General features: G+C 36.5%; 6 protein-coding genes across 6 annotated transcripts; 3 read left to right on the top strand and 3 right to left on the bottom strand.

The window, feature by feature from the left end:
* Nucleotides 1–14,240: 14,240 nt before the first annotated feature.
* LOC132553011 (uncharacterized) lies at nucleotides 14,241–51,827 on the bottom strand. The gene is made up of 21 exons (XM_060217215.1): nucleotides 51,679–51,827; nucleotides 43,054–43,144; nucleotides 42,729–42,816; nucleotides 34,814–34,910; nucleotides 34,579–34,687; nucleotides 34,216–34,284; nucleotides 33,890–33,958; nucleotides 29,796–29,979; nucleotides 29,315–29,408; nucleotides 29,045–29,143; nucleotides 28,433–28,523; nucleotides 27,676–27,874; nucleotides 23,278–23,374; nucleotides 22,781–22,917; nucleotides 22,423–22,548; nucleotides 20,509–20,561; nucleotides 19,928–20,026; nucleotides 19,453–19,639; nucleotides 18,181–18,296; nucleotides 14,822–14,915; nucleotides 14,241–14,519 (listed from the first exon to the last, which is right to left on the bottom strand). The coding sequence occupies exons 1-21, from the start codon at nucleotides 51,779–51,781 to the stop codon at nucleotides 14,241–14,243; spliced, it is 2,481 nt and encodes an 826-aa protein (XP_060073198.1). The 5' UTR covers nucleotides 51,782–51,827.
* An 8,200-nt stretch (nucleotides 51,828–60,027) lies between these two features.
* Nucleotides 60,028–70,060, top strand: LOC132553041 (collagen alpha-4(VI) chain-like). The gene is made up of 6 exons (XM_060217246.1): nucleotides 60,028–60,084; nucleotides 60,334–60,367; nucleotides 60,908–61,471; nucleotides 64,339–65,637; nucleotides 68,234–68,827; nucleotides 68,985–70,060. The coding sequence occupies exons 1-6, from the start codon at nucleotides 60,040–60,042 to the stop codon at nucleotides 69,566–69,568; spliced, it is 3,120 nt and encodes a 1,039-aa protein (XP_060073229.1). The 5' UTR covers nucleotides 60,028–60,039; the 3' UTR covers nucleotides 69,569–70,060.
* Nucleotides 70,061–71,804: 1,744 nt separating this feature from the next.
* On the bottom strand, nucleotides 71,805–77,427 carry LOC132553021 (collagen alpha-1(XII) chain-like). The gene is made up of 6 exons (XM_060217225.1): nucleotides 77,349–77,427; nucleotides 76,821–76,851; nucleotides 75,771–76,349; nucleotides 73,772–74,059; nucleotides 72,932–73,510; nucleotides 71,805–72,694 (listed from the first exon to the last, which is right to left on the bottom strand). Exons 1-6 carry the CDS (start codon nucleotides 77,376–77,378, stop codon nucleotides 72,138–72,140), a joined length of 2,064 nt encoding a protein of 687 aa, XP_060073208.1. The 5' UTR covers nucleotides 77,379–77,427; the 3' UTR covers nucleotides 71,805–72,137.
* Nucleotides 77,428–86,284: 8,857 nt separating this feature from the next.
* Nucleotides 86,285–89,181, top strand: LOC132553022 (cartilage matrix protein-like). The gene is made up of 5 exons (XM_060217226.1): nucleotides 86,285–86,432; nucleotides 86,681–86,738; nucleotides 86,905–87,462; nucleotides 87,639–88,208; nucleotides 88,409–89,181. Exons 1-5 carry the CDS (start codon nucleotides 86,403–86,405, stop codon nucleotides 88,435–88,437), a joined length of 1,245 nt encoding a protein of 414 aa, XP_060073209.1. The 5' UTR covers nucleotides 86,285–86,402; the 3' UTR covers nucleotides 88,438–89,181.
* A 3,181-nt stretch (nucleotides 89,182–92,362) lies between these two features.
* LOC132553010 (collagen alpha-4(VI) chain-like) lies at nucleotides 92,363–104,714 on the bottom strand. Its single transcript, XM_060217214.1, has 10 exons — nucleotides 104,587–104,714; nucleotides 104,297–104,357; nucleotides 103,460–104,017; nucleotides 102,619–103,194; nucleotides 101,849–101,940; nucleotides 95,606–95,692; nucleotides 95,196–95,256; nucleotides 94,471–95,028; nucleotides 93,695–94,276; nucleotides 92,363–93,366 (listed from the first exon to the last, which is right to left on the bottom strand). Exons 1-10 carry the CDS (start codon nucleotides 104,614–104,616, stop codon nucleotides 93,266–93,268), a joined length of 2,706 nt encoding a protein of 901 aa, XP_060073197.1. The 5' UTR covers nucleotides 104,617–104,714; the 3' UTR covers nucleotides 92,363–93,265.
* A 4,848-nt stretch (nucleotides 104,715–109,562) lies between these two features.
* LOC132553009 (collagen alpha-1(XXI) chain-like) lies at nucleotides 109,563–116,591 on the top strand. The gene is made up of 5 exons (XM_060217212.1): nucleotides 109,563–109,655; nucleotides 110,237–110,306; nucleotides 111,025–111,582; nucleotides 113,923–114,495; nucleotides 116,554–116,591. The coding sequence occupies exons 1-5, from the start codon at nucleotides 109,563–109,565 to the stop codon at nucleotides 116,589–116,591; spliced, it is 1,332 nt and encodes a 443-aa protein (XP_060073195.1).
* The last annotated feature ends 3,999 nt before the right edge of the window (nucleotides 116,592–120,590 follow it).

Genomic DNA, 120,590 nt, shown 5'->3' with positions numbered 1-120,590 from the left:
TCAGTTCGTTGGGCAGATGTAAAAAGAAATATTTTGTAACATGACTCAGCATTTACATCCGTGATAGTTATTTACATTTGAACAGAGAACATAACAGTTCTAAATCATGATGTCACTCCTTGAGATCTTCCGGGAGATAGGACCCAGCTTCCTTCCGTTCACAAATAATACAGGCGTCTGTTGAAAGGACAAAGGTTAGAATGGACATAGACCCAGTTAAGTAATAAATATACAGTGTTACATGCTTACATTATATGTGATATAAGCCTATCAGCTATACATAAATGGATATTTCAACGCCTCTGCTAGGAATCAAACCCAGGACCCCTTGCTTACTCGTCTGGCGCTCTACCAATCTGATTAAAATACATCTTAATTTACTAACCCAATACTTTCCGTATTAAAATCTAGTAATTTAATCTACCGACTGAGAAGTTCTCTCTAGCCGAGCGGCACATTGCGGCTAGTATTTACCAGGATTACATTCTCTTCAGCCGAGCGGAACATTGAGGCTAGTATTTACCAGGGTAACATTCTCTTCAGCCGAGCGGCACATTGAGGCTAGTATTTACCAGGGTTACATTCTCTCCAACCGAGCAGCACATTGCGGCTAGTATTTCCAAGGGTTACATTCTCTCCAGCCTAGCGGTATATTGAGGCTAGTATTTACCAGGGTAACATTCTCTTCAGCCGAACGGCACATTGCGGCTTATTTACCAGGGTTACATTCTCTCCAGCCTAGCGGTATATTGAGGCTAGTATTTACCAGGGTAACATTCTCTTCAGCCGAACGGCACATTGCGGCTAGTATTTACCAGGGTTACATTCTCTCCAGCCGAGCAGCACATTGCGGCTAGTATTTACCAGGGTTACATTCTCTCCAGCCTAGCGGTATATTGAGGCTAGTATTTACCAGGGTAACATTCTCTTCAGCCGAACGGCACATTGCGGCTTATTTACCAGGGTTACATTCTCTCCAGCCGAGTGGCACATTGCGGCTAGTATTTACCAGGGTAACATTCTCTTCAGCAGAGCGACACATTGCGGCTAGTATTTATCAGGATAACATTCTCTCCAGCCTAGCGGTATATTGCGGCTAGTATTTACCAGGGTTACATTCTCTTCAGCCGAACGGCACATTGCGGCTAGTATTTACCAGGGTTACATTCTCTCCAGCCGAGTGGCATATTGCGGCTAGTATTTACCAGGGTTACATTCTCTCCAGCCGAGAGGCATATGCCGGCTAGTATTTACCAGGGTTACATTCTCTCCAGCCGAGCAGCACATTGCGGCTAGTGTTTACCAGGGTTACATTCTCTTCAGCCGAGCGGCACATTGCGGCTAGTATTTACCAGGGTTACATTCTCTCCAGCCGAGCGGTACATTGCGGCTAGTATTTACCAGGGTAACATTCTCTTCAGCCGAGCGGCACATTGCGGCTAGTATTTACCAGGGTTACTTTTTCTCCAGCCGAGTGGCATATTGCGGCTAGTATTTACCAGGGTTACTCTATACTCCCCTTCCAGTCGCCATCGACTTTCCAATGGTTACAGCGATATCTGTGGGGCAATGCTTACTATTATTCCCGAGTCCCTACGAGGGCGGCAATGTAACACATGTCGTTATCTATTCCAATGTCTCTGCAAGGATTCGAACGCGGCACCCCTTGCTTACTAGAGACGCTCAACCGACCGAGCTAAAGAGAAATTCTCTGTAGCTGGTATATTGCGGGAAGTATTTTTACCAGAATTACATATACACACACACACGGACAGATTTATACTAGACTTGCTTACACTGCATAAAGCCGAATGAAGTGGATTAATGATATGATGTAACAGTGTCTCAAATCATTTGGGGGTTGATGCACAGATATGTAATTAAAAAGATGCACGTGGATATAGATATAACTTTTGTTATATGGTAACGAATTATATGGAAGTAATATATGCACGTTAATATCAACAAGCACGAAAATGTACATGGGTACATAAAATCTAGTATAAAGAGTTTAAATGTAAGACATCTCCTAAAATATGTTTCTTATTTACTTAATTGTAAAAATCACGATCGCTACATGGACAACGTAATCTATGGGCGGGAAGAACGAAATCCTTCAAAAACCAGGAAATCAAGCGACACATTGGCTTGGTCAAGGTAAAACTAGGAAACTAGATTATATCAATTTCTTAGCTGGTCATCTAACTCCATAGGTAGAGAAACGTTGTTAAGCATTGCCCAAATTTTCCGTAACGTATGATGAAGTCATAGTAAAAATGTAATTAAACGTAACTTGATGCTTTATAAAGTACATACTGTAGGTCCCTGGGGACAGAGGAATCATATTTCAATTGTCTTTCTTTTGAGCCTTTATTTATTACACTTGCATGTTCAAAGCGTACTTCTTAAGAAAAATGCAAATTCGAGTTTGACGAGTCATCCAGAACTTTCACTTGTTCACTTCCCGTAACAAGACAACGCCCTAAAACTACTAAATTAATACACGACACGTGAATACGTCCCTATATCGACTTCTGCTTAAAAAATGACGGAAATAAAAAAATCGTATATCTTTTAAAATGGAATTCAGAAGTAGACTAAAAACGAGAAATCTTCACTAAAACTATAACTTTACAGGGCAGTACAGTACTGCTGACTAGTGAAATGAGAGTGGCCGCACCCCGCGAACTCCGCCGCAACACCCTCGCACTGGAGCTGCTATAGTTTGTTTTCAGTGGTCAGTGTAATAGTCAAGTGTTCTAATTAATGCTACTGTTTGTCTTTGTGGTTGGATGAATTAAACATATTTTATTGTAAATTATTTACAAAAGGATCGGGCACAAGTTATTTCAACTTATAGTTGCCCTTTCCTCAATACATTACAAAACAAAAACATCACAATATCAAGTCATCAATAATTTACATAACTTTGTGGTTTAATGTCACTTGCGGACATATCATTATATATAATCGTGGTTGTATTTTTAATTGCGGTTGTATATATAATTGCGGTTGCATGGATGGTAATGTCTGTTCACATTAAAATGACATAATTAATATCAACTAGAGAGACACGGGAAAGTAACTTACCACAAAGTAATAACCTTGTGACATTGGGACAGTCAGTAACATCACGGACTTACATATAGATAATTTGTTTCTATGTCCGTGGTAACGTGATAGCTAGATAGTCATGTGACCTTTGAGAAGTAATAATATGAGATTTAGAGAAAAAACATGTAACCAGTAGCACGAGGATAAAATGGAGAATGATGTGGCTATAAGAGAAAATTTCAAATGTGTAATTACATCAGAAGTCACGTGACATCGGAACAGTCAGTCACATGAGAAAATAGATAGTTACACAGGACACTGGAACAGTTTGTGGCATGAGAAATAACGACATAGTCATCTGACATGGGGCAAAATAACGTATAGTCACGTGACAACAGGAAGTCAGTACCATGGGGAAGAATGGATGATCACGTGACAGTAGGAAGTCAGTATCATTGGAAATAATGGATAGTCACGTGACGTTGTGAAATCGGTAAAATGAGAAATAATAGATAGATATGTGATATTGGAACACTAAGTAATTTGTGAAAAAAATATGGATAGTGATGTCATTTTGGAATATTAGGTGAGATGGTGATATATGTGAAATCAGAAATTAACGATTTCTTATGACACGACGAGATGAACGTGCTCCACAAGCTAATTAATTTGTTTTCCACACGTGCAAATGTTAAAGGTTTTTTCAGTGAACTCACTACAGCAATATCTTTGTAAGCACGAACAAGATGATACATTCTGGGTCTGTATGCTTCGGCTCTAAGTGTCACAATAGATCACGTGCGCCCAGACAGCTTCTGTCACTCATGTTTGTGTCATACTCGTCTTGGTGACATCCTCTAACAGTCCACGCCCTCTTCTGAACTGAAACGTTTCCACAACCTTGATAGATGATGAAAAACTTATTTTTTTGCGCATTGCATAATCGTAGCGGGAATGTAAACAACTATGGAAAAGCTGGTAATTTTAGCTCAGGTAGTGAATCATGAGATTTGTGTCATGTCTGTGTCCATCGTTATCATGTCACGTCCTATTCACACCGTGAAAACTTATACTTGGGTTTATATGTCAAAAAACGAAATATATGAACAGAAGTCCAAACAGTTACCTATCAACAATAAAATGTCCACAGGCTCAATACTATCAAGTGGTAAACAGAGTTGAAGCCCATATTTACCGACTACAAACCCGTCCAAAGCTATTGCAGTGGCACGGCCAAATCTACAACTACTTAATCAGACTAAAGCTATTAAATAACACTTCTGCAAAAAGCACGTGATAAACGGCTAAAAATATCGCATGTTTACACGGTCTAAACTGTAAAAAGTAAGAACGATCAAATGTCAACTCGTCCGGAACAATCAAACATTCAGACCGAAAAATGTTAACACAGTTAAGACTGTCCAATGTCAACAAGGTCAAATCTTACTAAATATTAACACAGGCAAAACTATTTGATGTTAATATAGTCAGTTATCAGATATCAACATAGTGAAACCTACCAAATGTTAATTAGTCAGTTATCAGATATCAACATGGCGACACCTATCAAATGTTAATATAGTCAGTTATCAGATATCAACATGGTGAAACCTATCAAATGTTAATATAGTCAGTTATCAGATATCAACATGGCGACACCTATCAAATGTTAATATAGTCAGTTATCAGATATCAACATGGCGACACCTATCAAATGTTAATATAGTCCGTTATCAGATATCAACATGGCGACACCTATCAAATGTTAATATAGTCAGTTATCAGATATCAACATGGCGACACCTATCAAATGTTAATTAGTCAGTTATCAGATATCAACATGGTGACACCTATCAAATGTTAATATAGTCAGTTATCAGATACCAACATGGCGACATCTATCAAGTGTTAATATAGTCAGTTATCAGATATCAACATGGCGACACCTATCAAATGTTAATATAGTCAGTTATCAGATATCAACATGGCGACACCTATCAAATGTTAATATAGTCAGTTATCAGATATCAACATGGCGACACCTATCAAATGTTAATATAGTCAGTTATCAGATACCAACATGGCGACACCTATCAAATGTTAATTAGTCAGTTATCAGATATCAACATGGCGACACCTATCAAATGTTAATTAGTCAGTTATCAGATATCAACATGGTGAAACCTATCAAATGTTAATATAGTCAGTTATCAGATATCAACATGGTGAAACCTATCAAATGTTAATTAGTCAGTTATCAGATATCAACATGGTGACACCTATCAAATGTTAATTAGTCAGTTATCAGATATCAACATGGTGAAACCTATCAAATGTTAATTAGTCAGTTATCAGATATCAACATGGTGAAACCTATCAAATGTTAATTAGTCAGTTATCAGATATCAACATGGCGACACCTATCAAATGTTAATATAGTCAGTTATCAGATATCAACATGGCGACACCTATCAAATGTTAATTAGTCAGTTATCAGATATCAACATGGTGAAACCTATCAAATGTTAATATAGTCAGTTATCAGATATCAACATGGTGAAATACGTCTACAGTTACCACATGTCCAGTTATTACGTTTTCACGACTATTACCTGTCAATCGATATTACTTGAAGTATTCTAAGATATTCTGTAAATCTGAACCTTTTTTGTATTAGTTTCCTCTTGGTGAATAACATTGTCGGCAATGAATAAATTATTTCAGTTTGAATCGAAAGATAATCTGTATAAGACACGGATAAGGAAGGATTGAATATAAGGACCGAACTCTCTTGTTCTGGTATTTACAGTCATTATAAACGATAGTTTGTCAGGAAAACACGCCATTTTAAAAGCATAACATAGTTTTACATATTTGCATAGGAGTTTGTTTAGTTATAACATACAAGGATGTTTGTTCACGTTTTCATGCCAGACGTCTCGGCAACTGATAGAAACACTCGCATGTTAAAGATTACGGGGAAGTTTTACGGTCGTCATAACGATCTCACTGGGAAATAGTCTTGTGCGATAGGACGTCGTTCGTTAGTTTTCTTGATTCCTGATTTCCTTGTTCTAATTTGGGAACCTGGCATTATTTGTTTTGGTTGACTAAGCTTTACATGGCAGGTGTCGTTGATGAAGCAGAAGACGCTTACTCTCGCAGAATACCTGGTCTTATTCTCCTTGTACTATTTCAGAAGTCTCAATGTAAATCTTTCTTTTGTTCATAATTTGCCCTAGTTTCACCTAACCCGAGTTTAAATATTAAGATTGCGTATGTTGTTTGTGCTGTGCACATGATATTCAGGTAAACATTTCCTTCACGATGTTCATAAAACACATGTATGAAGCATCCTGTTCCTCTCAGGAACAATAGACCTCGGTTGTGACCTACTGGTATCTCCCCGGTATAACCTCAAGAGCTACTGTACAACCTCTGCAAGAAAATCGCACAACCTTGTTAGCGTTATGTCGAAATGTCGGAAATATTTTGTAGTTATTTTAACATCACTATTAGCGGTTAACGATAGATGGAGAATGATAAAAAGATAAAACAAAGTTTTCAGAATAGTCTAATAGGTATTAAAGAATAAGAATAATAAATGATCAAACACTCCAAGCTAACGCTACTTCTTGTACAAAGTTTCGTGTCAAGAGAGCGCGTGCAAAAGAATTCTGACACTTACAAGAACGTAAAAGATATGCATAATCTTTAGTCTTATTATACCTAACACTTCTACATGTTGAACGTTCACGTTAAGTACAAGTAACAAGGAATTTAGCCAAATATATGACAAGAGAAGACGTTTAATTTGCTCTCCAATGTGTTTTAAGTTAAATACTATTCACATTTAGATGATGGTGTGGGAGTGGTGTATGTTGTATATTTACCTACTGTCGTGCACACCTGATGAACTGTTTAGCTGAGAGAGATAGCTAAAACATAACTTATCTTTTAGTACTAGACAAGTTTAAACATCCTGTTGAAAAAAACTTACCTGTAGTGGACATGTACCTGTATTCAGTTGACCACAAGTACGTACCGCCCACGCCCAACCTCAATAATACAGAGAAAAAGGTAGTGTATAATGGATGATGTCATTGTTTAAAACTGTCATATCAAGTATGCTTAATGTAACGCACGGACTGACTTGATGGGCGTGTGAAATCGTGATGTTAAGTTGCTTCTATGATTCTTCAGGAAAAACGATATAAAGGTTTAAACAAATAAGTGTTACATGTACCTGTGTTATCCTACTTCGTAATTTATACGAAGACTTATCTTTAAGGTCAAGGTCTTTTATTTGGGGAAATTTTAAAGAAATTCTTATAGAGAACCCGCTGTTTAATACCGGAACCAGTGAAGAATATTATAGTTTAAACATGTTTCATGAATGCAAGTCAAAGTCATATATAGGAGGAGACGTTGTAGCACTCCATCTCAAGTGCCTGCTTGCCAAAAAGCACTACCATGACATTCTTCCAGAAAAGAAGATATTTATTTAAATGACTTTTTTTACATATTTGACCCTCATAACCTTGAACATATGTCAAGGTCGTTCATATGAGGAATATATATAGCGCTATATTTCCGCTTCTGGTAAAATATCAGCACAAAGACTTTATCCTTTCATTAGAAGTTATTCAAAGCCCAAAGTTGACGACAACGGGACAGCTCCGTCACTGCAGCATAGGCTCGAAGGCATTTCATGATGTGAGCTTATAATGGCCGATTATGATAAAACTAACCAGAATCGATATTAATTATTATAGAAACTCTAATAACAAAAGCACTGACAAGATATCAGTTCTGCATTAATGAAGTTAAAATAATAACAGTTTCAATCATTACCAACTGGTACATATTATTGTAGCCATCTGTGAACAGGATCAATAGGAATTCTGGAGATAAATCAACAGTAACATAAGTCCATAACACTTGTTAGTTAAACCTCATTAGGACTTGTGTATACCACGTTTTCACCGTGTCTCTTCCACAACCACACGCAGCACTAAATTATCTAAAGCTGTTTTAAGTTGAAATTCAATATAGCCAAATTCTGTGGAAATGTTTCTTAAGAATAGGAATACTAAAATGTATAAGTATCAATATTAGTTTGTTTTAGTTCTAAAGATGAAGGGATTTCCCTGTGTATTTCATTGTATAGGAATGTTAATATGCTGTTTCACTGTACACATGTTCAGTTCTGAAAATGCTACCAATGTTCAGTTCTGAAAATGCTACCAATGTTCAGTTCTGAAAATGCTACCAATGTTCAATTCTCAAAATGCTACCAATGTTCAGTTCTGAAAATGCTACCAATGTTCAGTTCTCAAAATGCTACCAATGTTCAGTTCTGAAAATGCTACCAATGTTCAGTTCTGAAAATGCTACCAATGTTCAGTTCTGAAAATGCTACCAATGTTCAGTTCTGAAAATGCTACCAATGTTCAGTTCTGAAAATGTTACCATGGTAACAACTTTCTATGGTAAGGATGTTTCCATCAGAAAATTTAAGCCAGAATAGAAGTCAATATGTTGTCATGGAAACAATTTGAGGTAGTCAAAATGTCTTCTCTGTTTTCAGTTGCAAGATGACACCATGGTAACAATTTTCTGTTGTAAGGGTCTCCATCAAATGATTTTAAGTATGGAATGGTTGTCAATATGTTGTCATGGTAACAAATTCATAATAGAAGTATTTTTCACCTCAGCATCATGCAATAGTAAAGAAACATATCTTTAGATCAGATTAAATTGTTAAAGAAAATGTGGAAATATTTTTTGAAAATGATAATGGTATAAATGGCATCAAAATCAACACCATTTCCTTTCCACTTTCATCTGCAGTTTTATCATGTTCTCAGATTATTGGGTCACAGCTGTGGCAGTCATCAGTTTATCAGACAACAGACAGACATATTAAGTTTAATCAGGCCGTGCACTGGTCATCAATTAACACTGCACTGACAGACACAGAAAATCAATCTCAGAAAACGCAGGAGTTATGACTGTACTTCACAAGAAATGACACCAGAAAGTCAATATCATATACCATACCAGTACACACAGGGACTAGTACAGTACTATACCAGTACACACACAGGGACTAGTACAGTACTATACCAGTACACACAGGGACTAGTACAGTACTATACCAGTACACACAGGGACAAGTACAGTACTATACCAGTACACACAGGGACTAGTACAGTACTATACCAGTACACACAGGGACTAGTACAGTACTATACCAGTACACACAGGGACTAGTACAGTACTATACCAGTACACACAGGGACTAGTACAGTACTATACCAGTACACACAGGGACTAGTACAGTACTATACCAGTACACAAAGGGACTAGTACAGTACTGTACCAGTACACACACAGGGACTAGTACAGTACTATACCAGTACACACAGGGACAAGTACAGTACTATACCAGTACACACAGGGACTAGTACAGACACCAGTGCACACAGGGACTAGTACAGTACTATACCAGTACACACAGGGACTAGTACAGTACTATACCAGTACACACAGGGACTAGTACAGTACTATACCAGTACACACAGGGACTAGTACAGTACTATACCAGTACACACACAGGGACTAGTACAGTACTATACCAGTACACACAGGGACTAGTACAGTACTATACCAGTACACACAGGGACTAGTACAGTACTATACCAGTACACACAGGGACTAGTACAGTACTATACCAGTACACACAGGGACTAGTACAGTACTATACCAGTACACACACAGGGACAGTACAGTACTACACACAGGGACTAGTACAGTACTATACTACACACAGGGACAAGTAGTACACACAGGGACTAGTACAGTACTATACCAGTACACACAGGGACTAGTACAGTACTATACCAGTACACACAGGGACTAGTACAGTACTATACCAGTACACACAGGGACTAGTACAGTACTATACCAGTACACACAGGGACTAGTACAGTACTATACCAGTACACACACAGGGACTAGTACAGTACAGTACTATACCAGTACTATACAAGTACGCACAGGGACTAGTACAGTACTATACCAGTACACACACAGGGACTAGTACAGTACTATACCAGTACACACAGGGACTAGTACAGTACTGTACCAGTATACATAGGGACTAGTACAGTACTGTACCAGTACATACACAGGGACTAGTACAGTACTATACCTGTACACACAGGGACTAGTACAGTACTATACCAGTGCACACAGGGACTAGTACAGTACTATACCAGTACACACATGGACTAGTACAGTACTATACCAGTACACACACAGGGACTAGTACAGTACTATACCAGTACACACACAGGGACTAGTACACACACAGGGACTAGTACTGTACTATAACCAGTACACACACAGGGACTAGTACAGTACTATACCAGTACACACAGGGACAAGTACAGTACTATACCAGTACACACAGGGACTAGTACAGTACTATACCAGTACACACACAGGGACTAGTACAGTACTATACCAGTACACACACAGGGACTAGTACAGTACTATACCAGTACACACAGGGACAAGTACAGTACTATACCAGTACACACACAGGGACTAGTACAGTACTATACCAGTACACACACCAGGACTAGTACAATGCTATACCAGTACACACACAGGGACTAGTACTGTACTATACCAGTACACACACAGGGACTAGTACAGTACTATACCAGTACACACAGGGACAAGTACAGTACTATACCAGTACACACACAGGGACTAGTACAGTACTATACCAGTACACACAGGGACTAGTACTGTACTATACCAGTACACACAGGGACTAGTACAGTACTATACCAGTACACACAGGGCCTAGTACAGTTCTATATCAGTACACACAGGGACTAGTCAGTACTATAGGATTACACAAAGGGACTAGTACAGTACTATACCAGTACACACAGGGCCTAGTACAGTTCTATATCAGTACACACAGGGACTAGTCAGTACTATAGGATTACACAAAGGGACTAGTACAGTACTATACCAGTACACACAGGGACTAGTACAGTGCTTAACCTGCACATGTATGTGATCTAGTTAGAATTCTTAATTACTTCATGTAAAATGTTGTTTAGATCTACTGCTTTGCGAAACTTTGTGCCATTGAAACATTGGTATTAGGTATTTAGACAAGGGAGATAATCCAATATTAATTATGTCGTTGGTTAATATCTTTGTATTATGTGAATGGGTACATTATTCAATCATCAACATCATCTAAATCAAAGAACCAAATAAAAAATATTGGAATAAAAATTTATTGATAAATATATTTTTTTGTATATCACATTTGATAACAAATATCTTAACTTGATATCATACACAATATAAATCTATAAATTGGTCCATGAGTACCTAGTCTGATACATTAATATGAGTGAATGCATCTGAAATTATCTGTCTTAAGCTGTACATTTCACATAAGAATGAAATCATAACACAGGAAAAAAATAGGAAGTGAAAGTTGAGAGAGGGGAGAAAGAAAGAAAATGCATTTTGTATATATTATATATATATGTATAAATTTACTGTCCTGCAGATTACAGCTACTATCTTTATGTATTTATAAGGATCTTATACTCTATATGTGTCTTACAGTATCAATAAATAATAATATTTTAATTCCTGTAAGTAAACATAAGACATCACATGAAATATTGGCTATCCAGAAGTACCTATGTATATACATTTGTATACTCAATAGATAGGATAAAAGATTCTAAATACTTATATCATCATCTACATACAAGGAAACTACAGATTTTCATGTTCAAGATACTACAGCATAGAAACATTATATCACAACATTGAATTTTGACATATTTTGTTTTGGTTTTTTTTTCAAATATTTTCTTATTTTTGGAAACATTTTGACACTTTCTTGCAACATGGTAAGGTTTGACCATAATTGTAGCAGCTTCCTTGCTTTCAAAATGGAAAAAAAAAACATTTAAAAAATGACATACAGCAACAAAATCAAAACAAGAACAGTGTAAACAAATCAATCACAAAAACAACAAAAGCACCACAGAGAGTTCAGCATGTCGCCCTGGTAAATACTAGCTTCTTCCTACCGATCTGAGTCAATTACCAGAGCGTAAGAAGTCCTGAGTTCCATCCGTAGTGAAGGTATTGACAAAATGATGACCTCTCTTATATACATGACACACAGTTATACCAGAGTAGTCTACATGACACCAGGTTACCTTAACAACAGGTCTGGCCTTAGCTTCTCTAACTTTGGTTGACGAATGGTTAGTGAAAATTTTCAGATATGAATCAAACAAAATTCACAGCATTCCTTTTCATTTCTCTATAGATAAATTGTGACAAGACAGAGATGTTTTAAATATCTAGTTTGTATTTAGTGCCAGTTTTTTTTTCAGTAGTAAGAATTTTTAACTTTCACTGACCACTGGTTGAATCTAAACAACATTTGAACAAGCAAGATAAATGGTTGAAACCTTTGTCAACTGTACATGTGCAAGGTAACAGGAGAAATATGTTTGAATGTCCAAGTAAATAGGAAAGAAGATGGCAATGTGACAGCTGACACTTTCCTTGGTGTGAATATAAGGCAGTCTTGATAGTTGAAGGCACAAATTTGAGTGTTTTTGTGTCTACTGCACCAGTCCACCTCAATAATCCTGTTACATTGTACATCTGTATGTAGCAGTATGTTATTTATACAATACAGTATTTATTGCCAGGCTGGGTGTCATCAATGTGTACTTTGAAAACGTAAAAAAAAATCTTTACCTAATTTGATCTGTATATATAACAAAGTTGAAATTTACCAGCAATCCAAAAAGGAATTTGAACGGATACAGAATCTCAGACCTGAACTTAGAGATTATTAATCAACCTCCTCAGATTTGTAATTGTATCACCTGTAGGTATAGAACAATAAAGACAACATTCGAGAGGGAGACTTGTATGTTTACACTGTAGAGTGAGCTTGCCCAATCCACCGTGTGGGAGAAGGGATAATGTATATATATTGTACAATATATGTATACTTTTGACACACATAGCTTAGAGTATTGTACAATAAAGATTGTATAATAAAGTGTTTTTTTCAATTTTTTGGCGATTCACAGAAATAATACTTTAGTATTTTTGGCGATACCATTTCAATAAGATACAATTCTTTTTGAATTTTAAATTCTTTATAATTTGGTGAAACACTTTTCAATTTTTGTCTTAAAACTCAAACGACTATTATTTATACTTTGTACATGTAAATGTTTTCATAAAGTAAATATAATCAGACAAAATTACATAAATAAAACAGATATTTGTACATATCTAATTAAAGATTGATATTTCATCAAACAGGCTTTCCCTTGATCTCTACAAACTTTTAATCTCACTCCCTCTCAAAAATTTTCTATCTTGCTCCCTCACTAAGAAATCTCATCTATTTTCCTCTCCATACACTTCAAAGGAATTGCACATCAATCATTCAGGTACCTGGTACAATCTATCACAATTTTATGTCGTATTTACACAATTTGTAACTAATTCATTAGAATATCACAGCTTTTTTTTTTTTTTTTTAACAAAGCAAAACAGAAATTGATCCTCAGTAATACGTGTGTTAATTATGTGCTCTACAAAACAGGTGCTCTTCAAATGATCCAATTTCCCTGAATATAAACATGTTGGAGATCACTTTTGGAAAATCTTACCATGATTACTGTAGATGATGTATAGGTAGGATGGAAAACAAAGGCAAAATGATGCATTATGTCTAATGCTCATAAAAGCAAGCTTATTGTCTTATCACATTTTACCAATGATATACATTGTATATATGAAGATTGATATGTATACCCCGTAGCTGCTGTGAAACTATTTAATATGAAATTCTATCAAAGTTTTATATAATTATAATTCTAGTTTGAACAGTATTGACAAGGAATCAGTTTTGATCAGTTGATATTGAGTGATGTTGACACCAATCATGTGTTGATCCTTGTCATGTTTTTGATAGCACTGACAAAGCTAGGGCCGTCAACTAACTTTTCCTTCTTATTTTCCATAGTCTGGTATAAGAAATCCATTATTTCCCTTTCAATCATTGTCTTCTTTCTGTATCTGTGATCTCCTCCATGTTACTCTGTTTCCTCGCCTGGTGACACACACTCCCCGTCTGTGTCAGTAAACACTTCATTGTCTGTGTTATCTTCTGTCTCCTTTGTCTTGTTTTCCTGCTCTCCTTTCTCCCCATCTGTCTCCTCCTGGTCCACAAATCCTACCTTTTTTACACCTGAAGTGGAAGTTTTGCGGTTCTCTCCCTTTCCATTTTTACCATCCTTGGGTTGACGTTTTCGTTTTGGCATCTTCCATCCATTCCAAACCCGAATAGTCTTATCCCAGGAACATGACACATACTACAACAAGTTGTTCGAATGAAAAAGTAATATCTGGAGCAAATAGAAAATTGTTGTACTGAGCACCTACATCATTTTGTTTAGTGAAATGTTTTATGTAAAGAAGTCTGACAACAGAACATTGATTTACAGGACATGTAAACTGTGAATTATATTTACAAACTGCATCACTATTTATATATCTGATATTTCACTTTTCTTGAAGATTCTATTGCTGCTGATACAAGGTAAGCTCTGGCTCCTTGCTTACATTTACTTATTTTCTGGTTTATTGTAAGAACATAACTTGGTTTGGTACTTACCTGATTACGTTCAGGGATATGTATGATACTTCTGATTGCGTCTGTGTGGCCCTCATTCGTCTGAACTAGACGGTAGTTTTCTGGGTCATATACTCTGAAATTAATTCAGGAAAACATATTTGCTGTAATCATTGTACATTCAGCATCCAACATCATTGATTTAACTGGTCTGTATTACAGTGGCTGTGTTGTGGGTTTGGAGAATTCTAACAGATGTAATGCAGAGGCTGTGTTGTGGGCTTGGAGAATTTTAACAGATGTAATGCAGAGGCTGTGTTGTGGGCTTGGAGAATTTTAACAGATGTAATGCAGAGGCTGTGTTGTGGGCTTGGAGAATTTTAACAGATGTAATGCAGAGGCTGTGTTGTGGGCTTGGAGAATTTTAACAGATGTAATGCAGAGGCTGTGTTGTGGGCTTGGAGAATTTTAACAGATGTAATGCAGAGGCTGTGTTGTGGGCTTGGAGAATTTTAACAGATGTAATGCAGAGGCTGTGTTGTGGGCTTGGAGAATTTTAACAGATGTAATGCAGAGGCTGTGTTGTGGGCTTGGAGAATTCTAACAGATGTAATGCAGAGGCTGTGTTGTGGGCTTGGAGAATTCTAACAGATGTAATGCAGAGGCTGTGTTGTGGGCTTGGAGAATTTTAACAGATGTAATGCAGAGGCTGTGTTGTGGGCTTGGAGAATTTTAACAGATGTAATGCAGAGGCTGTGTTGTGGGCTTGGAGAATTTTAACAGATGTAATGCAGAGGCTGTGTTGTGGGCTTGGAGAATTCTAACAGATGTAATGCAGAGGCTGTGTTGTGGGCTTGGAGAATTTTAACAGATGTAATGCAGAGGCTGTGTTGTGGGCTTGGAGAATTTTAACAGATGTAATGCAGAGGCTGTGTTGTGGGCTTGGAGAATTCTAACAGATGTATTACAGTGGCTGTGTTGTGGGCTTGGAGAATTTTAACAGATGTAATACAGAGGCTGTGTTGTGGGCTTGGAGAATTCTAACAGATGTAATACAGAGGCTGTGTTGTGGGCTTGGAGAATTCTAACAGATGTATTACAGTGGCTGTGTTGTGGGCTTGGAGAATTTTAACAGATGTATTACAGTGGCTGTGTTGTGGGCTTGGAGAATTTTAACAGATGTATTACAGTGGCTGTGTTGTGGGCTTGGAGAATTTTAACAGATGTAATGCAGAGGCTGTGTTGTTTTACAAAATGTAATCATATACACAAACTTTACTTTATGACAATGGCCAATCAATGTTTTATTATTTCATTATAGTTCATATTAATCACAACACCCAACTTAATCTATTTTATTTACCTGATATATTTCATTTACCTGATGTATTTTGTTTACCTGAAGTAATTTGTTTACCTGATGTAATTTGTTTACCTGATGTGTTTACCTGAGGTATTTTGTTTACCTGATGTAATTTGTTTACCTGATGTAATTTGTTTACCTGATGTAATTTGTTTACCTGATGTGTTTACCTGAGGTATTTTGCATACCTGAGGTTTTTTATTTACCTGAGGTATTTTGTTTACCTGATGTATTTTGTTTACCTGGTGTATTTTGTTTACCTGATGAGTTTACCTGATGTATTTTGTTTACCTGAGGTATTTTGTTTACCTGAGGTATTCTGTTTACCTGATGTATTTTGTTTACCTGATGTAATTTGTTTACCTGATGTAATTTGTTTACCTGATGAGTTTACCTGAAGTGTTTTGTTTACCTGAGGTATTCTGTTTACCTGATGTATTTTGTTTACCTGAGGTATTTTGTTTACCGGATGTAATTTGTTTACCTGATGTAATTTGTTTACCTGATGTGTTTACCTGAGGTATTTTGCATACCTGAGGTATTTTGTTTACCTGATGTATTTCGTTTACCTGGTGTATTTTGTTTACCTGATGAGTTTACCTGAGGTATTTTATTTACCTGAGGTATTTTGTTTACTTGATGTATTTCATTTACCTGGTGTATTTTGTTTACCTGATGAGTTTACCTGATGTATTTTGTTTACCTGATGTAATTTGTTTACCTGATGTAATTTGTTTACCTGATGTAATTTGTTTACCTGATGTATTTTGTTTACCTGATGAGTTTACCTGATGTATTTTGTCTAACTGATGTATTTTGTTTAACTGAGTTATTTTGTTTGCCTGATGAGTTTACCTGGTGTATTTTGTTTACCTGATGAGTTTACCTGAGGTATTTTGTTTACCTGAGGTATTTTATTTACCTGAGGTATTTTGTTTACCTGATGTATTTTGTTTACCTGGTGTACTTTGTTTATCTGATGAGTTTACCTGATGTATTTTGTTTACCTGATGTATTTTGTTTACCTGAGGTATTTTGTTTACCTGAGTTAATTTGTTTACCTGATGAGTTTACCTGGTGTATTTTGTTTACCTGATGAGTTTACCTGAGGTATTTTATTTACCTGAGGTATTTTGTTTACCTGATGTATTTTGTTTACCTGATGTATTTTGTTTACCTGATGAGTTTACCTGAGGTATTCTGTTTACCAGACGTTTTTTGTTTACCTGATGTATTTTGTTTACCTGATGAGTTTACCTGATGTATTTTGTTTACCTGAGGTATTTTGCATACCTGAGGTATTTTGCTTACCTGATGTATTTTGTTTACCTGAGGTATTTTGTTTACCTGATGTAATTTGTTTACCTGATGTAATTTGTTTACCTGATGTATTTTGTTTACCTGATGAGTTTACCTGATGTATTTCGTTTACCTGGTGTATTTTGTTTACCTGATGAGTTTACCTGGTGTATTTTGTTTACCTGATGAGTTTACCTGAGGTATTTTATTTACCTGAGGTATTTTGTTTACCTGATGTATTTTGTTTACCTGAGGCATTCTGTTTACCAGACGGTTTTTGTTTACCTGATGTATTTGTTTACCTGATGTATTTTGTTTACCTGATGTATTTTGTTTACCTGATTTTGTTTACCTGGTGTATTTTGTTTACCTGATGAATTTACCTTTTTTTGTTACCTGATGTAATTTGTTTTTTTTTGTTTACCTGATGATGTAACTTTTTTGTTTACCTGATGACGTGATGTTTTTGTTTACCTGATGAGTTTACCTGAGGTATTTTGTTTACCTGAGGTATTTTGCATACCTGAGGTATTTTATTTACCTGATGTATTTTGTTTACCTGATGTATTTTGCTTACCTGATGTATTTTGTTTACCTGAGGTATTTTGTTTACCTGAGGTATTTTGTTTACCTGATGTATTTTGTTTACCTGAGGTATTTTGTTTACCTGATGTATTTTGTTTACCTGATGTATTTTGTTTACCTGAGGTATTTTGTTTACCTGAGGTATTTTGTTTACCTGATGTATTTCTGTGCACCCACAACAATTGCGCCATTCTGCATATCTATACAGAGACAACACACTCCACCCTGGGCTGATAACACTGTCTCACACTCGTTTAAACCATGTCCTGCCTAGAAAGTAGAACACAATTATATAAAACATATATATAACATAACGACATATGTAAACAGTCTGATATTGCTCTGCTGTGTATACACAGTGAATTAATATGAACAAATATGAACAAATCTGAACTTACAAAAAATGTGCAGAATACAAGTTTCCAGGATTAAGAGTTTAGACAACCGACAAATCTTTTAACTGAGTTATCTCCCTTAAGCTTGCTTACATAACAATAACATTGTCAGAATGCTGCTGTTGTTTGTTTACAGAATGTCTATTTAGTATTTACTTTGAATACAGGGAATCACAAATAATTTTCATTGTCTAATCATACTTCTGAATATAATATGCACAGCATATGTAATTTTGTGTATTTAAACAGGGATTATACATCCCTGATTTTAATTGACACAATTTGGATGCTAATTTCCTGCTGAATAAGATAATTTGTTGTTGTCTGAAATTATTGTATTATTAGAATCAAACAAGTTGGTCAACATGGAGTAGACGTTAACTACATGATAAACACATATCCTATAATCAGGAGTCTCATTGATTTAAGAGCAATAAGGTCCTGTAATTAATAGCTATTTATCAAATTGAACTTTGTATATCAATTATTCATATTCAGTTGTGATAACCTTTATTCTGGATTTAATGTCATAAACAATATATGTTTATATTCTAATTATGTTCAAAATCATATGAAATGTATAACAATGTGTTTTTCTCTGTACAGAAGTTGCCATGTATAAAAGTATTAGATAATTCAGAATATATAATCAAATGATTGAAAACAAGACTTTCACTATGATATTTATTTTTTATAATGGGTTCTTTTCATTCTTTGCAAAAGTGCTGTGATGATCTGGCAAAGATTGCTTTGACTGCACACAGGCTGTACCCTTCTGACATGGCGACATAACACAACAAATTTTCTTTATGTGGTACTTAACAAAAAATGTCTGAACTATTGTGGGAATATTACTTTGAAAAGTCCATTCCATTCCTAAAAAGTAATTCCAAAACTCAAATTTTCTTGCCTGGTGAGTACAATTAATGTTACAGAACCAGATGGTGAATTTTCCAGACTATTAGTGTCTGGTTTATGGTGGGTATGTGACATGTTTTTATTCTTGGTGTGTACAACAGAAACTGCCTTACCCAAATCCTGATTGTACTATCTTCTGACCCTGTTACCCATGATCCTTTGCCATGAGGATTCCATCGTACACATGTGATCTCCCCTTCATGGCCCTGCAGAGTGTTGACGAGGGTCATCTTGGCACCATTAGTATGAAACTTTCTTATGTAAACCATCTTGTCACTGGATGCATAGGCAAACTCATTGCTGCAGCAGAGAAAAATAATGACAGTCTTCTATTGTTATTGGTTGGTGTTCCTTCTCAGATTTCTCTATCTAAATAAACACTTTTCTTACTGGAAATGTAAACAAGTTCTCTACTGAAAACAAGGTATGTTTTACCATTACTGATATCATTGTGTTTACATAATTAGCTTTCATGTCAATAAATCTTTTTTTTGCTCTTGAAATAATTTGGAATAATACCACCACAGTTATTTTAAGGCATACAATTATTTCAACAATCATGCTAAGTTGAGAAGGTTTCCATCTTACTATTTGTCTGAGTAGTCCATGTCCATGATCACCCCATCACAGGCCAGTTCTATGTTCTCCAAGTTAGTGGTGCCTGTGTTTCTGAATGTATCCAGTAAACTGTAACAAGATTTATCTACCTGAACCATTTCTCTGTACACATTACAACAGTAATGGTTTAATTTCTGTTGAATTGTGGGCACTCATATCTATGTCCATCATGTCAACAATAAGAATAAAATTGACAATAATATTTATTATTGAAAGATTTTGTAAGTATTTACTTGTTTACATGATTGAGTGCCCATAAAATACTGTTAGTACTTTTTAGAAAAACAAATTTTGAATACCTCGAAATTTATATACTTTTAGATCATATATTGACAAAATATACCTAAATGTACCACTTAAAGGTTAAGATATCAGTACTCAATGTTGAATCACCCTATAGGCTAACTGATGGAGTGTACTCAGGATTTCAAGAATTTGATTCATAGATGAGTTTCCAGGTGAGTAATAATTGTGAAAAGAATTTCTTGCAATAAAAAGCACATTTAAGGTAGATAACATATATAACAATGATAAGACAGAGTTTGACTTACTCTCCAGCCTCAAGGTCCCACAGACAAATCCTTCTGTCCCAGCCAGCACTTAGCTGTAACATATATTCACATTATATACGTCAGTGTAACACACAATCTCTGTGACAAATTCAATCAAAACACTAAATTAGAGTTAGAATTTACATTATGTATTATTCCTCAACAATATCAATAACACTGTATCATTAGAAGTTGTTGTATTGGAACAGATGGAGGGTATTCCTTCTGATAAGTTATATAATAATGTGCTATGCAGCTTGTACACTGGACTCAATTTTATATATTAAGTTATATTCTGTTTAGTACTTGCTACGTAAAATCAAGTTCTGTTAACTCCCCTGTCCCTTATCACCACTAGACTCAATGACTCAGTGCTGTATAGCACTTTATATGTCGTTAACTCCCTTGTGCCCCACCCCTATCACCACAAGACTCAATGACTCAGTTCTGTATAGTAATTTACACATGTAATTACATGCAGTTAACTCCCTTGTAATTACATGTAGTTAACGCCCTTGTACCTCCCCATCACCACTAGACTCAATAACTCTGTGCTGTAAGTATTTATCACATAAATCTATGTATAGTTAACTCCTTTTCCCTTCCTATCACCACAAGACTCAATGTTCAGTATTTACTACATATATCTATGTATAATAAATCCTTGCCCTGCCCTATCACCATGCACTAGACTCATTGCTGTATAAGGCCTACCACAATTAACGCCCTTGTCTCTCCCTATCAACAATAAATTGTATTGACAGATTAAATTTCCTGCCTCAGCATTTCTTATTTCTGCTAGAGTTTGAAAATATAATAGGTCAGGGCTATTAATCTTGACATTCTTATTGGCTGATATTTATATACCATACAGTATTAATTTCCAAGATGGAGTTTGGGGATATTTGTGGAAAAATTCAAATGTCTGTCTACATTGTAGCCATGTATGTATTTCTAGAGAAGTACATGGGTTCATTACCAATGATTGTTTATCAACTGATCAAATCTAATACAACTTTTCAAAGAGATGCTTGATATGTTCATTATTATCATATAACCAATGAAACATGGGCAAATTATTAGAATTGATACTTGTTGAATTTGAAACTGTTTTCAAATGATGTCAATACAATAAGCCTAGTAATTACTTACTTATTATTGTCAGCACATAAAATGTTGCTATTGTAAACATGAGGGAATTCTGAGGCTCAAACCTAAACCAATGATTCATTGCCTGAATTCACCAATCAGCAACATTTTTGTTTAAATTTTGACAAAGGTGGTAATTCTGACCTATCATAGTTTCTAGAGGAGAAAAGTTGTACTAGGGCAGATGATTTATTCTGTATACAGTGTGCTATGTAGCACTACCTCATATGTTAAATTAATTCTCTTATCTCTCTGTATTTTTTCGCCAGTAGGCTGAATATTGCAAAGTATTCCCTTGTCCCTTCCTATCACCAATAGTCTTTATGTTGCATATTACTTGCCATATAAGTTGAGTTAACTCCCTTGTCCCTTTCTTTCTGACCACCACAAGACTTTATGACAAATTGTACAGTACTTATCGCATACCTTGAATTAACTCCCTTATCCCTACTTGTTAATACTAGACTCGGTGTTGTATAGAACTTACCACACATGCTGAATTAACTCCCATGTCCCTCCCTGTGTTAATACTAGACTCGGTGTTGTATAAAAATTACAACAATTGTTGAGTTAACTCCCTTGTCCCTCCCTGTGTTAATACCAGACTTGGTGTTGTATAGAACTTATCACATATGTTGAGTTAACTCCCTTGTCCCTCCCTGTGTTAATACTAGACTCGGTGTTGTATAGAACTTATCACATATGTTGAGTTAACTCCCTTGTCCTTCACTGTTAAAACTAGTCTTTGTAATGTATAGAACTTACCACATATGTTGAGTTAACTCCCTTGTCCCTCCCTATCACCACTAGACTTGTTACACAGCTAGTGTGGCCAGCAAACACATGCTTACACACAAAGCCAGCTACACGATTTGTGACAGAGTCACTGTCCTGAAACATAAGGAAGTTACAGGTAAACATGACACCATTTCACTATAGACTTCATCAACTAGAAATGTACAGGTTATGGTGCAAGTCTTGATTTTTTTGTACTAACTACACAGTCGACTGGAATGCTGATTTGCAAAGATTCTTAACGGTAAATTCTGGAAGATTACATTTTTTTCACATTCCATCACAATTTATTCAACATTTATATTTTAGAAGAGAGAAGATGGTCTACCCCTGGTTTAGCATTCTGTGGCAGTAGGTCGGAGTCAGAGTCAAGGAGGATACTGTATTTGCTAATGAGCTTCTGGAGGTCCTGAGGCTTCATGTGTTGGAGGGCCTTTACAGCATCATCATCAAATCCCCATACATCTGCCAAAACAAAATGTGTTATCTTAAAAAGTTTCTGGTATGTCACATGCATACAAAGATTTTCAATACGCCCAAATAAATATATGTTGAAAAGGGCAAAATCAATCATTTTGTTTCCATGGTAACAGAAGAAGTACAGAAAATGAAAATCCCATCATAACATGATTAGACTTTAAGGTTAATTTGTTAGCTGGAGGAGTTTCTGAGGTACACTGTGAAATCTATATCAAATAGAAGGAACTCATTAATTTAATCTCAATGAGAGGAGGATGAAGGAGAAGGATTGATAAAAGGTACATTAAACTAATGTACACTCAAACTTTCAAAAAGGTACACGTAATTACAGGAACATGTACTCACAAATATTACTGTCCTCGGAGGCGGCAATGATGAAGTCCAGGCTTTCTACAAACAGGATCTTGAGGATGGTAGTGTTGGCATGGTTGTGTGTGGATACCTGTAAGGATTGTAGAAAAAATAATGGTAAATAGCTACTTTAAATACAAATTCAGTGATAGATACTGTAAGTGCCAAATAATGAGTTGTACTTCATTATACAGCTGTTCTGTCCTTGTTGGACACATCAGTGATGCTAGGTGCCTGATGTATGGAAATCTAGAAGCCGTGTTGGAAAAGATGAAACATATGTAAAAATAATGATATGGGTAGGTGCCATAATATAATAATCAGAAAAGAGCAACTACATGATTGTATATTTAATGTGAACAGTGCCATTATTCATAGGAAATTTAACATAGCACAAAACTGCTCAATTCTAGGCCAATCCCCTGCTGACATGTTCAATGTAGCACAATATTAACCAGATACCAATTTCTCTTTGATACTGATTAACATCACTTTGATTGGTACTTTATTTTCACCACCCCTGGTAATGTTTAGTGATCAAGTAAATCTACTAGGACATCCAACTTAAACATGATGTACCTTGTATGTATATAGATTTGGTCAGATATAACACATTGGTGTTAACAATGCAACATTTCTTGATTTATCTTAAACTTCAACAACTATATATATATATATATATATATAACAGCTAGTGTCATTATATATATATATAACAGCTAGTGTCATTATATATATATGTCATTATATATATATAACAGCTAGTGTCATTATATATATATATATATATATATACAGCTAGTGTCATTATATAACAGCTAGTGTCATATATATATATATCAGCTAGTGTCATATATATATAAAACAGCTAGTGTCATTATATAACAGCTAGTGTCATTATATATATATATATATAACAGCTAGTGTCATTATATAACAGCTAGTGTCAATATATATATATATATATATATATATATACAGCTAGTGTCATTATATAACAGCTAGTGTCATTATATATATATATATAACAGCTAGTGTCATTATATAACAGCTAGTGTCAATATATATATATATAACAGCTAGTGTCATTATATAACAGCTAGTGTCAATATATATATATATAACATCTAGTGTCATTATATAACAGCTAGTGTATATAACAGCTAGTGTCATTATATAACAGCTAGTGTCATTATATAACAGCTAGTGTATATAACAGCTAGTGTCATTATATAACAGCTAGTGTATATAACAGCTAGTGTATATAACAGCTAGTGTCATTATATAACAGCTAGTGTATATAACAGCTAGTGTCCTTATATAACAGCTAGTGTATATAACAGCTAGTGTATATAACAGCTAGTGTCATTATATAACAGCTAGTGTATATAACAGCTAGTGTCCTTAGTTCTGAGGAAGCATATACAGCATTTCTATCAAATAAATCTGGAAAATTTACAGGAGTGTTAGAACAAACTTTGTAATGAAGTAAAGAAAAATACCAGAATTGGATGTTTAAATACATTGTAAAATGAAAAAAAAATACTAATAAAATTGATTAATGCTACTTAACTTTGAGCTGAAATGATAAATTTAAGCAATGTTTGCAGAAAATTAGGACTAGAAGCAAAAAAGCTGCAAAATTTGTATATATACAGGATGGCGGATACTGGTATCACAATATGACTTAGAAGGAGGATATGTTTGTAAAATGATTTAAACCATTGCTAAATGGTCATTCACTGTATTATTTAGTGACGTGATACCTTATCTGTAGAAAAGTTATTACCTCCCCATCTGTTACTATCATTCATGTCACAGTGACGTTACCAAATCATTAGATCAATTGCCTGAAGATGGCTGCAGGCCTGAAAACTTTAGCAAGCTATCTCATTGATTTTGTCTATTTATTGATATGTAAGTATAAAAGTATATGTTTATTACAGACAATAAGTTTTTTCGTTAATTAATATTTATTTAAAAACACTTGAGGCCTGGTATACACAGATGAAATGATCTGACCCTCTCCATCAATGATCTTACTAAGTTCCTTTAAAGACTGATCTGTATTTTACTCAGATTTTTTGGTGCACGACTATTTACAGAAGTACTGAAGGAATAAAGTGGTAATATGTTATATTAGAAGGGTATTGTGTTACTAAATATAATGACTTCAAATATCAAATTCCAAGCCCTAGAGAAAAATGATAAAAATATATTCAATCCTAAATGTTCGACAGCCATCATGAAATTCAGATTACATTAACAATGTGTAATACACAACTAAGATCAATACTGATTACATGAATGTATATTTATAGAAGATCCTTTTTGTTATTTGAAAAATAGTGATTACAAATTTCAAATGTTAAAATCCCAAATGGCTGCTAGAAGCCATATTGAAATCTAAATCCTAATCACAATATGGCATGTACAACTGTATTCCCTACTGATTATGTTGATGGAGTTTCAAGAAGATCCCTTTCCTAGTTGTGGAGAAAGAGTGTTCACAATTTTCAAACAACATCATACAGAATGGATCCACAACAGTTATGTAAATGGCTTTGTGGACAATTCCTTTTGTAGTTTTTGAAAATAAATGATTTATTTTCAGTCTTTATAAAAGAAAAGAGAACTGAAAAAGAAATATTAACAACAGAAAAACTGCATTCTCTGTTCAACATGCTTTAAATCTGAATGAGAATTCTTTCCTTTTGTTCCTCTACAGCAATGTTTATAAGGATTCAATGTTTATAAGGATGATATTCAATGTTTATAAGGATGATATTCAATGTTTATAAGGATGATATTCAATGTTTATAAGGATTCAATGTTTATAAGGATGATATTCAATGTTTATAAGGATGATATTCAATGTTTATAAGGATTCAATGTTTATAAGGATGATATTCAATGTTTATAAGGATGATATTCAATGTTTATAAGGATGATATTCAATGTTTATAAGGATGATATTCAATGTTTATAAGGATTCAATGTTTATAAGGATGATATTCAATGTTTATATGGATTCAATGTTTATAAGGATTCAATGTTTATAAGGATGATATTCAATGTTTATAAGGATTCAATGTTTATAAGGATGATATTCAATGTTTATAAGGATTCAATGTTTATAAGGATGATATTCAATGTTTATCAGACATATGATTACTGAAAAGCAATTCAGTGATCACTTCATTGGTTCCAGGGTAAGCATTAAAGATTAAAAATATTGAAAAAAAAGAATAAAGATGATAAAAATTCACCCTTCACCAACCAAATCTTTGAATGATATTTCAAATAAGATAAAATTGTAAATTGAAAAAAAATCAACATTGTACTTTTGATTAAAAGCAGGTTAAAAGATTTTGAAGTACCATTGTCACTTAAGGCTGTGTGACCCCACAAATATAAGAAAAATATGAAAAATATTAAAAAAGATGTAACTATTGTAAGAGATCCCACATTTTTTAAACTAAAAGATTTTCAGAATAAATTTCTTCAGGAACACTCTCACCAGACTTTTCATTGAAGGATAATCATAAGTACGTGTACGTTTGCGACGTCCCTGTGTCTGTGAAATAAGCATGGTATATTTGTACACATGGAAACAATAGTGATAACATCTAAGATTTATAGTGTTGTGACTAGTAAAGGGAGCAAAGTATATCATAAGTATATATACATTTAAATACAATTTGATTTTAGTGGTAAAATGCATTGCTTTAGTTTGTTTTTATGGTCTTTAAGTGACAGACTTAAAAAAAAAAAGAAGAAAGAAAGAAAAATTGGTTGCTCTGTCCACTGTAGTGACTGCCAACTACTCTCCCAACACAAGTCAGCCATTAATTATCATCAACATGTACTTTTAGATATTATATCTGGGCAAAAAAATAAAAAATAGACTGACACGAACTTGTTCCTAATGTCTAACTTGCATGCATCTATCTGATGTTAAAAAACAATGTTCCATCATTAAAGAAAAAGTCTATTTTTATAAATAAAGTTTCAAACAATTTTAGCTATGAATGTTTTCAGTTTTAGTTATAAAATCAAAAGATATGTACTGAATAAGACATATTTGTCAGTCCATCTAAAGACCAATTAATGTCTAGTTCAAGAAACAGAGCTCTCCTGTAGCAGAGGAGAAAAATGTTGTATGGCTATAATACCACCACAGTCTACGTCACAACAGAGTGACAAATATGTGGTCATTCCTGTCCAAGCTCTGGATAGTCACAAATTATGGGTAAATATGCTGGACATTGGATATGTTGGAACAACAAGTTTATTTCATACCATTTCCTATCCATAAAGGCCAGACCTCTCCATTTTTTCCTGAGTACTCTAATAACGATATTGTATTGTTATAAGTTAGTGTAAACGTACGGGTGGGATGCTGGGTTTGTTGAAGGCATAGTGACTTTGTACACTCCTGTTACTGCTGCGACTGGTCTCAGGTCGGGCCGTCTCTGGCCGTGAGGTTGGGGTCTGACTCAGCTGTTGTTCCATCATCAGCTCACGTGCCTTACTCCCAGCTTTACGCTGCTTCTTTAGTTTAGAATCACTCAGCTGATACATCTCCTTACTACAGATAAAGTTACATAACTTTAAGTGAAACTTAATTAGGAAAATATTGCTTTCAGAAATTTCCTATGTCTGACATAAGATAATATAATTATTGACTTAATATTTCTATCAAGTGAGTATATCAAGCAATAAAAATTTATCTTACCAACTACATGTACCAATTAAAATCTGTAATATGTTAATGCATGTACATGAATGTATGTATGTAAGTGTCTGCGTCTAAAGTGTTACCAGTGTAGCATGATATTGTGAAGCATGGGAAAATGAAGTGGTGTAGTATGATAAAGTGAAGCTCATGGTAAGGTGAACCTGCCCCACCCTAAATTTCCCCACCCCAGACATAATTTTTGTTATTTATGTGTTTTTATGAACAAATCAGGGTGATTAGAAAAAAAAATGATGAAAACACATAATTAGTAAGAAAATAGTGAAATTTCATGGTGAAGTTAACCCCCACCTGCCCCACCCTAAATTTCCCCACCCCAGACCTAGTTTTTGTTACGTATGTGTTTAAATGAATGTATGGTAATTAGCATGGTACATGGTTTGTACCTACCTATACATGAAGTGATTTGATTGCATACGTTCCCATTTAATGATTACGCCTTCATTGTCCCCACTGAATAGTAGAATAGGCACCTTCTTAGCTGGAAATAAAAAATATAGACACTGAATAGTAGAATAGGCACCTTCTTAGCTGGAAATAAAAAATATAGACACTGAATAGTAGAATAGGCACCTTCTTAGCTGGAAATAAAAAATATAGACACTGAATAGTAGAATAGGCACCTTCTTAGCTGGAAATAAAAAATCTAGATGTACACAGGTGAGATATGGTTCCTACAGATCTACGTCTCTTAACTAAATCCTGATAATGTAAAATATTCTGTTCCCAACAATGACAGGTACTTTGTTGATTCTTAAATTAAACATGCAGATGATGTGAAGTTGACGAGAACTTCCCCTCACTCAATTAATAGATACAGGCATATATCATGATACCAAAAACAAATTTCACTTAAATAAGAATAAAAACAAAAAGCTTTACAGAAGTCTGATAGTAATGAATACTAAACTTCTATATCCAGCAAGCCCCTCAGTTGTAAAACTCACATTTGTAACATGTGATTTATTTAACACAAGTTCATTATGTAAACAAGCTACTTACTGTAACATAGACTTTCTAGAGAGCTGCGACATTTAAGAGCTGTAATACAACCTGATGAGTTATATTTCCACACCACCAGGTGGCGCCGACTAGTTGAAGCTGTAACCAACCAATACAAGAATTAATTTAAAATCAATCAAGAAAAGAGTTAAAGCAACAAAGATGTCTACATGGGAATTCTGTGTCCAAGGGGACATAACTACAACAAGCACATAAAACAAACATTAACAGACAAGTAAATAGCAGGTTTTCGAAGTTAATGTTACCTACCAACAACTTCATTTAATTCACCAAAATATTTAAGGATCTGTAAATGATATTTTTCTTCTTCCTGTTGTTGAAATGTTCCAATAAAATCTGAAACCTGAAAAACAGAGAATATTTTATCTTTTGATGTGATAATATTTGTTAATTCAGGTTGATTTAACTGACATTTCACATGAAACTTCCTTGTTTATTTTGTTGTTTACTTCATAACATTAGTATTAACCATGTTTCCAACAACCATAAACAGTGAATTTGATGTCTACTTCACTACTTCCTTTTATAACCCAGTTTACCCAGGAAATTCCTATCTGGCTTCCTTCTGAAGACCAATGGCAAACATTTATCAATCCATATTTTCTTATCTGTTTTGGTAAAATACCTTTTCTCTGGTTTTTCAATTGAAAATGAAAATGTCTGAGAAAGAAACATGGGCAAATTACCTAGTTTAAGATTTTAAACATGAAACTATTTTTCTTGTACTTACATTGTCCCCAGACTTGGGATCGAAAAGACTAGCATAAGAGGTTCCGCCTGCTACCCAAACTGTCTTGTTACGAGGGACATAACAGATACCAGATACTGTGGATAGGAAATTGTCCAGCTTGTGTACTGGTTTACCATCAACTGACCAGATCTTCACACTCTTGTCAAATGACCCTGTTAGTATCCTGTAAATAAATATCAGATACCCCTGCTGAGGTCAGGTTTTATATCCAGGAAGGTCTAAAACACAGATAAGAAGAAAAGGGTTCAACAGTGTGTCTAACATCAACAGTGAGCTTTTCAAAGGTAGGACAGATTTTATCAAATGTCCACGTATTAAAATCTTTGGTTTGATGACCCCTTTAAATTATTTTCAACTAACTTTGCTTTAATTACGGCAAAACAATGTTTACCAAAGAAACAGAATTTGTTGATATTGAGACGTGCGACCAGATGACCCTCAATTTTTGTCAAATGGCTTCCTCTTTGAATTTCGACAAATGTTTCTTGATAATGTCATAATGATATGTTATGTACACTCTCACTGTATATGAGATATATGATTTGACCTATATATTGACATGATGACCTTGACCTTTGAGCTATTGACCTGTTTCTGAGAAACTTTCCTTTCAAATGTCCCAAATGTGTATAAGAATATTAAATGGGTATCAGTTAACAATTACAAAATTATCCTTGACCTTTGATTAGACAACCTTAACCACTGGTCAGTGGACTTACTGAGATTTTTTGCTTCAAAATTATAATTAAAAAGAAACAGAAAAGTGAAAAATGTCAATACAAAATTGCACTACAGAAACTACTTTGTATTTGCTGAGGAAAGGCAATAACAATCTATACATGTGATGTAAGATGGCTGACTGGAATTATCAGGCCATGTCAATCATACATATATCACCTATTGGAGTTATCTTGATTTTATTTTTTGAGATAAGGTAAAGAGACAGAAATATAAGTTGTTTTAACTACATGTTTTAGTTTCCATGGTACAAAGAAAAACATACAAACAATGAATGTATGTATGTGCATCAAATAATTTAATTTCAACGATCATCAGGCAAATATGTAAGTCAGTAATAATAGCACCATACCAGAAGACAAGGTAAGACCACAAATGTGTTTGTAGAGTTGATTGCAACAGTTTTCGAGACACTGACATCTAGAAACCTAGAAATTCTGAGTGATTTTGGCATTTATAATAATAGGAAAATTACAAAAATAAAAAAATATATGATCAGTTCAAGACTATGACATTGCACATTTAAGGTCCAAGGAGATCTTCAGATAAGGAATTCAGAACAATATCTGTTAGATTACTATTCAGGTACAAAGAGGCCTGCACACTGTTGGTGGCTGGTCCCTAGTGAGCTATAGTTCATGGATTAGGTGAAAACATTCCTTAGATATATCATCATTGCTTAGATGTACCAACATCACTTAGACATACTAACATTGTTTAGACATACCAACATTCCCCAGAAATACCAACATTACTTAGACGTACCAACATTGTTAAGACATACCAACATTCCCCAGACTTACCAACATTCCTCAGACATACCAACATTCCCCAGACATACCAACATCACTTAGACATACCAACATTCCCCAAACATACCAACATTCCTCAGACATACCAACATTACTTAGACATACCAACATTCCCCAAACATACCAACATTACTTAGACATACCAACATTCCTTAGACATACCAACATTACCCAGACATACCAACATTACTTAGACATACAAACATTCCCCAGAAATACCAACATTCCCCAGACATACCAACATTGTTTAGACCAACATTACTTAGACATACCAACATTACTTAGACATACCAACATTCCTCAGACATACCAACATTCCCCAGACATACCAACATTCCTCAGACATACCAACATTGTTTAGACCAACATTACTTAGACATACCAACATTACTTAGACATACCAACATTACTTAGACATACCAACATTCCTCAGACATACCAACATTCCCCAGACATACCAACATTGTTTAGACCAACATTACTTAGACATACCAACATTACTTAGACATACCAACATTCCTTAGACATACCAACATTACTTAGACATACCAACATTCCCTAGACATACCAACATTACTTAGACATACCAACATTACCCAGACATACCAACATTACTTAGACATACAAACATTCCCCAGAAATACCAACATTCCCCAGACATACCAACATTACTTAGACATACCAACATTCCTCAGACATACCAACATTACTTAGACATACCAACATTCCTTAGACATACCAACATTACTTAGACATACCAACATTCCCCAGACATACCAACATTCCTCAGACATACCAACATTACTTAGACATACCAACATTCCTCAGACATACCAACATTACTTAGAGATACCAACATTCCTTAGACATACCAACATTACTCAGACATACCAACATTACTTAGATATACCAACATTCCTTAGACATACCAACATTACTTAGACATACCAACATTCCCCAAACATAACAACATTACTTAGACATACCAACATTCCTTAGACATACCAACATTGCCCAGACATACCAACATTACTTAGACATACAAACATTCCCCAGAAATACCAACATTCCCCAGACATACCAACATTCCTTAGATATACCAACATTCCCCAGACATACCAACATTACTTAGACATACCAACATTCCTCAGACATACCAACATTGTTTAGACCAACATTACTTAGACATACCAACATTACTTAGACATACCAACATTCCTTAGACATACCAACATTACTTAGACATACCAACATTCCTCAGACATACCAACATTACTTAGACATACCAACATTACCCAGACATACCAACATTACTTAGACATACAAACATTCCCCAGAAATACCAACATTCCCCAGACATACCAACATTACTTAGACATACCAACATTCCTCAGACATACCAACATTACTTAGACATACCAACATTCCTTAGACATACCAACATTACTTAGACATACCAACATTCCCCAGACATACCAACATTCCTCAGACATACCAACATTACTTAGACATACCAACATTCCTCAGACATACCAACATTACTTAGAGATACCAACATTCCTTAGACATACCAACATTACTCAGACATACCAACATTACTTAGATATACCAACATTCCTTAGACATACCAACATTACTTAGACATACCAACATTCCCCAAACATACCAACATTACTTAGACATACCAACATTCCTTAGACATACCAACATTACCCAGACATACCAACATTACTTAGACATACAAACATTCCCCAGAAATACCAACATTCCCCAGACATACCAACATTCCTTAGATATACCAACATTCCCCAGACATACCAACATTACTTAGACATACCAACATTCCTCAGACATACCAACATTCCCCAGACATACCAACATTGTTTAGACCAACATTACTTAGACATACCAACATTACTTAGACATACCAACATTCCTTAGACATACTAACATTACTTAGACATACCAACATTCCCCAGACATACCAACATTACTTAGACATACCAACATTCCTTAGACATACCAACATTACCCAGACATACCAACATTACTTAGACATACAAACATTCCCCAGAAATACCAACATTCCCCAGACATACCAACATTACTTAGACATACCAACTTTCCCCAGACATACCAACATTACTTAGACATACCAACATTCCTTAGACATACCAACATTACTTAGACATACCAACATTCCCCAGACATACCAACATTACTTCGACATACCAACATTCCTTGTACATACCAACATCACTTAGACATACCAACATTCCTCAGACATACCAACATTCCTTAGACATACCAACATTCCTCAGACATACCAACATTCCTTAGACATACCAACATTCCTCAGACATACCAACATTCCTCAGACATACCAATATTCCTCAGACATACCAACATACCAACATTCCTCAGACATACCAACATTCCTCAGACATACCAATGTATCCAGTATTCACTATATATACAATGCTAATAAGACCTTAAAGGTTTAAGAAACACTGATTCTCTTACCATGTATTATTTTCATTATCTTTTGCAAGTAATAAACATGAAATTCCTGCATCATGTGCTGTTGGGTTCCTGGAAAAGAAAATAATATAATTATCATTAAACTTTGATTTTACATACAATTTCAAATGATTTTCCACAGAATTCCTAAAATAAATATCAACTTTAAAATAAGTAGGTAATACATTAAATCAGAATGAGGTTACATTACAGATTAAGATATCAAACAATTTTAAGGAAATATTGAAGGAACACAAATGATTTTTCTTCCAAGAGATTGTTGCTCACAGTATAAAGCTTTTGTTAGATATGAAGTTGAACACACTTACTGGAATATGGGCTCCAGACTGTTATCTCCTGTGTAGGACGAATCATAGATAACTAAGCGGTGATCATACCTGTGGGGAAAAATAAAAAACAATGTACTTTGTGTACGATTGAACATGTCAGTGTTTTGTATATACATGTAATCAAATACTGAAACAGTAATAATTTAAAACACATGTAATTTATTTAATTGTTTTTATTGAAACTTATTGATTTTCTTTATTCCTATTGTTTAAAGCGAGCATTTTGTGAAATTTCAACTCTCATTTCAGTGAAACAAAATGTACAATATATATTGGTTAAACATGATAATAATTAGATATATACTTCCTCCAAGGACTGACAGTAGATGCTTTGATACATACCCAGCCGAATAAATGCGTGACTCATTACAAATAATACATCGGACAATGTCTTTGTGTTCACATGCTACGAATAACACATCATTATTTATAACATGTCCTGAGTCTCGGTCTGAAACACAGAGAGGATAAATAAGGTAAACTTTGACAATCATTTTATAGCGTGTATCATGTTAATTGTAAATAGTAAAATATGTCAGTGATATATATTTTGTGTAGGTAAGTAAATTAGACTTACTTTCATCAAGTGCATACACACGTATGCCACCATTTACTCCACAAACAAGCTGATGTCTACGAGGATTGATGGCCATACAATACACAGGCATGCCAATCTGTAGGAGAGTATTAACAATAAACAAACCAGAGTTACCAGCAGTAGGAAACATGAAATCAGATCCAGTTTTATAAACTTTATTTAATTTACAACAATTGTGAAACAAGTTATCTTAACTTATACTAATCACTCTTATTGGCGCAGATTAAGCATGTGAAGGGTCTATATGAAAAATCCAAGATAGCTGCCAGTGTGCACCTAGTCCCTTCAGCTAAGATAAAGTGTTCAGGTATGGACTAACAGATAGATGCTAATAATTACCATAACAGAAACATGATATATGCACTGCCTATCAGCAAGATCGTTCGTTCAGAAAATATGAAATATTATTAGCAAACATACTGAGCAAAGTTATTTAAAATAGAAAGAGATCTTGCCTGGTGTTTAAGACATGAACACTATATACAAGTACATCCTTCTGATGAATCCACTGTATAACATATGTGATCATAATATCAGAACAAGTGTGAGTTACTGCTTTGTGTGGGTGAGACAGCTTTGTGTGTGCAGGACAGCTTTGTGTGGGTGAGACAGCTTTGTGTGTGCAGGACAGCTTTGTGTGTGCAGGACAGCTTTGTGTGGGTGAGACAGCTTTGTGTGTGCAGGACAGCTTTGTGTGAGAGCAGGACAGCTTTGTGTGGGTGAGACAGCTTTGTGTGTGCAGGACAGCTTTGTGTGAGCAGGACAGCTCTGTGTGGGTGAGACAGCTTTGTGTGTGCAGGACTGCTTTGTGTGAGCAGGACAGCTCTGTGTGGGTGAGACAGCTTTGTGTGTGCAGGACTGCTTTGTGTGTGCAGGACAGCTTTGTGTGAGCAGGACAGCTTTGTGTGAGAGCAGGACAGCTTTGTGTGGGTGAGACAGCTTTGTGTGTGCAGGACAGCTTTGTGTGAGAGCAGGACAGCTTTGTGTGGGTGAGACAGCTTTGTGTGTGCAGGACAGCTTTGTGTGAGCAGGACAGCTTTGTGTGAGAGCAGGACAGCTTTGTGTGAGCAGGACAGCTTTGTGTGAGAGCAGGACAGCTTTGTGTGAGCAGGACAGCTTTGTGTGTGTGCAGGACAGCTTTGTGTGTGCAGGACAGCTTTGTGTGAGCAGGACAGCTTTGTGTGAGAGCAGGACAGCTTTGTGTGAGCAGGACAGCTTTGTGTGAGAGCAGGACAGCTTTGTGTGTGCAGGACAGCTTTGTGTGTGCAGGACAGCTTTGTGTGGGTGAGACAGCTTTGTGTGTGCAGGACAGCTTTGTGTGGGTGAGACAGTTTTGTGTGTGCAGGACAGCTTTGTGTGAGCAGGACAGCTTTGTGTGAGAGCAGGACAGCTTTGTGTGAGCAGGACAGCTTTGTGTGAGAGCAGGACAGCTTTGTGTGTGCAGGACTGCTTTGTGTGGGTGAGACAGCTTTGTGTGTGCAGGACTGCTTTGTGTGGGTGAGACAGTTTTGTGTGTGCAGGACTGCTTTGTGTGGGTGAGACAGTTTTGTGTGTGCAGGACAGCTTTGTGTGGGTGAGACAGCTTTGTGTGTGCAGGACTGCTTTGTGTGGGTGAGACAGCTTTGTGTGTGCAGGACTGCTTTGTGTGGGTGAGACAGTTTTGTGTGTGCAGGACAGCTTTGTGTGGGTGGGAAAGCTTTGTGTGAGCAGGACTGCTTTGTGTGAGAGCAGGACAGCTTTGTGTGGGTGGGAAAGCTTTGTGTGAGAGCAGGACAGCTTTGTGTGTGCAGGACAGCTTTGTGTGGGTGAGACAGCTTTGTGTGAGCAGGACAGCTTTGTGTGGGTGAGACAGCTTTGTGTGAGCAGGACAGCTTTGTGTGAGAGCAGGACAGCTTTGTGTGGGTAGGAAAGCTTTGTGTGAGAGCACGACAGCTTTGTGTGTGCAGGACAGATTTGTGTGGGTGAGACAGCTTTGTGTGTGCAGGACTGCTTTGTGTGGGTGAGACAGTTTTGTGTGTGCAGGACAGCTTTGTGTGGATGAGACAGTTTTGTGTGTGCAGGACAGCTTTGTGTGGGTGAGACAGTTTTGTGTGTGCAGGACAGCTTTGTGTGGGTGGGAAAGCTTTGTGTGAGAGCAGGACAGCTTTGTGTGTGCAGGACAGCTTTGTATGGGTGAGACAGCATTGTGAGTGCAGGACTGCTTTGTGTGGGTGAGACAGCTTTGTGTGTGCAGGACTGCTTTGTGTGGGTGAGATAGCTTTGTGTGTGCAGGACTGCTTTGTGTGGGTGAGACAGCTTTGTGTGAGAGCAGGACAGCTTTGTGTGAGAGCAGGACAGCTTTGTGTGAGCAGGACAGCTTTGTGTGTGCAAGACAGCTTTGTGTGTGCAGGACAGCTTTGTGTGAGCAGGACAGCTTTGTGTGAGCAGGACAGCTTTGTGTGAGAGCAGGACAGCTTTGTGTGAGCAGGACAGCTTTGTGTGAGAGCAGGACAGCTTTGTGTGTGCAGGACTGCTTTGTGTGGGTGAGACAGTTTTGTGTGTGCAGGACAGCTTTGTGTGAGCAGGACAGCTTTGTGTGAGAGCAGGACAGCTTTGTGTGAGAGCAGGACAGCTTTGTGTGTGCAGGACTGCTTTGTGTGGGTGAGACAGCTTTGTGTGAGCAGGACAGCTTTGTGTGGGTGAGACAGCTTTGTGTGAGCAGGACAGCTTTGTGTGGGTGAGACAGCTTTGTGTGAGCAGGACAGCTTTGTATGGGTGAGACAGCATTGTGAGTGCAGGACTGCTTTGTGTGGGTGAGACAGCTTTGTGTGTGCAGGACTGCTTTGTGTGGGTGAGATAGCTTTGTGTGTGCAGGACTGCTTTGTGTGGGTGAGACAGCTTTGTGTGAGAGCAGGACAGCTTTGTGTGAGAGCAGGACAGCTTTGTGTGAGCAGGACAGCTTTGTGTGAGAGCAGGACAGCTTTGTGTGTGCAAGACAGCTTTGTGTGTGCAGGACAGCTTTGTGTGAGCAGGACAGCTTTGTGTGAGAGCAGGACAGCTTTGTGTGAGCAGGACAGCTTTGTGTGAGAGCAGGACAGCTTTGTGTGAGCAGGACAGCTTTGTGTGTGCAGGACTGCTTTGTGTGGGTGAGACAGTTTTGTGTGTGCAGGACTGCTTTGTGTGAGCAGGACAGCTTTGTGTGAGAGCAGGACAGCTTTGTGTGTGCAGGACAGCTTTGTGTGAGAGCAGGACAGCTTTGTGTGTGCAGGACTGCTTTGTGTGGGTGAGACAGCTTTGTGTGTGCAGGACAGCTTTGTGTGGGTGAGACAGTTTTGTGTGTGCAGGACAGCTTTGTGTGAGCAGGACAGCTTTGTGTGAGAGCAGGACAGCTTTGTGTGAGCAGGACAGCTTTGTGTGAGAGCAGGACAGCTTTGTGTGAGCAGGACAGCTTTGTGTGAGAGCAGGACAGCTTTGTGTGAGCAGGACAGCTTTGTGTGAGAGCAGGACAGCTTTGTGTGTGCAGGACTGCTTTGTGTGGGTGAGACAGTTTTGTGTGTGCAGGACTGCTTTGTGTGAGCAGGACAGCTTTGTGTGAGAGCAGGACAGCTTTGTGTGAGCAGGACAGCTTTGTGTGAGAGCAGGACAGCTTTGTGTGTGCAGGACTGCTTTGTGTGGGTGAGACAGCTTTGTGTGTGCAGGACTGCTTTGTGTGGGTGAGACAGCTTTGTGTGTGCAGGACAGCTTTGTGTGGGTGAGACAGTTTTGTGTGAGCAGGACTGCTTTGTGTGGGTGAGACAGTTTTGTGTGTGCAGGACAGCTTTGTGTGGGTGAGACAGCTTTGTGTGTGCAGGACTGCTTTGTGTGGGTGAGACAGCTTTGTGTGTGCAGGACTGCTTTGTGTGGGTGAGACAGTTTTGTGTGTGCAGGACAGCTTTGTGTGGGTGGGAAAGCTTTGTGTGAGCAGGACTGCTTTGTGTGAGAGCAGGACAGCTTTGTGTGGGTGGGAAAGATTTGTGTGAGAGCAGGACAGCTTTGTGTGTGCAGGAGTGCTTTGTGTGGGTGAGACAGCTTTGTGTGAGCAGGACAGCTTTGTGTGTGCAGGACAGCTTTGTGTGAGCAGGACAGCTTTGTGTGAGAGCAGGACAGCTTTGTGTGGGTAGGAAAGCTCTGTGTGAGAGCAGGACAGCTTTGTGTGTGCAGGACAGCTTTGTGTGGGTGAGACAGCTTTGTGTGTGCAGGACTGCTTTGTGTGGGTGAGACAGTTTTGTGTGTGCAGGACAGCTTTGTGTGGATGAGACAGTTTTGTGTGTGCAGGACAGCTTTGTGTGGGTGAGACAGTTTTGTGTGTGCAGGACAGCTTTGTGTGGGTGGGAAAGCTTTGTGTGAGAGCAGGACAGCTTTGTATGTGCAGGACAGCTTTGTGTGGGTGAGACAGCTTTGTGTGAGCAGGACAGCTTTGTGTGGGTGAGACAGCTTTGTGTGAGCAGGACAGCTTTGTGTGGGTGAGACAGCTTTGTGTGAGCAGGACAGCTTTGTATGGTGTGACACCAGTGTGATAGCAGGACTGCTTTGTGTGGGTGAGACAGCTTTGTGTGTGCAGGACTGCTTTGTATGGGTGAGATAGCTTTGTGTGTGCAGGACTGCTTTGTGTGGGTGAGACAGCTTTGTGTGAGAGCAGGACAGCTTTGTGTGTGCAGGATTGCTTTGTGTGGGTGAGACAGCTTTGTGTGTGCAGGACTGCTTTGTGTGGGTGAGACAGCTTTGTGTGTGCAGGACTGCTTTGTGTGGGTGAGACAGTTTTGTGTGTGCAGGACAGCTTTGTGTGGGTGGGAAAGCTTTGTGTGAGCAGGACTGCTTTGTGTGAGAGCAGGACAGCTTTGTGTGGGTGGGAAAGCTTTGTGTGAGAGCAGGACAGCTTTGTGTGTGCAGGACAGCTTTGTGTGGGTGAGACAGCTTTGTGTGAGCAGGACAGCTTTGTGTGGGTGAGACAGCTTTGTGTGAGCAGGACAGCTTTGTGTGAGAGCAGGACAGCTTTGTGTGGGTAGGAAAGCTTTGTGTGAGAGCAGGACAGCTTTGTGTGTGCAGGACTACTTTGTGTGGGTGAGACAGCTTTGTGTGAGCAGGACAGCTTTGTGTGTGCAGGACTGCTTTGTGTGGGTGAGACAGCTTTGTGTGTGCAGGACTGCTTTGTGTGGGTGGGAAAACTTTGTGTGTGGAGGACTGCTTTGTGTGGGTGAGACAGCTTTGTGTGTGCAGGACTGCTTTGTTTGGGTGGGAAAGCTTTGTGTGTGCAGGACAGCTTTGTGTGGGTGGGAAAGCTTTGTGTGTGCAGGACTGCTTTGTGTGGGTGGGAAAGCTTTGTGTGTGCAGGACTGCTTTGTGTGGGTGTGGGCAGGACAGCTTTGTGTGAGAGCAGACAGCTTTGTGTGTGCTTTGTGTGTGCAGGACAGCTTTTGTGTGTGGTGCTTTGTGTGGGTGGGAAAGCTTTGTGTGTGCAGGACTGCTTTGTGTGGGTGGGAAAGCTTTGTGTGTGCAGGACTGCTTTGTGTGGGTGAGACAGCTTTGTGTGTGCAGGACTGCTTTGTTTGGGTAGGACAGCTTTGTGTGTGCAGAACTGCTTTGTGTGGGTGAGACAGCTTTGTGTGTGCAGGACTGCTTTGTGTGGGTGAGACAGCTTTGTGTGTGCAGGACTGCTTTGTTTGGGTGGGAAAGCTTTGTGTGAGCAGGACAGCTTTGTGTGAGCAGGACAGCTTTGTGTGTGCAGGACTGCTTTGTGTGGGTGGGAAAGCTTTGTGTGTGCAGGACTGCTTTGTGTGGATGAGACAGCTTTGTGTGAGCAGGACAGCTTTGTGTGGGTGGGAAAGCTTTGTGTGTGCAGGAGTGCTTTGTGTGGGTGAGACAGTTTTGTGTGAGCAGGACAGCTTTGTGTGGGTGAGACAGCTTTGTGTGTGCAGGACTACTTTGTGTGGGTGAGACAGCTTTGTGTGTGCAGGACTGCTTTGTGTGGGTAGGACAGCTTTGTGTGTGCAGGACAGCTTTGTGTGGGTGAGACAGCTTTGTGTGAACAGGACTGCTTTGTGTGGGTGTAACGGCTTTGTGTGGGCGGGACAGCTTTGTGTGGGTGTAACAGCTTTGTGTGGGTTAGACAGCTTTGTGTGGGTGGGACAGTTTGGTGTGTGCAGGGCTGCTTTGTGTGGGTGGGACAGCTTTGTGTGGGTGAGACAACCTTGTGTATGTGTGACAGCTTTGTGTGTAGGGGACAGCTTTGTGTGTGAGTGTGACAGCTTTGTGTGGGAGAGACAACCTTGTGTAGGTGGGACTGCTTTGTGTGGGTGGGAAAGCTTTGTGTGAGCAGGACAGCTTTGTGTGGGTGGGAAAGCTTTGTGTGTGCAGGAGTGCTTTGTGTGGGTGAGACAGTTTTGTGTGAGCAGGACAGCTTTGTGTGGGTGAGACAGCTTTGTGTGTGCAGGACTACTTTGTGTGGATGAGACAGCTTTGTGTGAGCAGGACAGCTTTGTGTGGGTGGGAAAGCTTTGTGTGTGCAGGAGTGCTTTGTGTGGGTGAGACAGTTTTGTGTGAGCAGGACAGCTTTGTGTGGGTGAGACAGCTTTGTGTGTGCAGGACTACTTTGTGTGGGTGAGACAGCTTTGTGTGTGCAGGACTGCTTTGTGTGGGTAGGACAGCTTTGTGTGTGCAGGACAGCTTTGTGTGGGTGAGACAGCTTTGTGTGAGCAGGACTGCTTTGTGTGGGTGTAACGGCTTTGTGTGGGCGGGACAGCTTTGTGTGGGTGTAACAGCTTTGTGTGGGTTAGACAGCTTTGTGTGGGTGGGACAGTTTTGTGTGTGCAGGGCTGCTTTGTGTGGGTGGGACAGCTTTGTGTGGGTGAGACAACCTTGTGTATGTGTGACAGCTTTGTGTGTAGGGGACAGCTTTGTGTGTGAGTGTGACAGCTTTGTGTGGGAGAGACAACCTTGTGTAGGTGGGACTGCTTTGTGTGGGTGGGAAAGCTTTGTGTGTGCAGGACTGCTTTGTGTGGATGAGACAGCTTTGTGTGAGCAGGACAGCTTTGTGTGGGTGGGAAAGCTTTGTGTGTGCAGGAGTGCTTTGTGTGGGTGAGACAGTTTTGTGTGAGCAGGACAGCTTTGTGTGGGTGAGACAGCTTTGTGTGTGCAGGACTACTTTGTGTGGGTGAGACAGCTTTGTGTGTGCAGGACTGCTTTGTGTGGGTAGGACAGCTTTGTGTGTGCAGGACAGCTTTGTGTGGGTGAGACAGCTTTGTGTGAGCAGGACTGCTTTGTGTGGGTGTAACGGCTTTGTGTGGGCGGGACAGCTTTGTGTGGGTGTAACAGCTTTGTGTGGGTTAGACAGCTTTGTGTGGGTGGGACAGTTTTGTGTGTGCAGGGCTGCTTTGTGTGGGTGGGACAGCTTTGTGTGCGTGAGACAACCTTGTGTATGTGTGACAGCTTTGTGTGTAGGGGACAGCTTTGTGTGTGAGTGTGACAGCTTTGTGTGGGAGAGACAACCTTGTGTAGGTGGGACAGCTTTGTGTGGGTGATACAACCTTGTGTGTTAGGGACAGCTTTGTGTGGGGGACTGCTTTATGTGGGAGGAACAGCTTTGTGTGTGTGGGACAGCTTTGTGTGTGGGACTGCTTTGTGTGGGAGCAACAGCTTTGTGTGTGTGGGACAGCTTTGTGTGTGGGACTGCTTTGTGTGGGAGGAACAGCTTTATGTGTGTAGGACAGCTTTGTGTGTGGGACTGCTTTGTGTGGGAGGAACAGCTTTGTGTTGGAGGGACAGCTTTGTGTGGGTGAGATAACTTTGTGTAGGTGGGACTGCTTTGTGTAGGTGGGACAATTTTGATGACTTTTGTGACCACTATTGGTGACTTTTGTGTCCACTATTGGTGACTTACAGGTATCCGGTCAGACACACTACCTCCAGACGACCAGGCTAATATGTAACCATCATTAGCAGCAGACAGCATCAGCTTACAATCCGGCCTACAGTTAAACAAACCAAAAATATAATACCAGGTATAAAAATGGTTTCTTATACCAGGAACAAGGGAACAAGTCTTAATGATATCATCAGTAGTTGACATTTTGAATGAAATACATTACTGTCTTTTTGATGGACTTGAACAACAGCCCACAACTGTGTCTCAGTCAGATGATGTGATAGTGTCTACAAACTCTGTTTTTACTCCAACGTTTGTGTGAGGAGGAGAATGTACTGACCAATACAGGAAGTCTGTGACCCAGCCTTTGTGCTCTGTGATGACCATAACAAGCTTTCCTCCTTCTGCCTCATATGTCTTTATCACACCATCTGTCAAAGGAGAGCTACATATTAAAAATGCTCAAATTGCACATAATCATTCAGAAGAAACTAGAAATGTGTGTCCCTGGTTCAACAATACAATGTGTGTCCCTGGTTCAACAATACAATGTGTGTCCCTGGTTCAACAATACAATGTGCGTCCCTGATTCAACAATACAATGTGAGTCCCTGGTTCAACAATACAATGTGCATCCCTGATTCAACAATACAATGTGAGTCCCTGGTTCAACAATACAATGTGAGTCCCTGGTTCAACAATACAATGTGAGTCCCTGGTTCAACAATACAATGTGAGTCCCTGGTTCAACAATACAATGTGAGTCCTGGTTCAACAATACTATGTGAGTCCCTGGTTCAACAATACAATGTGCGACCCTGGTTCAACAATACAATGTGAGTCCCTGGTTCAACAATACAATGTGTGTCCCTGGTTCAACAATACAATGTGTGTCCCTGGTTCAACAATACAATGTGTGTCCCTGGTTCAACAATACAATGTGCGTCCCTGATTCAACAATACAATGTGAGTCCCTGGTTCAACAATACAATGTGCATCCCTGATTCAACAATACAATGTGAGTCCCTGGTTCAACAATACAATGTGAGTCCCTGGTTCAACAATATAATGTGAGTCCCTGGTTCAACAATACAATGTGAGTCCTGGTTCAACAATACAATGTGAGTCCCTGGTTCAACAATACAATGTGCGACCCTGGTTCAACAATACAATGTGAGTCCCTGGTTCAACAATACAATGTGCGTCCCTGGTTCAACAATACAATGTGAGTCCCTGGTTCAACAATACAATGTGTGTCCCTGGTTCAACAATACAATGTGTGTCCCTGGTTCAACAATACAATATGAGTTCCTGATTCAACAATACAATGTGAGTCCCTGGTTCAACAATACAATGTGCGACCCTGGTTCAACAATACAATGTGAGTCCCTGGTTCAGCAATACAATGTGCGTCCCTGGTTCAACAATACAATGTGAGTCCCTGGTTCAACAATACAATGTGTGTCCCTGGTTCAACAATACAATGTGCGTCCCTGGTTCAACAATACAATATGAGTTCCTGATTCAACAATACAATGTGAGTCCCTGGTTCAACAATACAATGTGCATCCCTGGTTCAACAATACAATGTGTGTCCCTGGTTCAACAATACAATGTGCGTCCCAGGTTCAACAATACAATGTGCGTCCCTGGTTCAACAATACAATGTGCGTCCCTGGTTCAATAATACAATGTGAGTCCCTGGTTCAACAATACAATGTGAGTCCCTGGTTCAACAATACAATGTGTGTCCCTGGTTCAACAATACAATGTGAGTCCCTGGTTCAACAATACAATGTGAGTCCCTGGTTCAACAATACAATGTGAGTCCTGGTTCAACAATACAATGTGAGTCCCTGATTCAACAATACAATGTGAGTCCCTGATTCAACAATACAATGTGAGTCCCTGGTTCAATAAAGTCATGCAAGTTCCTTATGCAACAAAACAATGCTATGTCAGTCCCAGATTCAACAAACTCTGTGAGTCCCAGGTTCTATAAAGCTAAGAGTTCTAAGTTCAAGAAAGCAATGTGCGTCACATGTTCAACAATGCGATGTAGGTTCCAGGGTTCAACAATGCTATGTGAGTTCCAGGGTTCAACAATGCTATGTCAGTCCCAGGTTCAACAATGCATGCGAGACCCAGGTTCTATAAAGCTATGAGTTCCAAGTTCAAGAAAGCAGTGTGAGACCCCAAGTTCAACAATGCTATGTCAGTCCCAGGTTCAACTATAACATGTGAATCCCAGGTTCAACAAAACAATACTATGTGAGTCCCAAGTTCAACAATGTCATGTGAGACCTCAGGTTCAACAATGCTATTTGAGTCCCAGGTTCAACAATGCTATGTCAGTCCCAGGTTCAACAAAGTCATATGAGTCCCCGGTTCAACAAAGCAACTACAATCACTTTCTGATATAAATTTTTTTTCAAGTTGAAAAGAAACTGATAAGTAAACATGACTATATATTTGCCTGTGTAATCAGGTCACACCATATAATAAGTCTAGGGGATTAACACTCTTTCTCACATTTTTGGGGATGGGCTTATTACAGGACAATAATTTTAAGCTTCTGTAAGAGTTAATAGGGCTCCTAGCTCTAACTTTATCTGTAGCCATAAAGGTCCTAGAAAATGGAATATCACCTTTACTATGTACCAAAATTTCTACAATAGATGATAATGAAGATAACTTCACTAAACCAATAGGAATAGGGGTTCACACTGGCCAGGTTCATAGATTTCTTCTTAAAGTTATTTTGCTTAAAAAATGATGAAGACAAACTGTTGATGTGTAAATGCCTACACTTTACACATGACCATACTTTCACTTTCTCCCTGTTCAACTTCAGTAACATAAACAATTTATAGATATAAAATTATTAAATCCAGTTAAAGATTCAACCATAGTCTACAATGTATCAATAATAAAGTCAATAAAAAGTTGTTGAAGTAATATTCTGTGACAACTCTGAGGTATGGACTAGCACTGTCAGTCAGTAATCAAATATACAGACTGGTACTTGTGTCAGTGACAAACTACTAATTAATATCAGTTATAATGGGATCAGGTGTCTTCTAAATGTCAGTACATCAGATAGCATTCAATACAACACAAGCTTCATACACCAAGACAGGTTAAAAATAGCCTCTTTAATGCTTTATCTTCATAGCACAAACAGACAGAACAATGTCAAACCGTGCCATGCAGAATGCCAAGTTTGGACAATATCCAAATCATTGGTATATCAATTAGTCCATTAAATATTTTTATCTGTTTTACAGCTATAGATATGTTGTAACCTATTCAAAAGTAAATATTTTGTTTATTATGTGACTCTGCATTTAAATATATCAATGTGTTACTGTGAATAGATTCACAAATGAGAAAAATCTCAACAGGTCGTACACTATTTGGTATCTGTAAAAAGTACACAGCAGAATCGTTCACAGATCCTTAGGTTCTGTTTTGTAGGAATTTAATATGTTCTATATACAGCCAATTACCCTCAGATCCTACCTCATAAAACAATTACTGATATAAATATGGACATGATCTTGAGTTCACAAATTGTCAGAATTCTCTACAGGACTTTTCATACCTTTTGGCATACTTGAATATAAATGTTTTAATATTTTATAATGTATACAGGAATACATTTGATATTTTAATCCCATTGTGCAGATGTCATCAAGCTTGAAAAAAGCGGTCACACATGATGTGTATGTCGGCCACTGCTACAATATAAACACAGCCTTCTTACCTCACCAGGGTTCTGGTGATAAATCTTGTTCAATAACTTCAAATAAAAACATATGCATATTTATTTCAAATAACCAATGTTCATTGAATGTTTATTCAGCATTGTAAATACTAGTAAATATTTTACATATGCAATCTATAAACCACTTTATATTGAGATACTGTAGATGGCCCAGCATGTTTATTCCAAGAGAACAGGTATAAAACTTGACTCTGAGGCTCATAGTAAATTTGTGTTATTTTCGTTTTTTGTTTTCGATCAGTTAAAAAGAGACCCAGTTTCAAAATGACCTGGCTGTTCATCGGGTGTCATCTAAAAAAGTATCTTCTCAAATTATGTAACTTGTCCATGGTCTTAACTTAAAGGTCACAAAGCCTTACAGCTGACCTTTTGTCTTAATTTGTAAATCAGAATAGAAAAAAAATGTTTACAGAATGAGAACAAATGTATTAAAAGAAAGATAAAATTTTCCATTCAGACATTGAGGTTACAGTTAATCTTTTGTTACAGTAAAAATTTGCAACCATGTTATTTGTATAGTTACATTTTGGGGTTGAAATGCTGAAAATATGCTCCTACTTACACGATTTTCGTATTAGAACTTAAAAAATGACCTCACACATGAAACCAACAATATGTAAAGTCCAAAAGTCTCAAACATTCTCTGCATTATAATACATCAATGCTCACTTTCAGCAGTACACAAGCAGACATATCATGTTCTCATGGTTTCATTGTTGTAGTGAGGAATAAAATGGACCCTGTCATTTTTTTTATGTTTGATAAGCATGTAGGTGTTTCATCATATTATAATCAACATATTTTTCAGTATCCTTTACAGGCCATTGGCTTTTACACATCAGTAGTTTTGTATGTTTTTAAACTTTGTCATGATTTGGCGCAATATACACATGTGGATAGTTTGAGCTCTAATCTATTTTTGCAAGCATAGTTAAAATATTCAGATAGACATAATTTGAAAATGTTAAACAATGTTTGTTCAGTTTTGTTGAGGTTGACAGTTTTCAACTGATATTTTTTTATGGGCAGACATGAAAGTAAAATGAAATTTTCAGTCTGTCTAGGCCTAGACAGGAAATATATATACATCAATTTCTGATACAAAAATCTACATTTTGCACTAAATTTTGCTAATTGTCCATAAATATATATCAACTAAACAAACTTCTATAAAAAACATATCTTATCTATTATTGTTGTACATAAATAAATCCTGGAATCCTTAATTCTTGTGTCAGTTATGCATATCTGATAATCCTGGCAATCAGTGATGGTGACCACACAGAATTTTCAACTGAAAATAAAGACACTTGAGAAAATCTAATGCTATACTTTTAATTTCTTAACAAATTGATGCACATTATGCATGTTTTTATGGTATCTGGGAAAATGACTAATTGTCATATTCAATAATGTATAATAATACAGGAATTTCAACAATTATTTCTAACCAAGATATTTGTAATTGATTATCAAGTCAAACAAATCATTGATAAACAATTAATTTTAACTGGCTGTAGAGAACATTTTAATGACTTCTGAGTGTTAGGCTTCATTGATTTTAGTACAGACTTAGATATAATAAAAATGTACAAGTACCTAGTAATTTGTTAAATAGAAATTGTCACTGATCAATAAATACTCTTAATGCTTTTTGGAAATTTTAATTATCCTTCAACTTCTATTGAAATTTTCATTGATTTTCGAGTACATTTGTATAGATTTTATTTAAGAAATGTGTCCAATGGAGGTAAATTACAATCTATTGCTGTATACAATGGTGTGTTGGTTGCTCTGATCCAAGGTCTACAAATGGTCACCTTATGTCACCATGTTGGATAATGAAAACAATGCAGAAAAATCTTTTGGACAAATCAATACATTTAATAGGTATTATTGAAAATGCTAGTCTCACCAGAAAACCAGATTGGAGTTGAAATGTGAAGAGTTACACATTTCAGTTAAGAATGGTTGTAGAAGCTACAAAGGTTATAGTGAGTGATGAAGTGAGAGACAGATAACATGAGATGTCAGAAGACTTTAACCATGATATTTCATACCTAGTGATATCAAGTACCTGCTTTACTTACTGTATATAAATCACAGATTAAGAATTAACACAATTGTAATTGATCCAACTACGTAAATCCCTTCTCCCAGACAGGAAACCTACTGCACAGTAAGAATTCTAGGTTAAAATCCTCACAATAAACCTACTACAGGAGTTCAAGGTCAACACTTCACAATAAACCTACTACTGGTCGGGTGGTAACGCACTCGTCTTTCACCTAGCTGACTGGGGTTTGATTCCCGGAACAGACGTGAAAAGGTAAGGGTCACCTGCCCGACCACGTGGGTTTTCCCCGGGTACTCCGGTTTCCTCCAACAATAAGACCGCTTACATCCATGCCAACAAGAGTGATTAGTATAAGTTGACATAACTTGTTTTGCAATTGTTGTAAAACAAATAAACCTACTATAGGAGTTCTAGGTTAACCTGCTACAATAAACCTACTATAGGAGTTTGAAGTAAACCTGCTACAATAAACCTACTATAGGAGTTTGAAGTAAACCTGCTACAATAAACCTACTATAGGAGTTCTAGGTTAACCTGCTACAATAAACCTACTATAGGAGTTCTAGGTTAACCTGCTACAATAAACCTACTATAGGAGTCCTAGGTTAACCTGCTACAATAAACCTACTATAGGAGTTTTAGGTTAACCCGCTGCTATAAACCTACTACAGGAGTTCTAGGTTAACCCTCTGCAACCTGTTCACTGATGGGTGTACTGAGTACAGAATACACATTGATAAACCTGTTCACTGATAGGTGTACTTAGTACAGAATACACATCGATAAACCTGTTCACTCATGGGTGTACTGAGTACAGAATACACATCGATAAACCTGTTCACTCATGGGTGTACTGAGTACAGAATACACATTGATAAACCTGTTCACTGATGGGTGTACTGAGTACAGAATACACATTGATAAACCTGTTCACTGATGGGTGTACTTAGTACAGAATACACATTGATAAACCTGTTCACTGATGGGTGTACTGAGTACAGAATACACATTGATAAACCTGTTAACTGATGGATGTACTGAGTACAGAATACACATCGATAAACCTGTTCACTGATGGGTGTACTGAGTACAGAATACACATTGATAAACCTGTTCACTGATGGGTGTACTTAGTACAGAATACACATCGATAAACCTGTTAACTGATAGGTGTACTGAGTACAGAATACACATCGATAAACCTGTTCACTGATAGGTGTACTGAGTACAGAATACACATTGAAAAACCTGTTCACAGATAGGTGTACTGAGTAGAGTATACACATCAGGGGACCTTTCACAGCTAGGTGTACTGAGTACAGAATATACATTAAGAAAGGGAGTATAAACCTCCAGTGATTTGTTTACTGACAGGTGCATTGAGCACAACATACGAGTCTCCTTGCAGACGGTGGGTATATCACTGAATAACAGATGAGAGGCCCATCACATTGCACCCAGAACAATTAAGATTTAAAAAGTGATGATGATCAGATAAAATCCATTCTATAATCTGTTTAAACTGAAGTGATATGATAATTGATTGTAATCTATCGTCTAGACTTGTGAGAATTCAACCCCTTCCACAATTAAATTTACTGTTCCAAAACAATTCTGGGATACTTCTGAAAAAAGAATCTGTAATTTAAATTGTATTTTTATCAGTTTGTTACAAAATAAGATAACAATAGTTGGTGCAGCAAGTTCTTTATGGTATTTTGTGTGGTAATTCAAAACAAATAAGCTTAAGTTGTCAATAAAATCAACTTTAAATGGAAGTTTGGTGGGAACTTCACTACCCACAATACACTGGCAGCAGCATACAATGAGATCTGTCAACCAGTTGAATGTATTAAAAAATATTTTGACTGAAAAAATATCCTTTCAAGCTTTCATGTGGATATGAAATTATACTAGTATTTAAAATAATTCAAACAAAATTTTAAAATATATATTTTAATGGTTTGAAATGCACGCAACCAAATAAAAAACAACAATTTCAACCATCCAATATAAGAGCACATTTGGTCTCTGGTGTACCTGATTTCTAGTTTATGTTTTGGGAACTTTTGTAGTTTTTCTGTGATCGATAAATAGATTGTCCCTTACATGGAAGCAGCTGAACAGCCCCAATTTAGTGTGATCTGCCAAGTTTCTGCAGGGCGTTAAAATTGTAATATTTTAATGTACTTTTTATATTTATTTAAATCAAATCATGATTATTTGAATGTCAGAAATTTTCCAGCAATCAACTACATGGGACAATAAATGGATAACTATTGGTGGTGAGGATTTTTTTCAGGAAAAGGCAGTTTATGTAATACTGGTAACTTTATTATGAGCTCTCATGACAAATCTATTACACAATACAATATTTATACTGATTTCTGGATTAAAATGTATACTAGAATAGTTTCAGCAGTGTTTACAAAATTATGACATCATGAACTTTGCTCTACCACCACCAGTTAACATTGTTCTATTAAAAAGTTAAAAGTTTAGTTTATCTTCTGATTTGTTAAGCAGAAAGAACAGTTTTAATCATGAAACCCGGTTAAACATAGAAGCACTACCTTTAAAATTTTAAACTACACAGCCTTTACTTTATTTATTCATTTGTTTAACATGTAACATCTGCCATTCCGGCCTTTCATCCTTTCTGAAGACATAATAAAATTGACAATCATGTTATTCTGCATATAAAACTGTGTCTGTACACAATACCACAATTTATTTATTATTGATTCATTCATCCTGATTTTCTATTCTTGCTCATTATAAAGTCCAAACTTGTAATAAAGGGGGGATTCTTACAGATAAATTTGTGTACAAGGGAAAATTTGGAAAAAAAGATGAATAAAAAATAATGGAATAATTCGACCTATCTATATAAACAGCTATTTATATTACCAACAGTATGCAATGATAAATTACAACATAATCCGTATAGTTAGGCAATTTAAAATGTGCATCTTGTTGATCAACTAGAGCTTGCGGTTAGGCAGTGCCTCTTTTATATTATCAAATATACCGGAAGAAATAATTAAATACAATTAATACATTTGTCCATTTGTAAATGAATTTATAATGTGCATACATACCTTCACATCCTATCAGGATCTCTCTCCGACCTGGATTGTATCCGATTGCGGTGATGGATCGTGTGTGGGTATCACGGATAGTATATAATTTTTCCATCGCCATTTTGGATTTTAGTACTCAATGTAGTGACAGAAAAGAAGGAAAATATTAACCAACTTATTATGTAAATATCGTCATATTCAGAGACTGAAGATATTCATCCCATCCGCATTATTTACATAACCGAACACAGAGCACTGACGAAGGATAGGAGTTTGCCGCCATGACAGTATTTCTTGACAACAACGCATGCTCAATATGAGCTTCAGGTTTTCACGGGACCATCCATTATTTACGGACCACAAGGGAGAAGTCATTATAGGTGTATTGGTTAAAGGTAGTCAGGTTTTTTTTTGCGTATTGCATTCTGAATTTAATCATTCTTCATTACTGTAACCGTTTTAGAAATGAGAGAAATGGTCTGTTCATTTATTTTTTCCAACAATTGATTTTCCTTAACAAGCGTACAAATCATAAATGCAAAGGAAGACTTTCAGAATGCTTCCTATATGATATTGGGAATGCTGAAAGGAGATATTTTTTCAACCAACTGCCATTCGAAAATTCACGCCGCTTCTCTGTTGTCTAGGGATGGCTGGTATCAGTTTCTTTTTTAACCTATTTTGATTTCCTCATTCGATTTTTAAAAAAACGTACCGTCAAAAAGTATCAATTGAACTTGAGGGATGGAAACCGAAGAATTTGCACGTGGTTATGCAGACGAATCCTTACCTTTCCGGGTCCGATCTGAAAATCGCGCTCCGATCGCTCAGGTGATCAACGACAAACATTACCAGTAGTGGGCTACCCTTAATTACAAACAGAACTTACTAAGAAGAAATATTTGAACGATATAAAAGATTCATGTACGTCCCAAAATGTGCCACGAAGTTATTAGAAATATCTTTATAATTTTTGTTATTTAGTTAAAATGTGATTTAGACAAAATTATACATTAAATATAACCTCTCATCCATCAAATAATAATAATAAAAAACACACACAAAGGAACAGGACTAAATATCGTTTAAACACAATTATGTATTTTATTGTTTTGTGAACTTTCAGTTGTTATGGATTGGTTGCCTAACTGGCAGTATGCAGTTTAATATTTTAGTTGAAAATTTCATTCACCGTATATATTTTGGCATAATTTTAATACTTCCACGCATACATGCCCATATATTTTTGTTGATTCTCTGCAGATTTCTTGTATCAGCTCTGCCCAGCCGAAATACGCCAATCTTCATACAAATCAGGACAAATAACAATATAAATGGTATACAGATTGATAATGTATCTATTCTTAATATACAGTATGCAGATGACAATGGTCTTATACTTGATGGCTCAGAGAACTCACTCAAAGAATCAATTATTGAAGTAACTTTTTTGCTAGAATGTCAGGTTTACATATTAACACAAATAAAACACAGGTAATTTGGATAGGAAGCAAAAAATATAGTGATGACTCTTTCCTTCCAGAATTGAATCTTCTCTGGGGCAATAATAAGTTTACTTTTTTGGGTATTGAATTTTCGGTCAACCTTAGTTAGATTCCTAGAATGAATTTTGACAAAAAAATAGTTAAACTGAAAGCAATTATTAACATGTGGCAAAGACGGAATCTTAGTCCTATTGGTAGAGTTAACATAATTAAGTCACTTCTAATTTCCCAGTTCAATTATTTATTTATAATTCTTCCAAATCCTCATGACAAAGTTCTTGCCAAATTAAAAATGATAGATGTAGGAGCTTTTATGGATTCTTATTAAATTAGGATGGATAAGAAGAATCACTCAGTCATCAGGAAAATGGAAAGTTCTATTGAATTCTATTGTAGAGGTAAAAAAATTGTTTCATTGCGGAAAGGAATATGTTAAGTCATGTAGTAACAATTGCAGCAATATATTCTGGAAAGATGTATTTAAAAGTTGGGTTAGATTGAATAATTCCTTTCCTATGAGGCAAAGTATGCCAGAGTCAATTTTAAAAACCCCTTTATAGTACAATAATGACATTCAAGTGGGCAATAGATATGTCTTCTATCCAGTATGGTTTAATGCTGGTATATATACCATCAATGATCTAATTAAAAATTTTGATCATTTGACATTTTTCTCCTTTGATGAGTTTCTTCATAAATTTTTAATCAATACCAACTATTTACAGTATTATGGTTTGATTACAGCCGTCAAGTGTTTCTTGAGAAAACATGACTTCCATCCATTAGGACTATTTCAGCCTTTTATACCACTTCTATGGGAAATTTTTTATAAAAGTAAAAAAGGTGCCAAAGACTTCTACAATGCTATTATTAAGCCAGCTCCAACCCCTACCGGTATTCGAAAATGGAGTGATGAGTTTGACTTTGATGATCAAAAGTGGAAAAATATATTAATAATTCCGTTTACTATTACAAAAAGTTCTAAGCTACAGTGGTTTCAAGTAAGGATTATACATCACATTCTGGTTACGAACTCCTTTCTTTTCAATATTAATATAATACCTAGCCCTTTATGTACACTATGTAATATGGAAAGAGAAACTATTGTTCACTGTCTATGGGAGTGTATAGAGGTACAGACTCTATTGGGGAGATTTGAATCTCTTCTTGATATTCTTCTGATTCCTTTCTGGATAAACAAAGAAACATATTTATTTGGAATTATCCATCCTAATGCTAACACTGTAGATAACGAAATTTTAATTCTCATTAAACACTATGTTTATATGTCAAGATGTCTACAAAAATCTCTTAATTTAAATGCTCTTATAAATAAGATTAAGGATCATTTCCATGTTCAAAAGTACAACATTTCCAGCAAAAACACTATTATGAAAACAAATTTTTAGAATAATTGGAAAAAATGGATGCCCATTTTGGAACTATAGTTTGTATGCTCACAAGTCTGTTCCCAATGGCCATGGCCTTGACTTTACCAAACTGACTTTTAATTTATTGAATTTCCACAAAATTAGTGCTATTTTTATTTAATAATAATTATAACCCTTCCAATTCTCTCTCTTCCCCCCCCCTCTCTCTCTCTCTCGCTCTCTCTCTCTCTCTCTCTCTCTCTCTCTCTCTCTCTCTCTCTCTCTCTCTCTCACACACACACACACACTCCTCTCTCCCTCTCTCTTTTTTTGTTTAGGATGTATAATGTTTTATATATATATATAAATGTATTCATGAGTGAGTATGTGTGTGTGAGAAAATATCTTTGATAAGTGTAAGTGATATGATATTGTATGTGTGTGTGTGTGTGTGTGTGTGAGTATTTTGTTAAGTACATGTAAGTTTGCTATGTGAGTGTAAGTGGGTGTGAATGTTGATGAGTGAGTTTGTGTGCAGTAAGTAGTAGATACATGTGCATGATGATAAAGATGATGATGATGATGATGATAATGATGATGTTGCATGTATATGTGTAAGACATATTCAAGTAAGAGCACACAAGTGTGAGAGTGTGAGTGTATGTTTTTGTGTGGTTTCTCTTGTATATTGTGTAATATGTAAAAACTTGTCAAAAAATAAAAGAGTTAAAAAAAAAATCATCATACATACAGTAAATTTTCATCAAAAGAAAAGAAACTTCTCTTTGCTTCGTGTAAAACATAGAAAAAGAAGGTAAAGATGACTTAGCGTTCCATCACAAATCAAGTGTGTTCGACTCCGTAAAAAACGATACCGAGGTGATGATTTGAAATGTTCATTTAAAAAAGGAAAGAAAATGTGAAAATATGCTAATGATGTTTTCAGTGTTTTTTTCCCGATGACTCATGTAATGTTAATGTTTCCAGATATTTGTCCTTTGATGTTACACAATCACCGAATTATCAGACCTCTGAGAATTACTTTAACAGTGAAATGTTATACTTTAGAAGTGAATCATGTGAACTTGTTTGAAATAAGTATGCTATCTTCTCAGTGTGACAAGGTGATGTGTACTACAACACTTGACACGGACCAGTGAGTGATTTTTACACAACAAAACCACATCTAATTCCTGGTATTTCATATATTCTTAGTAATTGACTATGATATCAGCGAAACCGCGTGCTGTATTCACGATATTACGCAAGTTTTCAATTTGACAGGTATAGAATTTCCAATCGTCATTCGCCACATAAGGACCGACATCCGTTTTGTTTAATATCTTGGCTTCATCGCGTCATTCCTGTTATATCTTCACTTTGTTCTCGGCGTTGTAATGTGTGTTCAGTCACTATGAAACATCTTATTAGCTCATTTTCATTATGTTGTCAGTTTTTTCTTTTTTTTTTCACTATTCACTATTTATCTTTTGAAAGACAAATTTTAAAAAAAATTCAGCTTATAAAATACTGAAAATCAGAAGAAAAATGTCTTATGGATTGTATAGAGTTGCATAGCATAACACTAAGAAGTTTATTTATCTATAAATTCAGAGAGGATCATTAATGGTCTCCCGTTTAATATCATACGTATTTCACTCGTATGACAGAATATCTATATTTTCACGAGTCCGAAATCAATCCAAACACAAAAGTTCTGGAAATATCAATGCGCTCCTAGACATCGAATAATCTGACGTTATGCTTGACAACAAGACGACGCCATTTTGAGTAGACTGTTTTACGTCGTTTCCCACCAAATTATTATGTTATTTGGTCAGAATCGTGAGCAAAACTGTTGATGAACCAAATTTGAGAAAACCAGAAATGTACTTGGGAATTTTGTTGGAAAACCAACTTATTCAACTTTGGTATCATTTGCGTCTGAACCACAAAATCGGTGAATTTTCATGTAGTGACTAGAAAGCAACGCCTTGATTGGTCAAAACTACGAAAATTATAATATAAGATTTATATCATCACTGCAGTGATTATCTAAGTTTTTATCAAAGTGACAAATTCCTATGTTTCACTAGCAAAACTGTAATAAATCAAACATCACGAAAGTTGCCGCAATACTGATTAAAGCTAACCTATTGATTTCCACCATTAAGCAATTCGACATGCTACTAATATGTTTTACTGTACATCTGTGCCTTCATGTCTTGAGCTCATACCATTATGAAACGTGAAAATAGGAAGGCTATAAATATCAAACATCCGTTTCTTGGCCACATTAACCGTTACTTTACACGAACCGTAAATAGGATAAATATAGTTGTTGACGGAATAAACGCGGGTATAGTGATGAACAGTATAAGGCAATATAATACGAATACATAGAAACTTGTTTGTAAAATTTTTGAAGTCCTCTTACGCTACTTGGAGGGTATTGTGTGCACTTGTGATGTAAGTGTGACAAAGCATCCAAAGAGAGCAGCGCTCGGAACACGAGTACCTTTACCGTCACTAGTCAGCATTACTCGAAACACGGGGACATTTACCGTCACTAGGCAGCATCACCCGGAACACGGGGACCTTTACCGTCACTAGTCAGCATCACTCGGAACACGGGGGCATTTACCGTCACTAGTCAGCATCACTCGGAACACGGGGGCATTTACCGTCACTAGTCAGCATCACTCGAAACACGGGGACATTTACCGTCACTAGTCAGCATCACTCGGAACATGGGGAACTTTAGCGTCACTAATCAGCATCACTCGGAACACGGGGGCATTTACCGTCACTAGTCAGCATCACTCGAAACATGGGGACATTTACCGTCACTAGTCAGCATCACTCGGAACACGGGGACCTTTACGAACACGAGGACCTTTACCGTCGCTAGTCAGAATCACTCGGAACACGAGGACCTTTACCGTCACTAGTCAGCATCATTCGGAACACGGGGATCTTTACCGTCGCTAGTCAGCATCACTCGGAACACGAGGACCTTTACTGTCACTAGTCATACTATCATCAAAGCACACCCTCATTGAATGTTTAGTAGGCAGATAGTGCCCGATACCTGGCAAATATTACATTACCATGTTATGTTTCAGAGTTGTAAAGTCAAACTCTTTTGTAAGAACGGTCCCTCTCAGATATGGCAGATCAAACGTTGGGACAATGGATAACTTCATTCATAATTTCTTAAGGGCGTTATTGTTTTCCCCCAATCACTTTCATGACTTCCTGATATCGACAAATAGATGATACTGTTTGTACCTCCTTGGACATGTAACAGGTAAATCCACTTTCATATTCATTGTAGACATTGTAGTGTGAACTTCCGGTGAACAGACCTGATGATACTACTCTAAAACACAGGATACAGAAGCTACATAACAGATAAACAAAAGACTATTGGAACCTATAACATGAAACATCCGTAGATAAACCATTGTCACCCTGACCTGAGCGACATGGACTGTTAAGTTGGTCTTCCTAGAATGTAACAGCTTTAGGTAAATAACTGTTAATTCTGAGAAAAACAAAACAACACAGTCCGAGAATGATGTTGTTTCTATCAGTCTGGCACAATGCTGTAAATATGTGTCATTCTGATCTTCCAGAACATTCCATTTAACTGCAACGACACAATTATGTCTAGACAACTGATGCTGATGACATAGTACTAGTGATGGGTGTTGTATATATTGTGTGTGTTTATAAGTACTGTCGTCCGTCTCTTCTGATAATGAGGCAATATGCGTGCCATCTCCAACAAGTCAGCTGTATCATAGCTTCTCCTATATACTTCACCCTTAATGTACACAAGTGATTGACACAAGTCTTCAATTAAAAACTGCTTCGCTTCTAGTACTCGTGTGATGCTAAGGGCCTAATTGTTGAAACACAGTAGGCAACGGAGGAAAATGAAAAAGTCGTTTCCACAACTCAACGAATTTATGATTTTCAATGATTCAAAGTTAACACCAGGTATAAGTGATCTGAATTGTTAATCAAAACGTACAATGAAGGACACGTTTTGTTTAAAATCTATCAAAAGTTGTTTTACATGAATAGCATTTCTATAGTTTTAAACTTAAACAAATTTTAACAAAAATATTCTTGGATGGAAAGGAAGAAATAAAGGGTAATTAATGTATGTGGTTAAAAAACCCCGAGATCCAGATCCTTGTATATGAGCGAGTTCCTGTACATGTTCCTATAATATCTCCATGGTTACCGTCTTCATATGTAGTTTTATTTTGTTTTTCTTACCATTTTCCATAGCTGCTGTTGTCTGTTTTGCCGTCGCGAGTTCAGTTGCAAAATTATACTTCATCATTGTATGTTCGATGTCTTACTCCCAATACTTGTAAATTTTCTCCCAATACCTTAAAACTTTTGACTTCGTGAAGCGTTGACATTTAATCTTTATATTTTATTTCACAAGACACGATGTTTGCTTGGGTACGGAAGCAGCCTGTGCTTTTCTAGTTTTCAGTACTATATTAAATGATATGAAAGTTTGTTTGTCGTTGTCATCGACTCACTTTGCGAAAATACCAGCCTCCGTTCGTTTTCCATCATAGATACATCGGCATTATAAGTAATAACAGCGACTCGCATTCATCTTAGATGTGGTGAAGCAAAGGCGTTACCATGCAGGAATTGAAAGTTCTCGATATGGAAAGCAAAATCACCATGCACACAATACAGCCCTGTATCAGGTTGTGAGATCGATATATGTATGGTGAATTAAGGTCTGCACTATTCCTGATTTTGAGTTCTGGATGTTATGTACAGCTTGTCTTCATAGATATTAAAATCACAAACTGGTTGAAAAATCGTGTTAACAAAGACACGATCTCAACCAGGTATCGTATTCTACATATCATAAAACATTTCTTTGATTCAAAACAGTTCTCTGACATCATTATTGGTTTCTCGGAAAAAGGTAGCCCTTATAACAGTTTTTGGAGTATAAATCTGTATGTATGTATACTTGTATGATTGTATGGTTGTTTGAATGACAGCCAAATGTTTGGGTGATGTTTAGATTAAATAAATACGAATGTTAATGACGAATAAACCAGAAGACAGTTTTGAAATTTTCAATTGTCCATAATGTTACCATTTTAAGTAAATACTTGTATGTTCAGGGAAAACCATTATGATTTCATTTACATGTTTTAAACTCCTCCCGATGACAACATAATCGACCCTATATTGACTTGTCTAGTGTTGAACACCATGTTGTCCCACATTGCAAGATCGTGTAAAGCAAAAGCAGGCCAACTTGATTCGTGGGTTGGCCTTCCACCGGAAAGTGGTGCTCAAATGTTAATCTCCACTCAGCCTACTTAGCAGGCATCACATATATGAAGGTGAAAATTATAACTGTCACATCGCCCCCACAAAGTCATATATACTCTGCCCTGGCCACCACAGACTTCAGTTCACGTTGGACGTTTACGCGACCATAACGTGACATGATGTGGCTCGTCGTTCTAATTGCAGCAACGTCCTTATTGGTGGTAAGAACGCTTTCAAATATTGTTCGTTTACGATGAAAGTAAATTTGCGAGATTTTTCTAAAGATGCGACAAACATGTTGTTTTGAATGGGATAAAACTTAATCGAGAAAAAAAATGTTTCTAACTATTTAAGATATTCCTATAAGAATGTTTTTTCAATGACTTTGGGGCACACCAAACAAACAAATAATTAGTTTAATTTATAACAATAGTTGGCAGCTATCAGTTAAATGATTTTTTACTCTGCAGAACAAAATCGACTCCAGGCCTCAGACGACAGTCAGTAAGTATCAAACCTTGATATAATAGTGAAAATATTGTTATTTAATTCTTTTTCCCGTTATCTTATTTTAATAACATTGAAAGTTTGTAAGCGTGATAGTACCAGAAAAATGGACGACTGTTTGGAACCTTATTGTCGGTAAAGTCGTTATAAATACAGAAAGTAGAACCCCATACAGACAATACTTGTGATGATTCAACATTGGATTCCTCCCCATGACTCATTAATACTTATATATAAAACTAGGTTTTACTTTAAATTTTCGAACACTTTTACTTGTTTTCGAGTTTATAGACTTTACTTAACGTAGCCACAATAGTGCCAGAAGTGCCTATGTTTCTCGGTAATTAATTATTCGACTTGAGGAACCCAGTGATAATTTGTTGCAAGGCATATTGTCAAATGTTGACACAATCTAGAGATTTCATTCATATTCAAATATTACCTAGAATTGATATCGTTACCGTTTGTTGATGTCGAAATAATCTCTGATTTATAGAAACTTTTATTCGTACGTACATGTTAACACTGTTGATGCAGGTACAGAATGTGCTCCAATGGATGTCGTATTTCTGCTGGATAGCTCTCGAAATGTCGACTTCGATAAACAGCTGAAGTTTGCCAATGATGTGGTAGACCAACTAGATGTTGGGCCGGGCCCTAGCCAGACGAGGGTTGGAGTCATCAGCATTGGCTACACGTACCTACTGCAATTCTACCTCCGGACACACACAACAAAGGAGGAGGTCAAGACGGCTATAAGTCAGATTCGTCATCGCTATTCCTACCAGACCAACACCGGAGCATCCATTAGATTCCTGACGCAGTACATGTTCAGGTCATTCTTTGGCGGGAGACCAGACGCAACGCGTGTGGCAATCGTCATCACTGATGGACAGTCCAAGGACCCTAAGAGTACTAGGTACGAGGCTCTCCTTGCAAGGAAAAAAGGCATCAAAATGTTTGCCGTTGGTGTCGGGTTGGCGAATGAAGATGAACTTCTTAGCATTGGTAGTCAACCTACTGACAACTTTGTGTTCAGGGTCGACAGCTACAACTCTCTTCTTTCAGTAATACCCAACCTACCAAAGACCTCCTGTGAAGGTAAGATTATCTATCATCGCATGAGAAGTATTATTTGCCAGACATGTTCGGTATGTGCATGGGAATCAGTGCTGAACATATCTGGTGTGACTGTGGCACCTTATATTTATATCATATTAACTTTGACAAAACGCACCCATTGCTACCACTACTTCTACTCATCACGATAACATAACAGACTTGGTTTCGCTATCTTCATATCATTTCCCTCTGTCCGACACCATGATCACAACATTTTCATGTTGCGATTCAGTAGGATCTGAAGATATGCAATAGGGGTTTAATAAATGATATTGGGTGTACATACTGTCAGACGCATGACCGTGCCATGCTTACCTGATGGCGCTGAAATTTACATCTGAGTAGAGTAGATATATCTTAATACATATCCGCATATCAAATTGTTCACGACAAAATATGTACAAGGTTGTAGATGTGAGCTTATCAGACGAACACCGCACTAGATTTTCGTATCTTGTCTTGAGTATGTTCCTGAGAATTTTAGTCCTATTCTTAGCTGTTGCTGAGCAATTATTTCACTGGATCGAATTGTTTTCTCGCTGACCGATTTAAGACAGCTGAAGGTGACATTAGTACGTACACAACGGATGGCACTAATGTATCCATGCTGTCTGCACAAGAAGGGTGCCCTTTGTTAGCCCTAGTCCCTTTATCCAAACACTTGACATATATCTCTAATTGCATCACAATGTGTAAAGTAGCTGCTCTCACTCTTCAATTGATATATTCTGTCTACAAACAAAGACAAAAAGCTTATATTGTGGTTTTGTTGGAGTGTAAATTCCCGTTCTTTTACTTACATAATAGAAAAGCCATATACTCTAGGACGTTGATTGTAGTACATGTCTCATTTGATAAATCGGGTTGTTGACCTGTCAATATGCTCCAAGGGCCAGTCTATCGAAATACACTAGATACCTATCAAATAGTCGGGTGACATCTAGTAGTGATATGGACTTCATAGCCTCCAACGGGCAGCTTTAGATACATAACTTAGATGTAGCAAAAGTTAGAATACAAGACCTAGAGGCTGGTAAAATCAACACTTATGACTTAAAGACTGATAATTCTGACAGCTAACCTAAAGATAGTTAAAGTCAGGGCACATGACCTAAAGACGGACATTTATAACAGCTAACCTAAAGTTCGGTAAAGTTAGGACACGTGACCTAGAGACTGATAACCTAAAGGTCGGTAAAGCTAGGACACGTGACCTAGAGACTGATAACCTAAAGGTTGGTAAAGTTAGGACACGTGACTTATAGACTGATAAAGTTATAACAGCAAACTAAAGGTCGGTTAAGCTAGGATACGTGACCTAGAGACTGATAAAGTTATAACAGCTAACCTTAAGGTCGGTAAAGTTAGGACATGTGACCTAGACACTGATAAAGTTATAACAGCTGACCTAAAAGTCGGTAAAGCTAGGACACGTTATCTAGAGACTGATAACCTAAAGATCGGTAAAGTAAGGGCACATGACCTAGAGACTGAAAAAAGTTATAACAGCTTGCCTAAAGATCGGTACAGTTAGGACACATGACATAGGGAAAGGAAACGAAAGAACGCACATCAAAGAGACTGATGACGTAAGAGCATATATTCAAGAGAATAGGGAAAATTAGGTCCAATAGTCTAGCGAACACAGACTAGTGATTGGTAAGAGTTGGTCACAAAACAGTGGGACTTGTAACGTCGTAACATCTAGTCAAGAGAATCGTAACTTTAACTAGAGACTAGTAAAATAAGGTCACACAACCTAAATATAGGTTTCGTTAGAACACACAACCTAAAGACTGGTAACATTAGGTCACATAGCCTAAGTACAGGTTTCATTAGAACACACATTCTAGAGACTGGTAACATAAGGTCACATAGACTAAACACAGGTTTCGTTAGAACACACATCCTAGAGACTGGAAACATAAGGTGACACAACCTAAGTACAGGTTTCATTAGAACACACATCCTAAAACTGGGTGCATAGGGTCACATAGCCTAGATACAGGTTTCGTTAGAACACACACCCTAGAGACTGGTTACATAAGGTCAAAAAGCATTGTGACTGGAACACAGACTAGAGACAAGTGTTGTTAGAACACAAATATTAGAGACTGTTATTATACATGTGTTAAAGACTGTTAATGTTAGAACACATACCCTTGAGAATATTGACGTTAGAACATGTAGTCTAAAGACGGGTACAGATATAGAAAATTACCTAGAGACCAATCAAGCCATAACACTTAGTATCTAAGACAGAGGTCATTGCACCTATTATATCTGGATAGAACTAGTATGAGGTACTTACTGTAGGATAAGGAATCCTGAAATACTGTGTGATTTAAACATGTATCTATGCAGAAAGCTTTCTTTTTCGTTAACTAATTCCTTCATTCGATAATTTGAAATTACGATCAAGGGCGTTGAGGAAGTATGGTATACAATGTACATACGTTGATACACAATATATTGAAGGAGACAGAGTGTGAAACTTAAACACTTCTTTCCGGTACAGAATTCTTTATACTTCACAGTTTTTGTAACGCGTGTGTCATCAGGAAAGAAATACTAGAACACGAACATTAGATTTAAGGGTTTTGTTTATTCTAACAATATCAATTTTCTTGAACGTATTATTGAATCTACAAAGCAAGTTATCTCCATTTCGGTCAATGTCGTTTTTAGTAGAACGGTTAGCCCACAACATATCAAGGTGAATGAAATTTGAAATCTTGATTTTTTTTTCGAAAGCTGCTAATCATATCTGTTTTATGTTGTACAATCTATTCGTTTATGTAACATTGGCCGAAGTTTATTGTTGTCTGTTTTCTATCTTCTTGTAGTGTCTGCAATAACTAAACGGCGTCCAGCACCAACAAAACGATTCACATTCCCTCCACTCATCTTTAATGAGTTCAAATTTGTGCCACCAAAGGCACGTAATCCCATGACCTCTGCGCCACCAACACAACCAAGCCGTTCACAAACAACTAAATTATCAACTCTTGGTCCGTTTTCATCTGATTCTACCACAGTTCGACCGTCCACACAAGCACCAACAGTCCTTGTTTCACAGTCATCTGAATCAACAACGAAGAAACCTTCCACAGAATCGCCAACAACCTTTGGTCCACAGACACCCGAACCGACCACGAAGAAGCCGTCTACAGAAGCGCCAACAACTATTGTTCCAAGGACACCCGAACCGACCACGAAACAGCCGTCTACAGAAGCGACAACAACTATTGTTCCAAGGACACCGGAACCGACCACGAAACCGCCGTCCACAGTAACAACAACTATGGTTCCGGAGACACCGGAACCGACCACGAAACAGCCGTCTACAGAAGCGACAACAACCCTTGGTCCACAGACACCGGAACCGACCACGAAACAGCCGTCTACAGAAGCGACAACAACCCTTGGTCCACAGACACCGGAACCGACCACGAAACAGCCGTCTACAGAAGCGACAACAACCCTTGGTCCACAGACACCGGAGCCGACCACGAAACAGCCTTCTACAGAAGCGACAACAACCCTTGGCCCACAGACACCCGAACCGACCACGAAACAGCCGTCTACAGAAGCGACAACAACCCTTGGTCCATGGACACCGGAACCGACCACAAAACAACCGTCTTCAGAAGCGGCAACAACCTTTGGCCCACAGACGCCCGACTCGACCTCAAAACAATCTACAGAAGCACCGACAAGAGTGCAATCATCTACAATCTCCAATCAACAAACAGTACTCGTTTCACATTCGCCTTTTGCATTAGAAAATGCCAATTCCCCTGAAGGTTTATCGTCTTTGTTTCGGGAACCTGTTGAGATCAACAACGCACCTACGAAAGAAGTGTCTGAGACAAAAGAAATAAACAATGTTGATTTCAGAAAGTCACAAAAAAAACGGAGACTTTTGAAGAAAAAGCTAAGGAAAAATAATATCTCCAATGAGATATCATACCAGAAAGGCAAATGGGCGCCCGCTCCAAGTCATCAGATGAGCGAACCGCAGTACGACGCAATGCTGGAAAACGACAAGAGAGTTTGGTCTATGATGATGGGGCCTTCTAAAGCGCAATATAACTTCAACAAGCTATCACGCGAAGTAGCTATCGCGGATGAGCCGAAACAATGTAAGTACTCCACAATTAAATATATTATTATCCTTGTGCGTATGAAATCAGTCTTATATGTATATCGTAGAGAACATTCGATGAAGCAAATTGTCGATAGCTTTAAGAATGTCCAAAAACATATTTTCGAAATAAGAAGTACACTCATGTACAATAGACATTGCTGTGTCTGAAATGTTGATGCACTCAGATGAGGAAATGTTGAAGCTTAGTTACTTTGTTCCTGGAATGTCTCGACGATTTTTAATAACAAGGTAGTACACTTTGGGACAGATAAAGTATGGCCTCATTTTGTCAAAACTGCAGATTATGTTTGGAACAAATTGACAGAGAGGATAACACATTCTTGATTAACGTAAAATGTATTTGTGTTTAGCCTTGTCTTAAGAAATAGTGAAAAAGCTTTTGAAAATGTATTTACCATGGTATTTCAGGGTAATATGGGTAGATTGTGTATCTATTTTGACTAATTAATAAGCAACGGAAAACTAAGATAATTTGTTGTGAATATAAATTCCCCCTTGATTCATGTCGTTCATTGCGTCGAGTCTGACAAAGGGTAATAGCAAGAAAATAGTTCCATTCTCTCATTTGTTATACTTTGATTTGTAATCTCAGTTTCACTTATATATTAAGAATATATAATTTCTTCTCGTGAAGATTTTTCTCTGCTGGTATATATACACGAGGGTTGATTGATGAATTGTGAGCCTTGTACTACAGAAGTTAAGCAGGGATGTCCTTTTTCTTCTCTAGTATTCTCTGATTAGCTAAGGCTGTGTACCCGAATACTGGTGTCATTTGGTCAGTTTATCTCGAAGAGTTTGCACTCTAAAGAAAAGTGACTTTGCAAAGTGGACAAAATCGCTAAAAGAGCAGTGATACAATATTTGCATAAGAAAAGCCTAGCACCTAAGGACATCCATACAGGTAGAGTTATAATACTAGGGAATTATGCCACTACGAATGCTACAGTGAAAAAGTGGTAGGCGGAATTAAAGCGTGGCAGGTAGAGCCTTAGTGATGGAAGGCCTGTCCTTGTTGCAACCCCAAAAATGGTCAATAAAGTCCAGGATATTGCTTTTGCTGACAGGTGAGTTACAGAGAGATGGATAGGCAGTACAGCTAGGATTTCACAGGAAAGAGTACATTCCATTCTCACGTAAGATCTTGCAATGAGAAAGTTCTGAGTCCATTGGGTACCAATACTTCTCACAGTTGATCATAAGTGCACGAGGCGGACTTTGGCGTGTGACAACCTTTTTAGAGACAGATCCTGCTAAATTTCTGCAGAAGTTTGTGGCTATGGATGAAACTTGGGGCCAGCATTACATCCCAGAGGCAAAACAACAGTCTCAACAGTGGAAGTTCCATGCTTCACCCCCGCCAAAGAAGGCAAAACTGTTCCATCAGCTGGAAAGGTTAAGGCCTCGGTTTTCTTGGAAGCTGGCGGTATTCTAATGGTAGATTATCTGCAAAAGGGATAAAGAATCCATGACACATATTATGCATCACTTCTTAGACTTCTTCACGCGCCGAGGAAAACTCCGTAAAGGTGTGTTGTTCCACCAGAACAATGCCCCTGTTCACAAGTCTGTCATTATAATGGCTGCCATTTACGATTGTAGCTATGAATTGATTGAGATTGATTCGCCTGATCTCTATCTATCAGACTATCATCTACTTCCAGAGTTTAAAAGGCCATTTCTGGTACCCACTTTCGGTCAGATGACGACGTCATACATGCTGTGGAGGATTTTTTTTATACTTCTTTAAAAGTGACATGGAAACCCTTAAATATCGCTGGCAACGTGTACAGAAAATGAAAGGGATTATTTTGAACCTTCAAATGTGAGGTTCACAACTTATCAATCAACTTATTACCACACTATATGTCCTAAAAGAGCCGTAACGTGTATGATAGCAGTATCTTACCAAGTACTATATAGAATGTATGTTACCACACTTAGGGGACAAGTGGCCATGGGGCGCCTACTTTACTTATAAACCGGATAAAACACATCGAGGTCGAGGTTAAAAGGACTCTGTCCTTTCCTAGGTTCCTTGCTATCAAAGACATACACAGCTCGTTAATGGAAAAATAATTGCAGATTTTTAACTCGTGTGCATACCGGTAGTTGAAGAGTCATGACTTCAGATAGAATGAATATTTTGTAGATATGAAATTAGAAACAGAAACAAACGTGACATACATATATAATATATATATACACACATATATATAGTTATACGTTGGTTGTTATGCCTTTGTAAACTCTCTCTCTATGCATTGTGACAAAGCGTAGTCTTAATTAGTTTGCCACAGTGCTATGTCATCTTCCTTCACAAAACAACACATATTTATTTTCAATTGTAAGAAGAATAGTTTTGGTAATCTGTCTGTTTATATATATAGAGCTATGGCAATCTCTACCTTATTGCTTTTAAAGCCTGGAACGGAATCTAATTTTATATGGAATTTAATATCGGTATGATGTAGTCACAAAATATATAATGATGCTTTTTAAGTACCATTCTTATATGCTACTATGATAAGATCGCTCAAATTAATAGTTAACACATCTTTGCTTTATAGATTGTGGCGGCAAGGACGCTGACGTATTCTTTGCGTTAGACTCTTCTAACAGCATCTGGCCAGAGGATTTCCGAAAACAGATCGATTTCGTCACCGATCTCGTCGACACGTTTGACTTCAAGAACAACAAAACCAGGGTCGGTATTATAGTTTACAGTACCAGAATCTACATGAAGGTAGCACTACAGTCGGGCTGGACTAAGGAGCAGATCAAACGACAACTTAGCAATATAGAATATGTTAGTGGACTCACTAATACTTCTGACGCCATACGGTTTATCAGAACGTATGGTTTCACCGAGGAAAATGCCCGTGAGAACGCCATCAAAATTGCGATTATTTTGACGGACGGGATTTCCAGAGATCCCATAGCAACAAAACAGGAATCAGTATTGAGTAGAGCTGATGGCATTAAGCTATTTGCGATAGGAATTGGTACCGACATCGATAAGACAGAGCTCAAGCGCATCGCAAACGACCCAGACGACAAGTATGTGTTCCACGTCAGCAGCTTTGCTGCACTAGCTTCTATAAGGAGTACCGTTGCAGTCAGCGCATGCGGGATAGTCCCAGATCAACCCAGCAATTTGTTATGTAAGTGCAAGTTATAAACAATTACTCATTTTTATCGACATGAACTATTACAAAGTTGTATGATATAGAATTTTAATATCGTAATGAAGATAACAGTTATTCTCTGTTTATGTGATTAATTGTTCCAGTTCTTTATTTCGACCTTTTTAAATTTTAGATTGTGGTGCTGATTCCTTAGCTGATGTCATATTTGTGTATGACGCTCCCGGTCTTGGTGCCCGCAAGGCTCGCCTTTTGACATCATTTGTTCATGACGTAACACGAGGTCTTCAGACGGCCTCGGGAAGACTGAGGATAGGTCGCAGGTCTGACAACTGCCCCCCTAATAGTAACATTGATCTGACAACTGACGCCAACCTTCGAGCATTTTCCAACATCCAGTTTCCTGGCATTGAAACACTGCTCGGCCAACTTAGAATGGCATTTCCAAATAGATTGGACGCCAAGAATTTGGCGGTCGTATTTGTAGATGAAAGCACACAAAACATTGAGTTGGCGACCCGTGTACTTAAAGGTGACCTAAACTTCCACGTAATGGTAGTTGCTATCGGCGACATGTCGTTAGCTAGACTTGCTAGTGACCTTGCCACCTTTCCCCACAACGACTATCTGATGAACATTCCATCGTACATGTCACTCGGTTCCTACCGTTACGAGTTCCTCCAGAAGCTGTGCTATCTCATCACCAACGAACCAATGTACTTACGAGATGCTAGAGTCAGGGTATCTCCAGATCTGTAAGAATGATTAGGAGTCACAAAATGCAACTGAAAATGCAAAGAACAATATTGTGGTAAAACATATTAACAAATCTTGGGAATTTATACCACTGTCGTTTGAGACTTATTTTGCAGAATTGCAAATGTTGATTTGTATCATTGATACACTTTGATGAGTTAATCTATCGGTTTTGTGGCAGATGGCCGTTGTAGCATGTTAACAAAATTTTGTGATAGAAATTAACACATTATCTATATTCTTTTTGTGTCAGTTTGATCGAACCATTTTGATGTTAAAATGGTTTTCAAATGGATCTTATCTTATCTATTTAATTAGCGTATGACAGTATATATCTAACTAATCAATTACATGGGAGACAGTAAAGCATGACAAAAAATTGAAAGAGAGTGAAAGAAGGGAGATAATCGCGATAAAATTGTACTTGAATATATGGTTCATACGTTTTCATTTTTGTACATAATCAAATAATTAAATATATATTTGTATCTGAAATTTCGTATTTGTTAAATTATCTTTGAATAACAATTCAAGTTTTAACATAATGAATATCAGCTGAGTAACACGTTTACACATCAGTGATTGCTCTGGCAAACTTTTCAATCCTAAATAATTTCACTCCTCTTTAATTGTTAAGCTGCCACTGAAAGTCTTAACTGTTAAAGCTGTAAAGACCTGGCTTTTCCTTTGAAAAGTTGCAAACACAAAAGATCGTATAAAGGCGCGGCACTGCCAAGGTTTTGTCAGCACCAACCTTTGATTGTGTATCCAGTTATCATATATGTATTTCATTGTAATCATCTTAAAGGAAACGTAACAATCACTACTTGAACTCTAGAGAGGCTAACATACATTGATTTTTCTGTCAAACCGGCAATTCTCCATCCTCGCTTGTATTTTTTCAAATCAGCTTATATTGAATATATTTTGGTACAGTTTAATCAAAATGTCTCTCAATTTTGTGTTTATGCATTAATATTCATTAGAACAACGACTTTACGTACTGTTGGTGGTATTTTGTTTTGACATAGCGCTCAAGCGACAATACTCGGCCGTAGCAGCCAATTTTTTTCAATTTGCATTCAATTCTAAATCAATATTCATCTTTTTAGAATAGTAGCTACCACACAAACACATTAAAAGAGCATATTTTCACCTACCACGTGTTTGCCGAGAGAAAAGGGTCGATATTCTGTCATTATTATGCGTCAGGTGCAAGCATCTTCGTAACCGGAAGTGCTCTATTTTAATTGTATGGAGGACCGTACGTGCCATTGGATATCGCTGAAAATTGGCAATGTTTGACAAAAGATTAAACAACTTTCCCAGATTTCGATTCTTTTGGACTTTTGGCACATAATTAATAAACATTTAATCTTTGAATTACAACCGGAATTATTTCTTTTGCAATTTTGCCCGATTAAAACATGTAAGTGGACTAGCCTAACACTGTATTACAAAAAGACGGAACACAGCTTACGAGAAAACAATATTTGTTTGCATATCCGCATATCCCTATTTGTAAACTCTCTAGAAAAGAGGTCCTATATATGGGAGTCAGTAATTCTAGATTATAATCATTTTAACAAATGTATATATTATCAGTATACCTATCATCACCCACCTTCTCACCCGCCTGTCTATCTATCTATATAATAAGTAAACATATGACTGGTCAGTCTGTATTACTGGTCAGTCTGTGTTACTGGTCAGTCTGTGTTACTGGTCAGTCTGCATTACTGGTCAGTCGGCGTTACTGGTCAGTCTGCATCACTGGTCAGTCTGTGTTACTGGTCAGTCTGTATGACTGTCTGTGTTATCAGTATACCTATTATCACCCATCTGTCCATCTATCTATATAATAAATAAACATGACTGGTCAGTCTGTATGACTGATCAGTCTATGTTACTGGTCAGTCTGTGTTACTGGTCAGTCTGTATTACTGGTCAGTCTGTATGACTGATCAGTCTATGTTACTGGTCAGTCTGTATTACTGGTCAGTCTGTATGACTGATCAGTCTATGTTACTGGTCAGTCTGTATTACTGGTCAGTCTGTATAATCGTCTGTGTTAACAGTAAACCTATTATCACCCACCTTCTCAACCGTCTGTCCATCTATCTATATAATAAGTAAACATATGACTGCTCATAATAAAAAAAATCGGTATTAGCACTGGCTTAATAGATATACCGAATTTTCGGAATAACTGAAGAGTGAAGTAAGAGGAAACAAAAGACATGATTCATCTCAATGTTTAATTTACAAAAATATGTAAAAATATATATAAAAAAATGATGTATTCATAACATGTAATATTTCACCAAGAACAAGAATAAAACGAAGTACAAACAACAAACATAAAAAAGTCACCGCGATTCACATCAATATCTTAGAGTTGGCTCCCTTGGCTTAGTGCGATTTAAGTTATTTTGCACAAATTCGTTCTCGTGCCTTATCAACATGAACTACCATATACATAAATAGTGAAGATGTTCCCCTCAGATTAAGAGTCAATAATTGCAATGTTTGTTTGAAAAGAAGTGATTGGACGGCATCGTCAACGTGTAAATTACAATTTGAAATGGAAAAACTCTACGTCCAGAACGGGACAGAGTAACTCCAGGAAAGCGTCTTTGAATGATAATAATTCTCTGTAGGATGGAACGCGGATAAACGTGTTATGAGACAAGTAGGGGATATATGTAGAATCGTCTGCACCGACCACAACCGTGACGAACTGGGTCTCGGGCATTGTCGACATTTGTCTCACGACTTCATTGATATTGTGGATCCTGGTATCAAGAAATAGGACGGCAACGGACTTGGCGTCTATTCTGCCGCCATTCAAACTTGAGAAACCAGAAGCGCGGAGTTTCCTTATGAGATCGGTGATACCCGGAAGTACTTGGTTAGACCAAACGTGGATGTCATCCGGTGATGTCAGTGCGGTGTATGCTTCGTTCAAACAATCGTACAGCATGCGTCCAACACGGATATTTCCAGACGGGATGTCTAAACTTTGGACAATCTTTGAGACAAATTTGGAAATATAGTCGGTTTGCATTCGTCCCAGTGAAAGAACATCATACATGAAGACGATATCGGACGCATCCCGGCTACCGCAGACTGAAAAATAAACACATTGATAATATATCAATATGAAAAATGAAACACTTCTATTTATAAAAAAGATTTTTATTTTTAAAAGCATATCAATTTATAAAAAGGATTATTACACGAATTGATAAGATATTGATAAAATGCTTTTCGTTGTTTTTTCACGAATGTGGCGTTTGTTAGTTTCTTTTGGACAACAGAAACTTGTAATAAAAAGTTTCATCATAAAAAAGTAAATGTACTTACGTTTTTCAATATCCAATTCGCACGTCCTTGATGCCAGAAGGTCTTTTATAGAATCCAAAGCCCGGAAGCTCCTGACCTGGAACACGTATTTATCATGGGGCTTATTCCCGATGTTCTGGAGCTCCTCAAGTTCGGCGCCGTTTCCGATACCGATGGCAAATAAATATATTCCTTGACTCCGAGCTAGTTCTGATTCTTGTTTTGTCATGGTTTGGTCACGTGACAGCCCATCAGTGAGAACAATGATAATATGTGCCACGCCTTCACGCCTCCTCTCGTCTGTAAATCCGTTCTCTCGGACAAATCGGATTGCATCAGCCGTGTTCGTTGTACCATAAGCATAAGGAATTCTCTGAATGGCTGCAGACAAACTTTGAACGTTGTTTGCGGATCCAAGAGGGACCTCCAGATTGTAGAAGTTACTGAAGGTCACGACTCCAACTCGAGTTTTGTCCTGGGAGATGTCGAATCGGGAAACCATATTTCTGACAAATGTCTTCTGTCGTTCGAAATTGTATTTGCCTATACTGGTTGACGAATCCATAAGGATATAGATATCAGCTGGTTTTCCGGTACAGGCTGGAGAAAGAAACAGTTCGCAATGCTACAGAAATATGGATTATGTAGTAAATAGGGCTACCACGAGTATTAAACGGAGATAAAAATTTTGCCTGGTAGATACAAAATACGTAGAAAAATAAATAGCAACGGAGACAAAAAACATAGCCGCGGAATCGATGATAAATTTAGGAACTCGAACAAAGAAAGAGCAAAGGGGCATATAATGGAGAAAAAAAATCCGTCAACAAATCTATGTAAAACCGGTGCTCAGTGTGTTACCTTTGATGAAGAGGGACGGGTCGATGTCCCCGATATGTGGTGGTAGCCATGGCGTGGTTCTCCTTCGTGTTGTGTAGCGAGAGTAGGGGGTTGTAGGAGATGCTTGTGTGGTTGTGGTAATCATTGGAGTTGTTGGCCTAGGAGTTGTTGGTTCGGGAGTTGTTGGTTCGGGAGTTGTTGGTTCGGGAGTTGTTGGTTCGGGAGTTGTTGGTTCGGGAGTTGTAGGTCTTGGAGTTGTAGGCCGTGGGGTGGTTGTGGTGGTGGTGGCGGCGGTTGTGGTTGTAGCTCCTAGAAAATAAAAAATGGAGAAAATTCAATATACCATTCTTAAAGTGAGATATCAGAACGTATTTAATTATAACAATGTGCTATTCACTCAATGCTATTTTTCAAAACAAGATGGTTATGACTCGTTCTGACGATGTCGTAAAGGGGGTCGGCGTAAAGAACCTTAAGTTTGCCTTTCACGCATCGAATGTTTTATTTATCTATGATAAACTGATCTTCTCTACTATTTCCCAGGTATGTCTGTATTGTTCATGCTTCTGCAGACAAAATTGTACTTTTGGCATCCACTCGATCATAAAAACGAGTCATTCCAAACAACCAGAGCAATGTTGAAATCAGAAACTTTAATTTACGATCCTACCACACGGTGACTTATGGCCCTATCCCTGGTAGCCTATCATGTTGAAGTGCTATATTTTCTAGACAGGTTCAGGACCATTTGGGATACTGTAGCCATATTACATGTGCAGCGGAGAACATATGTATCCGGTTCTCTACATGACACCACAGGGCATTTTAGGTTAGGTAATTAGTAATAGATAAGCATTCTGCACGCTAAAACACACGGAATAGTTAAACAGAGAAACAAATCTGCATTGTACCCAAAAGTATGGAATAACAAACTCCATATTTATTAGAGACGCAATGTCGATCTTGTATCTCATGGTAATATATAAGTTATAATCAAATCAGGGACGGCGTTGCTTCAGGAATGAATATTAAGCATGCAGTCACAATGATCAATGATAGCAGGGAAACGGGGGTTGTAACACTTTACTGAATCATAGAAATAGAAACAGTTTGTCATGCCGAAAAAAAATCTGTTTGAAATATATCATACCACATTTAGCAAATAAAGACGATATGAAATTAAAATAGGTGTGTTGCAGATCTTGGTAAAGAATTTTATAACAGTTATAATATATTAAGTATGTAAGATTTTCATGAAACTTTTAGAAATTATTCAGGCTTTAAAATCGCAATGAATTTTATGAATATAAATGGCGCTGCGGCATTTCTTCACGTGTGTGTAAAGATGATGTCATGTAAGATAAGGTGAGTTTGTAAGGTCGAATTGAATGCTCCTATAGATACGATAGAGATGCTGCTTTTGATAAAGGCACTGCTCTTCACATCTTCTTCAACATTGTTTTTTAACTTGAGGAAATAGCTCGTTACTGACATGGCTTATAAAATGCGATCAAAGACCTGGGTCTTACACACTTAATCGTCTGGTATCGACTCCAAAGGCGTTTTTAATTGATCGACCTTCACGAACCTGTCTACAGTGTTTATGAGCCTTACATAAAACAACTTTGTAAACAATAAACATTTGTCTGAGTGACACTATAATTAATGAAGTACATATTTTCCAAGTACGGCACTGTGCTAACTTTATTTTTTCTATAATGTCTTTTTAGTTAATCAGTAATGAGAGAGATTATATAGCCGGGAAGTTGTGTGTATTCACTAATGACGAAGATTTTACTTGAATGACCGCTTTCCATGATTGAAAACATAAAACACACTTAGTTTTTCACGTTGCGTAATCTCTTTTTACTAATTTACGCTGTTGGAAGTAAAACCATTGTTGACTATGGTAACATGGTAATTATCATCAAATAGCTGTTTTTAAAAAAAAAAAAAAAAAGACATATTTATATCTATCTGTTTAGGAGCTTAGTAATGACAAAAATGCTTTGATAATTACCTTTACATGCACGTTGTTTGAAGACATCCTTTTGGGCTAGCAGTGCATCATAGTTGTCAACGGAGAAGAAATATCGGTCATCAGGGTCACTGGCTATGCCCCTCAGTTCACTCTCCTTCACGTTCGGGCCAACCCCAATGGCGTAGATCTCGATATGTTTTTTCTGTGCCTCAATGGCAGCCTTCAGAGTCTCTGCTGACTTCTGAGACTTGCCGTCTGTGATGACGATGGCAATGTGCGGCATGTTTTCTCTTGCTCCATAACCACGTTTGAACATGCGAGAGGACATGAATTTGATGGCCGGGCCGGTATTGGTCATACTGCCCCTTCTGTGGCGTATCTTCTTGATCGCCGCTCTGATGTCATCAACGTTCTCGTATCTATTGAGATAGAACTTGACATAGTAGCTCCTGGCGAAGGTCATGACCCCAACATGAGTACCATCAGGACCAATATTGAACTGACTGACAACGCTGTCAACAAATTCGAGCTGCTTCTGAAAGTCTGGGTTCCAGATACTACTGGATGTGTCTAGTACAAAGACAACATCAGCGGCCTCATCACATAGAGATTCAGTGGCTGCAACGGCAAAACTTGGTGTTAAAACGGATCTATCAGCATCATCGAATAGAACGATTTTAAGGGACGTGAAACGAATTTAAAAGCACACGAAACGGTATGTAATGATTTAGGTCTATAATTTGACTTAGTGGTCATATCGTGTCTACACAGACAGCCTGTTATATAGTGTCAAAATATCTTTTATTTTGTTGATAAAGCAAACGAATGTTTTATCTAGGCAAGCATTTTGGGGGAATCCAACCTGTTTAATTTTTTATTCATATAACAATGGCATATGTGTAAAATATCATAAAACACCATGTATAGTTGGAAGCATTTCGTCACCCCGGCCAAACTTTACACTAAACAGTCTGTTTTAATCTAACATATGTATCTTTTAATGTTATAAACCTCGGGACTCTATAACACCTGTTAAGGATATTTCTAAGATAATGTTTGTTACTACAAATATATTAATAGAATACTTACTTCTTCGTTGTGCATACACCTGCAGGATTGCCTATGGAAGAAACCAAACAAAAATAACGATTCGTCGTTAGAAGCTTATACAGAGCCAATTGTGGGGATATTGTTGTTTAACTTTACTATCTAATATGATAGGGCAACTTTAAATATTTCTATTTCTTTTATCAAGATATCCCACAGAAAATTAGAATTCGTTACAGAAGAACACCCCAACCCCAATATATGTAATTGATATGTACAGAATAGCATCCCCAACATTAAAACTTCACACCCGATATAGGTGAAACTATTTACCGAACAACATCCCCATTATCAATTAACATTTAAATAACGTCAAAATATTTACAGAACAGCATCCCCAATATAAGTTAACATTTAAATAATAGAATAACCTAAGTAAAAAACAGTTTTACAGGTCAGATCACTTCTCTAAACACTTAACAACATTCTAATTGTAAATCAGGTTAAAACCATTACAGATCACCTCCAATAAAGGTAACTTCAAATACAAAACTTTAATGTTCTGCTTACCAACACTGCAGTCAACACGACCGTCTTCATTTTAGCAAAGGTTTTCAGTTCCCTGGTACTAGTGGCCAGACAAATGAAGTCTGTGGTTGAAGTGAATGATGAAGATGGGGTTTAGATCCTTTTTATACACAAACTTATGATTCATTTTATGAAAATAACCCACGCGTAATTATCAAGTATGAGAAAAAGAGGAGTAAACACTGGGATTCTCACGTATCGTATCAAAGGTATATTTGCCGTGTGTGACTCCGCCCTCCTCACATCACTTTGGTTATGCACCTATCAATAAAGCCTTAAACAGATGGGAGGATACTGAAGTGGATTACGTAGTATGATACACACAGATATTCATTGTTCACCATACTACAGATTCCTCTTAGCCTATCGCCCTTTGCTTCCTTAGATAGGAAACACTGGTGATATGAATGGAACGTGACGTCACCATGGGAAGGAAATTCTGCGATGATAAACCGCATTGACTATTTAGTGAATGTGGTTCAATCGCCTTATTTACTTCGGATCACCAATGATAACATATTTCAGAGATTAGAGTTGGAATTTAGTGTAAAAAAATAATCCGGAATGTTCCCAGAGACTTGTTTTTATTTGTAGCTTTTTCAATGTGTTTCTATCTTCATAACATTCATATACAAGTAAATTGTTACTAATTTCTAGTTATTATTTAGAAGAAAAAAACCCCGAAAATATCAACATGTCAACATAATCATAATCCAAACTCACATTCAATAAAACGATGATAAACAAGGATTCACATGCTATTTGCGTGCCCTGATACCGGTTGCTCGAAGCTTGGTTACTGATTTATTTTCAGATCTTAATCAAATACCTTTGGGAACATTCTGCATCATTTCACTGTTGTCATTTCAGGTCTAATTAGTTATTTAAGCAGCACCAATTTAACTTTACATCAACCAGCTCTAAACAAGCTGTGAAGATCATTTTTGAAGAATTAACTGAAACCATTAAAAACATTGGCTACAGATTCAGATTGCATAAAAATAACACATAACCCATCTTTTTTTAACAATAAGAGGGGTTATGTGTTATTTTTATTGCAGCTGGCAATACGTATGTTTTCCATTAAGGCATATGGTTAAATCTACTAACTATTGTATTGTAAAGTACTGCTCAGATGTGTAAATCAGAACAAACCTGAACTGTCATATGACGATAACGTTATACACACAGTATGTGTCAGGAGTACAGTATTACAATGTAGATAATGATTCCAATTGGAAACCAGGGACACGACAAACTCCTTCATCAGCCGTTTACTTAATCTTACTTCATTTCTATAGTTTCAATTTTCCATGTCTTGATGGTCACACAGCTCATGGTGTGGACATATCGCAGCTGATTCAAAGGTTTGTCCCATGATATCCTACAACACAATTGAGAGACGGGAAGTTCTTTACATTCTACATCAGGATATCACAATGTAATAATCTAACGAAGTCCTATGTGGGAGTGGGTGGTGGAGGTGGGACTGGGGTGTTAGCACTACTTGAATTGACCTAGAATCGGGAGAGGAACGGAATAGCTGTAAGATGCAGTTCAATTAATTGTTAAGCTCTACTGTATTTGATTCTTAAGTCATATTAAAAGTTGATCTCAACTTGATTAGTACCGTTATTTCACCATATCTACTATCTATCCTCGCTGTTTACAGTATATAGGCAAAAATATGGTATAACATTGTTACGATATTTAAAACGAGTTCCCTCTGGTGAAGAGAAATATAAACAAAATATCTGGAAAAAGTCAGGTGACTATATCTACAAGTCATACACTAAATTTTTTAGAAGGCTAAACATACATATTACCTGGAAATGAGGCTATACAAAACATTTATTGTACGCTATTCGATTTGAAGTAAGTCAGAACTGTGGTATCTTATAGTCATGTGGTTTTATCGAAAAGTAGTTTTACCTGCAGGTAAGATGTGTTTTTATCATCTAGCTATACACATGGCAAGATTTTTTCAAAAACACTATATACAATAGTTAAATGTGTATATTAATTGCTGAAAGAACGATAGTAAAAATTCGTGAAGACAAAGGAAGAAAATCACTTAAACAATTATACACTTTCTGAGAAGGTGATTTTGTTTGGTTTTATATTTATCATTTATGATAATTAATGAACTCTGGTTCTTTTTCGTGTCTAGAATTTAAGTAAATAAACATAAAAAAGAATGTGGGATTTCCGGAGGGACATGTGTTGAAGTGGAGTCTGCTGTATGACATATGCACAATACAACGTGTCTATCAAATCATATTACGAATGAGAAGAACATGCATCACTTAAGTAAGCACATACCCACTGCACATGGTCCACACAGTTTGTGTGTATCACAGGGCGCACTCAATATACTTTTATAGATATTCTGGGGAGTGCGTCTCGCATTTAAAAACATTTGGACTTTTAATGGGATGAAAAAATGATAGGTATGGTCATCCGACTTTTATAGTGTATATGTGATGTGTTGAGAAAGTTTTAGTAATGTAGGTATGATGACAGGACTGAAGTAATGTAGGTATGATGAGAAGACTGAATAATGTAGATGTCATGAGAGGACAATAGTCACGTAGATGTAATGAGAGGGTTGTAGTAATGTAGATGTAATGAGAGGGATGAAGTAATGTAGATGTAATGAGAGGGTTGAAGTAATGTAGATGTAATGAGAGGGTTATAGTAATGTAGATGTACTGAAATTGACTTTTCGAAATGTTTTTGAGAAGTTTTGATCGTGAAATTCAACGAGAATCTTCATGTCTTTCTGTTTATATATTGACAACAGCATCTGACGGTGACACGTTCGTGACGATCAGGTAGAGTTACAAATAAGTAACCAATTTATTATACTGCTTACACACTTCAAACTAACTTTCAGGTATTTGATTTCGTCTCTAAAATTCGAAATAAAACCAAATTGTTGTAGCATTCACGGAATGAATTTAAAATACGTGTTAAGCATTGTGTTTAATATTGAAATTGGCACTTGAATTTTCTTATGTTAAATGGATTTGAAGATGACAAAAATCTCTTTGAAGGCTTTTTAAGAATGTGTAATGGATTTTAGTAGAAACGTAATGCAATTATACTCCGCAACATCCCATCCTTCTGTTATTGTATATAGAGAAGTGTTTATTCGTGGAATAAATTGTTGTTTTTAAGCAGAACTTAGACAGGGGATGTAGTTCCTTCGTTAAGTGTTCTGTTGATGTGCATGTAAAATTATTTCCTGATACTATATTTGTACTGTTGTAACTTCAGGAAATCCTGCATTCATTAAAATATTGTTACAAGCGATAAATGTTGAAGAATATTTCAATTACCGACATCCTCTGTGAAAGCACGTCTCTAAACGTGTAACAAACGTAGTATAACACACAAGATCGAAATTTGGGAATAAAATCAATATAGCCTATAAGCATGTTTTCCAATCCCATACGTATCATGTGTATGTGTTAAAAGGCTGAATATTAAATATATGAAGAAAAAAACCATAAACTTAACTGAGATCGAAATTTGCCGGATGGCATAACTTAAACAAATTGTTGGAAATTTTTACAGTCCAATAGGGATATATATCAAATTTATTGGTTCCTAGTTGATGTAAGTAACATTAAGGATGTTGTGTAACCAAAGGAAATGTAGAAAAGAATGTCCGGCGTCAAGGTTACTCTTCATCACTGATAACATACGCAAGTTTAACCTTCACCTCGTTATGACATTTTCATAAATTGTAAAGAACTTTATGGCAGAGAAAATTCTAATTTATTGATATTTAGGAATATAAATATATCCTAACTTCCGGATGGTTAAGCAATCAGCATATATATCAAACCTTGTTGGAAGGCTGGAATATTCCGTAAGGTGTTTTATTGCTCGGAACAGGAATATCTAATTAAGCGTAAGGGTTTCCCTGTTTGTGGAACGCAAAAGAATATACAAATGTATAATAGAAAGACTAACTCGTCACCAGCTTTAAAACTTTTACGATTTTTCATTGTGGTAGATATATATCCTTTAGCCCAGCGGGGGTGTCTGCCAACTCCCCCACACGCACGTACGATCTAACAGTTCAAGTAGAGATGTTTCTTTTTCTCGTAGACGAGTGAGATGAATAAAGACTAGTTAGCTTTGAAAAGCTTTTTTGAAAATACCTTCACATCATCTTTTGTCTCAATCACGAATTCAATATAAATACGTGAAACAAAATGGAAATCTCCCGCTACTTTAGCAAAAAGTAAATCTAATACCAGTGAATCAAAACATTTTACAGTTGAAAATGATTATTTTATGTTATTTTTCTGAAACCGAGTTCTGTCTTTTTCAACATGTCTTAGTTTTATGGTAACTTATGTTTGTCAGAAGGTCGTGATCAATTTATCAAGTTGATCAGCGGAAGAGGAATATTAAGATGTGTGAACCAACTAAAATAAATGATTTGCGATCATGTCTGTAATACATAAGACTTTATATTTTATGTTTATATGTGAAGGAAGGGAGATAATCACACATCATGAACAAACCTTTAATGACAAGGGGACTGATATGAAAGGATATATCTGATTTGTCACATCCGTGGTGACAAATACTAAATCAGAACCATTTGTTAGGTAGCTTGTAATGGAATATCCATCCTTGTTTAAGTTTGTCTTATAAGAGAAACATTTTTAATGCTGGCTTATATATCATGTTTCATGTGAAGAATATGTTGAGTAACTTTTGCCCGATCATCTGTCACTTTTTTTTCGTAAGAAATACCTTTAGCCAGGGATCACTATAGCTATAATATGTATCCATTCATCATAAAAAGGATAGTAATATACAATACATTATACCACCAATGTACTCACAAAAAGGAAACCCATACAGCCAATACGTTATACGTTACGTAAACAGAACAATAAATACTATTATGTTTGAAGAACTGTTCCAAACGTCCCGACAACTACAATAATCACTTCAGACAGTTACCGCCTTAAGTATAATGAGCTGATGGCCTAGAAACTATCGTCAGTAAGATCTTGATAAAGACACTTTCACGCACAGAATATTGACATAAGTATTTTTGTGACAGCTTCATTCAGCGTTGACTTGAGTTATTCCATCAGTTAGGTAAAACCATTCCGACCACATACTGTTACAAGTGACTGGCACGTTTCTACACGATCATATCAAGTCCTTGATCGCATTGTATAGGTACGGACTTAGACATACGGGATAGGAGAATTCACCAACACTAAAAGATAGTGTACAAAATATATCGAATTCATAATTAAACTGTATTACATAGTTGTTTCTCACCTGGGTTATCGATGATGCTCTTAACATGGGATGTAGTAATCATTGGCAGGTTTGAAGTCCTCTTTTCGCAGATGTTGTTTAAGAGTGTATTTACACCTGTTTTAACATAGGAACTGTATTTTGAGCTGATTGTGTAGTTATTAACTACTTTAAACATCCATTCACTACATACACCTATTTCAACAAATAAGACGGACTTTCAAAAAATAATTTAAATGATCATAGCACGTTTCACATTGGATAGTCTTTGAATATTTACTTGTTAAGCACTTTCCTCATTGTGCCATTAGATGTAAAGCTTTATAACTACTTAATCTAATGGAATGCGTGTTATAAAAACAATGTGTATATCAAGTAAAAGATCTCTAAACAAATAACAATACTATAGAAATAAACAACGACTAATGCAATGAAAGTACTTTTACATCGTTATTGATTGGTTTTGTGCATATCTAATGGTCATTCTATATCCAAGCTTTTTCTTACCGTCAAGTGTAATTAACGTCGATTATGCATTGTAAATTGCAGATAAGTGCTTAAAGAAATATTTTTTGTTAAAGCAATGTTGAAAAATACAATAGTTTGGTTATATAATTTCACTTCTTTTATTGTTCTACATTTGTAAATGTAAGGACTTCACAGCATTATCAAATTATCACAATTGTTATGTAGAACAATGTTAAAATTATATTGATTTATGAATAACTATTAATCAGTACAAATATAGCATCGATGTAGATAAATCTCGGTTAATGCGTCCACACCTTTTCTCTGGGGTGAATTTGGTTTATATCACTAAAATTTGGTACATGTTTACAACTGTATGCACTGTGACATGTATGGACAGTGTTGAAACATAGCACAGCTATTAATGGTTAAATCTACATTTTTCTAAACAGGGTTTCCCCATCCAAATGCCATTTCCAATTACATTCACCCTAGAATTCAGACATGTGGTCATCCTCGAATCATAAAAACGACAAAACCAAACCTTGATTCTGATGTCACTGATCAGTAAGGAAGGGCTGGGGTGTAGACAGAATGTTCTATAAAAAGCCTCGCGCCTTCCGCACACGCCGGGACGGTACTGTGATTCATGCAAGAAATAGTGTTACTATGGTAAACATGATAGTAAACAGCATAAACTGATATTCAGCATCTTAAGTAAAGGAGATACATCTGGGCGTGGAGGTGTAAACATTCCCCAATCATCAGATCACATATTAATTCACATGCGATCTGATTACACTTTGATTTAATAACAAATTTGTTTGTAATATATACGCCTGATATACAATAACAAGATAAGCCTTTGTGTTCTTTATGTTGTTTTATGTCATTACTCGAAAATGTTAAATATGACGGAAATAGTTTTTTATTTGTAAACAAAAAAATTTTCAAGGTAATCATTACCTAAATATTTCAAGTATTTTTTCTATAATGAAACACATCTTGGTTTTGCCAAAAACCATAAATAACGCAGCTGTGTAAATATAATTCCATTCCAAGCTACATGGTATATTCACATGCTGGTATATAGCTTAGAATTAAAAGCAGAAAAAAGAAGGGAAAAAAACAAAACAAATCAAAAACAAAACAAAACAAAATAAAGTAGAAGAAACAACGGAAAGAATAAAAAAAAGCAAAAATTAAATAAAACTGAACGTTTCAAATTTTGTTACTTAAAATGTGAAAGAATTTGGTTTTAGTTATACCAAGACGTGTTTGATGAGAAGGCATTTTACTGGATGTAGATTTATTTTAATTCTGATTGTTAAGATAATAAGCTGCAGCTGTGAACAATAGGCGGTGGTTACATTTTCTTAGTTATGAATAGAAAACGTAACAAAACGCAGTTCGTCACTTTTCTTTAAATATCGTTGTTATTGGCAACGAACATCGTATACTGTTCAGTAATTAGATAATACATTTGTACTATATACAGTGTATGTTGGTTACCGTAGACAGAAACATAAAAACACAGACAAACCAGAAACCAGAAGTCTAAACTGTTTGACACAACACAAACACAAACCGTTCTTACAACAGGACACACGGCAGCATAATTGATATAATATAATGGTATTTAGACAAATTTATGAATACCAAATATGGTGCCACCGAAGCTGATCTGTGTGAACCACTTTTTACCTAATGTGTTTCGTTATACATTGGCATTCTACATTCTCTGTTCTGATTAAGTTTCTTACTGAAACAGAGATTAAATGAAACATGTCGTCAAATTCATACAATTTGTGGAAAATACCATATTAATGTTTCCTTACACTACAAAGCGATGCCAATTTGGTATTGCGTCAAACAAAATCCTAAAAAACAGATTGGATTAAATCTCATACAAGATACAACATATGGAGTTAATATGGCCCAATGAACGATATTGTATCACGAAGGGATCAGGGGAGATTACACATACCACGCAAATGGGCAATAGACATTGAAATTAAAATTGAAATTAAAATAATTACAAGCGAATTAAACCCGTTGTTAATTTTTGGATACAAGTACCGATTCAACCATACCGACACCATTACCTGTATAGTTTCATTATGTTCGATTCCTTATGTTAAAACTTACGTGTTTCCCTATGTTTCTTTACTGATCATTACTTCACTGAAAAGTCATTGACAACTATTAGCATGTCAGTTTATATATATATAAGGGAATATGGGAAAATGTTTTGTAACACAGACCTGTATTTTACTGACAAGATTGTTTGTGCATTGTGTAGATAATAGGCCAATTATATCACCAGACTAGAATACACGATTTGGCATGTTTAGAACTAACAGCATGTGACACTACTAACAAATAATTACACAACAGCACGCTGCCAATTGCTTCAAGATGGATGCGAATTCTTGCGGTTGAATCACGCAGTTCAAGCATGTATGTTATTCAGTTTGACACTAAATATAACAACAGTGACTCCCTTCACCAATAGGATACTTAACAACTCTTAATTGTTTAAATCTTTATAAAATGATACATATTTGAATTTCCCGTGGACAGTACGATGCCCTTTGATGTGATAATGTAGACCGACACGGCAGACAGACACCGACCACACATGAAGGAAAACATTGTATATGTGGGTCACCGCTTCACGAGCATTTCACATCTCAAGTGTTGTCATTTCCTGTCAAGACCGTAATAACGCACTATTTTAATACGCATACAATCTCATTATCGTCTTCAACACCCTTTACGACGTAAAATAAAAATTGTTTATGCAAATCAACAGTTCACGCAGGGAATCTGACCTGAACACACTCCTAATATGGACTGCAGTGTACCACGCACATCGTGGCATGGCGCACGTAAACATGTGGTCCTAAACAAAGAGGCGTGTTTGAACTTTGACATCGCCTTATACGGCAACCCACTTCCGGAATGCAGAACTTATCTTTTGATCGCAATGTTTGAAGGTTTGTTATATTTATAGATATGAAATGTTGGCCATCTATTCATATCCCATCCCATATTACTCATTGGAAGCCAATTGTCTGTCCATCAGGTATATAAGAATCCCTGAAATCAATTTCCTCACATCAGTGTGCATCTCAGCTGCCGATACATCTGCCTAGCTACACAGTACCAGAAGTTGACATCTGCATAGCTACACCGCACCAGACGTTGACACGCAAACGTTGAACAGTCATAAATCATCTGTTGCCATCACACAGAAAACCGAACAAAATGTTTCTTACTACTATAATTATATCATTGGTAAGTTTTGAAGTTTTTAGAAAAATTGTAAAAAATATCTTGTGCTTAAGATTTCATGACTTTAAGCTGCGAAATAGGCGGAGAGTTTCAGAAATGAGAAAAGTGTAGAATTTACACCAAAATTTTTCTTAAATTGCGAAACATTTATGATTTTATGACAGATCCAAATTTGTAAATGTTTGAGATATTTTGTGAAGTCATGCTTTAGATTGATTAACTATTCATGGACAAAACATTTTTATCTTCAGATTTCAATGTCAGCGGCTGCGCCCGTGTTTACTGAGGAACCAGTCGACGTAGTAAAATGTAAGCTGCATTTTAACAAATAGATCCATACCATAAATAAGTAACCCTAATTAAAGGAAAAATAAATAATGTATTTTGGAAAGAATTTACAACTTTAGATATGAATTTTTTATACCACTGAGCATATGTGTGAAGAAATCAACTAATTTTGAAATCCCTATTTCAGATTGTCATGGAAAGCCTGCTGACATATTCTTTTTACTAGATAGTTCCTCTAGTATATGGATCGTACACTACCGGGAACAGTTGAAGTTCTTACACGATATCGTCTCCAGCTTTCCAATCTCCATGACGGGCACTAGAATCGGCGTTGGCATTTTCTCACATCTGTACAATACGCAAATATCATTTAACGACTTTGATAATGTGGAGGACCTCCAAGACAGGATAAAGAGGATTCCTCACATGAAGGGTAGCACTTTTACAGGAAAAGCTCTGACGAATGTTCGTGAGGAGTTTGTGAGGAACGGAAGGCCAGGCGTGGCACAAATTGTTGTTGTCCTTACTGACGGAGCGTCCAGAAACCCAGCATCAACCATGAAACAGGCAAAACTCCTTAAGGAACAAGGTGTATATGTGTTCGCCATAGGAATCGGTAAAGGACCGAACATGAAAGAACTTCAAGCCATTGGCAGCATACCTAGCGATGAGTTCGTCTACAGAATTGCAGGTTTCCATGTGCTGAAATTCATCAAGGATAAACTGGCCATGAAAGTATGCAGAGGTACGTTAAAGCTTGATTTAGATATATTAAATTGATTTATTAAGTTGTGAAGAAGCATATTAAGTAAACACATCAATGTCGATTTTAGTGAGTTGAGACAGTAAGTATCTTAAAATGGTTTTATGTTGGAATCTTTAAACATCTATTTCTCACAACTTTTGATTGTTTCCTTACAGTTCCGAAATATCAAGCCTACTGTAGCGCAGAACAGGAGACCGATGTGATGTTTGCTTTCGATTCTGCATCCATGGGAACAAAGAACGTGCGACATGCACAGAACTTCATCAGTAACGTTGTCGGAAAATTTGGAAACATGGCTGAAGGAATGATAAGGGCTGGAATGTTGTCAGGATTTTGTGAAAGTAATCGAATTGATCTTAACCAGTACAGCAACAAAGAAGAGATGTCCAGCGCTGTCCGAAACACCCAGGTTAGAGGTCTTGACTACATCGTTGAAGAACTCCATCGCCACAGTTACAACGTCTCCAGAGGAGGACGGGAAAATGCTAGAAAAATGGCAGTACTTTTTGTGGACGATAGTGTAGAAAAATTTGACCATCTTATTATCCAGTCAGAGAGAGCAAAGGCGGCAGGTATCAGGGTGTATGTAGTAGGAGTTGGTGACGTGGACGAGGAAATTCTCAGTACCATTTGCTCAAGTCCTCCTGAAAAACATGTGATGCGTGTGTCGTCGTATAATGCCTTGGATTCTATATCGGATGAGTACTCAGAACTCTTCTGTGAAGGTGAGTTGTGTGTTTTGGATATGGTCTGAAAATTGAGAATTAGAAACAGATAAACCAATATCCTTATGCAGATATTATATTTCAAAATAAACGTGTTACTGTAAGAACAAGTTCTATATTTTTGTTGAATTTATTGAAAGGTTTTGATTGTTTTGTTTCCAACAAAATTGATAATGACATTTTCTTGTTTCTGCTTTTAGAAATGTCAGTCTTACCCGACTATGAATAACCTCATGATAAAGCACAGTTAAACATCAAAAGAAGAAATGAACGAACGAGCAGAGCGCAGTCATCTTGACATCCAGGCACAAAACGGTACAGCCAATACCAGTGGTCAGTATTGGACATTACTCCAGGGTGTTTATGGAATTCACCAGTAGACGACAATGTGGTGGAAGGTCGTGGAAACCATCAATGGACAATGTAACCTTCATCATTGGATCCCTAATTACGCGTGGTCGAAATTGGACATTATCTGTGGACATCGATCTGTAAAGATATACAAATACCTCTGAAGTGAAGACGACGGTATTTGGAACGAAGGGAAACAGTTCTCTTTTGAAACAATTAAACGATGGATATAAGATATCTTGAGAAACAACTAGAAAAGTAGTAATTCAGTAACATAAATCATCATATACTTTGATACTGTTATATATGCAGGATTTAAAAAACTCGAAGAGAGTTTAAAAATGTCATTTGTAAGCTTTTTTTATACATTGTACATTATTGACAGATATGATAAGTAATGACTCATGTTCATGAAAGGACATTTTATAATCATCCTTCAATGATGTATAACGTGAGATATTTCATATGTAACGCCTTGTGTACATCAATCATCATCAGCAAGGCATGGACAGCTTCATTGCGTACATTGAGAGAGTCGGTATTGAATATCATTAATATCCAAAGTTTTACAAACAATGCAAACTATGATTATTTAAAAGTGCAAAGTTTTATGTACGATTTTGTTATTATCTACATTTGTTATATTGTTGATGTTGATGTTGAATAAAAAATTTAATAAAATCTAACGTTGTGAGTAACAATATTGGGGAATAAATGACGTCTGATTCATCAAAAAGAACCGACGTCTAAAGCCGTGACTGAAATATTAATCAGGATCATTTTACTAACCATGATTACAGTAATGACAAATTTAAGATGGCAGACTTTTTACCGACACACATTTATAATTTCAGTAAGACGACCACAAAATACCATTTGAATAAAACTAAAAAATCAATATAAAGTCATTAAGGAAAAGATGTCTGAACGTTTTTTAATTGTTCCTTGTCTTGCACTTAAATACTTACTAATACATTTCAAGACATCTTTATAATACGACACAATATTGTCAAACAATGAATTAAACTGCATTATACAGGTGGTGTTTTGACCTTGTTTGACTCGTCAGTGTCAGTGATTATTCAAACTAGTAGAAACTTACAAGGAAAAGTAGGCATACCAAAACTGACCAAAACACACATTAAGATCTGATGAGATGAACCTAATCTGCAGAACACACATTAAGATCTGATGAGATGAACCTAATCTGCAGAACACACATTACGATCTGATGAGATGAACCTAATCTGCAGAACACACATTAAGATCTGATGAGATGAACCTAATCTGCAGAACACACATTACGATCTGATGAGATGAACCTAATCTGCAGAACACATTAAGATCTGATGAGATGAACCTAATCTGCAGAACAAACATTAAGATCTGATGAGATGAACCTAATCTGCAGAACACACATTAAGATCTGATGAGATGAACCTAATCTGCAGAACACACATTAAGATCTGATGAGATGAACCTAATCTGCAGAACACACATTAAGATCTGATGAGATGAACCTAATCTGCAGAACACATTAAGATCTGATGAGATGAACCTAATCTGTAGGAATACATAAGAATGTAAACAATTAATGTAAAAGTATTGAATTTAAAAAGAACGATAATAATCATTGACAAACATTGTCTCCTTTCGGATAGTTGGTTGGTTGGATGACAGATTTTCCGTTTCCGTGACTCTACCTGTGTCCGGGTATCATCACACCGACGAATTTTAGTGTCCTGACGACATGAGGGGGCGATCTGCAACCACCCCAGAGGGTTTGAACCATCTGTAGTGATGAACGTTTGATCATAATAGTTTTGGTAGACAGCTCCAGAGCTAATAGTGCCTTATTCTCACTCTAGCAGTTGAAACATGACAAAGAGATGAAAAGAAGAGTTGGAGCCTATCTAGATTTGGTTTGTGTTAGGGTAATTTTGAATTCCTTAATGCTTTAAAAATAATTGTATAGTCTGACACTATCCATAGACCCCTAGACCGGCGTTATCACGCCTACTCTTTTACAAAAAAGACACAAAGAGAGCTTTTGCGTGCGAGAGTTTAAAGTCCAATCCGCCGGATTGTGGTTAGTAGTTAGATCGGTGCAAGTGTGATTATAATTAACACTTGTTTTTGTTGTCCCGTCTTTTGAGTCATATTGACGAAACTGCTTTACCACTTTACAACTATGTATTGCTTTCATTTCGGATAACTTTGCACTATTAAAACTACATTCCCAGTTAGAATACTTAATTAACATTGGAATGATGAAGAATTGGATTTCTCTGGTGTCGAGGAGTTCTAGATATATCTCTATTTAGCTTTCTTGCTGAATATCTATGGTTGTTTGTCTCCTTTCTGTTTGTTTTGATGACTTCTCAGTTATAACTTCCTCGTCTTTCTATTTCGCCGTTTTTCCACACTGTTCTGTTGGTATTGCTTCGTTAAGTTTTCGTGTCCTACTGTTGATATTTCCCGTTTCAATGGTGATGTCTCTCCAGTGCCTGTGATTATCCCTACCTTCGTTTTTCTACTGTGCTTGTAATGGTATTAACTTTAATGCTGTTCAGTGTATGTTATAGTCTCCATTTTTAGTTTGAGTTTTCTTCAGTGTCTTTAATAATATCCACTTCTTATGTTGGTTTTCTTAGGTGCCTGTCTTTCTTCAGTACCTGTAATTTTCTCCACTTAAAAAAAAAATTGTTTAATAATCGCAATTTTTAAATTTTTTTTTCTTCACTGCCAGTAATGGTCCATACTTTTAAATTTGTTTTTCTTCAGTGCTAGTAATTGCTTCAACTGTTAAGATTAAGTTTATCAAGCAGAATATGATAAAGTATAATAAAAGACATTAAAATCAACATTCAGATAATAATTTAATCATCTATTTAGTTATTAAGTGCTTTATTAGAAGACAATGTATAATCACACGTATTTTCAAATTAAAAAAGATAGAAACAAAAGCTCTAACTATTTGATATTCCGCATTGCCTTTCTGACGCAGTGTCACAATGTTACAAACGTATATGCAGTTTACTGAAATACGGCAGGTAAAATCACTCTTCAACATGGCAAATGGAGTGATCTCCCTTCGTTGAAAACCAAAAGATTGATAACAACACGTAAAAATAAAAGATTGATAACCACTCGTGCAGTTACATCAATTTTAGGTATAATGTTATTAGAAGCACACATCTCATTCGTTTTTCAATTTATTTCTTACTACAGGCATGGTTATTATACACATCTGTTACAACCTTTAGAAATCGAACAGCTTTTAGATGAAATTTAGTTTTTTAAAAATATTGCTTGATCGAAAGAGTTACCTCCCTTTAAATGAACGTGTTGCATATAAGAATTTATTTTCGTTGTTATTGTAGACTTGTTCATCGTTCTTACGTGTCTGCCTCTTAATGACCAGTATGCGACATCGTCTCAATGTATGTTGTGTTAGAATAGTATTTAATCAATCGATGCATTACTTAATGGTAAGCCAAATTTAAACATTGGATATCTATTTTTCTCTTAAAAATTCATGTTCATATTCAGTACGTGAAGCGTCTGAAAAATATGTCTTTGTTATATTGTATATTGACTATTTTAGAATAGACAGTATAATTTGTTATATTGTTTATTGACTATTTTAGAATAGACAGTATAATTTGTTATCGTATACTGTCTGCAGACGATTTATGTTTGTATGGGTAGATGAAGTATTTAACTCGTCACTTAGCAGATAGTCATGTTGTTCCTCTCATTAATGAATAAGAACAAATACCATATGCATGGTAAAAAAATCATAAATGTAAGTTAACCTTTATTGGAAAAAGCATTTGTTAAATATACAAAGGTGATGCACATTACATGTAAATAAATACAAAAAAGTACATAAATACGATAACATGAAATAAAAATTAGATGTTTAACACCAACGCTGATTTAAAATCTCCATAGCAACACATGTTAATTATGCTTATCGTTTGTAATAACATGGAATGATAGGAGTATGAATTAACAATATAGAAAACGTTTCTCCACAAATAAAGATGACATAGTGACAAGTACCTTCGTCCATCTCTTTTCTTATAAAGTGCCAGATATGTTATCATTACGTCTTATAAAAAGTATGGTGAAACTCGTTATCCTTTCACAGATAAGGTATACACAGTTTGGCTTCGATGTAGAGGTAAAACCAATATCACAGGATGCTTTAGTATACATCAAAAATATCATTGCCCTCCGTGACTGAATAACGTTGATGATGAACTCGTGCGAATGATAAAATAAACGATAAACACTATCTCAGATAAGTTGACGGTAAACAAGATTCCAACAAGCATTAACGATATAAAACCAGGCACAATGACTTCCCCTCGTCACGTTTTTATCTTAACAAGAAATGTATTTGACATGTCCTCCGGTTATTGCAGATCAGAATGGATTTGGAAAACGAAGTTACGTCGTCTTTCTGTAGATCAGAATGGATTTGGAAAACGAAGTTACGTCGTCTTTCTGTAGGTAAGATTTTACTTCGTTTTATCACTTTTGTGGACTTGAATTTAAGACCTTGTCAATATTTTGATTTTCGCTTGTTGTTCAAATATATCTTGAAAGTATTAATTTTCCATGGTGGATCAACATTTGATGATGGAATGATAGCGTATTGTTTGTCCATATGAGCCGATAGTTGTTCTGTTATATCCCTAAGGATTGAGAATCAGGTGTCCCACCGGCATAATATCCTCAAAGTTCCTGATATTCTCATCAATCACCAATGCTTCTGGGGAACTTGGTACCTTCAGTGCTGAGAATAATAAGAAAATATGGTTAACTTATTATGGTAAACATCGAATCGACAACAGCATGATGTGACTGGTTCGATGGTAAAACTATCAGCTCTTCAATGATGTTGATTCTTCAGAACAAATCCCGTTACAGTTTCATAGACCCAATTCTTTCCAAGGAATTCAAATATAAAATTAGTTGCAAACACAGCAAATACAAAATTAAGTTTGTTTTATAAAATAAATCAATATATTATATTCTATAATGATATTACCTATCAAACGTAGCAAATCGAAATCAAAAACAAAAACTGCCTTTTTTCTTAAAAAAAAACAACAATTACTTACTTTGACATAAACTGCTGACAAAAGTGTCTTTTATCAAGCTGAGATCACTGTGTGATGCCACGTTAAAGAAATGGTCGTCGACAGGGCGGAGCACTGACCTTTTCAGGGATTCGAATTTAGGATTTTCTCCAATGGTGATGACCACAAATTGAATGTCTTTCTTTGACTTGGCCCTTCTCATTTCTAGAGCCAAATGATCAAGTTTTTCCACGTTATTGTCAACCACTACAACAGCAATCCTCCTGGCAGTTTCTCTCCCGCCGTTCGCTGTTTCAAAGCTTTGATTTTGCATTTGCCATACCATGCGGTCCAGCCCCCTGAATTCAGGATTTTTCAGAACAGGCACCATTTCATCTAGATGAGGATAATGATTCAAATATATGTCGTCATTATCACAATATCTAGTTAACAAACCTGCCCTGAGAACGCCAGTATCCATGTTTCCGAAGTTTAGAATGGTATCGGCTATCAAATTCTGTACGTGATTGGAGTTTCTTGTTCCCATACTAGTAGCATCATAGGTAAACATAAGGTCTGTCTCCATACCAGCACTACAGTATTGTTGATGGAGTGATTCTTTCCCTGTAATACATAACAAATCTCCCTTTATTCATGATAACATTCAAACTTATGTATTATCTGTAATGTTTTGTGTGTGTAGTGTTTATGAAATACAGATGTACTTTGTCGTGATACAAGATTCTCCGTTTATCTGTTCCTGTTTGTATTCTTAAACTATATGATTCATTTGTATTGGTAAAAATTAAGAATCTTACCTCTGCAAACTTTGTAGGCCAATGTTTTCCTGATTTTATTCAACAATTCGGAACTCGACACAGTTAGGACGTATGTTTCTGATGGCTTACTTCCAATGGCAACTAATTCCTCCATTTTCACTTTGTCTCCTATTCCTATGGCAAACACCTGTACATTTTCACTTTTTAAAGCAGCAGCTTCGCGCAGTGTTTGAGCTTTATTTGTAGACGCTCCATCTGTGATGACCACAAGTATTTTGCTAACGTTTGGACGTGCTCTTCGGAACGCATTTCTTCTTACTGCTCGCAATGCTTTCCCTGTTTGGGTACCCCCTTTTCGTTGTTGTATACGTCCAATGGCCAATTTAAGCTCATCCACATCATCAAATTCGCCCAGTTCTATTTGTTGATGGTAGTAATCAGAGAATATCCCAACCCCAAATTGAGTTTCAGAAGCCGACACTGGGAAGAAGCTAACGAAACGTTGCAGGAATTTCAGCTGTGTTTTGAAGTGTTTAGACCAGATACTCGTGGAACTATCAAGCAGGAAGAAAATGTCCGCTGGATTTCCTTGACACACTAAAAAAACAAATTTATAGCTTGTACATCATATTTCTAGCTGCATGACCTATCACTACTTGTCAAAATGCACTTGATTAACAGAAATACGTTATAAAATCCAAATATAATGGCTGTTATGTTATGGAACATAATTTTATTATATATTACATATAATTGTGTCTTACATGTGTTTGTATCTTGGTGAGAGGAGGATGATGGAGCGGACACAGCGACGGTGACCATGGCCTGTCAAGAAGAAAAGATAATATTACATATTGTATAATATTTTTTATCATTGCAATTATTATAATACTTTGACAGGTGCGTCGTCTTTTAATTTTAATCTGCTAATAAAAATTAATAACTAAATGAACTATTCACCATGGAAAAATAAAACTTTTTAAAATAATTCTACTTAATTAACAGAATACTACAAATGTAATTATTCATTCGTTGTTTGGAGGCAAAGCCGAGTAGCACAATAAATTAATTATGGTCGTGTAGGGACCCATTATATTTCAATGTACAATGTAAAGTACTTTTAAATTTGATAATCTATTCCTATGAAGCAAAACAATCTGAACAATATACTCACCATGGCCAAGACAATTGAGGCAGATATCATTTTGGAGCTTTGTATCAGCAGCTGTACACGTGTTCCCCCAGTGTGGTAAAGGTGTAGCTTGTTCTCATCCCTTTATACCCTAGGTAACGGTATGGAGGCTGGATACGACCGGAACCACAATGGCTCATGTTGTACCACAAAAATTTATTGTCGTTAAAAGTCAGGAAAAATTATATAATTTCACAGGGCATATGGTATGAATAATCCACTTATGACGTATCTACTACCGTGAGACCGGAAATATTTTTCAAGTCTGCTTCTTGTAAACTCGTTAAAATAATTAACACCCATCATTATGTTTACATTGTTATTTACAAGCCTGAATCACCAGTATTTGTTGGTTCAAGGACAGTTAAATACACATTCCTTTGCTTATACAATTCAAGTATTAAATGTTCGGTTGGTATAAACAATTTTAATTCAACACTTATTACGCCGACAGTGGGCTAAATGATACAGCCATACCTTATCTATATTTTCGTGAAGTCTTCTAGATAGAGAGATGGATACTATTTCATTCTATTCAACATTTTACACCTATATCAATTAGAAACGACTTTTATCTTCAAAACTTATGTCAATTAGAAACGACTTTTATCTCCAAAACTTATGTCAATTAGAAACGACTTTTTTCTTCAAAACTTATGTCAATTAGAAACGACTTTTATCTTCAATACTTATGTCAATTAGAAACGACTTTTATTTTCAATACTTATGAATCAATACATCTCTGAAAAGTGATGAAAACCATGTTCCTAACAAAAGTACGAGAGAAATAAAGCCATGTTTCCCAAAAGGGAAAATTTCTCATGTTTCATCTAAAGCTGTTGAGATAAAATTGTGGTAAAATTGTTTCTCTCTGGCCGTCTTAGTCACTTTACCGGCTGTGTGGTATCCTTAACAGATAATGAGAAAATGCGTCAAGCAAATGGAACTTCTATTCAGTGACAATAAAGTCAAATATGATAGAACAAAATGACGTCATCAATTATATGGAAAGGTGCACTTCCCTCGGCATTTAAGATTGATGATAACTTGTCAGAGATATTTCTTAGAGATTCATTTCATCAATTCCCATTTAAAATAGAAACTCGTGTCATTTTATGAATTCGTCATATATATATGTACATGTTCTAGTCTGTAAAATTCAATATACCATGTGATACACATGTGATCATTAGGACGTCAGAAAAGGATGACGTTCCACGATTTTCTCGATGGGGTTAAACGAATACGGAATGTCTCAAACCTTGATGTCCACAAATCTACAGGTTTGATGATATTAGTGCTAAGTTGCTGAAAATTGTTTCTAATGAAGTAGCACCTTCTCTTACCTACATTATGAATATCAGTCTAAAGACAGGTAAATTTCCTTCACAGTGGAAAATCGCTAAAGTTACCACGCTTCATAAAAATGGTAACACTTCTGATGTTGAAAACTATACGCCAATAACAATCTTAACTGTTCTCTCCAAAATTTTAGAGAAACATATTCATCACACTTTATACAAATACCTTACAGACCATGATTTACTTGTAGCGTCCCAATCTGGCTTTCACCACAAACAATCATGTGAAACAGCATTACTGAATATTGTAAACTCCTGGGCTGAGAACATTGATGATGGTCTTTGTACAGGAGTTATTTTCTTAGACTTTAAAAAAGCCTTTGATCTAGTCTGTTTTACTTCAGAAACTTTCCCTGTATAGAATTAATCAAAGTTCATTGCTGTGGTTCAAGTCATATCTCGACAATAGGACACAGTCAGTCTCCATTACTGGCCACATGTCGACCATCTGTAAAATAACCCATGGTGTCCCTCAAGGATCTATTTTAGGTCCTCTGATGTTTTTAGTATTCATAAATGACTTGCCACTTACTGTCAGATGTGATACAGATATGCATGCAGACGATTCTACTTTGTCTGCTACTGGTAGATCATTGGATGATATCAATAGCAAACTGCAATCGGATTTAAACAATGTTCATTCATAGTGTGTTAAAAATAGGATTATTATAAACGTCAAGAAAACAAAATGTATGTGGGCAAAATAAGGCGTCGTATTAGTTCATATTTACCCATGGAAGGAAAACTGATTTTTTTTCAGGCATGTATTTTCCCACATTTTGTTTATTGCAGCACTGTGTAGTCAGGTTGTTCAGAAAATTTAATGGGCAAGCTTTTGAAAAGTCAGAAACAAGCAGCCAGAATGATTCTCGATGTACCATTTCATACCCCTTCCAAAGACATGTTTGAAGTTTTACAGTGGATGCCTATTGATAGATACTTTAAGTTTAGAAGATTGTGTATGAAGATGTCCCAGACTACTTATCTAGCAATGTCTCATAAGTTAGAAAACAACTTTTAGTTCCAAAACACAGAACTGTTTTTTACTCAAACCATTTTTTAATATCGAGTATCAAAGATTGGAATCTTTTACCTCACGAACTACTTTTAAAAGACTACTCGTCAAACTTTGACTTGTTTTGTAAACAATTTTGCAAGATACTGCTGCTTTTTACTTTTTAGAGCAACCAAGTCTTTTATTTGTACACTGTATACTTTTCAATAATATACGTAATCATGTGATTTTTATCAGGTATCCAACAGATGAAGTTTATTGTTTACTCATAAATGTTGTTTTTACTAACCCATTGATATATACTTTTACTAACAAGAGGACCATGTCTTAGATAAGCATTTGGCTTAACATGTATTTATCATCTGAAAATAAAGATTATTATTATTATTATAAACTTTGCATAATTCTATGGGAGAATTTGATCTTCTTACTGACTTCTATTAGTGTAGTATAAGCTTAAGAGCCTGAAGACGCTTTTCGTAATATTTTTTGAAGTCGTTTGAAATATTTGATACATGTAAGCATCCTTTCATAAATGTACATCTCCATTATATGTTACAATTGCCTATGTTCAGGACTAGCAAGTTGCCATTGTCTCTTTCAATAACTTGGAAAGTGAATCAAAGACAAGAAAAAGAAAAACCAGATGTTCTAGATTATACCTCCTACAGAATTGGTTTGGCAATGATGATGATATGTTATACTGAATGAGGTTTGAGCCACAACCATTTTACAATAAGTATGTCTTAATGTCTATGTTTGTTCTGTGTTTGAACTGCTAACAAATCGATATTTAGTGATGTTTTTGTGTTAAATGTCAAAATAATGAGTTTCAATAAATTTTACCTCTTGTGGCAATGAACAAACATTTCAACGTCTACAAAGGTGTCATCCTGGTTGTAACTAAAATATATGTCCGTGTCTTATTGAGTTTAGCTGCTTGTGGCTGCAATGGTCTTCACAATGAATCACGAGTTTGGCTCCCTGCCTTTGTTTGTACATTAGAAGATCTATCACAGTACACTTGATATAGAAACAACAAATACCCAAGCGTCGTTTTCTTAGTGTGTTAAACTTGTGCTTGATCAACAGCAGTGTTCATAACTTCGTGTGTTTAGCTCCCTAAAGCCGTGACTAAATTATTGGAATATCTACAGCAGTGTTCATTACTTCGTGTGTTAAGCTGTCTGTGGCGGTGACTAAACTATTAGAAGATCTACAGCAGTGTTCATAACTTCGTGTGTTTAGCTCTCTGTGGCGGTGACTAAACTATTAGAATATCTACAGCAGTGTTCATAACTTCGTGTGTTTAGCTCTCTGTGGCGGTGACTAAATTATTGGAATATCTACAGCAGTGTTCATAACTTCGTGTGTATAGCTCTCTGTGGCGGTGACTAAACTATTAGAATATCTACAGCAGTGTTCATAACTTCGTGTGTTTAGCTCCCTAAAGCCGTGACTAAATTATTGGAATATCTACAGCAGTGTTCATTACTTCGTGTGTTAAGCTGTCTGTGGCGGTGACTAAACTATTAGAATATCTACAGCAGTGTTCATAACTTCGTGTGTTTAGCTCTCTGTGGCGGTGACTAAACTATTAGAATATCTACAGCAGTGTTCATAACTTCGTGTGTTAAGCTGTCTGTGGCGGTGACTAAACTATTAGAATATCTACAGCAGTGTTCATAACTTCGTGTGTATAGCTCTCTGTAGCCGTGGCTAATTTATTAGAAGATCTACATCAGTATTCATGACTTCATGTGTTTAGCTCTCTGTAGCCGTGGCTAATTTATTAGAGATCTACAGCAGTCTTCATAACTTCGTGTGTTTAGCTCTCTGTAGCCGTGGCTAATTTATTAGAGATCTACAGCAGTCTTCATAACTTCGTGTGTTTAGCTCTCTGTAGCCGTGGCTAATTTATTAGAGATCTACAGAACGGTTTTAAAGTTCAACTCCTAGTAGCTATTAAAAATAAATAACTCCACCTGGTAATGATTACAGCAATGGAGATCTATAAAATAGTTGTATGGAATAAAATACAGACAGTTATGGGTACTTGTCTATCTTCTAAAATTTTAAGACATATGCAAATTACGAAGTTAATTGAATTATAGGTGTAATGCACGTTCCTGTCTAGATTTTAACATTCCATTCGATCAATCTTGATTTCTCTCAGTCATCTTCTACGTTTTCAAATTATAGGCCTAAGCATCCGCCGAGTAGTCCTAGTAGTTAAATCCCTTCTTTTGTTCTACTGTATCTAACTATAGATTAGTCTTAAAAGGTGCTATGTACTTGTCAGTGTTTGTAAAATCCTCTATATCATTGTCTTTGACTTCTCGAGTTAACTTTTGTGTTAATGATGTAACTTAATGAGATAAACTCATTTATTCCATCTCAGTTTGACCTCTAGTGTCTCTAACAGAACAATAGATGATCGCCAAGTGTCCATGCCGAAGTAAGAGTTCTGATTTATGAGTTTATTCCGTGTCGGTTTGACTTCTAGTGTCTCTAACAGAACAACGGATGATCGTCTACAGTCTTCGAGCTAAAGTAAGATTATAAGTTAATTCCGTCTCGGTTTGACCTAGAGTGTCTCTAACAGAACAATAGATGATCGTCTACAGTGTATATGCTAAGGTAAGAGCTCCGCTTTATGAGTTTATTCCGTCTCAATTTGACCTCCTGTAAGATTGACGTAATACTATACATACTTACTTAGTTTGACCCTGTGACGTAATATAAGAGATGATTTACAACTAGTTTTAAGACTTAGTTGGTTTCACCGCTATCTGAGGTGAGATAATTCACATCAAGTTTAAAGACTCAATGATTTTGAACTTTAGTTGGTGTGATTGAATATAATAACATCATATACCACGGTACTGGCAAATTACAACATCAGAGAGGAATTTTATTAAAAACTTTATTAAATAACAATTGTTCTGGTCACAAAAACCAGACAACCAAAGTAAATAAAGAAGTAACATAGAGAAAGGCAAAAAGGCCAAATAACAGAATAATCTACATGTCGTACCTGCTTAACACTCTCACTAACTATAAGCGTTCATGGGACCCCGTATGTCCCTGGCTTTGTTACAATCACACTCTCACTAATTATGCAAGCGTTCATGGGACCCCTTGGATCTTTGGCTTTGCTACAACCACACTCTCACTAATTATGCAAGCGGTCATGGGACCCCTTGGATCTTTGGCTTTGCTACAACCACACTCTCACTAATTATGCAAGCGTTCATGGGACCCCTTGGATCTTTGGCTTTGCTACAACCACACTCTCATTAATTATGCAAGCGTTCCTGGGACCCCGTGGGTCTCTGGCTTTGTTACAATCACACTCTCACGAATTATACAAGCTTCCATTGGCCCCTAAGGGTCTCTGGCTTTGTCAACATTACACTCTCGCTAATTATGCAAGCGTTCGTGGGACCCCGTGGGTCTCTTGTTTTAACGTTACAATCATACTCTCACTAATTATACTAGCGTTCAGGGGACCCGTAATTATCGTTTTTTTTCTCTTTTTATCATTCTCCTTATCTGTCTGTGACCGATTTTCTGTTCCAATGTGTATTCAATCATACGTCTTATAATTACCTATTTCCCTTGCTCTCTCTTTCTCCATTCTGCATCACGTATCGCTCTCATTTTACAGTCCAGATATGTACGGAGTAAACGATAACACATCACAGAGTATATCCACGCGTCGACGAATCCCCAGATATCGCAGCAGTGAACATCACAGCCAGTGTGAACTTATGTTTTCTGGTATCAGTGTTACTTATATCACATCATTACAATGTGAAGTGATGTGCCAAAATGTGACGTCATTTACGATTCGATGACCAGGTTGCTTCTCGGAACGATGTCGTTGAAATTGTCGTAATACACTTTATTTGGTCCATTTGAGGAAGGAGCTTTGAAATCTGAAATAAAGATAACGATCCTTTTAGCAAAAATGAATGATGAAAACTTATTCCTTAAAGACTATTCATACTTTCATTACAAAACACGTATTATTTACACAAAATTGATGTATAATTTAACCTATGTAAATTCACCTTACATCCTGTATACACCAGTTATTACTTTAACATGATACGTGTACATTGTTCGTTACATGTAAAGTGATCAGTAGTACCTAATTAGTATATCATTAGAGATATACAAAACATTAACATTATAAGTATGTCTCGTTTTAATTGTAGATTAAAGATTTTTTTCATTTCTACGAGATATATAATACGACAGAAGTACTTTTAGCCATCCTCTGACAAGGAATACAGATTTAAAACAACCCTCGAAACAGAAATAAACAGAGGATCTGTGTTTAGCTCGTTTCCACATTTGTATATTTGTTAACAACAAGATCTCTCCTTTAAATGTTACTTTTCAATGGTGACAGCGAATCTCCAACACCGTCTCTATTGTTTTGATAATTACTTCACGATAGAACCCAATATTGACCTGAAGTTAAACATTAGTTGGGATGCTGTACCATAGGTTTAGCGAAGTCTGGGATTAACTTAAACATACACAACGGGTTGTTAGGAGAAATTGAATATATGCAATGAAACCTTAAATGTATAATGCTTGTTGCTTACCTTCACAAAGAGTGTCTACAAATCGGCCCTTGACAGTGTCTACATCACTATGAGACGGAACCGTAAAGAAGTGAGACTCTGTTGGTTTCATCACCAGAGACTTCAAGATTTCGTATTCCGAGCTTTCACCTATAGCAATGACAATAAACTGGATGTCCTTCTTGGATTTTGCTTTTTTCATTTCAGTCTCCAAATTTTTTATTTTTTCTGCATTGTCATCCACAATGACGACAGAAATGCGTCTTGCTGTTTCTCGTCCACCTCTTGCTTTTTGGTAGCTGTTTTCGTGTAAATCTCGTACAATCTCGTCGACCCCGCGAAAGTCGTTGTTTCTGACGTAGGAAGCCATTGTCTCTTTGTCACTGAATACGCCCAGGTTGACATTGTCTCCATCACATTGTCCTGACAACACGCCAGCCCGGATCGTCCCGTCGTCCATGTTTGCAAAGTTCTGAATGGTGTCACCAATGAATTCCTGTACATGCCTTGCATTTTTTGTCCCCATACTGGTGGCGTCGTAAGCGAACATGACGTCGGTGTTCATCCCGGCGCTACAGTATGGCTCATGTCTTGGTGCTTCAAGAAACAGTTTTACATGTTAATTTAAAACACATGATATGAACTAACTACATGTCTCATTAAAAGTAAGTGAACATTGAATTAACCAATAATCGCGGCTTTGTATGCATTTTGTAAAACATGTTGGTTAATCAACGACTGGTAAAGAAGTATCTAGAATATTAACGATTTGAGCTTATATAAATCGAATTATATAGAGACCAAACAAAACTCCACAAAAAATACTCGACAGCCAACAGGATCATATAAGAAAAAGTGTTACCTTTACACACTTGGAAGGCCAGCGTTTTACGTATTTTGTTTAATACGTTGAAATTGACTACATTGTGGACATAGGTCTCCTTAGGTTCACTGCCAATAGCCTCAAGTTCAGTTGTCTTGGAGGACAAACCTATTCCGATGGCGAAGACATGAATTCCCTGTCCCTTCAAAATAGCCGCCTCCCTCCTCGTCTCTGCTGTATTCCTTGACTCGCCGTCAGTCAGAACGACCAAGACATGTCCAACACCTGGTCTAGCCTGGCTAAAGGCATGTTTTCTCACTTTTCTAAGGGCTCGGCCAGTCTGGGTATCTCCATACCCTTTTGTTATATCGCCAATAGCGAGTTTAAGATCATCAGAGTTGTCAAAGTCCTCGAAGTCAATCACTTGCTGGTAACGGTCAGCAAACACCCCGACTCCAAATCGTGTTTCTGTTTGAGATACCGGGAAGTAATCGACAAGTTTCTGGATAAACTGAAGCTGTTTTTCATAGTCTAAAATATAGATACTGGAGGAACTGTCCAGGAGGAAGAAAATGTCTGCCGGATTGCCGTCACACACTGTGAAATGTAAGGGAGAAGATATTGTACCTTATATAACCATATACAATATTAAACTTAAGTAGATCATAAACTTTCGATATGATTTTTCAATCAAATTTAATTCTATCGCATTAAACGTGTAACGTAGCTTACAGAATCCAATTAATTTAAAAATATACAACTGAGTATAAACCAACTTCTATCAATATTTTATTGACAGCACTAGTATTATAGTTATTATGTCATAAGTTCGTAGGAAGTGGCATTCATTCCCGACCATAGCACGTGAATACTTACAGACAAAAATATCTTCTTCTGATTGTGGTTGCGTTGGAGCACCAAATACAATCGCAAACATCTGAAATAAACCAAATAATATTAATATGATAATTAAATACCAAAATAATAATATAATAAACATTTATTAATTAGTATGATGATATAATATAAAACTATTAATACAATGATGTAATATCAAAATATAAATATAATTGTGTTGTATCAAAATATGAATTTGATATGATTTATACATGGTAAAAATGATCTATGTAGACCTGGAGAAATGTATTATCGTATAGTATACTTACCATCGTTGATAGCAGAATTGCAGTCATCATATTGAGTCTTGGCTGGTTATTATTTCAGATACAGAAAATGAAATGATTGAATCCTCTCGTTACAAATGAAGAATGGAGACTATGGTCTTTTGAGAGTCTTTGCACACTTGCTGATATTTGAAGATTACGCGAGACTTAAATACATTACGGATGACCACAAACGTAAACCGGCCCGGAAACAGGAGGCGTATTTTGAGTTATATGGTATGTAAATTTACGTATTTCTGTACGTAGTTAATCATTATATGCTCAAATATGGGGTAACCTTCCGGTCAAAAATGCTGTGACGCGCCTTTCTGAATGGAGGAGATATATTCAGAGTGAGGCTACGACGTACTCTTAAGTACGCTATGCTTGTGAATGATGTCAAGGACAACGTAGCGAGCGTGTAAATATACCCACAACATTGTGTAGTGCAAAGGGCCACCTATAGCGACATTCCTTTGTAATCTGTTATATCCACGACCACTTTCCGGCATGCATACTTCCGGAAATTCTTACGTACAACATATGTATATCATTGTAATAAACTTAATGCATTTCTCAGCATGAAACATCAGGCTTCTAGAATAAATGAAGAAAAACTTTTAAAACATGTGCTATTTTAAAAATAATTCTTTATCGATAAAATGTGTGCAGAACACGATTTCGGTCCAACAAACAGCGAATATGTTAAAAAAAAGAATTTGACTTGAAGAAGTATGAACTTAATTAGAAAGAGTACCACGTTCAGTACTGTTTAATGAGAGGAAAATCCTTAATGTACCATGTATATAGAAGTTTGATCAGTACTTGATGATTATAGTCCATGTAATACGTTTGATTACCACCAGATATAAATATTCTATGTAAACTTTAACGACGCTGACAAAGCTGGTACAAGTGAAGGATTAAAAATATGAAATGTTTTTATACATGTACCATGTTTTAGTAATCTTAACTGTTCATTTCAGAATTCCCGCTTTGAGTTTGTGTCTAACCGCTTTGAGTTTGTGTCTAATCACTTTGAGTTTGTGTCTAATCGCTTTGAGTTTGTGTCTAATCGCTTTCAGTTTGTGTCTATCCGCTTTCAGTTTGTGTCTAACCGCTTTCAGTTTGTGTTTAATCGACTTCAGTTTGTGTCTAACCGCTTTCAGATTGTGTCTAATCGACTTCAGTTTGTGTCTAACCGCTTTCAGATTGTGTCTAATCGACTTCAGTTTGTGTCTAACCGCTCTCAGTTTGTGTCTAATCGACTTCAGTTTTTGTCTAACCGCTTTCAGTTTGTGTCTAACCGCTTTCAGTTTGTGTCTAATCGACTTCAGTTTGTGTCTAACCGCTTTCAGTTTGTGTCTAACCGTTTTCAGTTTGTGTCTAACCGCTTTCAGCTTGTGTTCAACGTCTACGTGTTATAAACGTATCGGAATTAATTTATTGTATGTAATATTCCTTGCAAATAAAACTACATTATTTTTTTTTATATTTTTCTCATTTCTTCGTTTTGAAAGGACACAACATCCTATCATAGAGTAACACTTCCTAACAACTCGAGATGAAAATAGGACACACTAAATAGGATGAGACTAAGACACACTGAATAGGATGAAACTAAGACACATTAAATATAATGAAACTAAGACACACTGAATAGGATGAAACTAAGACACACTGAATAGGATGAAACTAAGACACATTAAATAGGATGAGACTAAGACACACTAAATAGAATGAAACTAAGACACACTGAATAGGATGAAACTAAGACACATTAAATAGGATGAAACTAAGACACACTAAATAGGATGAAACTAAGACACATTAAATAGAATGAAACTAAGACACACTGAATAGGATGAAACTAAGACACACTGAATAGGATGAAACTAAGACACACTGAATAGGATGAAACTAAGACACACTGAATAGGATGAAACTAAGACACACTGAATATGATGGAACTAAGACACACTGAATAGGATGAAACTAAGACACACTAAATAGGATGAAACAAAGACACATTAAATAGGATTAAACTAAGACACACTGAATAGGGTGAAACTTAGACACATCAGATAGGATGAAACTAAGACACACTGAATAGGATTAAACTAAGGCACACTGAATAGGATTAAACTAAGACACACTGAATAGGATGAAACCAAGACACATTAAACAGGATGAAACTACGACACACTAAATAGGATGAAACAAAGACACATTAAATAGGATGAAACTAAGACACATTAAATAGGATGAAACTAAGACACACTGAATAGGATTAAACTAAGACACACTGAATAGGATTAAACTAAGACACATTGAATAGGGTGAAACTTAGACACATCAGATAGGATGAAACTAAGACACATTGAATAGGGTGAAACTTAGACACATCAGATAGGATGAAACTTTGACATTACACATAAGAAATGATTAAGATTGAACAAAGAAATCTTATGAACAACTCATGGAATCAGTAAAGAACTAATTGAGTGAATAAGAAAAGATCGCCTTTAGTGTGTCTCCGTTTAACGATTACAATATTGAATGTTATAAAACAATCACTTGCTTTGAATGTGCAAACAGATAAATTGCTAGCGAACACATATATGTGACAAATTATTACAAATCAATCTGTAAAATTCAGAATTTTGCTTTCACCCCTCAAAAATAACAACCACGCTGAAGATGTTTCAGTCGAAACAGATTTTACAAATAGTATAAAGGATATCGGTTTATGAAAGATACTCTGTCAGTATTTTTTGGGGGGAGGGGGGATTGTGACATTGAAATACCGAGGTGCTGCTGATTTGTTTGCGCAGAAATTATGAACTATATTTAGATATTTGAGGAATTCCTTGGCAAGATATGTTTTTCCTCTAAAAACCATGAATAAGCCACTAAGTGGTAGCTGCCTGTCATATTACAGACAACATTGTATATGCATGACAAGCCTTGGGGAAGTTTATGTAATTGAAAACATGTATCCAACTCACGAACAACAGACTAGGTTCATTTGGTATGTTAAAACCGTTTATGCCTTCCATTCATTTTTTTTCATCAATGCATTCCTAGTTCACTATTCATTATTCATGTCATGTTATGTCAGGTATCGTCTCTTTAATACGTTTGATAGAAATCGATGAAATCATAGTTAAGAACGACAGAAGAAAAATATGACATCATTTCTTTTAGAAACCGCCAGCATACCTTTCCACCTGGACATACCACGGTACTTTAACCTCTGAATTTACAGGTAAGACATATGTGTAGGTCTTTAAACCTGGACATACCACAGTACTTTTACTAATAATTTTACAGGTAATACATATGAGAGTAGCCTCCCTTGATTTTCGGTAGGCGTGGCTATTTTTGCGTTGTCGATAGGCCAATTTACTGGTAAGACATATGTGTAGGTCTTTACAACTGGACATACCACGGTACTTTTAGTAATGAATTTACAGGTAAGACATATGTGTAGGTCTTTACACCTGGACATACCACGGTACTTTTACCACTGAATTTACTGGTAAGACATATGTGTAGGTCTTTACACCTGGACATACCACGGTACTTTTACCACTGAATTTACTGGTAAGACATATGTGTAGGTCTTTACACCTGGACATACCACGGTACTTTTACCATTGAATTTACTGGTAAGACATATGTGTAGGTCTTTACACCTGGACATACCACGGTACTTTTACCACTGAATTTACTGGTAAGACATATGTGTAGGTCTTTACACCTGGACATACCACGGTACTTTTACCATTGAATTTACTGGTAAGACATATGTGTAGGTCTTCCAAACTGAAATATACCACGGTTATTTTTTCTTCTTTAATTTACAGGCATTTGGACAGTCTAATTAGAGTCAATTATGCATGTGCAAAATTAATAGGAACTAATTATATGGTGATTAGATCGTGGATGCATGGCGAGCACCAACGAGTGTCTACCTTAATAATTACAGTAATGTAAAGGCAGTAGTAGAGCCAATAATTAGTTAATGACACAACATATACATGTAGTCGTTATGTTTGTGTGATGCATGACCATTACGTGTGATGTCTACATGTATTATATCAAAATACTAATGATTCACAGTACTTTGATATTCATTATTTCATCAGCCACATTCTTATACGAACCATTGATGCAGCTAACAATCAGAAATCTCAAATATTCGTGATTGTGTCAATTCTGCGGTAAATCTCTACATAGGAAAACAGATGCGTTTTGTTTGATTTAAATATTTGTTGATACTACAGACATAATGGTCAAAATATTATGGTTTCGTTTATCGATTTTTTTTGTGTCCTGGATAATCAGTATTGTTAAACGATATGTTTGTCAATACTTGACAAGTTTAGTGATATATATGCTAACTTAACGAACTTTAAATGATCGATTTCTCATATTTTCTTATTATGTTGTACTAAGATATCAACGCCATTTTGGTAAGCGTACAAAAGAAAATGGCGTCACATGGAAATTAGTGTAAATAATTTTGTATTAATACGGAAATCAACAACCGAAAGTTAAATGAGAATCATGAGACGGAAAAATGGATATTATTATTGAACAAAATGGCCTTATTTTGTCAAAATCCATCCCTGAACGGATCAAGAAAATTCATTTAAAAAAATCGAAATATAAAAGATATGTCCTAAAATAAAATAATAATAAAAAAACGTAAAAGACTTATGGCATGTTACTCTATATTTTCAACCTAACGACTCCGGTACTTTCAGAAGTTTTGAGGGTTGTACAACAGACACACATGTCAACAGCACCAAATACTACAATTTTAGAATTAGATACAGTCACACAATGAAGTAAACTTCGTCATCCTTCTAAGACACGTCATAGGTGACTGAGGGCCGATACATTTAATATAACAAAAAAGACAACGTGACTGCCACTCATGTTTTTTTTCTGTATTACTCAAACGCTGAAATATGTCGCAAACTCATCATAACCTCCCAGTTTCCTGTGAGTCATCATCTGAAGAAACCCCCATAGGTTACCTTACAAGGTCTGGTATTGATCTGGTAAATGTAATATTGGATGTGTTTTAGAACGCCGTGATCTAATATTTTCCTGAATTTAACAAGCTACTTACTCAAAGGCGAGATCTTAAAAATAATGGAAATCGAAATTTATTGGTAGATTCGAAAAAAAAAGTTAATATAGATTTATACGAAACAATAACATCAGAACCCAGACTGTATTATTAGCAAAGATAAGCATCACTGCACTGCCCAACAAACTGAAGTGATTGGTCCACATAACGACACTGGCTAATTGAGCATGTAATACTGTTTGTATATAACACACACACATCGTAATATATCAGGTTGTTTTGGATTTATTGGGAAATTCTTTCAATAACAACATGTGGACATACATCCTGCTACTTATTACGGTGTTTATCTTATAATTCCAAACATTTCTAAGCTGTTTAATTTCACGTCATTCTGTTCATGTTGTGTTCAAAGTTTCCTTTTTTTCTTAGTAAGCATACTAGAAAAATGAAATTAATTACGAAATGGTTAAGATGGAAAAAAATCACTTTGGAAGTGACGAATATATGCATGGACTTTTTTCATTATTTTGTAACCATCCATGACAGCTGTATGTTTGTATTATTTTACAGATCGCAGGAGCCAGCTCTTTGCCGCTCGATAAGAGAGAAGACAAATGTGCTTGTAAGTTTAATAATTTACTTCCTGCACTTACATCGAAGTGTATTTACATCGGGGTAACAGCATCTTTTACTTAGTTTTGTAACATTAAAAATAATTCTTAATTAATAAATCTTCAACAAAATGTTATGTCTATATTGGAGTCATCAACCGGAAGTTGTCGAGTAAAGATGTTATGCTTTAATGACGTCATCACAGCAGATCACATACAGGTCTCTGAAGTATTCCAATCACCCACTGTTTATTCCTGTCGTAAAATCGGTGTGAGTGCTTAATCAGCTCTTTCTTTCCTTTCGCTCTAGGAGACAGCAGTGTTGTCATATTTGAATTGACCGTCACATTTTTATAAGTCGGACCTTAGAATAAGATTAATGTTAGCCACAGTTTATCTATCACTGATAAGTCCACGTATATTCGCATCGACAAAAACTTTCATATCTCACTTGAAGTAGGAAAGACTGTACAAGACGTTGAAGATATAAATTGCATATTACATACAACAATAACAACCTACATACTATTTTCAGGACCTGGATGAGTAAAATTACTTCTGATTAATTGTAGGGTAATTCTCGCTTTAGCTAAATCGCCACAGCAGTCTTTTTCTATTGAAAGTTTCCAATTCTGTTTTATTGTGTCTCCGGTTTTTTTACGTAAATTTCTGTTTTTATTCTCGATATTCAGATGTCCTCCATGCTTGTTCGTGCCATTTCAGGGTGTGATGGTAATCCAGCAGACATTTTTTTCCTGATAGACAGTTCCACCAGCATCTGGGGAAAAGATTTCCGGATACAGCGAAGATTTCTCCAGGACTTGGTGAAATGCTTTCCAATTGGACCTACGGCTATGAGGGTTGGGCTGGCTCTTTTCTCTGACCGGTACTATCGTGTCATTCGCTTTAATCAGTATGACAACACTAAAAAACTACAACGTGCTATTGGACGCATACCACATATATATGGATCTACGTACACTGGAATTGCACTTCGGTCACTCCGAACCAGGGAATTCACGCGTGCGCGAAAGAATGTCACCAAAATAGCAGTTGTTCTTACAGATGGTGCTTCTCATGATGAATCGATGACGGCTAGACAGGCTGAGTTGCTGAAGAAGTCCGGCGTGTTCGTGTTCGCTGTAGGGATAGGCACGAAATCCAAATTGAGTGAACTCAAAAAGATTGGAAGTACCCCATCAGAACAGTTTGTCTTCTCTGTTGCTGGGTACCACCTTTTAAATGAAATCCGAGAGGCGTTGGCCTTCAAGGCATGTCGAGGTTTGTATATCTTGTTTCTTTTCTACCGATTAAACAAACGACAACTTATACATATTGAATCAGAGGCCTGTAGGTTTGATATATATATATATTTAGAAAACAATGTGAGTGGCACGGTTCAGAAAATAAATATGCACTTTACGCTTTTCTAAAATTAATTGATGTATGAAAATTACGAACTTTATCAAATTACGGGGCTAGTGCACCACCGCGTCTAGATTTTAACTTTTCTTGTGATCAATTTAGATTTTCATTAATCGCCTCCTCGGCTTCAAATTTTTGTGTGTGTCTTTTGTACAATCTATAAAATGGCCATTTCTTTTGCTAACAAGACATGATCTAATTTAGTCCCCCAAACGACTTTTTCTTCTTCTTCTTCTTCTTCTTCTTCTTCTTCATTCTTCTTCTTCTTCTTCTTCTTCTTCTTCTTCTTCTTCTTCTTCATTCTTCTTTCTTCTTCTTCTTCGTCTTCTTCTTCTTCTACTTCTTCTTTTTCTTCTTCTTCTTCTTCTTCTTCTTCTTCTTCTTCTTCTTCTTCTTCTTCTTCTTCTTCTTCTTCTTCTTCATTCTTCTTAATTCTTCTTTCTTCTTCTTCTTCTTCTTCTTCTTCTTCTTCTTCTTCTTCTTCTTCTTCTTCTTCTTCTTCTTCTTCTTCTTCTTCTTCTTCTTCTTCTTCTTCTTCTTCTTCTTCTTCTTCTTCTTCTTCTTTCTTCTTCTTCTTCTTCTTCTTCTTCTTGTTCTTCGTCTTCTTCTTCTTCTTCTTCTTCTTCTTCTTCTTCTTCTTCTTCTTCTTCTTCTTCTTCTTCTTCTTTTTCTTCTTCTTCTTCTTCTTCTTCTTCTTCTTCTTCTTCTTCTTCTTCTTCTTCGTCTTCTTCTTCTTCTTCTTCTTCTTCTTCACCTTCTCCTTCTCCGTCTTCTTCTTCTTCTTCTCCGTCTTCTTCTTCTTCTTCTTCTTCTTCTTCTTCTTCTTCTTCTTCTTCTTCTTCGTCTTCTTCTTCTTCTTCTTCTTCTTCTTCTTCTTCTTCTTCTTCTTCGTCTTCTTCTTCTTCTTCTTCTTCTTCTTCGTCTTCTTCTTCGTCTTCTTCTTCTTCTTCTTCCTCTTCTTCTTCTCATTCTTCTTTCTTCTTCTTCTCCTCCTCCTCCTTTTTCTTCTTTTTTAAATCTTCTTCTTCTTCTTCTTCTTCTTCTTCTTCTTCTTCTTCTTCTTCTTCTTCTTCTTCTTCTTCTTCTGAGCTCATGGTATTAGTGTATTTAAAATGCAGCTGTATTCTTAAGACTTGAGGGAAAAATAAGAAAATAAAAACGAAACAAGATAAAAACAAATTAATAAAAAGGATACCAGCTAAGCTTCGAACCTCCAGCCACAGTCGAATTCATTGTTTAAAATTCTATAGCAACAATACCGTATTTAAAGACTGTTTACCTCCCAGTATATTAAACCTCTGATTGGTTAAAATATAACAGACTATCACTCAAAAATCGTTGTTCAGATTAAAACTTGATGTTAATATTGATGTCTATATCAAGATTGAATTGTGAGAGTCATGTTTAATACTGTTTACAGGTCAGAATGAACATCACAATAAGCATGCATACATACTGTAGACTCCTGGATTTATGTGTGTCACAATTTGATACATTTGACTTACACAGTTCATAATATACACATGCACTTGACTTTGTTTTGAAATTGTCCAATATTTTGCGTGTTAACTGCGTGACGGGGTTTAATGGTGCCCCTCTGTATCTATATTTTGGCCTTGATTATGGCTCGTAATGATTTTTCCAGCCACCTCCAACACTCTAGACCCCTACCATTACATACAATGTCCAGCACTAAACAGCTGTATTATGTTGTGTAGTGCATTATTTGGTTGTACTGTATCTAGTTCTAGATTTGTACAGAAAAGTGTTATTCATTTGTGTGTCAAAGGTAACTGCCCTGAATTGCAGCAATATCAAAACTGAGGTTTGCGTTATATCAAAATTGCATTTATCAATTTTATTCGAGCTAAAATACTTAAAACTTTTATATTACGTTTTTATAAACTTGTTAAAATCGTGTTAAACTTATAAAATAGTTATTGTAAGTATTATTTTTGTAAAACGATGTTGGAAACGTAAGTGCAGCACTTTTGCCTTCTCCAAAATCTGGTGGCTTCAAACAGGAGAAGAAAACTTTGGGTTGACAGAAACACAAACATGGGTTTAGAACATTATGACTCTGACCACTTATATCATAAAAGTCATAAGATTATAAGATATATGATAATTTTGTGTGCCCCTAATAAAAAATATTAGGAAATTCTCTATTCTGGAAATATCATTTCAATGTTGCAGTTGCGCCTGTTCTACCTTACTGTGCAGCGCGGCGTCCCACTGACGTCATGTTTGGTTTTGACTCCGCAGCGATGGGAACGTATAGATCTGCGCATGTGCGAAACATGATTGCAAATGTCTCAGGGTATTTTGGTAACATGAATGATGGGACTTTGCAAGCCGGAATATTTCGAGGATTGTGCGATGAAAAGGACATTCCTCTGAATGAATATAAGTCAAAAGAAGATTTTGTTTCTGATCTGCAAAACAGCACAAATGAAGGAGCTAGAGACATCCTAAAGGATGTAAAGGACATGGGGTACGCCAAGGAAAATGGTGGACGAGAAAAAGCTCGAAAAATAACGGTCCTTTTTATAGACGAAAGTACTCCTGATCTCAACAAAATTATTGAAGAAATTGTTCAGGCAAGGTCAATGGACATAGAGGTATTTGTAGTTGCCATTGGTACCGATTTAGACCTTGTAGACCTAATCGATGTCTTGGACACCCCAACAGAAGAGCATCTGGTCACTGTACCGACTCATAAAGATCTGGACACCATTCATGCCAGTTACTCGGATCTGCTCTGTGACAGTAAGTATAAGTTTTATTGTGAAAAAGATAAAAAAAATCCAAACAAATCAAGAAGAAAAGCAAAAACAAACAAAATAATAAAACTATTTTTGTACATGTATTCATCAGTTTTATACGAAAATATTAAAAATGTGTATATTACATATATACAAATATTACATCTCGAAGCCGCCATTTTGTCACCGCGAGCAGATGACGTTTGAACGTGATTACGGCATAAACGTTATTTTCCCAAAATCGATTTTGTATGAAAAGAAATAAAGTTGATGGTTGAAATCAATTTGTTTTTTTGAATTAAGTAAAGTGATATAGCAAAAAGGAGTAGAGTCTATCTTTCGAGCATGATCGTTTCGAAGCTTTGCAATAATGAACCTTGCAAACGCGCAAATGATCTAGTGTAGGCTGTAGCAATTTAACCAAAATGGCGGCCTTTACACAAAGATCACATTTGATTTTAATAACAAATATTTCGGCAAGTAAAACTATACATTGTTCTTGTGTGGTCCCAATCTCATTTAGGCCACATGTACCCGGATCACAATCAAACCGGTAAGAAGTGTTTATATATTAATGCTAGATGCATGAAGATTGCGCTTTTAGTTGAATTAAAACTGCTGGCAGGATTCATCAATGTAACATTACGACACAGATACAGGATATTTGCCATACATACTGCAGAACATAAATTCCACTGATATCGGTTAGGAACTACAAAGAGACGTTTTAATTTTGTTTTAGTGTTGCAGTAATTACTCATTCAGGATGCCATTAGTAAATCTACATTGTTGATAAGATCGAGAACTCTTTATTCAGGATACCGTGGTTTTATCGACTCAGTTCCCTGTACATAAGCAGTTATCCTATAGATAATCCTGGTACATACTAGTTACTTACGGAAAAAATAGTCGATAAGTTTCTGGTGTTTTCAAGGTTCCTTGTTTAAAGGTACATAGCTTCGTCACCATGAAGATGTCGACTGTTTGGTATAATACATTAGCATCTAGCCTATAAATAACCCGGTAATCTTGCTACTTTACGAAAACGCAGTCGGTAAATCAACAAAGTCGGGGCTAGTGTATTAGTAGACGTCATAAATTGTAATTCAATAGCGCGTACTTCGGTAAGTGCAATGTTCCCGAGTTTTCAGGTCATCTAATTAGTCAAGATGTACTCAAAAATGTTGATATCTAGTCGCTACGGTCTTCAACATAAAATTAGTATCATTTCGTATTTAATTTGTTTTTGTTCCGACGCGCTTTGTCCGACATATTCTCGAAAAGCGTATGCCTGATTCAGCGAAACTTTGCAAGGCGTTGATGGCTATACGAAGTTGTGCTTTCGGCTATATATATATTTGACCGGACATAAAATATGGCGGTCAGAGCCTCTGATTGGTTAATAAATACTAGGTTATAACTTTAGAACTGCCGTTAGATTGGATGAAATTTGGTGTGAATCTTGATGACCGTATCAATAAATTAGTTTGAAACATTGTTTTTCCCCAAAAATCCAAGATGTCCGCCACAGAAAGTGAAATTCAAATGTGCAGTTTTGAAGAAAATGAAACATATGTGCGGTCTAATATAAACAACAATAAAAAATTGTCACAAAAAACACGTTAAAATTGAAATTTTGATATTTGTCATGGTGTATATTAATGCTCTTCAGACCCTTGCCTATCTAGATAATTATTTATAGTTGTATCAACTATCTATTTCCAAGTGTCATCTCCTACCGTCTGATGACCTGTTACTTTGGTCTAGAGTAAATACACCGGAGGTCAGGCGTCATGCTCCGGAGTAGATAGACTTAACTGTTGGGTAGAACTGTTTCCTATTTGGGGGGACTTAGGTATAATTAAATTAGAACTTGTTCTAAATAAATTTTGTCTCTGAAAGTAAAATTGTTCTCAAACAACTACAATAGCCGATTATCAATGTTTACAAAATATATGAACCCTTATTTCTAAAAATAATATTGGTATTTTGAACGTGTATGTATGATATACATCCTGTTATAGAGATATCTCACCATTCTACTTATGTCATTCAATTTCAGATATAGAAGAAGAGCCAACACCAACACCTACAAAATAGACACGGTTGTCTCCCTTGTCGCAGATCTTACGTTTTGTACCCAGTTTTTAAAATCTTTTCATATGTTTTTTTTTTCAAATTTTGGTTTGCCTAATATGATGTTTATACGTAAAGTATTTAAACAATCATAACAACGCCTTGATACGACAGTAGAGGATAAATGATATCTTCTTTGTGTGTTTATTGTTGTATGTTTGTCACCAAGATATTTACCATTAAATCTATCATCAATTCGTTTGTACTGTATTAAACAATTTTTATGACCCACTTTAAGAGATCGGGTAATCACTTCAATACAGCACCATTAGTCAAGGAAATAGGTAAATGACAATGGCTTAAAATAAAAACATCGTGGAGTTGGTGTTTGTCAAAGTGAAGTCGTGCTGTTTTTACTCCTTATATAATAATAGATAATAGCCGTATTACAAAAGTTTAATAGTAAACAAAACGTCAGATACAATGCTGTTATTGATATCTGAATCTAGTCTCATGACCATAGTTGTCTCCCTTCTCACACTATTCCGTGTAACATTAACGACTTTTAAATCAAACCAGTTGGTCAAGTGATATATAGATACTTGATGGACGCGATTATTATTGTTTAAAAATAAACTAGCTATATCAATGAGAGAGCGTGAAAAACTCACGCGAGGAAACAACTGATATCTTGGACACATGAGGACAAAGAACTGATGTGATGGACACTCGAGGGCAAAGAACTGACATCCCGAACGCTCGAGGACAAAGAACTGATGTCATGAACACTCGAGGACAAAACTAACATCCTGGATACTCGAGGACAGAACTGACTCCCCGGACACTCGAGGATAAAGAACTGACATCCTGGAAAATCGAGGACAAAACTAACATCCTGGATACTCGATGACAGAATTGACACCCCGGATACTCGAGGACAAAGAACTAATGTTATGAACACTCGAGGACATAACTCACATCCTGGACACTCGAGAAAAGAACTGAAAACCTGGACTCATTATGACAACAGTCTGAACAAGACAACAACAAGAATGATAATGTTAACAAAACATCTCACATTCAGAAGGGAAGTGCTCTCAATTCATCTGCAATATCCGCTTTGTTTAACTTAAGTCAATGAAACCAATGCCATTATAAATATAAAAACAGACCAAGGTTTATTACAAGGCGAAATCAAGGCATTCTAATAATTACCAAAAACATTTAAGTGGATAAATGAATATCTCATACGAGAAAATATCTTTATGGGATAATGGAAATGAAAAGCAGGCGAATAAGACCAAGTGTTCCGAGTGAGTAAGCATCTTTTGCTTCAAAGACGGTCTCACCATGTAAATCTTGGTCTATCAAAGTAAGTATCATCTTCATTCACCATATTGAGCTCATTGAGAAATATTCTAATTCTTATATGAGACATGGAGCTGGACGTATTTAATGATTTGCCTGTTTATTTCGGTGCTGTATACCTTGTTCTCATTTGAGAACGTGACATTTCTTACTTGGATTGACCGAGACTTACATGCTGAGTGTCATCTATGAAACAGAAGACGCTTAATCTTTTAGAACACCTGGTCTTATTTTTCTTGGAATCTCCTAGTAAATATTTTGTTCAGCTTTTGCCTTAGTTTGACTGAATATAAGTTTGGATTATGATTATGTTCACATGCTGTTTGTCCTCTTCAATCTGCATCTGGGGAAGGAGGGTGCCGATGAAAGCAGACATTTACTATCTTGCTGAATAACTTTTTGTTCTTTTTCTCCGTGTACTCTTTCTTGTAATTTTTTCTTTTATTCTGTCCCCCTCCCTCCCTTTTTAAGAATGAAATTTGAGTTCTGTTGACGTGTTGATATTTCCTTGTTGATATGCAGTATATCATTACGATAGTAACCCTGAAATGATAGTACCATGTCTAGGCCAGTCTGGTAGGAGCACATGTTAAGGTGTTCACAGACAAGGATTAAGTTAGTACATAACTGATACCTAGATACATTTCCATACAAAGTGGTGTTAGGTATGTTTTTGCCATCGGGACCAAGAAATCTTGTCCTTCCAGGTGTCATAAGCTCCTTATCATTTTCAGTGTGTTTATTTCCCATTCTCTGGCATAGTCATATATCTGCTTGGACTATTAACGTGTGCTGTTCTTAATATTCCAATTAATGAAGTCGATTTTCTCGATATTTTGAAAACTCTCCTAGGACGGCTCCACATGTGCGGGTGAAGCTAGGTCATTCGAACAAAAAATGCTATTGAATATCTAGGAAGAATTAACTTAAAGAGATTGTATGGATTTTTTTGTGTGTTTGAAGTATGAGGGAATTGACGGTTGCTCCGAGGAAACTATTACGGATGTAAATAACCCTCTGGTTTATATGTACAAATATGTCAGAAAAAGTTGTACGTCACCGCCCACACCCAACTGTAAGGCAAAATGTTCTGAAAAAGATCCGTGTCTATGGCAGCCTATTTAAGACTTCATAACTAAATATACGTATCAGGTATTAATGAATTTCTGACATATCTAATTTATTGTGATGTTAATTGTACTTAAAGCTGTAACACAAAATAGGCATTTGTTAACAAGCGATTACAACAGTGCAGCGTGTACCAAATATGGAAAAAAATCCAGTTTTTATTGGCTTAGAGGGCTTGTGAACAAGTGATTACAACTGTAAACTTGTAAAAAAAAAGGGAAAAAAATTAGATAAATAGAAAAACGAAAGCTTAAAAACTCCATTGCTTATTTTTATTTGTTGTTACAAATATATTAATTTATCACAGAATCGGCCGTTATATAGTTTATTCGCGTATACCTATATACCTGCATTAGTCACCAGTGTTATATAACCATGGGCCGTTTTTTATTGACTGTTTCTGTCAGAAATTAACTGTGATGTAATAATAAGGACAATGACGTACGTCATGACTTGACAATGACCTTACAATGTGGCTGCTTGGCTTTGATATCCCCTCATAGTTTTCAATAGCTGTCAAAATGTCATTCTAGTGTGTTACGTGATAAACAGAATAGTTTCCCCATCTCCTTTCATATGAAATTTAATAAATCGAGACTTGTGAAAATTTCCTGTCTGTCGTTGTATGATAAGATACAGCCTTGACACTGGCTTTTACCTGGTCTGTAGTCTGTTCTATGATGAAAAATCAGCTAACGCGAAAAGAGGGTAACGATTCATCTAAATTTAACCGCCCACCAATGAATTACAACAGGAGTGCGTGCCTAATTCTTACCTGTTTTCATTCCGTCGTGTGACTATTTAATTTATGTCGGTAGTGATAAACCCTGTTCCTACATCGTAGTCGTTTTATACCTTCTTCTGATGAAATATCTTTGTTTTACAACGCAAACAGCAGACAGGCAGTTTGTCATTGTCTAGTACTGCAGTCCCCCAGGTGGCACCACGTGAATTAGTTATCATCATACAGTGCATATCGAAGATGATATCATAGTTCAACTTTCTGTTTCTTCGTTATATTTGGTGGTAAAATCTTTGGACAACAAATTACTGACATATCCATATAAATAAACAATATCCCTGTTATGGTTGTTTTGTTTTATAAGAGGCTAAATCTATCGAAGGATTATACATATGTTGTTGTTATTGTTGACACCACACCACTACCTGTAAAGATTCCAACACAGTTCTCTACAAAGATTAGTATAATTACGTCGTGACATTGCTTACAATGATTTACAGGATGTCGTCGATGAAGACTGACTCAGTTCTAAAACACATTGTCTTATTCTCCTTTCGTTTTTCAAGTGCTTCCATGTATAATCAGAATTATGTCAACATGTGTTGTTTTGTGTGTTCTAAACGGAGATCACTCTACGTTGTAAATATCGGTTGTCACTAGTACCGGTGTATTTGATTGCTAATCATGCATCACCCTCACCCAAACGCGCCCTAAGACACACATATGAATAATTACCCTTCGGTGCATATTTAGGAACTTTTTAGGCCCTTAACATCACTGACGAG

The sequence above is a fragment of the Ylistrum balloti genome, unplaced genomic scaffold (assembly GCF_031769215.1).
Source record: "Ylistrum balloti isolate Yb309-2 unplaced genomic scaffold, AGI_CSIRO_Ybal_v1 Utg370292, whole genome shotgun sequence".
Classification (NCBI taxonomy): Eukaryota; Metazoa; Mollusca; class Bivalvia; order Pectinida; family Pectinidae; genus Ylistrum; species Ylistrum balloti.
The sequence above is the reverse complement of the archived record's forward strand: the minus strand, read 5'-3'. Positions and strand labels throughout refer to the sequence as shown.

Coding starts and splice junctions, on each gene's coding strand:
- LOC132553011 (XM_060217215.1), bottom strand. CDS start 51,781: ATGGCGATGGAAAAATTATATACTATCCGTGATACCCACACACGATCC. Junction 33,959..34,215: donor AGTCTGGAGCCCATATTCCA/GTAAGTGTGTTC, acceptor TTTCTTTTCCAG/GAACCCAACAGCACATGATG. Junction 14,520..14,821: donor ATATCCCTGAACGTAATCAG/GTAAGTACCAAA, acceptor AACTTGTTGTAG/TATGTGTCATGTTCCTGGGA.
- LOC132553009 (XM_060217212.1), top strand. CDS start 109,563: ATGTCGCAAACTCATCATAACCTCCCAGTTTCCTGTGAGTCATCATCT. Junction 110,307..111,024: donor CGATAAGAGAGAAGACAAAT/GTGCTTGTAAGT, acceptor GTGCCATTTCAG/GGTGTGATGGTAATCCAGCA. Junction 114,496..116,553: donor CTCGGATCTGCTCTGTGACA/GTAAGTATAAGT, acceptor ATTCAATTTCAG/ATATAGAAGAAGAGCCAACA.
- LOC132553021 (XM_060217225.1), bottom strand. CDS start 77,378: ATGAAGACGGTCGTGTTGACTGCAGTGTTG. Junction 76,350..76,820: donor GGTGTATGCACAACGAAGAA/GTAAGTATTCTA, acceptor TTGCCGTTGCAG/CCACTGAATCTCTATGTGAT. Junction 73,511..73,771: donor CCCGTCCCTCTTCATCAAAG/GTAACACACTGA, acceptor TTCTTTCTCCAG/CCTGTACCGGAAAACCAGCT.
- LOC132553022 (XM_060217226.1), top strand. CDS start 86,403: ATGTTTCTTACTACTATAATTATATCATTG. Junction 86,433..86,680: donor CTACTATAATTATATCATTG/GTAAGTTTTGAA, acceptor TTTTATCTTCAG/ATTTCAATGTCAGCGGCTGC. Junction 86,739..86,904: donor ACCAGTCGACGTAGTAAAAT/GTAAGCTGCATT, acceptor TCCCTATTTCAG/ATTGTCATGGAAAGCCTGCT.
- LOC132553041 (XM_060217246.1), top strand. CDS start 60,040: ATGATGTGGCTCGTCGTTCTAATTGCAGCAACGTCCTTATTGGTG. Junction 61,472..64,338: donor ACCAAAGACCTCCTGTGAAG/GTAAGATTATCT, acceptor ATCTTCTTGTAG/TGTCTGCAATAACTAAACGG. Junction 68,828..68,984: donor TCAACCCAGCAATTTGTTAT/GTAAGTGCAAGT, acceptor TTTAAATTTTAG/ATTGTGGTGCTGATTCCTTA.
- LOC132553010 (XM_060217214.1), bottom strand. CDS start 104,616: ATGATGACTGCAATTCTGCTATCAACGATG. Junction 103,195..103,459: donor GGCCTTCCAAGTGTGTAAAG/GTAACACTTTTT, acceptor TGTTTCTTGAAG/CACCAAGACATGAGCCATAC. Junction 93,367..93,694: donor TGTCAGCAGTTTATGTCAAA/GTAAGTAATTGT, acceptor TATTATTCTCAG/CACTGAAGGTACCAAGTTCC.